Source organism: Podarcis vaucheri (assembly GCF_965113315.1).
Source record: "Podarcis vaucheri genome assembly, chromosome: 12".
Classification (NCBI taxonomy): Eukaryota; Metazoa; Chordata; class Lepidosauria; order Squamata; family Lacertidae; genus Podarcis; species Podarcis vaucheri.
In genome coordinates, this window is record NC_138750.1 from 39,482,242 (window position 1) to 39,605,552 (window position 123,311).

The 123,311-nt window shown below is 44.4% G+C and overlaps 2 protein-coding genes and 2 long non-coding RNA genes across 6 annotated transcripts; 2 read left to right on the plus strand and 2 right to left on the minus strand.

Moving 5' to 3' along the window:
- The first annotated feature begins 26,236 nt into the window (after positions 1-26,236).
- Positions 26,237-38,528, plus strand: LOC309515416. The gene is made up of 3 exons (XR_014212471.1): positions 26,237-26,331; positions 27,993-28,148; positions 38,452-38,528. It is a non-coding gene; the product is annotated as an uncharacterized lncRNA (long non-coding RNA).
- Positions 38,529-60,861: 22,333 nt separating this feature from the next.
- Positions 60,862-97,579, plus strand: PTER (phosphotriesterase related). 3 transcript variants are annotated; one of them, XM_082193230.1, is made up of 6 exons: positions 60,862-60,991; positions 84,755-84,804; positions 86,498-86,946; positions 87,508-87,773; positions 92,976-93,116; positions 97,174-97,579. In XM_082193230.1, exons 3-6 carry the CDS (start codon positions 86,515-86,517, stop codon positions 97,382-97,384), a joined length of 1,050 nt encoding a protein of 349 aa, XP_082049356.1. In that variant the 5' UTR covers positions 60,862-60,991; positions 84,755-84,804; positions 86,498-86,514; the 3' UTR covers positions 97,385-97,579. The 3 variants fall into 3 exon arrangements, with proteins under 3 accessions (XP_082049356.1, XP_082049354.1, XP_082049355.1); XM_082193228.1 differs by lacking the exon at positions 84,755-84,804 and having other exon boundaries at positions 60,867-60,991; XM_082193229.1 differs by lacking the exon at positions 84,755-84,804 and having other exon boundaries at positions 60,878-60,995.
- A 3,629-nt stretch (positions 97,580-101,208) lies between these two features.
- C1QL3 (complement C1q like 3) lies at positions 101,209-111,651 on the minus strand. Its single transcript, XM_082193240.1, has 2 exons — positions 110,619-111,651; positions 101,209-103,187 (listed from the first exon to the last, which is right to left on the minus strand). The coding sequence occupies exons 1-2, from the start codon at positions 111,204-111,206 to the stop codon at positions 103,008-103,010; spliced, it is 768 nt and encodes a 255-aa protein (XP_082049366.1). The 5' UTR covers positions 111,207-111,651; the 3' UTR covers positions 101,209-103,007.
- Positions 111,652-111,660: 9 nt separating this feature from the next.
- Positions 111,661-119,538, minus strand: LOC309515445. Its single transcript, XR_014212477.1, has 2 exons — positions 119,302-119,538; positions 111,661-113,754 (listed from the first exon to the last, which is right to left on the minus strand). It is a non-coding gene; the product is annotated as an uncharacterized lncRNA (long non-coding RNA).
- Positions 119,539-123,311: the final 3,773 nt, after the last annotated feature.

Here is a 123,311-nt window from a genome sequence, read left to right on the forward strand (position 1 = left end):
ATAGATGGCATACCCTCCAACATTTCTCTAATGAAAAAAGGGACATCGTAAGGATAAGTGGGACTTTCTGGGATCAAATCAGAAACAGGGACGGCTTCTCCAAATCAGGGACATCCCTGGAAAATAGGGGCACTTGGAGAGTCTGAGATGGACACATTATGTTTTGCCTGCAATGTTAACAATTCGTTATTAAAAATTGACCCAGAGGATGCTGCAGAGCAACCAGGAACTGGCAATTGGGAAACTGTGTTGTAATGGACCAAACATGGTAAAGAAGGTTTTTAATTTACCATCATGCCCTGTGACATTTTAGAACAATATATCCAATATCATTCTAATAATGTTTAAAAGGTGTTAAAGTGTGTATTGGGGTGTGAGGAATTCAAATCTGCTATTATTGTTGTGACTGGACAGCATTTAGCTTGTTACGTCCATGTTTAATGAAGAAGCACATAACCCGCTTTTGGAAAACTAAAGATTTTTGATTTTACCTTCTGAAAATGTCAGGTAATGCTAAATAATAGCAATAATAATAATATAACTGCAAGTACTCGACAGTCATTTTTAATGATTTCTGTGCAATTTTGCACACATTTTACTTGCAAAGCAAAATTAAATTATATTAATTTAACCAAATCATATTTTGAATTCCCAAGTCATGTTACAACTTTTTAGCACCCCTCATTTTTGCAGTTTGAAAGCTGAAAAATTCAACATACTCTACTGCTGAAGTAAGAAGATGGGATACACACATACCTTAGTCCACGATGGCAAAGCAGAGCAAGATTAAAACTCGGGGGTAGGGTGGAAATGTTGCGAAAATTAAATATCCACCCCATAATCTGACACAGTTCTCTTGTTTCTTTAATACGTTGAAATAAACAGTTTGCTCCAAAATCAAATATGTTTCCTTGGGGTCTTGTTAAATAGCTGAATGTAAATTGCAATTGGAACTGACTATTAAAGATCTTGGTGGAGTAGGTTAAACATCTGCTCAATTTATTACAATTTTATTTGTACTTTAGCTGTAACTGGTGCAATTAAGCCAATCAGAGCAAGCGAATCAAATCTAATTTGCTCTCTAATGGAGTAAAAAGGAATGAATAAACACAGTTCTACTAGATCCAAATGATTAAATATGTCTCTGAGGGTCTTCCCTCCTCCCTTCATCTCAGTCTACAAAAAATAGGGCGCTCGTGCTATAATTAACCACTTAGGAGTGAGGCAAACTAGTCTGAACAGAGATTCATTTTTCATAGGTTTTCACAAGGAAGCTAAGCATAGTGCTGGGGGTTTAATGAATTGGGTTCTTGTCGGAAAACAGATAAGTTTACACTTCTTGTAAAATCATTTGCTTGCTATCCAAATTTGTTATGCGACTGGTAAGAAAATGAGGACTGTGTTAATATAGGTTGCATTTTTTAAAAAGGGGAATTGTGATGATTTTGGGGTGTTTTTCCCCCATAACCAGACAATGAAATAACTGGCAACACAATCCTAGGTCCCTCTGCTGAGTTCAGTGGGGAGAACATAGTGGACACACATAGGGCAGCGCTGTAAATCTGGTTCTTTTATAACCACTTCTTTTAGACTATGAATTGGGAACCTGGGGTCTTCCAGATGTTGGAGTACAGCTCACAAAATCCCTGCTGGCTAGAGCTAATGTGAGAGAGAGTCCGAAAACCATCTGGAAGGTACCAGGGCTGCCAACCCTATTTAAGACCGCCACATGGTAAACGGAAATGAGAAACAAACTTGGAATGGTAAAGGAACTGAGTTGTAATTCCTCATTCATTACATTTTGCTCTGAGAAAGCGCTTCGCTATTTCTCTCTACTTTCCCACACCCCTGTAAGAAAAATAAAATCTGACATTGCGTAAGTGCGTGTATTAGTTTGGCTCTCAGGGAGAAGTCTAGGCTCAACCTTTCTCTCAGAGATGATCGCTATGTGCGGAAATTATTTTTTATATGGTTGTTGTATGTTCAAGTTATTCATTTCTTCATTTAAATGGTTTGCATTCCCCCGACAGCTGGCTCAGCCATTCGGTAGAGTGGGGCAGCTGCCTCAGGTAGCTGATTTAGGGGGTCCTGAAAGGACAGAAAGCTAATAGCTATTTAATTTAATTGGGGCGAGGGAGGTATGGCGGTGGGGGCAGATGTTATAGGCTCGTACCCCTTCCAATCTGCGCCTCATCCCGAGGGACGAGGGTAGGGTGAGCAAGGATTACTCACCTCCTTCACTGGTGTTGTGCAATGCCAGGTCTATAGGCAACAAAACCGCCACCCTGCGAGATTTCTTTACCTCACAGGGGGTCGACCTGGCTTGTGTGACGGAGACCTGGGTGTGCGAAGGGGCAACAGTTACCTTATGAGAGATGGCGCCCCGGGTTTCTCCGTCCTCCACCAGTCGCGGACTGTGGGCCGGGGGGAGGGGTGGCATTATTAATCCGGGAAGATTGTCCTTTCAGGGCTCTACCATCGTCATCAATCCCCGGCATTGAATGTGTTGGCCTAGTGTGGGGCTCCAAGGAGAGCTTGGCTGTCTGGCTGGTGTACCGGCCACCTAGCGCACCAGCAGCCACCCTGTCAGGCCTATTGGAGGCGGTGGCCGGCTGGGCCTTGGAGTTCCCTAACCCTAACTCTGGACCTGGTGTCTTCCATGGCGACACTAGGGCTATCCCAGTTTGTTTCGGGCCCCACACATCAAGCAGGCCACACACTGGATTTGATCTTTGGTGTAGGTATAGATGTGATCATGTCTCCTTCGATGAAGGTGCCATGGTCTGATCACTATGCTCTGAAAGCCAGGACTGACTTTCCACCCCCACCCTGCTTAGGTGGTGAGCCGATTTGGGCTCGCCAGCAGAGGCTAATGGACCCTCATAGATTCCGCCAAGCCTTGCGGGACCTTGCTCCTCCTGGTGACTCATTGACTGAGCTTGTTGAGGGCTGGAATATCCAGCTCCTGGCAGCCATCGATGAGATCGCACCTAAGCGCCCTCTGCGACCCCACAGAAACCAGGCTCCCTGGTTTACCGAGGAGCTCCAGAAAATGAAGCGGGACCTCAGACGGCTAGAGCGAGTATGGCGGGGTGCCCATGATGGAGCCTCAAGAACATCTTATAGGGCTTTTATGAAAACCTATGAGATGGCAGTGAAGGCTGCTAAGAAGTCTTACTTCTCAGCCTCCATTGCATCCGCTAGCTCTCGCCCGGCGCAATTATTTAGTATAATCAGGTCTTTAACGTCCCTTGAGGGACAGCCAAATTTAAATAACAATTTGACACACAGCTGTGAGGTATTTGCGAGCTTTTTTGCGGAGAAGGTCTTGTTGCTCCGCCATGACCTCCCTGCCAATTTGGATACAATAAAGGAACTGGAGGCCCCTCGACTGTCCTCGGGTCCAGTATTGGACCACTTTGACCGGATATCCCCAGCCAATGTGGACAGACTCCTCCGAGCTGGAAAGCCCACCACCTGTCCTCTCGACCCGTGCCCGTCTTGGCTGATTAGAGCGTGTCCAGACGAGGTGCAGGCCCTCCTGGGGGATATCATCAATTTGTCCCTTGGCACGGGGACATTCCCAGGGGAACTGAAGGAGGCAGTGGTGCGCCCGCTCTTAAAGAAAACATCATTAGATCCTTTAGATCTATCCAATTACCGCCCGGTTTCAAATCTTCCGTTCCTGGGTAAGGTGATTGAGAGAGTGGTTGCTGAACAGCTTGGTGGGTTTCTGGATGAAACATCGGCTCTGGGTCCATTACAGTCCGGCTTCCGCGCTGGTCATGGGACCAAGACGGCTCTGGTTGCCCTAACAGATGATCTTCGTAGACAGCTGGATCGAAGCAGGTCGGGGCTGCTGATTCTTCTAGATCTGTCAGCAGCTTTCGACATGGTCGATCATGAACTCCTGGACCACCGCCTTGCCAACGTGGGGATCCAGGGCACAGTCCTTCACTGGCTGCGCTCGTTTCTCTCTGGTAGGGGACAGAGGGTGGCGCTTGGGGGGAATTGTCATCGTGCCACTCCTTGGTGTGTGGAGTACCTCAGGGTGTGATACTCTCCCCAATGCTTTTCAACATCTTTATGCGTCCCCTCGCCCAGCTTGTCCGGAGTTTTGGGCTGGGTTGCCATCAGTATGCCGATGACACCCAACTCTATCTGTTGATGGATGGGCATCCTGACTCGGCCCCAGACACACTGACCAGATGTTTGGAAGCTGTGGCTGGATGGTTACGTGGGAGCCGGTTGAAGCTAAATCCTTCGAAGAGAGGGGTCCTGTGGCTGGGACGGGACGATATGGGATTGGGGGGGCAACTCCCATCTCTTGCGGGGGTGCAATTAGTGCCAGTACCGTCCGTTAAGAGTTTGGGTGTAATCTTTGACACCTCCCTTTCCATGGAGGCGGAGATTGCAGCTATAACAAAGGCGGCATTTTTCCATCTCCGCCAAGCTAAGCAGTTGGCTCCTTACCTCTCTCGCCCTGACCTAGCCACTGTGATCCACGCGACGGTCACCTCCAGACTGGATTATTGTAACTCGCTCTATGTAGGGCTTCCCTTGTGACTGACCCAGAAACTCCAGCGGGTGCAGAATGCTGCAGCGAGACTCCTTACGGGGTCTTCGCTGCGAGATCACATTCACCCGGTGCTATACCAGCTGCACTGGCTCCCGGTGGAGTACAGGATCAGGTTTAAGGTGCTGGTTTTAACCTTTAAAGCCCTATACGGCCTAGGACCCTCGTACCTACGGGACCGCCTCTCCTGCTATGCCCCACAGAGAAACTTATGGTCTTCAAATAAAAACATCTTGAAGGTCCCAGGCCACAGAGAAGTTAGGCTGGCCTCAACTAGAGCCAGGGCTTTTTCGGCTGTGGCTCCGATCTAGTGGAACACTCTGTCACAAGAGACTAGGGCCCTGTGGGACTTGACATCTTTCCGCAGGGCCTGCAAGACAGAGCTGTTCCACCAGGCCTTTGGCCAGGGCACAGCCTGACTCCCTCGGTAGTCTTCGCAGAGCTCTGGCCCAATGGTTGGCAGTGGCTTGATTTGAATTAATTTTATAATGAATGATTTTAGAGTGTTGTTTGTGCTGTACTTTTGTACTGTTTTATTGTTGTTAGCTGCCCTGAGCCCGGCTTCGGCTGGGGAGGGCGGGATATAAATAAAATTATTTATTATTGTTGTTGTTGTAATGTTTACTTCTAAGGAGAGGTGAGTCTGGAATTTTCTGACTCAGGTACCAATATTACTTTGCCAGCCTTGGATACAACACTCTTTGATCTAGAGAAAGAGGCATTATCTGCTGCTGTGCATCTGGCATGGATCTTGGCATGGGCAAAAATGTCAATTTCAATTTCTCATTTTTCCAATACAGTCATATCTTGGTTTTCAAACGCCTTGCAACTTGAACGTTTTGGCTCCCGGATGCCACAAACCTGAAAGTGAGTGTTCCAGTTTGCAAATGATCTTTGGAACTGAACGTCCAACGTGACTTCCGCAGCTTCCGATTGGCTGCAGGAGCTTCCTGACTGTATAAAGTTTGGTTCTCCAGTCTCACATCAGTTTGTGTGTGTGTGTGTGTGTGTGTGCACGCGCTTTAAATTCTTATGAAAATTTACCAGCATTTTAGTGCAAATTTCTGCAAATATGCACATTTTTGTAGGCAATTTATTTTTGCTAACATATGCATTGATATATGCACACTTTACCATAGTATCTGACCTTTTTTTTTAACACATAACTTGATTGGAGGATTGTATTGCAAAACTGGGAGAATTTTGAATTTGAAGGGTGGGTGTGTTTCAGAAACTGGGAAGTAGGCAAGCCTGCTTTTAAATGAGAACTGAATCCCATTTCTCCATCATCTCTACTGGGACCTGACCTGATAGGATCCTGATGGGATCTCATCTTCAAAACCACTATTTTCATTCCACCCAGAGCTGGCTCAACCATTAGGTGGCTCAACCACTATTTATTAATTTTTTAAAAAGCAGCGATATACCTGAAAGTCTTTTGAAACTATGAATGTGCTAAGAGGCACTTAAACAACTGAATTCCCACAGATGGCTAAAAGTCAGTAACTTCCAGGAAAGCAGACACACATCCCCTGCCCCATAGAAGTGGTAAAGGTAAAGGGACCCCTGACCATTAGGTCCAGTCGTGACCGACTCTGGGGTTGCGGCGCTCTTTACACTTTATTGGCCAAGGGAGCCAGCGTACAGCTTCCGGGTCATGTGGCCAATATGACTAAGCCACTTCTGGCAAACCAGAGCAGCACACGGAAATGCCGTTTACCTTCCTGCCAAAGCAGTACCTATTTATCTACTGGCACTTTGACGTGCTTTTGAACTGCTAGGTGGGCAGGAGCAGGGACCGAGCAACGGGAGCTCACCCCGTCGTGGGGATTCGAACTGCCGACCTTCTGATCGGCAAGTCCTAGGCTCTGTAGGTTAACCCACAGTGCCACCCACGTCCCACCTAAGTGGTACAGCCCCACAAAAGGGCAACCACTTGATCGTGTTGCTTGTGTGAACTTGCTTCAATAGATTTTAAACCTATGTGTAGTATGTAAAATGCAGGGTGATTCTGTGTCTCTTGAAAGCCACATGCTCATAAATGTGAATTTAGAGTGCCATATGAATTCTCTTTCCTCGTTAGCTTAATTATTCGTCGTGACTTCAAACTAGTTTGCAACTTTGAAAAATAAACATCTCGGCTTTACCTTGGCAAGTTGTCCAAGTATATTGCTCAACTCCCCACTCTAGATTAAAAAGGTGAAGAAAAACTGTAGGCAAAAATGCTGAAGTTAAATTTCTGCTCAGGTCCTGAAGGGTAGAGTATATGCCTACAGATTTCGTTTTCTTCAACATGATTCAGCCTCTAACAAATGCTTCAGCTTTGCATTGACATTTATCATTTAGTTGCAGTGCCACAATCTATAACCCCTTTGGAGCTACTCTTCACAGCCTTCTTAAGAAAATATTTCCTGGAAGCCAAGAGGGAACTGACACTCTTTTTTGTTAAGATGAAAACCAGGTCGCAAAAGGAAGTAAGGAAGAGATCAGAGCCAGTATCAAACCACTGCTCTTTAAGAATTAGGATACTGGAAGAGGCAATACGTACTCGTATGAAGATGATTTTAAATAAGAACCAAACAGCAAGGTGTATATTCTCACTATATCAAGGAAACAGGTTGTGCGTTTGGTCACAGGCTGCAGGGTGTTTATCCCATAATGAAATTGGGTTTTGGTTTGCTTTGAAGGCAACAAGCAGGAAGGCGGGGCTTATCTCTTTACCTCCCATTGTGGTTGGAATGGAAGTGAACCCTGCCTAGGAAGCTGAAGACTTCCCCCCTCAGATTCCTAGCACTGTGGGTGGGTGTCTAATCGCCACTCCATTCTAAGGGTGTGTGTGTGTGTGTGTGTGCGCGCGCGCGCGTGCGTGCGTGCGTGCGTAGAGATAAATCTGTCCTTCCCATGAACTGCTTTCACAGTGAGAATTGGCCTATAATGAAATAATAATAAAAAGTTTAAAATAACTTTTGCTTAAAAAACAACAACCCAGAAGCTTTCTTATTAGGAATTACAGGTTTTGTTGTTTAGTCGTGTCCGACTCTTCGTGACCCCATGGACCAGAGAACGCCAGGCACTTCTGTCTTCCACTGTCTCCCGCAGTTTGGTCAGACTCATGTTTGTAGCTTCTAGAACACTGTCCAACCATCTCAACCTCTGTCGTCCCCTTCTCCTTGTGCCCTCCATCTTTCCCAACATCAGGGTCTTTTCCAGGGAGTCTTCTCTTCTCATGAGGTGGCCAAAGTATTGGAGCCTCAGCTTCACGATCTGTCCTTCCAGTGAGCGCTCAGGGCTAATTTCCTTAAGAATGGATGCGTTTGATCTTCTTGCAGTCCATGGGACTCTCAAGAGTCTCCTCCAGCACCATAATTCAAAAGCATCAATTTTTCGCCGATCAGCCTTCTTTATGGTCCAGCTCTCACTTCCATACATCACTACTGGGAAAACCATGGCTTTAACTATATGGACCTTTGTTGGCAAGGTGATGTCTCTGCTTTTTAAGATGCTGTCTAGGTTTGCCATCGCCTTTCTCCCAAGGAGCAGGCGTCTTTTAATTTCGTGACTGCTGACACCATCTGCAGTGATCATGGAGTAAAATCCCTCACTACCTCCATTTCTTCCCCTTCTATTTGCCAGGAGGTGATGGGCCCAGTGGCCATGATCTTCATTTTTTTGATCTTGAGCTTCAGACCATATTTTGCGCTCTCCTCTTTCAGCCTCATTAAAAGGTTCTTTAATTCCTCCTCACTTTCTGCCATCAAGGTTGTGTCATCTGCATATCTGAGGTTGTTGATATTTCTTCCGGCAATCTTAATTCCGGTTTGGGATTCATCCAGCCCAGCCTTTCACATGATGAATTCTGCATATAAGTTAAATAAGCAGGGAGACAATATACAGCCTTGTAGTACTCCTTTCCCAATTTTGAACCAATCAGTTGTTCCATATCCAGTTCTAACTGTAGCTTCTTGTCCCACATAGAGATTTCTCAGGAGACAGATGAGGTGATCAGGCACTCCCATTTCTTTAAGAACTTGCCATAGTTTGCTGTGGTCGACACAGTCAAAGCCTTTTGCATAGTCAATGAAGCAAAAGTAGATGTCTTTCTGGAACTCTCTAGCTTTCTCCATAATCCAGCGCATGTTTGCAATTTGGTCTCTGGTTCCTCTGCCTCTTCTAAATCCAGCTTGCACTTCTGGGAGTTCTCAGTCCACATACTGCTTAAGCCTGCCTTGTAGCATTTTAAGCATAACCTTGCTAGTGTGTGAAATGAGTGCAATTGTGTGGTAGTTGGAGCATTCTTTGGCACTGCCCTTCGTTGGGATTGGGATGTAGACTGATCTTCTCCAATCCTCTGGCCACTGCTGAGTTTTCCAAACTTGCTGGCATATTGAGTGTAGTACCTTAACAGCATCATCTTTTAAAATTTTAAGTAGTTCAGCTGGAATACCATCACTTCCACTGGCCTTGTTATTTGCAGTGCTTTCTAAGGCCCATTTGACTTCACTCTCCAGGATGTCTGGCTCAAGGTCAGCAACCACACTACCTGGCGTGTACGAGCCATCCATATCTTTCTGGTATAATTCCTCTGTGTATTCTTGCCACCTCTTCTTTATGTCTTCTGCTTCTGTTAGGTCCTTACCACTTTTGTCCTTTATTATGGTAATCTTTGTACGAAATGTCCCTTTCATATCTCCAATTTTCTTGAACAGATCTCTGGTTCTTCCCATTCTGTTGTTTTCCTCTATTTCTTTGCATTGCTCGTTTAAGAAGGCCTTTTTGTCTCTCCTTGCTATTTTTTGGAAATCTGCATTCAATTTCCTGTATCTTTCACTATCTCCCTCGCATTTTGCTTGCCTTCTCTCCTCCGCTATTTGTAAGGCCTCGTTGGACAGCCACTTTGCTTTCTTGCATTTCCTTTTAACTGGGATGGTTTTCGTTGCTGCCTCCTGTATAATGTTGCAAGCCTCCATCCATAGTTCTTCAGGCACTCTGTCCACCAAATCTAAATCCTTAAACCTGTTCCTCACTTCCACTAAGGGATTTGACTTAGATTGTATCTTACCGGCCCAGTGGTTTTTCCTACTTTCTTCAGTTTAAGCTTGAATTTTGCTATCAGAAGCTGATGATTTGAGCCACAGTCCGCTCCAGGTCTTGTTTTGGCTGACTGTATAGAGCTTCTCCATCTTTGGCTGCAGATAATATAATCAATCTGATTTCGATGCTGCCCATCTGGTAATGTCCATGTGTAGAGTCATCTCTTGTGTTGTTGGAAAAGAGTGTTTGTGATGACCAACTTGTTCTCTTGGCAGAACTCTATTAGCCTTTGCCCTGCTTTGTTTTGAACTCCGAGGCCAAACTTGCCAGTTGTTCCTTTTATCTCTTGACTCCCTATTTTAGCATTCCAATCCCCTATAATGAGAAGAACATCCTTCTTTGGTGTCAATTCTATAAGGTGTTGTAAGTCTTCATAGAATTGGTCAATTTCAGTTTCTTCAGCACCAGTGGTTGGTGCATAAACTTGGATTACTGTGATGTTAAAAGGTCTGCCTTGGATTCGTATCGAGATCATTCTATCATTTTTGAGATTGCATCCCAATACAGCTTTTGCCACTCTTTTGTTGACTATGAGGGCCACTCCATTTCTTTTACGGGATTCTTGCCCACAGTAGTAGATATGATGGTCATCCAAACTGAATTCGCCCATTCCCATCCATTTTAGTTCACTGATGCCCAGGATGTCAATATTTATTCTTACCATCTCATTTTTGACCACATCCAACTTACCAAGGTTCATGGTTCTTACATTCCAGGTTCCTATGCAATATTTTTCTTTACAGCATTGGACTTTCCTTTCACTTCCAGGCATATCCGCAACTGAGCGTCCTTTCGGCTTTGGCCCAGCCGCTTCATCAGCTCTGAATCCACTTGTACTTGTCCTCTGCTCTTCCTCAGTAGCATGTTGGACGCCTTCCGACCTGAGGGGCTCATCTTCCAGCATCATAACTTTTATATGCCTTTTGTCTTTGTCCATGGAAGTTTCTTGGCAGGGATACTGGAGTGGCTTGCCGGTTCCTGCTCCAGGTGGATCACGTTTGGTCAAAACTCTCCACTATGACCTGTCCATCTTGGGTGGCCCTGCACGGCATAGCTCATAGCTTCTCCGAGTTATTCAAGCCCCTTCGCCACGGCAAGGCAGTGATCCATGAAGGGGGAATTACAGGTACTGACATCCCAAAGGAACAGAAAAGACTTTTTTATGTATGGAACAACAGCCGCAGGGATGTTACTAGCCCAGAGATGGAAAGAAGACGAGGTCCCTACTGGAGTGGAATGGCAAACCAAGCTGATGGACTAGGCCGAAATGGCAAAACTGACTGGAAAACTCAGAAAGCAAAAGGACAAATACTTTATAAAAGAATGGGAAATATTTACAAGTTATTTAAGAGACCACTGTAAGCAGATGGAAAAATTGGCAGGATTTTAATTTTGCTTGTAGTGTAATAATTACCATGGATATAATAGTTAGAATTTGAAAGAATGTGCAGTTTTAAATGTTTAATATGGGACCCCATGGAGGGGGTGGGGGGAGGTCCTGAGATTCGGAGTAATCTCTGTTTATGGATATATATTTGGTGCTTTTTTTACATATAACTTTGTATTTGTAAAATCAAATAAAAATGATTTTTTAAAAAAAAAGAGAGAGAGAGAGAGAGAATTGGCCTTCCTCACTCCTGTAAATAGTTAAGAAAAAGCAAGGTACATACCTGCACACTTCTAATTTGGCTCTCGTGTCCGATTTCGCCCTCGCACGCTGCTCTTTTCTGCAACCTGAAGGCAAACAGTGCATAATTCTGTTTGTGGGAAGGTTATACAGTTTTGAAAGGCAGTTTTAAGTGTGTCAGGGTATTGGAAAATTCATGCTGGATCAGTTCATCAAGTCCAGCATCCTCTTACAACACTGAGCAGCCAGACACTTGTGTGATGGTGCTTAATACCCTGTGTCAGCTGTGTTGTTAAATCACATGGAAGTATTGATCACAGTGCTATCAAGCTCAACATGCATGCATGTGAAAAGCTGGCTAAAATGTTCAACACACTCATATTTTATTGCAAAAGGAAAATTTTAAAAAATGAGGAGATTGGTTGAAGGGAATAGTCAGGTGGCTCCGATCTTTTCTGGGTGTCTTGCAGCTGTTTAAAAATTATGTTAAGAGATGCTCAGTGAGAACGTATACTAAAGAATAGCAAAGCTGGGAAGTGGGGCACACACTCATAGATGCAATTGAATGCCAACATGGTTAAAGAGCAGAGTCAATAAAGCTACAGAAGGCAAGAAGGGTTCTTTTTATAAAAGTAAAAGTCTTGCCCAAATGAGGAAAATAAAAAGAGTTTGGAGTTTGGATTTGATATTCCACTTTATCACTCCCCTTCAGGAGTCTCAAAGCGGCTAACAATCTCCTTTCCCTTCCTCCCCCACAGCAAACACACTGTGAGGTGAGTGGGGCTGAGAGACTTCACAGAAGTGTGACTGGCCCAAGGTCACCCAGCAGCTGCATGTGGAGGAGCAGGGAAGCGAACCCAGTTCACCAGATTACAAGTCCACTGCTCTTAACCACTACACCACACTGGCTCTCAAAAAAAAAAAAAAAAAAGGGAACATGAACTTCAGGAAAACAAATGAAAGTTGATAGAAAGGCAAGAGAGAGCGAATAAGAAAAAGAATGGAGAATGTACTGTAAGCATTAAAGCAGACAATAATTAAAATACATCTGAAAAATGAAACCAAATCAGACAAGGCAGTGTTGTGACCATTAGATGACAAGAGTGTGAAGGGATTGCTGAAAGAGGATAGGGAGACAGCAGAAAAGCTGAATCAATTATTTGGATTTGTCTTCACTGTGGAAGAGGTTGAATAAGATATTCACACCACTTATTTTCTGGGAGGGTGTCTGAAGAACTGTCATCTGCCTATCCACTGTTGGAAACAGGGTCCTGCCCTAAACGAACCTCTGGCTCGATCCAGGATAGCTTATCTTATGTTCGAGGTTTCTGTGACTGAACACTGTGACTGAACACTATCACCTAAGTGGCGGTTTTTTAAATGTTACAGCATGGGCAAATTTGTGCTCCATATGGCTTATGTAAAAGAGATGTTCTGCTTTTAGTAACACATTGTTTATTTCATTTGCTCAGCACCCACTGCTACGTGCTCCTTAAAACAATCTGTTGCATTTCACGACTAGGGTTCACTGATGAAGCTCTGTACATTTATGCTTCTTAAAAATATATATTTTAAAAGGAAAAAAACAACCCAAAGCAACAACAACAATGAAACAAGCTGCAAAACCTGCCATCAGCTTCAACATATTTTTACCTTGGGTTAGTAACACCCTACGCTGTTTTTCATTTTTGTGTGTTACTCTCTCCTTCTACCATTCAAAACGTCATGGTTCCCTCTGAATGAATGAACAGCCTGGCTTGCTGAGCAGACTCTCAACTCTCTTTTCTAGCTTTACCTGTAAAGTTGCAAATAATTAATGCTGTATTCATTTCAATGAGATTTCGGTATACAGTAATTTGCTTTTCTTTGGGTCTAGGCCAACATCTGCAAAAAATGGGATTGTATGGACTGGGAGTTGCATCTTGACCAGGTTTTGGATAGTTGTGGCTGCCCATCCTCTCATTGAATCTTCAGCATTTGTAGATGTTCCTCAATGTCACTTTGTTCAACACTCCCTCTGCGTATTCTGAAAAAATATACATTAGCCGATCAAGCATACGATCAAAGGCAATGGGAAGTACGTTTCTGAGCACAATTCAAAGTGTTGGTGCTGACCTTTAAAGCCCTAAATGGCCTCGGTCCTGTATACCTGAAAGAGCGTCTCCACCCCCATCATTCAGCGCAGACACAGACCAAGCACTGAGGGCCTTCTGGCAGTTCCCTCATTGCGAGAAGTGAGGTTACAGGGAACCAGGCAGAGGGCCTTCTCAGTAGTGGTGCCTGCCCTGTGGAACGCCCTCCCTTCAGATGTGAAGGAAATAAGCAGCTATCTTCTTTTTAAAAGACATCTGAAGGCAGCCCTGTTTAGGGAAGTTTTTAATATTTAATGCTGTATTGTTTTTAACATTCGATTGGAAGCCACCCATAGTGGCTAGGAAAACTCAGCCAGATGGGCGGGGTATAAATAATAAATTATTATAAGTGTCAACACAGGAAGGTCTGCAAAACTTTCCTTCATTTTAGTTGGAGAACCATTTATGCTGACCAGTCGACGAGCAAAGCCACTCCCCTCTCTCTTCTAATGGAAGACTATAAGGACGTTCCTCCTGCCTTGCTAGGAACAGTCATTCTGTCACTCAGAACATTTGGAGCGCCAAGTGATGGATTTGTCTCTTCTTCGCAAGGCAGTTGATTCACTTGGGAGTCTTTAGTGATGGATTGGCTTTTTCCAGGGCAGCAGCTGCTCCAGAGATACTGTACAAATTAGGAACAATCTCTGCTCCATCTTAAAACGTGTGGGTTGGGAGGTCTGGTGGCCAGAAGCAGTTCAAAGGGGACGGCGTCTGCAGCATGGTCACAAACAGACCAGGTCAGCATTTCAAATGAGAATTTGAAGGGTGGTTGTGTTTCAGAAAGTGTGAAGTAGGCAAGCTTCTCCAAATCCAAAATCCAGAGAGCAGAATGGCAGAGCAAAAGCTATAAAGCCCCCAGAGAAAAGTAGTTGTAGGTAAGGTCAGGATAGCTTGGAGTTGCATTAAAATAAATGTCACATAATGAGTACTGAAAAAAATTTGTCTGGAAGATGCAGGGTCATGGTTTTCTTTTTCTCAAATAATTCTAAGGTTTCATTTAGGACAGTGTCTCTCAGAGTGCCAGGGGAGGGAGGAGGTTTAGGGAGCTGTTGGAAGGCAGGGACATTCATCCTCCACAACTGCCTCATAGGAACAAGACCTACTGAAAGGAGTTGCTGGGCTCATTAGGCCTGGCTCCCCTGAGCAGGCCCTGTTTCTTTTAATAAAGAGTTAACTTTACTTACTCCATGTGATTTATGGCTAACTGGATCCCTGACAGATTGTGAAGACCGAAGGTCCCCACCCTCCCACAGCTGCCTAAATCTCGTCCTCCCTTAGGTCCTTCCCAAGCAATCTGAGGCTCTGCTGACTTGCCTGTCTCTGCTCCTCCTTCTTCATACCTCTTCTGGTCCTTGGAGACCTGGGGGGAGGGGAGCTTGTCACAGAAGGAGGACAAGACACCTTGGCTTCTTCACCAGCCTGACTCATCTCTGCCTCTTGGCCTCTCTTTTCTCCTGCTTCAGCTTCTGATCCTGGACTTCTTTCTGCCAGAGACTCTTCCCACTCACTAATGCCTGTTACCTCTCCAGCTTCCGACATCTCCTTCTCTCGGGCTTCTCCCTCTGCCCACTCATTATCATCGCACCACCGATCCCCGGGCTCTCAGCCTTCTTCCCTTGGGGGGTTCCCCCCGCTGGAGCATCCCCCCACCCCTCTGTGTCCAGCCAGCCCGCTGACAGCTTCTGGGGTTCTGGACACTCCCTGTGGCCCTCTCAGCCTCTCTGTCTGTCCCGCAGAGCTCCCCCAAACCCAACTCTTTTCCTAGATTGCACACACCCAACTCTAGAATCACCACTCTTCCCCTGTTTCCCTCCAGCAATTGTTATTCAGAGGAATGCTGCCTCTAATAATTGAGGAGGTAATATATAGCCACTATGAGTTGTAGCTATTGATAGCCTTATCCTCATGAATTTCTCTCTCTTCCCCCCAAACACACACACCACCTGCCCTATGGAGAGGCAAGTCCCTCTCTCCACCATGCCCAGTAAGTTGGTTCTCCATTTATCGTTTATTTTATTCTTCGTTCAGGTCCTAAGCCACCCTCCATCCAACCAGGATCCCAGGGCAGTTTACAACATACTAATTAAAAGCACCACCACTAAAATGCTTTGAACAAGAGGAAGCAATAAAATGCCAACCTGAATTTACAAAATCAATACGCAAGTATAAATACAGCAGCAGTTAATAAATGAACTAGGACCTTGAGCAATCAATTTCCTCCGAACGCCTCAGGTTGTTGTTGTTTTGCATTACATCGGAAGCTCTTTAATGTAGGCTCCATCTGCATTTCCAGAGGAAGGAGTTCCACTGGTGGAATTACCACCACAGGGAAGGTCCTATGCTCGCCTGCCCCCCTGCATAATGAGCTAGACTTACTGGTGGATCAGCGAGAAGAACACCCCCCCCCCCGTCCATCTCAAAGATCCAATTCACTGGGCAACAATTTTTTACTTTTTGAATGTTGTCTAGATTTCTACAGCTGATTTAGGGTATTTTTGCACTGCTGAATCAGGAAATGGCATCCGTTTCTCTCCATCAGGTCAGGTTTTTGTGCTATGTTGATTTGAAAAAAATCAGATCTTGTGACAAAATCGATTACATTTTTGTGGCATTATCAACTGAATTTTGTCAACACATATCATCCTAAATATGTTTTTAAGAGAGAAAAAAATGTTTTCCAACAACATATATTGATTACCTGATAGAAACATCGATTACTGTAAACTGAATGGTGGGCATTGATAAAGGTAAGTACATGTAAATTGCATGTTGCTTCACCATTTTTCAAACTTCAGGGCTTGAACTTCCATTTCCTGGAACTCCTGGAAAGCTCAGCGGCAGGGAGGTCTCTCTTCAGAGTCCAACAGTAGTCAGCCATCATGACTGCGTCCCAGCGACCCTGATACCTGGTCTCCATCTCTTTCATGTCCTGATGGAATATCTCCCCCTGCTTGTCAATCATTGAACCCAGGTTCTCAGGAAACCGGTCCATATGTGAAAATAGGTAGTGCATCTTGACGCTCATGTTGCAGCCCAGGTTTCTGAAAGCAGTCAGCATGTTGTTGACAAGTTCTGCGTAGTTTCTGGCCTTATTGTTGCCAAGAAAGTTCTTCACTACCAGAACAAATGCCTTCCACGCTTCCAGTTCCACTTCGTTCATTGAGTTTCTGAACTCTGGATCTCTGATGAGCTGACGGATCTGAGGACCGTCAAAGATGCCAGCTTTCAACTTCTCCATGGTCTATCCTGGAAAAGCCTGGCACAAGTAAGTGAAGCAGTCACCATCCTTGTCCAGAGCCTTGGTGAACTGCTTGATTAAGCCGAGCTTGATGTGCAGCGGTGGGAAGAGTATTCTGTCTCTGTCCACCAGAGGGTCGTTGATGATGTTCCTTTTTCTGCAAGGCACCAATTCCTCCAGCACAGGCCAGTCCTTCTTCATGTAATGCTGAGCACCAATTTATGGAAGATTTTGAGGTTTTATGACTTCAAACTGATCCCTTTTCGACATAATCACCCAAAACTATCGGACCTGAATACTTCTTGTCATTAAAATAATCATTTCCAATCAAAACAATTATTCGACATGGCATCTTACCCCCACCAACTTCTTCTAAAATGCTCCACACAAGCGTACATGTGAACAAAAACATAAAAAAATGTGGCCATAGTTCAAAAACTTGACCTGATTGAGCAAAACCAATGTGATTTTTGGATTCAGCGCATCAGATTCATCCTAAATCAGCTGAAAAAATGCAGACAACAGATTTGTTGTTGACCAGTGTTATGTTATTCAAGCTGTGTAGTACACACAGCAATACTTTAAACTGGTTTTGATTCTTACCTGTGATGTGTTCTTTACTTACAGATATGAATTCTTTCCCCCTGTTTTATTATCATCTGCCACACTATATCCCTGTACCAGGGACGCGGGTGGCACTGTGGTCTAAACCAGTTCTAAAGCACGCCAGTGCAAATAGATAAATAGGTACTGCGGTGGTGGGAAGGTAAATGTCAGGGAACGTGCTGAGGAGGGCTGCACTGAGGAGGAATGGTGGGAGCCTCCCCCTCCCCCTGCTCCTGCTCCAGATCCTGAATCTTCCCAGGAGCAGGAGGACAGTATAGATTTAGAACAGTGGTTTGCAGAGGGGCATAGTTCAGAAGGCAGAAGCTGGGAAATCCCAGATAGGGAACAGCTAGAAGAAGAAACACTGAGAGAGAGAGAGAGAGAGAGAGGGTTAACAGATTCACAGCATTGACCCCCCCCCTTCTCCAAAGTCACGGAGAGCTCAGAAAGTGCCAGAACAGAAAGCACAGAGAGTATAAAATCAGATTACAAGAGGCAGGAGTGATGTAGATTAATAGAGACCAAAAGGGGTGGACTCCTTAATTGGGAGCACCACCATTCTATGAGATGTGTTCTTTGTTCTCTCGCTGTGATTATTAAAGTTTCTAACTGGTAAGAAGACTCCTTTTCCTTTGTTCTGCTTATCTACTGCCATGGGATGGGATGGGGTGGGGTGGAGGAAGTTGATTCCCTGAAACCTGACAGTAAATGCCATTTCCATGTGCTCTGGTTCCCATCACGGTGTTCCATTGCACCAGAAGCGGTTTAGTCATGCTGGCCACATGACCCAGAAAAGCTGTCTGCGGACAAATGCTGGCTCCCTTGGCCTGAAAGCGACCATGAGAGCCGCAACCCCAGAGTTGAGCGGCCCCTTTCACATCAGATTCCTGCATTGAGGGAGCTGGACAAGATGACCAGCTCTACAATTCTATGATTCTATGAACTGCTGTGTCGAATGTGCTGGAAGAGCATTCGAGACACCACAACTCACCAGAGCAGATGTCCATAGATGTTGGACCACTCACAACGGGTAAAACCAGCATTCTAAGTCTCATTTTCAAATACCAGCTATACTGGCACAATTCATTTTACATGTCTAATCCTCATGAAACGTTGGTGGATTTGATGAAATGAAACCCAAAGGTGGTTCAACAAAGGGATCCTTTGAACCATTAGATCTGCGGTACTTTTGCTTTTTTAAAAAAACTGAAATTGACATGACTCACCCTGTGCCAGTTTAAAAAAAGTCGAATCCACTCCATTAGTTCTTCCATGCTCTGGAGATGGCAGCATGACTTTCGCTAATATTTAATAGTTTTTTGTTTATGCTCTTTCATCAAAGAGCTACCAAGTAACCATTGACAACCAGGGTTTCATACATCCTGTCATGCTTGAATGTGTAGGCTCAGGAAGAGAGATTGTCCGGGCAGGAATATCTCTAGCTTGTCTAATTAATTCATTGGTATGAATAGCAAATTGCTTCCTGCTTTCCAAACCCGTGGACAGTGTAACCAAGATTTAAAGGAGGTAAGTTCTGTGTGTGAAAGGGACGCGGGTGGCGCTGTGGGTTAAACCACAGAGCCTAGGGCTTGCCAATCAGAAGGTCGGCGGTACAAATCCCCACAATGGGGTGAGCTCCTGTTGCTCAGTCCCTGCTCCTGCCAACCTAGCAGTTCGAAAGCACGTCAAAGTGCAAGTAGATAAATAGGTACTGCTCCGGCGGGAAGGTAAACGCCGTTTCCGTGTGCTGCTCTGATTCGCCAGAAGCGGCTTAGTCATGCTGGCCACATGACCCAGAAGCTGTATGCTGGCTCCCTCGGCCAATAAAGCGAGATGAGCACTGCAACCCCAGAGTCGGCCACGACTGGACCTAATGGTCAGGGATCCCTTTACCTTTACTTTAAGTTCTGTGTGTGGATATAAGAAGTGGCAATTATTATTTACAGCAGGAATGGGGAACCTGCCGCCCCCCCCCCCGACATTGTTCAACTTCAACTCCCATCAACCCTGACCAGCACTGTCAATGGTCAGGATAGAAGAGATTTGTAGTCCAAGAACATATAAAGCACCAAGATTGTCATGCTCCCAACTATTTTTTAGCCCAAAGCAGGGGCTTGCTTTTTTCTATACTGCACAGATATATATTGGAAGTCACTGTTTGTGAGCTAAGATCACCAAAACCAGACAAACAGAATGATACAGGGATAAAAAAGGTAAAGGACCCCTGGACGGTTAAGTCCAGTCAAAGGTGAGTATAGGGTTGCAGCGCTCATCTTGCTTTTCAGGCTAAGGGTGGCCAAGGGAGTCGGCGTTTGTCCACAGACAGCTTTCCGGGTCATGTGGCCAGCATGACTAAACTGCTTCTGGTGCAATGGAACACCATGATGGAAGCCAGAGCGTATGGAAACACCATTTACATTCCTGCCACAGCCGTACCTATTTATCTACTTGCACTGGTGTGCTTTCAAACTGCTAGGTTGGCAGGAGCTGGGACAGAGCAATGGGAGTTCATCCCGTCACAGGGATTCGAACTGCCAAGCTTACGATTGGCAAGCCAAAGAGGCTCTCTAGGTAGGGCTTGGAGAGACTCCTGCCTGAGGCCCTGGAGAGCTGCTGCCAGTCCATGTAGGCAATATTGAGCAAGATGGATACTCCATGGATGGATACTGTGTTCTTAATTCCCTGCTCAAGGGTCATGGCAGAAGGAACAGCATTGGCAGAGTATATCCTTTACATGAACTAAGTCCAATCACCCATCTCTCAATGACACAGTCCTAGGGAAACCTTCTGCAAAAGTTGCCCGGGAGCCATTACTGATCAGAACAGATTCTCTGAGTTGAGTGAACCAATGGTCTGGCTCCATATAAAGCAGCTTCCCATATTATGCCATTCCTTATAAAATAATCATCTCTGAAAGTGGCATTGCTTTGAGTGTTAAAAGGCTCTCTGAAGAATTAGTTTGAACAGCTGTGTGAGGCGCATGGATCCAAAATGTTCCCGGAGGGTAAACTAGTGACTCTTTCTCAAATGCCAAAAAGTAGCAAACAACACCCTTTACAGAGCTGGGGTGGCTGATCATCTGGCTATCCCAGCTGTGAAGCTGCTGTTTTGATTTTCTTTTTGTATAAAAAAAAAGAGAGAGAGAGAGAGAGAGAGAGAGAGAGAGAGAGAGAGAGATGTTTAATAGGAAACATTTTCTTATTGAAGATGCAGCCAAATGAATGGCAGCTAGAAATTTCTCGTGCAGATGTTAAAAGTAGCAGTGAGAAATTCATAGAATTTTGGCCGCGATTCTGAAATCACTCCTTTTAATTAACTTCAGAGAGTAGCAGCGGAACAGATGAAAAGGAAGGAAGGGAATTATTGCAGCTCTCGGTGCTTTCCTTTTTTAAGTGTAATCTCTTTATTACAGCTCTAATTGCTTGGATAAAATGTTGAAAATCAAGAGAACGATGAGCCCTATGTTTCAGTTTCCTGTTGCAATGCAACGCTGTACAAAAATGGGGGTGGGTGGATACTCACTGGATTAAGTCTATTTGTACCTATGAAATGCCAAGACAGCATGGAACCGCAGAAGTTAAGTCAGTTGGTAGAGCATGAGAGTCTTAATTTCAGAGTTGCAAGTTTGAGCCCCATGTTGGACAACAGAGCCCTGCATTGCAGGGCATTGGACTAGATGACTCTCAGTGTCCCTTCCAACTGTACATTTCTATGATTCTATGAGTGTGCTTGTTGTACTTCAGAATTGGAGAGACTGGGGCCCAGGGACAACTTCAGCATGCTGTAATTACTTGGGGCTTCAGATTATGTTAGGGGAACCATTTTCTGCTTCCAGTTTCCATCTATGTGTGAATGTTGTTTGTTTACAAAAAAATAAAAATAAACTTCAGTTCAAAATACTGGTGCCATTTTGACTTTTCTCTTAAAAAAAAAAAAGCACTTCTGGAGCATCCCAAATGATCACCCTCTAGACCAGGGTTTCTCAATCTGTGGGTCCCGAGATGTTGTTGGACTACAACTCCCATCATTCCTAGCCAGCATGACCAGTGGTCCAACAACATCTGGGGACCCACAGGTTGAGAACCGCTTCTCTAGACTATGCTTTTTCTTGGACTATGCAGCTGCCCATGATCATCAAAGCCAAATCTTTGATGAGATTTGAGTAAATGTAGGAAAGTAGATCATTCACTCTAGTTTTTATGCCTTTCTTCTCTGTGGTTTAGCCAGACCAAAAGTCGCAGAGTCGACTAGACTAACAGCGTAAGGCAAATTTATGTGAGGAGGCATTTTGAGGGCATTTTGGTCTTTCAACCTTCCTTCCAAAATCTTCACAAGATGGTTCAGAAAGAGAAATCACCCTGAGTCTCCTTTCCCTGATAGCTTGTCTCAAACTCTCCCATGATAGCCCACTTTAAAGAACTCATCCCCATGCTCCAGACCTGATTGAAATCTGATCTGGAATAATGTTTACTGTGAAAAGAGTCACTTGCGCAAACTTGCCTAGGATGGTCCACTGCTTCATTTGCAGCTGCAGAGCAGGAATCAAATAGCATGATGCAGTGTCATGCAAATGAGAAACAAGTCATTAGTTACTTGAAAGTATCTTGCTTTGGAGATTATAATGAATGCTCACAGTTATAATTGGCACATTGATGGTGGCTAGCACCATTTCTGTTGTTGTCTCTGATAATAGGATTCTTCATGAAAAAGCCACTGTTGCAGTATTTTGTACGACAGACATTTATGTACATAATGTTAGCGTGCCCTTGGAAGCATTGTAGACTTCTGACCCCAGAAGGTTATTTCCAACTAATTCTCCAGGTATTACTAGCCTTGGATGCAACTGTTGGAGATGGGAAACATAAATGCCTAGGCTAGGGTGATAAACTAGAAACTAAATACACTGCAAGGGAAAGAGCACGTTTTCAACAAGCATCAACCTATCAATGTGTAACATGCTTAGTACATTTCATTTCATAGGCAAAGCCTTTTCTTGTCAATCATAGAATCCACATCCTTCCAATGTCACATCTGATCCTTTTTCTAATGACCAGGAGGCGGAGTGCTGTGTATTTAATTAATGAACCAGCATATAAAATTGTCCATCGGTCTAAGTAAAGTGTAGGTGGGTTCCCACGAGGCAAGACACAGTGATAAAAGCAAGAACCTTTATTGAATGAACAGAACTGGGCAACAAGGGCAAAGCAACTGCTTATATACATTTCTGAAGGCCTGGGCCACTCCCACTCCCAACATGATTGGCTGTCTAAACTTCCAAGCTGCGAATCATAACTCAGAGTTTAAGGGCCAATGGCAGAGGCCCAAATCCCGAAATGTTCTGTGACTGGATATGATGTATCGAATCAGAACACAGGGGCTCATAATCCTTAGTCCAGACTCAAGCTCAGGCAAACACTGACCACTGAATACATAACACTAAGCCAGGACAACCCAACTTTTCACACCTAGTGGGCCACAAGAGTACTTTGACACGGGACTCTTGGGCCTCATTCTGCTTTATCACGTGAGGCCCAAAATTTGTCACACACACACACACCTGGGAAAGCACCAACCAGGCTTTGGGAAGGAGGCAGAAGGACTCCAGGACTGTGTCAGAGCCCTCGTGCCTCCTCCCAAAGCCTGGTTAGTGCTCTCCCAGGTGTGTGTGTGTTATTTGGCTTTGGGAAGGTGCGGGGCATCAAATGTTGCTGAGGGCCACCAAAAAAGGCGTTGACACAGGCCATGCACAGAAACGAAAGCGGAGTGAAATTATTTAGCACATATTTATACAGGTGACTCAACAGCCTGCTGTTTCCTCCCCACTTCCCATTTTTCTGGCACTTACAAAACTCTGCGTAGTTGTTAGAAAAAGCCAGTTCTGTGGGTTTCAATCCACCCCCTAAGTTCAACATTTGTGTTGGGTAAAGAGGCCTAGAAATTAGGAACCCACCCAGCAAAAATGCTCAGCTGTCCCCACAGCTCATGCAACAGGAAGCCAATTTTCTCATCACTGTAAACAAACAGACCAGCTCAGAGTTTTTCAGCTGTTTTAATGCCATGTCCCCCGACCACCACAGGATATATTTCTAAAATTTGAAAGTGCTTTTCTCTTCATGGAATAGTCCGCTTGTTTTCATTTTATTATTTTCTTCCATCTTACTGTGCTTTTTATTTCTCTCTGTGTGTCTCTCTTTATCTCACACACACAACACTCCAGCAACAGGATTTGAAGTCAGAGATGTACCAAATATTATTTTTTTTTCTTACCAGAGACAATGTTCACCAACTATTACATGGGAAAGGCTGAGATTACCTTGTAAGAGACAACACACAAAACTCAGCAGCATGCAGAGAACTTCACAAAGCATACATTCATTATGGACACCGCTTAGAGAGTTTAGTGATTATGTGGTCTAGAAATATTTCTAAAAAGAAACAAAATACCAGAGCCTTGTCGTTGCCTGCCCCCTAACTCTAAAATCCATGCAGACACTAATGATTGTGAGACTTCCTTCCAACTGAACACATATGGGATTGTACTGACAGGCAAAGAATGCAAGCTATAATAGGCTGTAATCTTAAGGGTGTGTATGTGTAAAACACAAGGTTGTTTCCAGTGCTGCTTTTCTAGAAAAAGAGGTGCTGGAACTCACCATGAGCTCCTCCCTTGTTCTCTTCTAATGTCAATGGCACCCACCTGAGACATGTCAGCAGGGCCGTCTTTACCCGGGGGTGCAAGGGGTGTGGGGCACCAGGGCGCCAAATTCTGGGGGGCGCGTGCCGCTGAAGCTGCCTACGCTCTTAACTATCTACCTGTTATGAAATAATAAATAATTCTGATCAAGCTGACATCCAAAGCTGGCTGCTGGTGCTACTTCCACCCTGGCCCCTTTCTCCTCCCCGGAGTCCCGCCTTGCATGGAGAGGTGTTGCTCTCGCCCACCATCGGTGCAGCTGCTGCGTCCCTCTTCTTCTTCTCCTTCCTCCTCCTGGGGAGCTTTTAAAAGCGCTTACTGTATACGTGAAGCCGCGCTCCTTTGCAAAAAGCAAACACACACCTCTCGTGTGTACATACTTAAGCATGTAAGAGGCTTGTTTATAATTATATTTGGGGAATGATTTGTTTTCTTGTGTAGCTGCATTTTTTCAACTTTCTGGATGTCCCATGATCATATCATGTAGTTATGTTCTGTGTTATAAATCAAGCACTGCTAGGAGTTGTTTGTTTTCATTTTCCAAAGCGTTTTTTATCAATAATAATAATAATAATATAAAAATTGGTATGGCACAAGCAAATTGTTATTCTGAAAGAGTGGCCCAGAAAAGGAAGTTGGAGAGCCACTGTCTTCTACAGCATCAGGGAGAGAGAGAGACTGGATCTCCCTCTCTTATGTCACAGCTCTATCTGTGGCACTGGAGGTACAGATCTGATCTGATCTGATCCAATCTCCATGCCCCCCAGGATACATTTGTGGAAGGCTACTTGTCTATGCTTCTAATTGGTTTTGGAAATGAATATTCTCCAGTCCGTCTCTTTTTTATTAATATTTAAAAAGAAAACCTTCCAGCTTCAGAGCAGCAGTCTCTTTTTTCCTGATATGATGCAGTGCTAGAGATGGTACAAATGCTTGCAGAGCCAGAGAGAACTGTTAAAAAATGTCTGTGATTCATGCGCATGGAACGCTCGCCACATGAAGCACATCTATATCCCACTGCCAAATGTATTAGGAGCGTTGGGGAAGGGGTGGGGGAATCAATTAATGGTTTGTGATTAAATGCGGAACAAAGGATCACATTTTTTGTAATTAACACAAAGTAATATTAACATTAATAATGTCTGCAGGCGTTTGAACCTCCGTTGTCACCCACTCAGTTTGGAACCATTTCATCCATGGGAAGAAAAAAAAACTTGTGCCATTTGAGTTAACAATCTCTTCCCATATTCCCACGGCAGGCTTAACTTTCAATTTGTCATCCGGTAACATTCGCAGATCATCTGTTTGTCAATCCTTTAATTTTTCTCTCCAAAGTAAGAAAATGTAGTGCTTCTGGAATAGCTCAGAGTCAAGCTGCACACGTTGTGTAGCAACCGATGGTGGAGTGAGGTGGAAAAATCCTGCACCCTATCACTTCACACTACAAGGCTGGAGCATATTTTCAAGTGACTCACCTGCACCCTTCATGTAGCAACCTAGCTCATTGGGCAGAGGGATGCATTTAATTCCCACCCCCCATCTCTCCAGCGAGCTACTTAGCTGCACAAAGGGAGCTTCTCACATGGGGGAGCATTTATATTGGGGTGACTTCTTACCTGAGTCAGAATTGGTATGATCCAGATTTCTATCACTTTTTTCTACTACCTCGTTCAGTATAACGGGGGTGGGGATATTTTTTCACCCCAGAGACCGCACTGTCTCACAGGCAGCCATCTGAGGACCACATGCCAGTAGTTTGGTCAGAGGTTAAAGGGGGGTAAAACAACAGGTGTGTGGCTCTGACCTCTCTGCAGTAGACTATGATTCCACCAGGAACACCGTATGGGAAGGATGCTCTGACCCATCAACCCCCATCTGGGCAACCAAACAAACTCACCCTCCAGGTCCCCTTTAATGAGGTACCCATTTCTTGTAGTGGAGAAGGGCAGACCCTAAGACCCCTCCCCCTCCCCTTTTGCCAAGGCTAATGATCCAGCGCAATGCCTTATCTGCCAATAAAGTTGTGATAATTGCTATGAGACAGGCTCCCTTACATTTGGACAGCGCCGCATGGCAATGGGGAATCCAGCTCTGACTAAGCTGGCTGGCTCCGGCATGGCTATTTTCTTATATATGGATAATAGGTGAATCTGAGTGAAGACTCTGGGTTCCAGGTCTGGCGATGTGGCTACACCCCCTTGGCTGCCTGTGATTGGCCAATTCAAATGAGCAGACTCCCAGCATCCTACATGGCTGTGGGAGGAGCCATTGACGCCCTCCAACAGTTGTGCAGGGCAGGACAATGGTCCGCGGCCTCAGCTGAAGTCACGCCAGGCTGCAAATTGCCGCTTCTGGACTTCAGGTGCTGTAAGCGGCCATTTTCAATAAAAATTAGCAGGAGTCATATCTGAATGAATGGTTCTGAGGGGAAAGATTGCAGAGATATTCACTCAGTTTTTATGCCTCTAACAGAATTAGTAACTCTTGCCATACAAAACTTTTCTGAGCGTGGGAGAGTGTGAATCTTTCCAGCTCTTAGAAATGAATGTTTTTGGCACAGATCACTATAATGAAATCTTCCGAAAAATTCAACTTCCCACAGCTTATGACTGAACTCAGGTCTCATTTTCATAGAATATACAGGCAAACGTAACAGAGGGGAATCTGTCCATGTGAAAATTCCACACATATACTGGACACAAATGGTAGCCCTTTTTTAAAAACAACAACACCCACACCCACAAAATAGAATAAGATTCCCAAACAATAAATGGACCTCAAAATGTATTTGCTTTTTTTTTTAATGACCAATGAGATTAAGGGCCATCCTGTACATTCAGATATATCTGTGGCCAGCACAGTGCAAAAATAATAACATTAAATTAAAATCCTAATCAGTGAAAGATCTCAAATAATGGCTTGCAACCTGCGCTGTAATTAGGCTACAAGCAGAGCATTCTTGCAAATAGTAATATAGTACATACTATAGTACATACTAAAACTGAATGGCTCTAGAATGTTAATTGTGCTCTCTCCTATGTTACAAAGAAAGAGCTAATGTCAGGGATCTGAAACAAATAGTACTTAACCTTCTGAGCCCCAGATGAAAAGGGAGATGGATGTTTGCTTTTGATTGTCCTGGTCTTTTCATGAGCTGAATCAATAAGTACCCCTTTATAGCTTTGAGTCATGATTCTAATTAGTCAGCCTCTTGGGCCCAGTTTACAGAGTAAAATCTAAGTCCAACGTGCGTTTGGAAATTTCAACAAGTAATCTGAACCCATGCCAGCTCAATAAAATAATTAAAATGCCATCAGCCTGTTAACATGCTTTCCACTCTTCCAAAACACACACACACGCGCGCGCACACACACACACACACACACACACACACATCTACACAAACATATATATATATATACTCTCAAATGTCAAACTGCACTTGAAATTATGAGGGGGGAAATGTATTTTGAAGTTCTTCTGGCTGAGAGAAATTGTCAGATTTGAAATACAGATGGAGACATGGAAAGGCTTGTGAACAGTTCTGCAGACATGAGATTGTTATTCTTCTGGAGTCACAATGTCACAAACCTACCTCTAAGGCAGAGATGAGGAACCTGTGGCCTTGGCAGATGCTGACGGACTCCAACTCCCATCAGCGCCAGTCAGTGAGACCAGTGGGCGGGAACAATGGGAGCTGAAGTTCAAAAACATCAGGAGGGCTGCAGGCTCCCCAACTCTTATCGTGGCCCTGCCAGCTGCGGCTGGTGGGGATCATAATTCAAAATGAATGGTGATCACCAGATTGGCAAAGGTTGCTCTGTGTATCCCAGGACAGTGGAGCAGGGGTGGCTGAACTATCATTTGCAGAGTCAGGCATTTCAGTCTAGGACAACTGAAGGAACAGACAGTCACTGGAGCAAAACAGCCCCTTTAGAGGGGAGATGAGGAAGGGCCACTAAACCCATATGTGCATATGTTCAATCAAAAATAAAATAAATACAAGAGAGTTCAATTTTTTATTCCAGTTTTCACCGTTGGCTTCCAAAGGTTCATTTTGCCTCAGGATAAGGGAAAAGAAGCAGTCTGATGAGCCTTCGTGATCCAGCCCCACAACGGCCCCCGCAGAGGCTTCTGAGGGACCATCTTTCCCTCAGAGGAGGGAAGAAGAAAGAAATAACCTGGTGAGTTGGTGCCATCCAGCTCTCAGGGGTGTTTTTTCTCTCCTCCAAGGGCCACCAGAGAACCATCTTGCTATGAGGGGAACAAACAAAAGAGCGAGCAAATCAACTACCACAGACTGTTAAATCCTTAATACAGGTACCTTTGGCAATTAGGAATGATTCCCCTTCAAAATGAGATTCATCCCCCCCACACACCATGTAAACATATACATAAAATATCAGCAACCTTTCCTAGCCCCTTTCCAGAGTTCTCAAAGAGGTGCATCATTTTATGTTGGCCAGAACTGCAGTTTGGCCATTGCTGTATCAATCAATATATGCAGATAAATATGAGTGACCCACTTTGATGTACTAGCAGCTAAACTTAAGAAAAGATTTTGTGGACAATTGTGTAGTTTGTGCAGGGGGTGGGAAGATATTTGGAATATCCAGGTCATTTCCACCCTCCTCCCCTCCTTCTACACCACCATCTTCCTCTGATACCAAGCTGCTATTATTGTGGTTTTATGTGCTTATCCATTTATCTCTCAGATTGTGAAGGCATAGCACTTTATTGTAATATAAAATGCCTAACAATACAGAATCTTTAAACAGACCATCTATCTGTACTGAGAGAGACAAGAATAGTCTGCCTGCGGATTTTACTCAAATGCAAAATTTGCACAAACCTGGAATAAGAATTATAGTCCCTATAAAATCTTGTCATTCAGCTCTATAAAGTCTTGATTAGAATAGACTTAAGCCCAGGCATAACCTGGGCACACAAATGCACAGATTATTTGGTCTAAAAAGTGTGACCATGCTCAAATTTTAAATTGTGCATTGTGTGCACAAGATACCCTGTGGCACCTGTCTATAGGACTGCAGCTGGAAATGCATCTCAAAGGGGTCACATATTCAGGTCCTTATTAGGCGGGGGGAGGAGTAGCATCCCTGCTGCTATGCAGGGACTCTGTGTGCATTTTTGTCCCATGAACCCTGACCCCCTTCTCAGATAACCACCTGAGAAACCACAGCAAACTTCTGTTCAGTGTTGCACCAGCACATCACACAAACACTTCAAGAGTTCAAGGTCAATAGCGACTGCTGTCCTACTACAAGCTTTTCAATCTTCCGCTTGGGAATTCACCTATTAAGCTTCCCTAGCCCATAAATTGTCCTTGTTGTTAGGATGCCAGACAAGCACCCAGGAGTCAACCTGCAACGAGGGCAATCCAAATTGCAAACCTGGGGGGGGTGGAAATTAAGCAAAAGGAGGCTCTTGATGCTATAATTCTGCATCATGCCCCCACCCCCCACCCTGAAACCCTGATTGGATCTGGAGAAGCTTCGGTGCTTGGTGTTTTGAAATAATTATAGAGACCTGGTGTGTAAATGTCAAAATGAATGAAATTTAGCAGAAAATGTAGGAGAAATGGCCAGATCTCCCTATTAGCCCTTGCTGTACATCTCACAAGACAGCTGATTCCCAGCTCCGTATGGGTTCCAGCATCCAGTGATTTATTGGGTAATTCAGCATTTGCCAGTATGTCTTGTGCTAATTAAATGCATCGCACTCCATTCAGAAATGTCACAATTGATTTGTCTTCTGCAAGCACTGACTTTATTTCAATCTTCTAAAAAAGATTTTATGAGCCCCAGATAACTTATCCTGGCACATTCATCTCCCCGGGGCAGCTTCTGTGTGTGAGGCCAGGATGAGACAAAACCAAACAGCCAATGCAGACGTCTTTTGGACAGCTTGTTTATCCGTTAGATGTTGCACACCCAGGCCGATATATACCATATATGCATTGCAACTTTTTAATGTATTTATAAATATATAATAACCCTTAAAAACTGTCAAACAGGACAGAAGCTAACGCACGCTATCAACGGATTTTATTGGCTGGCGGAGTTGGCAAACAGGGCAGCTTGCAATCTGTACAAAATGTGTTTTATTTATTAACTGTGTTAGGATTTAATCTGGCTGTTAATTAAACAATACAAATTCCGACGCTGGCAGAAATCCACTGGGAAGCTTCCCATTCCAAGACCCGTTGCAAGAACATTGTTTGACCTGTGCAAGAACATTGTTTGAAGAACCATCTGTGCTAATACGAATCTGTCCATGACTTAAGATTGCCATCAGAGGACTGGCTTGTTGGTGTCCCTTTAAGATTCTGATTCTGTCAGGCTATTGGCAGGAGAGCAGGAGGAGGGATGGCCCTGAGACTGCAGAGCTTCTCTATTTGCTGGACTGAGCTCTATCAAGCTCCTCCCTCAACTTCTATCATTAGCCACTCTCTCAGGCCAGTAGTGGTTGGTGGAGCAGGGCAGATGGGGCAGCGATGATCATCTGCCTTCTGAGCATCAATCTACGTCTGGTTCTTGAAGGGTGGGGAGAAGTAGGGAGTCAGGGATGGTGCTGGCGTGGCCGGAGAGTCAGATTAGCTCTGCTGCTGCCCTTGCACTGCGCTTCCTGTCCCTCTCAGGAACTGGGACTCATGCTCAGTGTTTGGAAGTCAGGTGAGCAACACTGCCCTGTCTGCAGCACCCCATCGACTGCTACTGCATCAGGTTACTGGAGAGGGAAAGCGGTGGGATTTCAGGGCATCTCCATCAAATCAAATCCATCGCCATCTGCTCTGCTAAAAGACGAGGAGCTTTTGGCTCCACCTCTTGCTGAAATCTTTCCATTTCAGCTGCCGATTGCCAAGATATAATGTCTGAATGTGCTTCCCCCCTCCCCCCTCCCAATTCCTTTTCCTTTTATGTCATTGCTTCATTGTAAGCCTAAGGACAGGGACTCCCATATCATTGGCATTTATAACCACTCTGGGAGCTTTCCTTTTTTTTTTACGGAAGGGTGGGACAAAATGTTTTTAATGAATGCCTTTATAAGATCAGTAAGATTGGCAGGCTCTGAGGACGGGGCCTTCTCAGTAATAGGTCCTAACTTACAGAATTCTCTCTCAAGGGATGTGAGGTTGGTTCCCTCTTTTGCAATATTTCAACAGGCTTTTGAAACCTACCCATTTCACATGGTTTTTAATTGATGTGTGATTGGGATAGGCCCAGAAAAGTGGATTTTAAAAAAAGGAAATAAAAAGAAATAAAGAACTCCCTTGAGTGTTATGCAGCTCCCATTCACTTCAATTGAGTTTGCACAGGGGCTTCTGCTCCATAAGAATGGCAAATCTCAAAATCCAATGGCCAAGCACATTCAGCATCTTGTTTGTTCTATTTGTTAGTGAAATAGCCCGTAGGTTCAGAAACAGGGTGTCATTTTAGATTTTAAGGTAGAGGGAGACACCACAAGACATCATTCAAGGTTGCATTGCAACTCTCCCCCAGAAATAATTTTTAAAATCCCCAAATCCCAAATTTTAAGACCATTTGTTGTGGCTATTTTTTATGGCATAACTACAGCAACATTGGGTTGGATTCAGAGTAGTAGTTTCACTTAGTTCCCAGTCAAATCAATGGGTGTTAAGCTAGTCATGGTTACTTTTTCAATGGGACCTAAGTGCAATTAATTATTATGGATCCAGTCCATTTCGACACAGGACAAACAATCACACACACACACACACACACACACACACACACACACAGTGCTCTTTAATAAACTAGAATAAAAGAAACGCTGCAGGATTTGTCTTTGCTTACCTGGTAGAGAAGACAAGGCCCATGCAATTGCTTATAAGAAAGGTCACTTGGGGTCAAAATGCACATGGCAATGGAGATTTGTGATCAGATCTCACAACATCTTTTACTTAACTGAGTTCAGTGGAGCTTGTCATCTTGTCATCATGGGGCCTGAGGGGGCTCGAGCCCCCTCAAAAAAATTTTTGGGGGGGCTCAGCCCCCCCAATAATCTCGGGCGCCCTTCCAGCAGAGCGCCGCCGCCGTCCCCCGCCTCCTCCCCACCTGCTCCCTCGCCAGCCAGCCAGCCAGCCGCGCGCCCTAGTCGGAGAGCCCCGGCCGTCCCCCGCGAGATTAGGGAATCCCCGGGGGCGGGGGCTCCTGCCTCGCTGCTTCGCAGCACCACCGCCACTCCCAAGGTACTGCCGGGGGGAATTTCCTTCCTCCTGGCGGTTTCAGCGGTTTAGGGCCGGAGCGGAGGGGGCTCGCCCTCTCTTCTCCGGCTAGCCCCACGTTTCCCGCATATCAGCTGTTCCGGAGCTGATTAATAGGCGCAGCACGCTCTCCCCTATTCGCTCACGAGGGGCGGCGCCACTTTATTTGCATATTCATGAGCTTATTTGCATATTCATGAGCTTATTTACATTTCACGAGCTTTCCCGGGGCCCCCCAATATTCTTTATAAGTCCGCGTCCCTGAGTATACTCCTAAATTGCTGAGACTGCTCTCTCTGTCCCTACTCCCAATGGATGGGGTAGTGAATATGAGTATGAGATGGTGGTAATATGGGCATCTTAAACTTATGCACATGGAAAAGGATCTCTGGATTGCAGGTGTAGATTCATACTGAAGATTCAAAATTTGGTGTGGATGAGATATACAATCATGCTTTCTAAAAAATTTGTGGCATGGAAATGACAATCGAAGCATGCTTGTTTGATCCATGGGAAATTTCAATTTTTCTTTGGTCTCTGATGGTGAAAATAATTGTGTCCCCATTGGGTAGCATGCTCCATAACATTCCATAGAAAGACCATGAAGTCGCTGTATGTTTCATCAAGCAGAATGTGCTATTCAGGCATTGCGTTGCAGTGAGGGTATATACATTTGCAGCAAAGCTCATGGTCAGTTCTGAAGCAGAGGCTGGTTTACTGTTAAATGTTGCTTTTAGCATGGTTTAGCTTATGCAAAAGACATGTAAGGTCACTGGCAGTGACAGAGGACAAGGCGAGTGGTTCAGCAGGAATAAAGCCTGCAGGTTGTTTTCAGTCCACACAACAACAACAAATCCTGCTCTTGCAAACTGGACTGGTAGAATTCCACTGGTGAGGGTATTGGGAGAGAGAACCAAGTTTGTCTTTAATAGCAGCCTTAGGGAACAAAAGCAATATTTGTATAATTCATTTAGGCTTGAGAGATCTCCTGTTTTTTTACTGAAAACCCTGAGTTCCACCATCCTGAGCTACGTGCAAAAGACATACACTTAAGACCCTTTTAGATGCTACAGTTGGTAGCCCATGGAGGGGGAATGGGGACAAGAGCACTGGTTCCATTTAAACCACCCTCCAACTTGTGGAAGGCTGAATCATCTGAAATGAGCAGGGACTTCTGTATGTGTGCATTCTTATTCTCTCTTGTATAATGGACTCACCGATGATGAGATGAGCAAAGGAGAGGTTCAGTGGTACCTTGGACAGCGATCCTCTAGACAGCCCTGTGCAGAGCTCAGACTGGATCCACCAAAGGAGTGGTGCTCATACGATGTCTCGGCAGCAGCCAGCCTCAGAATGAGCCTTAAATAGAAGCTGCAGCGCTACCTCGTTTGCCCTTGCCTTCATTGAGAAGAACCTCTTCATCTAAAGGGCCTACTTGAGCAATTGTTGACTCTAATGGACCAGAGCAGACTGTGATTCCATTAACATTTCTGGAGTCCTTTGAGTCAGAGGAGGGTAACATAATGTCCTTGGGCTGGACCCTCCTCTTACACAAGTGGTTATGGTTCATTATGTACTTCCGGGGCTGGCTCCAAGAGTAATTCTCTCTCCCACTCCAAATCCCCAGCTTCGTCCTCTGAAGAGGAGACAGATTCAGTGTGATCAGTTTCCACTGATGCATTTCCTCTCTGTTTTTGTTGTTTTGCAGATCTGTAACTAAGCCTCCTAGAAGGTGCCTATCATTTTGAAGGCTCTGAAGCACCAGAGTTGTGTCACTGCATTTCCCCTTTACACTCTTGTTCACTTCCCCTGACTGGCATACCTAAAATTTTGCAGTACAGAAGTCAGAGAAGGAGGTGGGCTATAAGCTGGAGGAACCACCTGAAGTTTCACCTTGTTCCTCAGGGCATAAAATACTGTAGAATATGAGACACTTAATCTCAGGGTTGTGGGTTCCAACCTCATATTGGGCAAAAGATTCTTGCATTGCATTGGACTAGATCAAAGTTGGGTCTCCAACTGTTTTGGGGCTGCAACTCCCATCATCCCTAGGTAGTAGGATCAGTGGTCAGAGATGATGACCTAGATGACCCTTGTGGACCCTTCCAACCCTACGATTCTATGATTTTGCCTGTAGGTACATTTTCTGGGTGAAGACCTGCTATTCTTTTATTCAACTGGTTAGCATAGCATAAATGCAGAATAAATACTCTTAGCCAATTACTTGCTTTTCTAAAGTTCTGGAGCTTTTCCTACCAGCTGTCATTTTGAGTAAGCCTGTGCTGGGCAGGAAAAAGGAGGTGGCACTTATAAGCTTCAAGCCTATTGCCTTTGATAAAGGCCACGAAATCTATGGAACTATAGAAGTTCAAACAGATAAGCCTTCGTGTGCGCCAGATTCCCCTTAAAGCACGAGGAATATTAATAGCAATAGCCTCTTGCCTATGCATGAAGCTGCTAGCAAGGATCTCATTAAAGAAGCAGCTCACGTGACTACTTTGGTTGTTCCAACATTGTCCTCCAGATACGGCACCAATTTTATTCTTGCCAGGGAACTGTTGCCTTTAACTGCTTCATGACAGAAGCAGAAAATCAAGAGGAAGAGCTTTGCTGTTGCTGTGTCACAATGATACTGAGGTTATGTGCCAAAATCTGTCCTCCAATTTCTTCCCCTGTGAAGATTTTGATAGGTGTGGAGTTTTGAACTTACCTAACATCAAAAGGCGGCTAAGGCTGGTGGGTGGGTGGGATTTTTTTTACAAGAAACATCTTCATTATTTTGCAGCCCACACTGCCTGATCTAGATTTGATTGTTAGGGCAAATGGGCAGAGCAACTCAAAATCATGAGTGGCCACTGCAATCTTTTAAGAGGCTTCTTGTGTTTTATTCTCGAATATATCTTTTTTATAACACTGCACCACTTTATTTTGTAAGCCACCTAGGCACAAGTTGCATAAGGCAATGGACAAGTAGAAGTAATAAGGAAGAATACTGAAATGCCACCACCCTTAATCTGCCTCTCTCGTAATACAGCCTGGTCTCATCCAAAGAATGAGGCTGAATGCTTGGAGATTCAGGAAGGAGAAATGGACGTACTTCACACCACACACAGTTAAAACTATGGAATTCATAATCAGAGTATAAAGGGGAGGCCACCAACTTGGATGGCTTTAAATGGGGATTAGACCAATGAATGGAGAATAAAGCTATCAGTGGCTTCTAGCTGTGCTGGCTGTTTATTACCTCCAATATTGGAGGCAACATGTCTTTGTATTTCAGCTTCTGGGAAGCACAGACAGTAGAGTGCTGTTATCACACTCCTGTCCTGCTTGTGGGTTTCCTGAAGCATCTTGTTGACCACTGTGCAAAACAGGACACTGGGCTGAGTAGGCCTCTTCTTGTGTTCTCTGTGTCCAATGGGGAGGAATGGATCAACATGAGAAGGAAATGTGAACCAGGAAGTCCTCCTCCCCATGGCATAGCCTGGTACAACCTGGGAGGCCACACACCTGCTCTTACAAGGAGAAATTGAATTGGGAGCTCCCAAGATAGTGTACTGAATAAATCCGCTTTTATTGTGTCAAAAACAGAGACCCATGTAGCTCAGTACTGTCTACACTGATCATCAGAGGATCTTTGGGGCTTTAGACAGGGAACTCACTGGAGATGCTGGAGAGTGAACATATCTCTGAGCTATGGGCCTCTCCTGCCCTCTTACCACCAAATATTCATGGGTAAATTCATTGTGTAGAGGTATCAAGTCCTGTCGCTGGTATCTGTTCCTATGAAATGATGCTTCTTGCCACGAGAGAGGTTTGGGTTCTCCCCTCATTGTCAGCACTTGCCTGGCAGAAGTAGGAATGAGAATTAACCCCTCCAGCCTGCCCAGCTGGGGGGAAAGAGTCAGAATTCCTTGGCAGGCAAGCCACTTGTTTTCCCCCTGTTTCTCTTGCAGGGAGTGCTGTGGCAAACAGGATGAACGAAAAATGTTGTGGGAGGTTACTCAGAAATCCCCACCCACCCACCAATTTCAACAGGAAATGCAGAGGCGTGGATCAGAATATGGAGAAAGAGGAAGAATGAGCTAACAGGCCACATGCACTGAGAAGGGGGGGGAAGGTCTGGAGCCGAGAAGGAGAAACACACACACATCTGAACGAAAGAAAAAGGGAATATAAATGAAAAATATCTGGTGTAAAATTCAGTAAGGCTGAGATCTAATCACACTTTTCCTGTACTATGGAATGTAGATTCCATAGTACAGTGGGACTTACTTATGAGTTGCACAGAGGTTGCATTTAATGGCTGCAGCCCTAAACATACTTACTAGGGAGTAAGCTTTGTTGAACTCAGTGAAACATCGTTCTCAATAAACATGCAGTGGACTGCACTGTGCCAAGCCTAAGGCTGGAATTCTGCATACAGTTATGCATCTGAATAAACAGGAAGCAGGATCTGAGTCCAATGACATAGTCCAGTCAAGCAAAATCACATGAGGGTGCAAAGCAGTAAGGAGTGTGGGCTGGGGAGGGTGTTTGGCCAGATAGAGAGGTTTGGATTTAGCATTCGGCCCCTGGGGTTGAGGTTTCCCATGTAAAATGTGCCCTGGGTACCTCAGCTGTTGAGGGAAGTCAGGGGAGAGTTGAGGGGAGTTTGGGGCAGGAGCTGAATTTGGCAGCTGTGATGGTGCAGAGCTGGGAAATCTGTGGCGGACTTCAGCAAAGGCCTGTGAGGACTGTCCACCTGCACTTCAAGAAATTGTGCCCGGCCTGACAGAAGCGAGCAGCAGTAAATCACATTGAACAATTTGGCGTTAACTCTTTATTAGCAAAAACAGTGTCTGTACAGGAATATCATGCCGAATGAGTATACCAGTTCATGTCTGACAGGTCTTGCTCCCATGAAGCAGTTGTTGACACTGAAGATCCCCGCCTCCCCACAGCTGCCTAGGTCCAAGTAATCTGAGATTGTACCTGCTTGAAGGCACTTCTCCTCTGCCCTCTTCATGCCTCTCCTGGTTCTGGGAGACAAGTGAGGAGGGGAGCTCATCGCAGCAGGAGGCAGAGACACCCGTAACTCTTCACCAACCAGACCCCTTCTCTTCCTCTTGTCCTCCCTCCTCTCTAGCTTCAGTGTCTGTCCCTGATTCTGGACTGCTGTCTGCCACAGACTCCTCCCTGCTCACTAAGCCCTGTTACATCTTCAGCTTCTGACACCTCCTCCCAGTCTTCTTCTCCCCCAGACCACTCATCACTGTCCCACCACCAATCCCTGGGCTCTGAGCCTTCTTCACTTGGTAGTTCCCCAGTTGGTGCCTTCCACCATTCTTGTGTGTCCAATCAGTCCGTCACACAACCCTACCATTGGACAGAGTGAGGCAACCATCTGAGGTGGTGGGTGCTTGGCGTTGAGGATCAACAGCAAGGTGTCGGAGGACAGAGCAGTGTATGCCATGTGGGCCACAACATGCCCTAACTTTCCTTATCCTTGTCCTACTTTTGCCCTGCACTACACTGGCTCATTTGATGAGATGGGAGATGAAGGATTATAGTTGTAAACACAGGGAAGAAAAGTTAGAGCAAAATGTGCATTCACCACTAGGAATACTCACTGATTTTGTTTGGTCTGCAATCCACACTTCCACTCATCCCGCTGCTTTCCTCCAGGAACACCACTGAATCAGAACAAACATCAATCAGGCTTTCTATGGATTTTCGTTTGTTCCGATTCAGCAGTAAAGAGCAAGTTTTCCTGGAGCAAACGATAAACCCTGCACCTAGGAAGCACAGGACAAGTGGAAGTGTGGATGAGCCCTTAGTAAACCAACCTAATTCACGTTTTAATATAAAGATGGGAATGCACCTGTCCTTTGCTTTTCATATTTCTCTGCCTTTTGCAGTGCAATTCCCACCTTTATTTGTCATATAAATGTGTAGGGTAAAATGCCCCACAATATGTGTATTTTAATGAAAAGGCATGTGTATTCTAAATGTTGACACAGATTTATTTCATGTCAGAATGGTAAAATTCCACGTAAAAGCATTTGGAAAGCAGCGATGGAGGCCATATATAACTTTTGTTAAAATATATTTTGATAGAAGGATGCATAACAGTAAGGCACTGCAATAACAGCAATTCATGATGTTCCCCTTTTAAAATTAGGTATTTATTAACAGAGAAACCTACCAGGAGGATGCCAGTAAGATTTCCCAATGTGTCATGCTATTATGCCTTTCTGTAGTAGGATCCAGTTATGATGGAATGTGAATTGTGTTATCTAAACTGGGGGAGAACGTAGCAGAATGAGGAGGAAACAGGCCGATCTGTGTATCTCCCCCCACTGTACACTTTGGAAACCCTTCAAATGTGGTATTTCCAGGATGAAAAGCCCTGTATGTTAAAACATACCAGCAGTTGGAAACAGTCCACATCTTTGCTTGCTGAGCCTTCTTTCCTTACCTCTCCCAGCCCAAACTTACTCTCAGCAGTGATTGCCCAGCATGCAGAAGACATTTGCATGCAGTCGAGGGAGGGAGGGAGGGGGAGAGACAGAGAGAGAGAAAGCAATTGAGGTGGGGTAGGGAATTGTCTCCGAAGACAATCAAGAGAGAAAAATCATTTCTTCATTCTCATTGAAAGTCTACCCCCTCAGTAAGGTCAGGCGATGACTGATAGACCTGTATGACAGTCAGGACACGGGCTAGCAGTCAGATTGCCTCTCCTGGGAAGTTCACACAATCAGTCCTGCGTCCTTTACACAGCCCTAATGAGCTTAGCATGAAACTCGCTGAACCCAAGCATGCAGCAGTTTCACAATTAGGAGCTGGAAATGTCGAAGTCTCATACATATTGTCACACTTTAATTTTCAGAATTTGGAGCATCGCCTTCATTCTCATTTTTGGCTGCCCAAGGACTCCTTTCTTTTAGGCTGGGGGGGTGGGTAGGGGGGGGAGAAGATGATTAACTGACAGGCAACATGTCAAAAAAGGCCCCTAATCATGATTAATTAATTTGGTGTTGCATAATTTCTTAAACACACGATGCATTAATTTAGCCTAATTATGGATCTAACGCAAAAGTCCCCAGATGGCAGCTATAATTGAGCATTAATTAATTTGCTTGCTATACTTGCGGTTCACAAAATCTCGCAGAAAAGAAGTGCTGTGGTGAAACTTGAAAACACCCACCAAAACACCCTCTCTGTCAACGACAACAAAAGCCACAATTAAAAAAAGGAGAAACAGAAAGAACGGAAAGCCTTCTTGCAATAAACGTTGGGATTATCCACTCTTGTCTCATAAAGGTAAAACAATTTAAAAACACACCCACAACTCTAAATGGAAGCATTGCTATAACTCTGAAGTGGCCATCTTCCTTTAGCTGGCAGAGTTCTGGGAATATATATATATATATATATATATATATATATATATATATATATGCTTTCGTAGATTTCGTAGGAAATATATATATTTCCTATTTATAATAAAAAACATTCAAGTAGAACATAGAATTTACAAATCTCCTTAGGGCTCCCTCCAGATGACCTTTCTATTGCACATTCACAATGAATTGCGCTCATGATGCTGTTGGAGCAGTCACACACAATCTCATTTTCATTACCATTTGTGCCTGCAAAAGTTTTGGGGCGGACGCACTGCTTCATTGCCAGTCAGTGCATATCCTGCCACAACTGAATGAAATCCCATTAATTTTTATGCCACAACTGTTCTGGTTTGTGTTTGTTCCGCTTTTGTTGCGCTTTAGCTCCTACATACAGCAATAATGTGGTAGTATTGGGGGAAGCACTGCAGAACAGAATAAACCCACTTTTGGTGAGTGTTTTTTTTTTAAAAAAAACCATGCTGCAGAAAAATACCTGCAATAAAACACCAGTCTAGAGGGACTGAGTCAGACTGTTGGTCCATCTAACTCAATACTGTCTACAAGGATTAGCAGAGGACAGTGATCTCACCCGCCTTATCAGAAGAGGCTGGGGATTGGTGGGCCCAGAGGTAAAGGTGGGTGGAACAACAGATCTGACTCATAGCTTCATATAGTAATCTACATCCCAGTAAAAGGGACGCGGGTGGCACTGTGGGTTAAACCACAGAGCCTAGGACTTGCTGATCAGAAGGTCAGAAGGTCAGCGGTTCAAATCCCTGCAATGGGGTGAGCTCCCATTGCTCGGTCCCTGCTCCTCCCAACCTAGCAGTTTGAAAGCATGTCAAAGTGCAAGTAGATAAATAGGTACCGCTCCGGCGGGAAGTAAACGGTGTTTCCGTGCGCTGCTCTGGTTCACCAGAAGCAGCTTAGTCATGTTGGCCACATGACCCGGGAGCTGTATGCCGGCTCCCTTGGCCAATAAAGCGAGATGAGCGCCACAACCCCAGAGTCGGCCATAACTGGACCTAATGGTCAGGGGTCCCTTTACCTTTACCTTTACCTTTACCTTTACCTAATGGTCAGGGGTCCCTTTACCTTTACCCTTTACCTTTACCTTTACCTTTACCAGTCTACACACATGTCTCTTCCTCCAGCCAAGCAAGAGGCATGAGCCTAGTTCAAGGATACATCCCAGCCAGGCAGAAGCATTCAAGGAGGGCATACAGCTGGGCAGGTAAAGGGTGGGGTCTGGGGGAAGGTTAGTGTGGTTTGGGAGACAGCCTGGCCTAGGGCAGTGGTCTTCAACTGGCCCAAACTCACCTCTGACTCCCATTCTGCAGCATGGGACCCACTTTTTATTTTTTATTCATATTCAATAGTGAAAATAATGCATGTTATTTAATCCTAAAATGGCAATTCACAGAGCAAAATACCGAGGGTCACCTCAGGATTACTACTAATTGAAAACTAGTCCTGCAATGTGGCAGGTTAAAAACATGTGGTGGCTAGAAATAACTATTTTATAGGGGGGGAAATGGGTCATGTCTTTTTCCTGTCACATTGCAGTACTTGTGGGATTTGACAAAATGAACATCTCACCAGAGGAATGTGCCCTAGTCCACACACACACTTGTAGTGCTCCTTTGGTCAACCTAAGCTGGAATCCAAGATGGTTGCAACACCTTTGCTGCAACCCGCCTGGCTTGACCTGATGAGAGTCTTGAGGGCCAGAGACAGACAGACAGACAGACAGACAGACAGACAGTGCTGTAGGGGTGTATTTGTCCCCTGGGCCTCGGTTCCCCACTCCTGATTTGGGCCAAGAATGTCATATTCATGATCCAGTTCAAATTAGGGAAGTGGGGAAGGATACTATTCTATCCCATGTGGAAGCTCACGTGCAGGAGCTTCTTCGACAACAAAAGGGGGCCATGATGTAGCAAATCAGCCTCCAAAATGATTCATTTAATTGCCCTCTCACTAGTCACTTGCACGGGTAGGAGCAAAGGCCCCAGATCAGTCAGCCATCGCAATGATTCATGTGGAGAGATGGCCATTTGTGTGTGCAAGTGACAGTGGAAACGAGCACAACAAATGGCACACGTTGAGTGACATTTCATTGAGCAGCAGGGCTCGCTGCTGGGAAACAAAGAGAAGAGAAAGGAGAGCTTATGCTACTCAAATGAAAGGCGGGCCCCTGCTGGTTTAGCCCAAAGAAGGGTGTCAAAGGCAAACAGTCAGGCATTTGCTCATCTCTCAGGTATCTCTCTCAGTCAGCCCTGGAGCGTGTAGTATCAAGGCCCAGTGCATCAGCAGGCTCCCAAGCTGTTGCTCAAGTGTATTTGCAGACATGGAGGGTGATGCAATTACACCGGTGCATCTGTGCTGTGCATTTATTTAGTTAGTTAGATAATAACTTTTATCCCACTCTTCAACACTCCCCCTCCCCAAAAGGCTCCCAGAATGGCATTGCAGATCAGTAAAAACAAGACAGTTAAATGGATGAACATGTGATTGATATGAAAGCGCTACCTGTGGCCTTTGATCTGGAGTGGCTCATTCACATAAGGACACCGTCGCTTTGATACCACAGTCATTAACAAATGAGCATGCCTGTGTGAATCAGTGCTCAGCACAAGCCTATCCTGAGTCATCGAAAGCTCAAAAAGAAATATTGCCAAACTGGAAAAAGTGCAGGAAAGGTTAACCAAATTATCAACCCCTATGTTTGAGACTGTATAAAATCATGTGTGGCTTGGGGAGAGACATTGCCCTCTTTACAATAGTAGAACTCAAGGTCATCCCACAAAGTTGAATGATGGGCGATTCAGGACAGACACAAAGAAAGCACATCTTCACATAGCACCTGTTTTAAAATACTGTACCAGATTTGCAGGCAAGGGATGTTGTGATGGGCAGTGATGATGCTCGGTCCTTTCTCAGAACCCAGGTGAGGTGAGGCAGGGAAATGGAGACAGGCAGCCCTCTGGCTACTGTTGATGGGAGCTGAGCTAGGCTACCATTTAAAAGCTGCACTTATGCACTGACACCACTAAAACACACTGGGCCCAGGGCCTGGCAGTGGAATTGTGAGTGCGTGTGAGGCTGGGTCAGACTGGTGAGGGGCCCTTTGAGCCCTGGGGCCTCAGCCAGGGCCCAAACCTGCCAGCTGCTGCGTTGATGAGAATAAAATGCTGAGCTTTGCATTAAGCCCTACAGGCTTCATATGGGATACTGTTGTCAAACCACAAGAGATGTAAAGGTAAAGGTAAAGGTACCCCTGCCCGAACGGGCCAGTCTTGACAGACTCTGGGGTTTGTGCGCCCATCTCACATCTATTGGCCGGGGGCCAGCGCTGTCCGCAGACACTTCCGGGTCACGTGGCCAGCGTGACAACGCTGCTCTGGCGAGCCAGAGCCGCACACGGAACGCCGTTTACCTTCCCGCTGGTAAGCGGTACCTATTTATCTACTTGCCCCCGGGGGTGCTTTCGAACTGCTAGGTGGGCAGGCGCTGGGACCGAGCAGCGGGAGCGCACCCCGCCGCGGGGATTCGAACCGCCGACCTTTCGATCGGCAAGCCCTAGGCGCTGAGGCTTTAGCCCACAGCGCCACCCGCGTCCCTTAAGAGATGTAAAAGAACATGCCAAATCTTAAATAAAAGAAGCACAGTGAATTTCTTTCTTTCTTTCTTTCTTTCTTTCTTTCTTTCTTTCTTTCTTTCTTTCTTTCTTTCTTGCCATTCATTCCTCTAATTCCCAAGGAGAAAGTGTTGCGAAATAATGTACCCTGAAGCCCACTTAGTGGACAGCCTCTAATTTGAGCCACTTCAGGGCTCCATTAGGTGGGCGTCCATTAGGAGGACTAACAAACCTTGCATCCCCTTGCCCTTTTGGCTGGCGTTATTTCATTATGGCAAACCAATCAAGCGGCTGTTTCCATCCTGAAAGATTAGCATCACTTTGCTTACATCCATCAGGCGTAAGCAGGTGATTCTGCAGCAAGTGACTTAATTATGTAATGGTTTCACCTGTCTATCTGTTCGGCCGCCTGCTTCTGGCATCTTCAGCTGGGGAGATGCTTCTATGCTCCGCATCTGAACTCTTAACACTATCAACCCTATGGAAGAAGCACAGGAGGCTAAATAATTTATATTGAGCCAAACGACTCAGACATATGACAACTTTAGCATGGCTTGGGCTGTGTACACACTATACCTTTAAAGGTAAAAAGGTAAAAGCACATTTGATACACGTTTTCCCCCCTTGATGAATTCTGGGCACTGTACTTGGTTAAGTTGGTTGCAAAGAATTATAAATCTGTGAGGTGAAACAGAGTCCAGAATCCACAATTTCTAGGCTAGCAGTTTGCCTCTGTTATAGATCCATACACGATGCTTTCACAGGGTCCTGAAATACTCATCTGTGGGGAACTGTGGGAAGATTAATGTTGTGTGATCACAGCGCTTACCACCACAGAAGGTGGCTGAGGGGCTGCCTCTGAAAGTTCAGTATTGCTGCCACATATGCTCACATTTAACCAGATACTTAGCTACTTGCTTGATACAAATGCCTTGAAAGTTACTGTGTGCCCTTGCTTGAATGTATGCATCACTTTTCAGAAAATGAATTGCTGAAAAGGCAGAGAGGGAGTGGGGAGGAACTGTGCTCATTCAGCTGACTGATATAATTTGTACGAAACTATATAAAAACAGAGCCTGTCTTGTCTACTGGGGACGAGACTGCTGAAATGTATCTGTTAAAAATTCATGTCTACTCATGTCAGGATTCCTCTCAAGAAAGGAAAGTTAATAATAAGGAATGAACAAAAAGCACAGGCTTGTGTTGCAGTGTCATAGTAACAAACCTTTGAGCAATGCCTGTATCTCTGAAGGTTGTGCGGAATGTAAATAAATACACAAAGCTTATTTCCCTCTTGTGCAGGCACGGTGGAAACCTTCCTATTAAATGGTACCCGGTTGGTTTGAACAGTTTGTTTTCTAAGGAGGAAGGTTCACCCTTCTGTCCAAGCCTCTCATTCAGTACTACCGAGAATCAAATTATCTAGCAAGATCAACATATCAAAGACAGATTGCATGTTCAGACATGGAGATTATTGTATTAGTTTTCCTGGTTATAAAGGTAGCACTACTGTCCCGGTGCTTTAATGTTCCTTTCACACTGTGTTACCTGTTGCGTTGTGGGACTCTGTTATTGTTGTTGTTTTGGTCAATATACTGCAGCCGCACTAAATTTAATTCATACCAGTGGGCATGGTGTGACACAACAGCAAATATCATTGGTCATCTTCACCCCCTTTAGGTGCATGCATTCTCCTGTTCCTCCACTGCATGGATAGCTCAGTTTGTTAGAACATGGTGCTGATAACGCCAAGGTTGCAGGTTCAATTCCCGTATGGGACAGCTGCATATTCTTGCATTGTAAGGGATTCAACCAGATGATCCTCAGCGTCCCAACTCTATGATTCTATGATGATTCACCCATAAAAATGGCCAGGAAAAACTCTAGAATACCACTCAAATGTCATCATATGGCATGATCCATGAAAACCTTGGGGAAATTATAGTACAAAACTCCCACAAAACACTAGGTTAACAGGCTTGCATTTTTCTTTTCTTTTCGGGACATGATTACCATGGATATGGGCACTAAGCTTCTACTAGATTCCACTCGATTTCCACAAGCGGCTTTTACATTGGGTGAAATATAATATAAAACACAGAAATTATCTGGTAAGGTGCAGTCTGAATGAAGCCAAAAGCCCCCCATGTATGTGGTGATATTATTATTATTATTATTATTATTATTATTATTATTATTATTATTTAATTCCCTTTGCTAGGAATTAAAGCTTTGCAGCATCACATCAGGGATGCGTTGTACCCTGATAGATATAGGTATGCTCTAAGTCAGTGTTTCTCAACCTTGGGTCCCCAGATGTTGTTGGACTACAACTCCCATCATCCCTGCACTCTGGCCTTACTAGCTAGGGATGATGGGAGTTGTAGGCCAAAAACATCTGGGGACCCAAGCTTGAGAAAGGCTGCTCTAAGTATTCTTATGATCTTTTCTACTTATAATCCTCCTAGGCGGCTATTGTCTATCCACTTTGGAGCAAGCGCCATTGGAAACAAATACATTTGGAACTGAGCAGCAAGAATGTGATGAAGTAAGACTTGTGTCCTGCCCCTCCCAAGAGCTGCAAAGGGTTTCCTAACAACTCTCAGCACCCTTAAGAAACTACAGTTCCCAGAATTGGGGGAAGCTGTTAAAGTGCTATAAGAGAGCCAGTGTGGTGTAGTGGTTAAGAGCAGTGGACTCGTAATCTGGTGAACTGGGTTCAATTCCCTGCTCCGCCACATGCAGCTGCTGGGTGACCTTGGGCCAGTCACACTTCTCTGAAGTCTCTCAGCCCCACTCACCTCACAGAGTGTTTGTTGTGGGGGAGGAAGGGAAAGGAGAATGTTAGCCGCTTTGAAACTCCCTAGGGTAGTGATAAAGCGGGATATCAAATCCAAACTACTACTACTACTACTACTACTACTCTTCTTCTTCTTCTTCTTCTTCTTCTTCTTCTTCTTCTTCTTCTTCTTCTTCTTCTTCTTCTTCTTCTTCTATAAATGGTATAAATGGTATGGTGTGGCAGTGGCCCCTGTGATCCTTGCCAAGTATTATTGGGTATAAACTCATGTGAGGTGGGGGGCAACACAACTGTATATCTTCAAGATTGACCCAAGGCATTCTGGGTAGAGCTGCCATTACTTGCCTGCACACATTCTCCTTGCACTACTGACCTCATGTCTCTGAGGTACATATGTTACCATATATATACGCATCGTTAGATTGATACTAGTTTTCTGATCCTGAGAACGTTTGTCTTCTGGTCCCAGCCTTTCAGCAAGAGCCATTCAAGGAAAGCATCATCTGTCTCCAGCACGACCCATAAATCCAACTGTAAACATTAGAGCTGCCTTTTCCGTTCCTGGCCTTTTGACACACCCAACTTCCGAAATCTGTTCAGTATTCATTCGATACCTTTTCCCCAAAGGCACAGCCATCGTCTTCAAGCAAAGTTGCCATCCGAAATCCTTTTCGGAAATCAAATATAGATGGTGACATTTAACTTAAGCAATTAATCATTATTAATTGGTTTGGTATTCACAGGAACAATAATAATTAGCTCATCTGAATGTAAGGCATCCCTTCACTGAAGATAGGACAGACTTGATGATGAAGCAAGTTGAACCTGCTAGATCAAGAACTACATTTGCATTGGGTTTTGTTTTTTTTAAGTCATGGCCAACTCCATGTTCAAGCTGAAATGAAATTCAAATATAAAAAATTTAAATCGAAGAGTTCCAATTTTGAAAAATACATTTTAGAATTTTGTCATGTTATTTGGGCAAAAACAGCTATTTCTTGTTTGGTTTTAAATCCATTTAAATATGACACATTATGAATACAGACAATGTTTAATTCTATTTAGTATCTGCTACAGTTTGTGGACCTTCGTGGCTCAGCTTAAGTGAATAACCCACTTTAACCAGAAATCCTATTTTTGTGTGGTTCTGCCCCTATTGCTTGCCATAGTGAGCACAGGGTTGTAGCCACCAAAGTCCTACTCATGCAGTGGCGTAGCGTGGGGGGTGCAGGGGGGCCCGGCCGCCCCGGGCGCAACATCTGGGGGGGCGCTCGCACTCGCAGTTCTCTGCCCCTACCTGGCTCACTCACTCTCTCTCACTGCAGTGCTGGCTGTACGAATCCGATCCGAGCCACCAGGTCGCCGCCCACTGTGGAGGGGGAGTGCCAGGCGTGCGGTGCGGGTTAGGGGGCGCAAATCCACGGGTTAGGGGGCGCAAATTACTTGCCTTGCCCCGGGTGCTGACAACCCACGCTACGCCACTGTACTCATGGTAGACCAATTGAAATTAATGGGCGTAAACGCTGTCATGACCATTAATTTCAATGGGTCTAAGCTGAGTAGTGTCAATATTAGCTACAACCCATAAGGAGAAACAACTTTTAGCACTGCTTTATTCTCTAATCTCTCCTACATATGCTTTGCCCCTTGAAGTGATGATGCCAATGACAAAAAACAGAGCATTATTATTACAGTATTATTATTATTATTATTATTATTATTATTATTATTATTACTATTACTATTTAAAAAGGTAAAGGTAAAGGTACCCCTGCCTGTACGGGCCAGTCCGGAGTCACTTCCGGGTCATGTGGCCAGCATGACGAAGCTGCTCTGGCAAGCCAGCACCAGCACAGCACACGGAAATGCCGTTTACCTTCCCAGTATAAAGCGGTACCTATTTATCTACTTGCACTTTTTAAGGGTGCTTTCCAACTGCTAGGTGGGCAGGAGCTGGGACCGAATGACGGGAACTCACCCCGCCGTGGGGATTCGAACCACCAACCATGCGATCGGCAAGCCCTAGGCACTGAGGTTTTAGCCACAGCGCCATCCACGTCCCGCATTATTATATATTATTATATATTATATATTATTATATTTATTATTTATACCCCACCCATCTGGCTGGGTGGCTTCCAACACACATAAAAACACAATAACATCAAACATTTAAAACTTCCCAATACATGGCTGTCATGTTATAGTTATGTTGTAGAGTTATTTATCTTCTTGACATCTGATGGGAGGGTGTTCCACAGGGAGCAATACGCAGTAGATCCGCTGAAATCCATGCAGTTTGTCATGACTAATTTAAGACCATTGAAGCCAATGATTACTTTGAGCGTGACTAGGTAATAACCTGGGAAGATGATGTTAATCACTAATAGTAGTAGTGCAAGATGTTGCTTGCGTGTTGTCAGGCGTTTTCTTGTTCAGGGTTCCAGTCAGCTGTGCCCTCTGCCATGTTACCATAAGTTATAAGGGCCGAAAACATGCTCTCTACTCCCCCTGTGTTCCCACTCCATATTCTGTTTTTCCTTTCCAATTCACATTCAACCACCTGTGGCAACTGGGCATGGCCAGTCTTCCTTAGGCTCTCATCGGGGGGTTTGCTCTCTCAAACACACATGATACGTGAGAATCAGGCCATTGGCTTGCCTAGTCCAGCATAGTGTTCTCAAAGTGGCCACCCAGAGGCCTTTTAATAGCCTGCAAAGAGGACCTGAGTGCAAGAGCACTCGCTCATGCTGCAGTTTCCTGCAAGCTGGTATTCAGAAGCATGCTGCCTCCAACAGAGACATCACGGTTAGCAGCCACCTCTTCTTTGTCTGTAGTGTTTCTTTCCGTTCCAGTCCTGTTGGTTTGCCAACTGAGTTAACTGTTTGGCAGTGACTATGATGAATTTATTGGGGGGGGGGGTGTCAATAAAAAGTTGCAAGGTTGCCCGTTGGATACCTTTCCTGCACCAATTCCCCTCCTCCTCCCCCGCCACCACCCATGCTGTTTCTTGTTTCTTCCCTCCCTGTTCCCAGTTATACATAAATCAGAATAGAGAGATATGGGGATCTTCTTTTGAGCCCATGGAGATGAACAGCTGCAAATAAGACACACAGATAAGAGAAACCCCCAGTAAGAAGGGAGAATAAAAACTGGGAGGGAGAAGATATGGGAAATATTGGTTTTTGAAATATAAACACATATTATTCGGGGGAGAAAAGTATAACTGGTTTTCTTCCTTTTACCGTAATTCTTAGACTCCTGTGTTGGTTCATTCCCATGAATTTGAATTAGGCATTTACCTTTTGCAGCACATTTTATTCCTTCTGGACTTCTGGGTTGCGATCATAACCTAATGAAACTCGGGTAACAAATACTAATGAACTATGAGTTAAAAGCGAATGTTTTCTGGGAGATAATAAAGCTATTTGGGGTATCAATTTATATTCCCATTTCTGATTTATTTATAAGTAAGAGTGGAAATGCTTCTACTTCACCTGGCCTGTGGGGGAAAAAATCTCTGATTTTGTACTGCATATCTAGTCACAGCTCAGACAGAGAGTTTGGGGTGATGATACTGTGCAAATGCATTTTCTCTGTCATATTTCAAAGCATAGGTTTGCAAACACTCCCTTTCCAGTCTGGGAAGTTTAAATTGAAATAGCCTTCAGCTGCCCTCACCTGGGATAAAAATAGTTCTCTCTTTCACACACACACACACAGAGAGAGAGAGAGAGAGAGAGAAAGAGAGAGAGAGAGAGAGAGAGAGAGAGAGAGAGAGAGAGAGATTGTGAGCAGGTTTTTTAAAAATCCAGGCATCCAGTTGACAAAATGGTCCTGGTTGCCAAAGAGGTCATAAAGCATATTACTTCTCCTCCCGTATGAGCTGCTGTATGTGGGAGCTGGCCACTTCTTCATCTTACACCTTGCTGCTTAGGGAGAGAGGAGAGAGTGACAAATCAGAAACCCCAGCAAGGACAGACACTCTCCCACTGTTGTTCATGCAACTTAGCATGTGCAAGGAACATGGGGGAAGCTATGCATGTCAGTAGCGATGTATGGAAGTGAGAGCTGGACCATAAAGAAGGCTGATTGCTGAAGAATTGATGCTTTTGAATTATGGTGCTGGAGGAGACTCTTGAGAGTCCCATGGACTGCAAGAAGATCAAACGTATCCATTCTGAAGGAAATCAGCCCTGAGTGCTCACTGGAAGGACAGATCCTGAAGCTGAGGCTCCAATACTTTGGCCACTTCATGAGAAGAGAAGACTCCCTGGAAAAGACCCTGATGTTGGGAAAGATGGAGGGCACAAGGAGAAGGGGACGACAGAGGACGAGATGGTTGGACAATGTTCTCGAAGCTACCAGCATGAGTTTGACCAAACTGCGGGAGGCAGTGGAAGACAGGAGTGTCTGGCGTGCTCTGGTTCATGGTGTCACAAAGAGTCGGACACGACTAAACAACAACAATGCATGTCAGAACTGAGCCCAATTGGATCCACCCTGTCTAGGGATAGGAAAATATGTAAATTTTGCTTTCTCTCTAGCTCTCATTTATTCCAATCCTAAATTCAGTCCTATACATTTTCACATCAGTTTGTGAAGGAAAACATCATCAAAATACATCAAGACTTTACTGTGAATTTCTCATTGTGCACACAGTTTTCTATGCAATTTTGCCTCATATACACATTTTGGCAAATTTATGTACGTTATTTTCACTAATACGTGAATATATGCACACATTCCACTAGTATATGCCCTTTTGTACACATTATTTGACTGGATAATTGCGTTCAAAATTTGGAGAACTGCAAATTTCAAAGAATGGCTGTTTATACACACACACACACACACACACACACACACAAAATATTGTTTGGAAAGTGCAAATTAGGAAGGGTTGCCTTTAAATATAAACTGAATTGAATTGCTTGCCCCACGTCCCTAACTATGTGTTTTCAATAGAGGTTGTAAAAAGGACTCTGTAAATACAAACTATATAGGCTTTGTATGTGGAGTCTAGAACCTCGTAAAAAACAAAATCCCTAAATGTGCAGGCAAGCCTAATGTCACAGAGCTGTACTTCAACAGAGTCTGTTGTCAAGCTCTTTTGAACATATGTAAGTTGGGGGCAAGGCCAATCCTGTAGCATGAACAGCTGTTGGTGCTATCAGGTCTCTGCTATTTCCTCTTTCCAATCTAGCTCCTGGAAACTCTATCTGGTTCCTAATTTCTAAACAAATAATCAGACCATTGATACATTTATTCAGGTCCAAAATAAATTACCCATGTCATTTTGCTATTTTGAAAACACAGTTGGAATTCCACAACCAGCACCCAAGAGCAGAAGAATCTCATGTGATTTTGTAACAAGCAGAAACAGCTTCAAGAACATCCTAGCAACATTGTAAAATGTACTGCTAGGGAAATAATAAAAGTCTAAATTTAACCTTAAAAAAGGACATTCAAAGCCTTTAAAAATTGATTATGGAGTGACACTGAAAAATGATTCCAAGCTTGCAACTCGGGGGGGGGGGGGAGGAAGTGAAGAAATTTAGAACTGGAATATTAGAGGACAAAAAGAGGGGAAGGAAGATTAGGCTGCAACCACGCCTACTCAAGATGCAGAAGCCCCATTGAATTCAATGGGGCTTACTCTAGTTTAAGCGGGGTTGGGATTGCTATGCAGCTCTTTTTCCTGAAATATTTTTTCCTTGTTTGTTCTCCCTATTCTTTGAGAATGCCAGTGAGTATATGGATACAGGTCATTTGAGCTATATATTGTACTTGGGTTATCAGAAACCCTTTCATAATGGAGGAGATAGCTTTAATAATGAATGCACCAGCAACTGATTTAAAGGAGGAGAGTTGCTAGGAAGAAAAAGCGCACAATTCAGTGGTAACTTTACTTCTCCCTCTGTGTTCTTGTGCACCTCCCATTCCTTAATATGGCCCAGTTGACTGTACTTGGATTTGTAGTAGTCAATAAATGTGATATGCAGCAAAATGGACAGAAAACAATGCAAACAGTACAATAAAACACTGTCAGTTCTGTGCATTATGTGCAATTCTGATCAGTGCTTTAAAAGTTTTTTAAACAAAGCAAGGCCCATGCTGATGAAATGCATACTGACCAGCACAGGCCAGCATACACAACGATCAAATGAAATGCTTTCATAAAGTAAATGTAAAAGACTGGGACATTTCCTCTTAAAATGGCATTCTTGGATGGGATTAGGATAGATCTAGAGATAACAGTATTGAGTCCCATAAATTTATAAGCATAACAACAACAACAACAACAACAACAACAACAACAACAATTTATTATTTCTACCCTGCTCATATGACTGGGTTTCCCCAGCCACTCTGGGCGGCTTCCAACAAAAGATTAAAAATACATTAAAACATCAGTCATTAAAAATTTCTGTAAACAGGGCTGTTTTCAGATGTCTTCTAAATGTAATATAGTTGCTTATTTCTTTGACATCTGGTGGGAGGGCGTTCCACAGGGCAGGCGCCACTGGTTCCCTGTAACTTCGCTTCTCACAGTGAGGGAAGCGCCAGAAGGCCCTCTGTGCTGGACCTCAGCGGGGAAAGAGGAAAGAATGTTAGTGTTTGCTTGGCACAATGATCTAATGTGGATGCCATTGCAATTAAGGTTTTTGTGTGGCATACACTACCAACATCCACAACCATTGCTTGGCAACTCACACACAATGTTTCTGTGGAATACTGATGGGTCCCAAATTAATCATTTGTAGATAGTAATCAATCCTATCTTCAAAGACAAGAGCTAGGGGAGATCTGCTGGCAATACTGGATCTAGGGGCAGAGGAAGGGGGTGCGGTGGATGCAGGTTGCCCCAGGTGTCACCACTGGGGGGGGTGACAAAATGCCAGGCGGCACTCACAGTAGGGCCTGCAGTGTGCCAGAGCCACACGTCTCTCCTGGGAGATACGCTGTGGCTTAGGCTGTCTCCTGGGAGATACACAGTGGCTTAGCCATGTGCAGGCTCCACTCTGCCCAAATGGTCCGCCTACTGCCTCCCCCCTCAGCTGTAGGGCAGCTGAGTGGGAGGAGGCAGGTAGACTCCGGAGGCCCTGCAGTGTGCCCTGCTCCTCTGGGTGGCTCGCCCCGCCCCTATGGGCAGCTCGCCCTCCCCTGGGTGCACCTTCCCAGGCACATGAGCAGCTTCTTCCGCTGCTGGCTGGTTCTTCAGAAACCAGCAATAATTTTTTGTATGTGAAGAGGAAACAAGCTACTTGGAGGCGACCCATGTAAATTCAGAGAGTCTTTGGGAGGCTGGATGCGTAACATAAGCAAAGGTCCAACCTATATACACATTGTAACATTCCTCCTTGCATACCTTTTGGAATGTGGACCAAAAACAAATCGCTTTTTTCCTGCAATACCTAGGATGCTCCGCCAAAGAAGTTTGCAACGGTTGGTTGTGGCTTGGGAAACTTATGGCCCTTCAGATATTGTTGGACTCCCATCAGTCCCTGCCACCATGATCAATGATTGTGGGTGATGGGAGTTGTAGTCCAACAATATTTGGTGGTCCACCGATTAGTCGTCCTGGTTTAAATGACTGATCTGACATTGTAGAAGAGGTCATAAAAATGTTACAATATTATGTGATATTAATTAAAAGACTAACATTATTGGGGATTTTTTTAAAAAAAGAATACAAGTAGGTGAATTTGAAGAAGACAGGTCCTTCAGTAGTCAATGACCTAATAAGTAGCTTGTAGTCAAATTGTCACAGCATTTCCATTTGCCGAAAGAGAGGATGGAACACCTGGCGATGCTATTATTGCACTATGGAGGTTCGTACATTTCTTCTGAAGCATCCATTACTGGCCATTATTGGATATATAAGACTGGGCTAGGTGGGTCTTTGATGTGACACACTATGGCAGTTCATTTGTTCACATCACTGTTACGTGCAATTGCTGCAGTAAAGTGCTAAACACTGACCTGCCACTGGTCATACTGTAGCTGCTCTCTAGATAAATAGAGTTAAGTCTCTAGGGCTGTTAATCTGACACTTTTCATGAAAACTAAATTCGCACCATAAAGAAGCAAAAAGGGAAAATGCACAGCCTGGTTTAATAAAATGATGTTGAGTTGTACAGACCTGTAATAAACCAATAAAACTGGGGAAGTGGCTCTATTTTCAGAGCCGTTGAAAAGATGTTTTTGGAGCAGCGCACTAAACAAAACTAATTTATTCTGGTAGTGTTTCCAGATGGACGAAGGCATTCTGAAAGGAACCCCATTTAAATTTAGTGGTAAGCTTACAGAGGCTTTGTATAATTGGAAAACAATGGTAGTGGCATGGCTTTTGCAAAGAACGACACTGGTAAAGAAATATATATATATATATATATATATATATATATATATATATATAGCGCCGGTATCAAAATAAAGTTCTTGTTTTTCCTCTTTCTCTATGCAATAATTGCATTTTTGTATCATTTACATCCCTAATAAGACACTACAATCACTATTACATGCGGGTTTCTCTTGCTAGATCAGTAAAATTAGAAGAGACAGGCACCACTTTAAGGCACTTGGGACAATTTACTTTGACATAATAGGGCTTTTCTGGGGGACTAAGGAGAGAAGTAGAAGTCTTACAATGCATTCCCATTTTAGTATGGTTAGATGGACCTGCTGCTTTTCATATTACTGATTACAGAGGGTTTTTTAACTTGCTATAAACAGATTGCCACATTATCCTGGTTCTTGTTTTATCCTCCAAATTGTTCTCTTCCCTCTGTTATTTACCCAAGGTCATACATTTAAAGCACATGGCTTCCCCCCAAAGAGTCCTGGAATCTGTAGTTTGTCAACAGTGCTCGGAATTTTACCTCTGCGAGGGTTTCAACTACAGTTCCCAGAATTCTTCGAAGGGAGCAACAGCTGTTAAAATGTGGCATGGATGTGCTATAAATGTATGGTGTGGGTGTGACCAAAGTATAACCCAGTTCATTACAAGGTTCCTCCTATATCTGTTGTGAATTCTGCCTTTCAAGAGCTGATATACACCTTTGGCGCCTGCATTTATTCATAGGGATCATAGTGTGTTATACTCACTGATTAATAGTGAAACATTGTAAATGGGCATACTATCACCGAGCCGTGATTTTGTCTCGCTGGAGTAGTTCAAAAGCAGCTGCCAGATGGAACATAATATTACATACCGCTGCAATATACAGAATGTCTAGGTTTGGACATCATATGTGATTTAAATCATCAGAGGCACAATCTAGAAGCGTTTCCTGTTGTGCTACCATCCCCGTTCCCACTCATCTTTCCCGTGTCAGCATACACAACCAAGCTCTGGGATACAAACATATCCGAAACTCTATTAAGGCAGACTATGTGCCCATATGGCCCAGTCTGGCCATACTGATGTCACACCCATGCCAGACCATAGCTGTCAACCGTCCCTTATTTGGCGGGAAAGTCCCTTATCCCAGCGCCATGTCCCGCGGCTGTCCCTTATTGATGATGTCCCTTAAATTTCCTGGGTTTCAAAGGAAGCAGCTCCTCTCCTTCCCTCCCTGCCGGCCAGGGAGGAGGGAGGCTCCAACTGTGTTGCTTGGCTGCGTTGCTCATCCAATAAGGAGTCTAAGTATGACTGGGGGGGTGGAGCTTGCATGCTTTGTGCCGATCAAATCGGCCGCATTGCCTGGCCCCTTTGCCCGGTTGCTGCACTATGGGAACCACCGCTTGAGGCTTCGTTTGGCTGCTGGTTGACTAAAATCCCTTATTTTGGCTGTTGATCCCTTATTTTCGAGGCTGCTGGTCCCTTATTTTCAAATCTGTAAGTTGGTGGCTATGTGCCAGACATTTATTGCATTTCAACTATCATGGTTTCCCACCTGCAAACAATCCTGGGAACTGTAGTTTGTTAAGGGTGCTGAGAGTTGTTTCGGTAGCCCCCCCCCCAGAAAAGGTCATTTATGTATGCAACAACTGTGGCCCATGTTTTTGTTAGCCCCCAAATGGAAAACAAGCGAGGTCCCAGCCAAAGAAGATCGGCAGACTTAACGTATAGAATAAGAGAACAAGAAGAACAAATGTTTAAAGAAGATTGGAAAACATTGATTGAATATATGGAAAATAATTGTGTACAGCTGAAAACACCGGCAGCATTAACAGTGTAAATAAGCTCTGATGGATGCAATACAGTAATGGAAAATGGATTGTTATAGTTTTTGTGAAATATGAAGGGATATAAGATATGTAAAATGAACCATGGAAAGAGAAGAAGGGAAGTCACTGATACTTTAAGTATGTAAAATGTTTGTTTGAAATGTAAAACAGAAAATTTAATAAAAGTTAGAGAGAGAGAGAGAGAGAGAGAGAGAGAGAGAGAGAGAGAGAGAGAGTTGTTTTGGTACCCTACACAGAGCTCCAACTCCAAGGGAGAAACATGACTGTTAAGGTGTTTTAAATGTATTGTGTGGGTGTGACTACCAAAATCAGTATGTGACCACCAGAGGATGTACGCTTCTGAATACCAGCTGCTGGAAACCACAGGGTGGGAGTGTGCTGTTGAGCTCAGGTCCTACTTTGGGGCCTGTCGTGATACCTGGCTGGCCACTAGGAAAACAGGATGCTGGACTATAGATGGGCCACTGACATTGTCCTGTTCCAGCAGGGTCTTATGTTATTATGGCCGCCTTTCTGATTGCCTGTACCTGGCTCACTCCTTAGTGCCTCCTAACAGCTATAAAATGAGTCTTAAAGCAACAGCACTGGATGGGGTTGGTTTTTTTCATCGTCTGATAACTACCTTTCATAGTACATTACGCACAAACTTTGTTCCAAATGGTTAGCTCTGGGTCCTTGGGGCTATCTGCGTACTTCTCTATTCTTCTCTATGTTGCCAGCTTCCTTGTGCAGACCTAACCACCTTCTTTGTAACTCAAGTTCGCCTGACTGAGCTAATCTAAACATAAGAGCAGCAAGGTGCAGATTTCATCCTTAAAATGTAATAGATTTTATTTATCCAAGATCAACAAATAGCATCACAATGCAAAGTCTAAATTTCTTTGTTGCCCAGGGGAGCCCAAGAGGCAATAAATCAAAGCAACACAGCAGCCAAATGGGTGATTGTTTTCAATTAAAAGAAAATAGACCTTGCCTTTCCTTGTCAGGATACACACTTAAGAACATACTAAATAATCAAGCTAGAACGTCTGCTCTCAGGAACAGTTGTTTGGTTTTAATGGAAAACCCTTGATGAATAAAAAAGTAGAAGGATGAAGCTTCCTACACATAGCAACTTCTGGTTCTGTTCTGAAATTTATTAGCACTAAAGGTGACAGTGTCAACAATTCTGAGTTTACAATATGCATTACCAAAATGGAAGGCACATAATGCTGCTTAATCCTAGGCAAGTTTACTCAGAAGTAAGGCACAATTATTAAACTGGCTTTCTTTTTTCTTTAATAAAAATGACTTTTTAAAAAAGAGTAGAAGTCAATTAATTCAAGAGGACTTACTCGCAAGTAAATGTGCATGGAACTACAACCTATAAACACATGAGAGAAGCAAATAAATGAAAAATAATGCCCCCCTATTCTGCAGATGCTCTTGAGGGCCTTGCCAATTTTGGGGGTAGTTTTTCAATATAAATTTTGCCCAAGATGACTATTTTAATTTTCTTTGGATAAGCTTCATGTAAATATTGGAGGGAAAGTATTAAAATCCCACCTCCATTTCTGTGATACTCATTTGGTTTCATGAGCTGCCAGAGTACAATAATATCTACTAGCAACAATAAAGTCCTTTATATTATATTTAAGCAAATGTTTAATGGTTGGGAATAATATGGGCTGTTTAAGTGATGTGATTTTTAAAATAATTTAAACTATATTCAATATACACAGAGGCAAGCAGCATTAGATCCCTTTGTAGCACAAGTCCAGGAGTTCCTTATATCTATGCTGCCTCAAGCATATGTGATATTAAGCACATGATAAACAGCAGCCAAGAGGGTCTGGATCAGGGGTCAGCAACCTTTTTCAGCAGGGGGGCGGTCCACTGTCCCTCAGACCTTGTGGGGGGCCAGACTATATTTTTTTTGAGGGGGGGAATGAACGAATTCCTATGCCCCACAAATAACCCAGAGATGCACTTTAAATAAAAGGACACATTCTACTCATGTAAAAACACACTGAATCCCGGCCCATCTGTGGCCGGACTGAGAAGGCAATTGGGCCGGATCCAGCTCTGGGCCTTAGGTTGCCTACCCCTGGTCTGGATCAAGACCACAATATGCAAGGAAGAGGGTTTGATTACTTCTTCCTGCACCATTGTCGCAGCAGCAGCAGCAACAACAACAACAACAACAACAAACAAACCCCTTTCTTCCAAACTGCTATATTCTCCCCAGGAAAGAAGCTTCTGTTGTTGTAAATTATACACCTACAGGCAGGAAAACATTTGCTACATTTTCTCAATAGGTGATCAAATATAGGCAACCAATGCTGAGTATTCATTTACCACAGTGTTCACATAACCATTTGACAAGCTGGTTGTCTGCGTTGTTCAGCCAAGTAGGGAGCAGTATTTTCCTTTTTTAAACAATCCCATCGCTTCTCTTGATTTCTTACTAGGTGCAAAAGTGTAATAAGAGATTCCTCATGGTTGGATAATACTTTTCCTATTTGACCATGTAAACTGGTAGCATTTCCACTAGGCAATGAGCATTTCTTTAATATAGTCATGGGCACCCTAGAATTCTTCCTTGAAAGTCATCGCTGACCTACATTATCCACACAGAATTGTTTCATCAGAATAATTCGTCCAGGCAATATGAGTAGATACCGATGGGGCTTCTCTGTTGATCTTATTAATAACTCTCCTTGATTGGGTTGCTTTTGTTTGAGGGCATGCCACTTTATTATTATTATTAATTGAATTTATATACTACTTTATACCCACAGGTTTCAGGGTAGTTCACGGAATAAAATCAAAATAGAAAACCACAAAATAAACAATCAAAATAAAAACAACAACAACCCAATAACCACCCCCTACTAGAAATAGAAATATAGCTAATGAACTTCAGCCTGAAAGTGAAGGCTCAAAGTTCTACTCCTCTCTCCCCACCGCAGCTCTTCCCATCTTGCTCCTCCCCACCCCCTGCAACCTTGCTGTGCTAATGAAGTATTAACAGGCTTGTCTCTCTGGATCAAGTCAGATAAGGACAAAGTATGATATTATAAAAGGCCTCACACGAGTACCCTGTCACAGTTAAAATTCAATTTAGTACAGTATAGTCTTAGGACACCAGCTTGAGAAATTTCAGTTTCAACTGATCTAAATCATTTCAGATCCATCTGTCCGCCTTCTGACAACACATTATGTTAACATACATGCTGTGAAAGTACCTGCAATAGCTTCATATGCTTAATTTATGTTCCACACATGCCATGCAACTGCATCTTGAGCACATTGCAGGTTTTGGCCATGCAACCTCACCAAACTGGATTAAGGTGAACATGATGCCACAGGAAATGTTCTTTATGTGAAGTGTGAAACCATTTTTATCATGGCTGTTTTCTAAATCTTTCGGTTTTCCTTTGCTTTGCTTCTAGATGCACAATGCACTTAAAGCTCTAAAACTGTTGTTGGTGTTTGGTTATATAAAATGCCACTGAGTTTACAAGGCACTGATTAACGTAGCACTTATTGTTTTGTTCTCATTAAAGATTGCCTTTTGCCCTGACAGTGTGCAGATCAGGCTACCTGTTAAGATGGCATACCTAAGGATTATGGGTGTAGGCAGGATTTTTGATAGGGGGTGCAACCTTTTGTTAGGGGGGGCAGCACCTCATATTTGTATTGTATTTATTATGTGGGGGGCAGCTTCCCTCCTGCCCCCCCCCCCAGCTATGCCCATGCCTAGGATGCTCTCTTCTGCAGAATGTCATGTTCAGTTGTGCATATGAGCCCCACGTTGTACATATCCGGATTCCAAGCTAATTGGCAGCAATAATGTGGGGGGCTTCAACGGGAGGGGAGAATTGTGCCAAATGGGCTTGGATCCTGTCATGTACTGAGTTGAATAGGATCCAAAATGCAGCAGTCTGATTGGACCTAGAACAATAGCATCCAAAATGCAGCAGTATGATTGGTGCGCAGGAGCCACCCAATCCAACTCCAGGTGGAAGTGGATCCACAACCTGATTGGCCTACAGGATAATCCCGGAATTCGCCAATCACGTGCAGCCCATTGTGCAAATAATGTATATAAAGAAGATATTTTGGGGGAACTTCCATTCCTCCTCACCACTATGAGCTGAATAAAGAGCATGAAATCCACTCTCGACTCCGAGTATATTTCAGACCCTAAAACAGGTTAACAAGCAGCTTCGATTCGAATTGGGGAAAAGAACAAGCCGGCTGCCTTTTGCGCCGGTGCCGTGTCCACAGCCTAATTCCTTGCTGACCGTCACAGCACCTGCCGCATATGGCGAGAGGGAAACGAGTGTGGCTTCCTTCATGTTCACATGGTGAGAAGGTGCACGGAGCTCTCCCCCTGCTGCGGACTCCCTCAGTAAACGTGCATAAGACCGGGTGTTTTGCAAGGCAACCAAGCCCCTTTCCTGCGGGTTTAACCGGGGTTTCCCTGAGGCCGCCTTGGTGTTCCCCTTCCTACGGGCGCGCCGCTTTCTGAGAGGTGTCCTGAGGCGAGCAGAAGGGAACTCGAGCTTTAGGCGGGAACCGCCTCCCTGGGCAGGCTCCGGCCTGGGGCCTCAGCGGCCGCCCTGGTTGGCCCGGGAGAAGGGCGGAGTTCAGGAGGCGGAGAGGCGAGGCGAGGCGAGCAGGGCCCTCTTGCTCCGGAGTGAAGTCCACTTCCTTGCGGGGAGGGGAGCTGCGAGGGCGACGGCAGCAGCAGCAGAGAGTGACCTGGGACGGTGGGTGAGCCTGGGGAAAAAGGAGTGAAGAATAAGTTTCTTTTAGGGGCCTTGCGAGACCCACCCGCGCTAGCAAGGCGGGAAGTTTAGGGCGCCGCTTTTGTCAGTCTCGCCTGCTTTGTTTGGTAGGGACTCGGCTCTCTCCCCGCCCAGGGTTTCATAAAAGGGCGCGAAACCCGGCGGAAGGGTCCCCGGCCCCGCTGCTCGATTCTCTTTGCATGCAACTAGTCCCCTCGGATATATTTGCGGGGTTGAGGCCTTTCATTGCCACTAGCTTAGTGGCGGTGAGCGCAGGGATCTCTTCGTGGCTTTCCTCATCGCGGTGGACTTTGGGTCGTACTTTCCCCCTCCTTTTTAAAACCTAATCTGGAATTGCAGACCCTAGTTCTGTAATCAGTCACCAGTGAGATTCTTGTTAGTTTGTTGTGAACCTGCAGTCGTCATAAACTGCTGTTAAGAGCTGTTCGACAGTGGGATTTGCTGCCAAGGAGTGTGGTGGAGTCTCCTTCTTTGGAGGTCTTTAAGCAGAGGCTTGAAAACCATATGTCAGGAGTGCTCTGATGGTGTTTCCTGCTTGGCAGGGGGTTGGACTCGATGGCCCTTGTGGTCTCTTCCAACTCTATGATTCTATATTGTAATAATCTGGATTACTGTATCAAAGTGCTTTGTGTATGTTCCTCAAAAGCAATAATTAGAATTTATGCTGTAACCCACGGTAACAGGATTCGTGTGTGTGTGTGTGTGTGTGTGTGTGTGTGTGTAAAAGTGTAAACTTTTATCATTTTACTAGTCCTGCCCCCCCCCAAAGTAATTAAAGCATGCAACTGATGAGAATGTAGTGATCGAAATGTGGGTGATTATAAGTGATTATTTGCCAAGTGGTCCCTGCTCCTGCCAACCTAGCAGTTCGAAAGCACGTCAAAGTGCAAGTAGATAAATAGGTACCACTCCGGTGGGAAGGTAAACGGCGTTTCCGTGCGCTGCTCTGGTTCACCAGAAGCGGCTTAGTCATGCTGGCCACATGACTCGTAAGCTGTACACCGGCTCCCTCGGCCAATAAAGCGAGATGAGTGCCGCAACCCCAGAGTCGGCCACGACTGGACCTAATGGTCAGGGGCCCCTTTACCTTTACCTAATTCACAGTGGAGTAAGAAAGTAAGTAGTATTGTCGTGCCCAAGTGGTGGAGGCAGACCCAGCTCCAGGTTTTTGTCCCTACCTACTTATTTCTACTGTCCTTTCCTTTCTCCTGTCGCCGGAAAACCCCCCCCCCAACTCACTGACACGTGTTACACAAGCACCACACTCACACACGCACGCAACTCCCCTCCCCGACCCTGGGTATGTCTCTTCTAGAGGGCCATCCCCTAAAGCCTTCCGTAAATAAGGAAGCGCTGGCTTGACAGCTTCCCACCATAGCGCTCCACATAGCCCTATTTTTATTACGAGTAGACCGGCCGACCGAGTTCTGCTGTCAATCGGCGGCCGCCTCAGCCAATCAGTGTTACCGAACAGCGCCCCTTGCGGCGGCCACGCAGGTACTGCAGGCTACTGCCGCTCTCTTCCCTACCTTTGACAGCTCTTGATACAAAGTTTCCGGGTTCAATTGACCGTGACTGATTTAATCAAAATGTAGCAAGCCACTTCCTGGAGGCGAAAGTGCTTTGAACTTCAAGGGCAATATTCTTTACAAATCCACTAAAAATCAACCGTACTTCGGATTTTCACCGGACCACTTTTATTCTGCTACATACTACAAGGACTATCAAAGGGGGGTGGCCTGATATCAAGCGGCCATAATCCCTTCACCGAGCGGTCACGTACTCTGTGTTCTTTCCTAGTGTACGTGACAACCTTGATAGCCATCGGTGATGGGCTCAGACAGAAGGTCATCAGGGACATAATGAACTGCATATCATAGTGTATTCCGCGCGGACTCTTACAAAGGACTGTGACCAGATTCCCCTCAGGGGGCAGGAAACTTCGCCCTTTTCCCTTTGTTCTTGGATATGACTCATGTAGGGAGGGGGAAGGAGGCTCCGGCCAGGTGTCAGGACACTCGAGTTACCTGTGCAGCTCCTCCCCAACCCCTCCTATTTTTAATATAATCATGATGTAAATATGATGTAATTCTGAGGGCGTAGCTAAGGGGATTAGCAACTAATAAAAGTTAGGGTCTCCCTTTGTTCGGGGCTTCCATCTTGCTTCACATCGTGGGCGGTGGGAGTCCTGTCGCGACAGTCTTTCTTGAATAAAGACCGAGCCTACTGGCTGCTGTTTTGCTCTGACTTGCTCTGGTCGGTGTCTTCATTTGTCCAAGAGGACCCTTGATTTTCCGTTAACAGTTGGCGACCGCGACTCAGGGACACTTGGTTCTCCTGTAAAGGTGAGAGGGGAGATAGAGGGGATCGGGCGCCACCGGCCACTTTAGCCCGGGGATCCTTTTCTTCCTCTCCCTGCCTCCTCTTTGCGGGCGGTAATCAACCGTCACCAGAAGCCCAACCAGAGAGAGCAAAGGCGAGGTAAAGCCGGCTAAGGAAAGATCCCGGGATCTGCGAGGGACATCAACGGACGTGAGTATGGTTCTGAAGAAAGTACATTGGGAGGAGGGTGGAAAGTAACGTCTCCACAACAGCCAAATCTTTCTCCTTTATTTCCAACGTTGCATCTGCAAATCTTGAACCTCCTTTCCCTTTTTCTCCCCGTTTTCCCTTTCGGAAGTATGGCCAGGAAAACGTGGTACTTATTGTTTCTCTGACGTCCTTTTTCGGAGTCGGCCAAAGGCGTCCTTTACAAATCTCTCCCTCTCCTTTTCTCCCCCGTTTTCCCTTTCGGAAGTGTGGCCAGGGAAGCGCGGTGCCTGTTATTTCTCTGACACCCCTTTCGGAGTCGTCCAGAGGTGTCCTTACAAATCTCTCCCCACCTTATCTGCCTGTGCAAATGAAGCCGCCCCTCCTGCCCGGCGACCTTTGTTAGGGATGACCCGGGTACGTGAGAACGCAAGGTCATTTGCTTCCTTTCAAACCTTTGTTTTTCTCGGAACCCGATCTGGCACTGCACTGCGCAGGCGTCCAGTAGGGAAGCCGAATTTAGTTTAAAGGCTAGGCAGGGGGCTGTTGTGGAGGATAGAGGGGAGGTTCACAACTGGGGCCCCACACTAGGATTAGCATTGAAGCAGTACTGTGGTTTAGGTTTCCGGGCAGAGACCCGTGGTTTAGGTTTCCGGGCAGAGACCCGTGGTTTAGGTTTCCGGGCAGAGACCCGTGGTTTAGGTTTCCGGGCAGAGACCCGTGGTTTAGGTTTCCGGGCAGAGACCCGTGGTTTAGGTTTCCGGGCAGAGACCCGTGGTTTAGGTTTCCGGGCAGAGACCCGTGGTTTAGGTTTCCGGGCAGAGACCCGTGGTTTAGGTTTCCGGGCAGAGACCCGTGGTTTAGGTTTCCGGGCAGAGACCCGTGGTTTAGGTTTCCGGGCAGAGACCCGTGGTTTAGGTTTCCGGGCAGCGACCCGTGGTTTAAATTTCCGTTCAGGCTCGAGGTTTTAATCAAATAGTTCGTGGTTCAGAAATAAGTAGATATTCCACTAAGATAAGGACATTCCAAAATACTGAAAGGATCTCTTTCTACCCCTTTCTACCCAAACCCTCTTCCCTCTTCCCTTGTGTGTGTACGTCCATCCCTTTCTGCCTTTAGCGTTCTTCGCTAGCGAAACAACAACCTGATAGAGAAGAGAGAATGGGAGCCCAAGCTTCCAAACACTCAGACTGGACTCCTCCCGGCGACAAGGCTTCCGCGGAGCCTTTCCGCCACAGGGAGGACTCTGATACCCCTCTTCAATTCGTCCTCTTAAACTGGAAGGAACTGAAAGGGAGAAAGGGGCTCTCAAAGTCCAAGCTGAGGGACCTTTGTAACATCTCGTGGGTTGCCTTTACCCACCACCTAGAGCCAGCTTCTAGATGGCCATGCCACGGCTCTTTCAATCTTCAAAAAATGCAAGCACTTAAAACTTACCTGGCTGACGAGAGGCCCCGACAACTGTACTACCTAAACGCCTTTGCCGAAGCCCGCGAATTATTTCAACGGCAGCAAGCCCAAATTGTCCGCCAAATGGCTGTTTTAAAAACAAATGGACCCCCCCCATACGATGAGATTAGAGCTCAGGAGGAACAATTGGATCGAACCCTCGTCCCCTTCTACTACCCTGAACCCGAAGCACCCCGACAGCCAGGGCCCGGTGCAGGAGGCAGGACAGGAGCCGGAGGGGGAGGCACAGCAAACCCACCAGGCGCAGGACCAAGGGGGGACACAGCAAACCCACCAGGCGCAGGACCAAGGGAGAATGTAACGAACCCACCAGCCACAGCCACTGCCCCTCCCCCAAGCACACCTAACACACTGCCGTCCGATCCTTCCTCAAGCGCATCGAACTCGGCAGAGAACCAGGCAGACGTGGACCTTGGGCCTTTGCTCAGTGGGCAGCTCCTAACTGAAGGAAGAGAGGGACCTGTTTCCAGTAGAACCAGAAACAGGGACAATCTGCTAAACGGAGAAATAGAAGGTGCCTTTCCACTACGTGCATTACCTATACCTCCCGTCAGGGCAGGAGACCCTCCCCGTATGGTTTTTACCCACCAGCCCTTCCTTACCTCTGACCTAATGAACTGGTCCGATAAGATGCCCTCTCTACGAGACGACCCAGACAAATGCCACCGCCAAGTGGCTACCATCTTCTCCACCCACAACCCCACATGGGCGGATGTGCACATGTTGTTGGGAGCCCTCTTTAATGAGGCAGAGAAGAGGGAGATCTTAGCAAAGGCGGGAGAAGCCCTCAACCGGGAAGGATACCAGCCAAACTGTCCCGCCTCAATGACCCCACTGACCACTCAGACGTTACTTAACGACCCTGACTGGAACTATAACACTACCGATGGCCAATGGGGTCTAAAAATTTTCAAGAAGGCCATCCTAGATGGTATTAAAGCTGCAGGACAGCGAACTGTAAACTGGACCAAAGTCCAAGCGGTCCTTCAGGGACCTGACGAACATCCCTCTGACTACTATTCACGGCTAGTCTCCGCTATTAAGACCTGGGGTGGAATAGACCCGGAGAGCCCACAGCACGAAGTGATAGTCAAAGGTTTTTTCAAAGATCAAGCCACCGCCGACATCCGAAAGGCACTAAATTCACATCTCGGATACGATGGTAAAACCGTAAACGAAATTCTTTCCATCGCAAAGTCCATTTTTAACTCGAGGGATGAGAGGAAGAAGAAAGACCAGAAACCAGACACTCCCCGAGTATTAGCTTATGCGGCCGCCGTTCCCACCTTGAAAGAAAAATTTAAATCAGGCGTACCGGAATTACAGGACGAACGCGTCTGTTTCCACTGCGAGGAAGTTGGACACATAAAAAGATACTGTCCCCTTCTGACCAAGAGGTCTGAATATAAAAATACTAAACCATACAGGCCAGAATACAAAGAAGGTGCATATCCTAGGAGTAGGGAACCTATCTCTTCCTACGATGCGAACCGACCCCCAACCCAAATGCAACCCCGTGCGGTACCTCCGCAACCGCGGCCCCGAAACCTACCCTACGGCGCCACCAACCCCTTTAGCCAAGGGAACCATCCTACAAACCCAACCCACGAAATGGTGATGGAAGAATATCAAGAACATTGACAATTAAAAGCAGATCCCGCCTCTTTCTCATTTCTCTGCCCAGTTTTGCAATTATCCTCAACAGACCCCATATGCACTATGCAAATCGATGGACAGTCCTATGACTGTCTCTTGGACACTGGGGCCACTTACTCCACCCTCACAAACAGCCATTTAACCCCAGGAGAGGAAACCAAAACCGTAATGGGGCTCGATGGGATCCCCCGAAATTGCCCTTTATCCAAACCTGCAAAGGTCTCCGTCGGACCGTTATCAGTTAAACATACTTTCCTATTGACCTCCAGCCCGGTCAACCTTCTCGGTAGGGATCTGCTATGTAAACTAAATGCTACTATTCAATGCGGCCAGGAAGGAATTTACTTACATATGCCAAATGATTCCATATTCAACTTCCAAGGAGTCCTGCAAGAAGCTAACAACACACCCATTGATCTTCCTCCTGAACTTCTGAATAGTGTCCCTTCTTGGCTATGGGGAACTGAATCGACCTCCGTTGGACTTCTAAAGTCTGCAACCCCAGTAAAAGTAAACTATAGGAAAGACCTGCCCTTTCCCTGTACTAAACAATATCCCCTACCTCCCGAAGCAATCGACGGTCTCACTCCGATGATCGATGAATTTCTAAAAATGGGAGTTCTAGTTCCCTGTGCCTCACCATGTAATACCCCCCTACTTCCAGTCAAGAAGCCGAATACCAATCCCATAAAATGGCGCTTGGTGCAAGACCTTCGATTGATTAATTCCTTCGTTATTCCCAGGCACGCCGTGGTGGCGAACCCACACCACCTTTTAAGCACCATCCCGGAGGGAACTGTAGTTTATTCCGTAATAGACCTGTGCTCCGCTTTCTTCAGTATCCCCGTGGATCCAGAAAGTCAGTTTCTCTTCGCTTTTACCTGGCAAACAGGCCAATTAACGTGGACCCGGTTACCCCAAGGATATGTAGAGTCCCCAGCGATTTTCTCCTCCATATTACACCAAGATCTCCTTGATGTGAACCTTCCGGGTGGCTCCGCCATCAGACTTTACGTAGATGATATCTTACTCTGCGGGCGAGATTTGGAATCCTGTAAATCAGATACTATAACTCTCCTGACAATATTAGCACATAAAGGTCACAAAGTATCCCCGAAGAAGATACAATACTGCCAAAAGGAGGTAAAATATCTTGGTCACATCCTCGGACAAGGTACCCGTGCCCTCACCACCGATAGGATCGAGGCCATAACAAGATTGCCCCTTCCAAAAACCAAGAGACAACTCAGGGGTTTCATTGGAATGAGTGGATTTTGCCGAGCATGGATCCCCCGTTATGGCGAGTTCACTCGGCCCCTCACTGCAATGACGCATGATAGCGCCCCAGATCAATTGCAATGGACTGCAGAGGCACTCGAAGCCTTTGAATGCATCAAACGGGAATTAAGGTCTTCGCCCGCTCTTGGACTCCCAGACTATAGGCTGCCCTTCTCTTTATTTGTCCACGAAAATAAAGGGGTAGCCTCAGGCGTCCTTACACAACCTTTTCAAGGAAAGAATAGACCCGTGGCGTACTACAGCCTTCAACTAGACACCACCATCATGGGGACTGTTGGATGCCTTAGAGCAGTAGCAGCTGCAGCACTCCTCCTAGAAAAGGCTCAAGAAACTGTACTTGGACATGAGTTAACCTTAAACGTCCCCCACGCTGTCGCTACCCTTCTCAGCTTGCAAGGGTGCCAACGCTTCACGATACAAAGACTCAACAAATACGAAGCCATCCTCCTCAGTCCGTCTAATGTTACCATAAAGAGGGTGAATTCCTTAAATCCCGCAACCCTCCTTCCCCTCCCTGATGACGGCACCCCACACCATGACTGTAGCCAAGTAGTACGACATGCAGAGAAACCACGAGAAGACCTCGACTATGTCCCTTTAGATAACCCCCACTTAGTACTGTACACGGACGGAAGTTCAAAAATAGTAGGAGGAGAGCGAAAGAGCGGATATGCAGTTGTTAGTGACAAAGATATCTTGGAAGCGCGTCCTGTTCACGCCAAGTATAGTGCACAAGCAGCCGAACTCATCGCTTTGATTCGAGCATGCGAGTTAGCGGCAGGAAAAAGAGTCACAATCTACACAGACTCCAAATACTGCTTCGGTTTAGTTCATGCCACGGGACAAATCTGGCTGCAGAGAGGCTTTCTAACTGCTGCGGGCACTAAGATCGCCCATGCACCCCTAGTACAGCGCCTAATGGACTCCATACACCTCCCTGAGGAAATAGCGGTAGTCCACTGTAAAGCTCACACCAAGGGGAAAGACCCAATATCCACAGGGAACCGATGCGCAGATCGCATGGCACAGGAAGCAGCCCTCCAACCACTGTCTTCAGATAATGAATTCCAGGGGCCCCAAGTTCCATCTGACGTAGATTTTGACCTGATGTATAAAACCGCCACCCCCGAAGAAAGGAAAGGGTGGGAAGAGCACGGAGCCGTCCTTGAGAATGGCATCTGGTACCTTCCCGACAAGAGACTTATAATGCCCAGATTATGGGTGCCCAAACACGTAAGAATTTTGCACCGGTGCACCCACTGGGGAAGGGACAAGCTTATAGACTCAGTACAGCGCTGCTGGTATGCCCCTGGACTAGCCCTTGCCGCGAAGACGGCAGTTAAGAACTGTCACACTTGTCAAACATTTAATCCCAAGCATACTGCCAGAAGCCCACCCGGGGCCAGACCATGGGCTTTTGTACCTTTTGAAAGTCTTCAAGTGGATTTCATAGACTTGCCCCCCTGTCAAGGTTACAAGTATGCCCTTGTCATCATTGATCAATTGACCGGATGGGTAGAATGCCTCCCAGCTCGCCGAGCAAATGCCCAAACAGTTGCAAAGACTCTATTGCACGAAATAATACCACGCTTCGGGGTACCGAGACATATAGACAGCGACAGGGGCTCCCACTTCACCTCAGAGATAGTTCAGCAAGTCGCCAAAGCCCTAGGGATCAAATGGAAGCTGCACACCCCATACCACCCCCCATCCTCAGGCCAGGTTGAAAGAATGAATCAACAGCTGAAGTCACAACTAGGGAAGCTCTGTAAAGACACCGGAATCAAGTGGATTAACGCTCTCCCCTTAGTTCTACATAATCTCAGGGCTTGTCCCCGGGGAAACTTAAACCTATCCCCCTATGAAATACTCTTTGGTAGACCCTCCCCGGTATATAATACCCAATTTCCAACTTCCGAATTAGAGGTAGGCGAATCAGAATTGACACAATATGTGATACACCTACAGAGGCAACTCATTCATCTCCACAGATATGCTGCCTCAAGCCAAAACATCCCTCTAGATGAAAACATTCACTCGTACCAACCAGGGGACTGGATATTAGCAAAAACTTATCACAAGGTACCCCTGCAGCCCACCTGGGAGGGCCCCTACCAAGTACTTTTAACCACTCCAACTTCTGTTAAGGTAGCGGAAAAGACTGCCTGGTTGCATCATACCCGCTGCAAGCCGGCTTTACCACCCGAACCCACACCAGACGAGTCACCCTACCACGTCCCACGCCAACCAGCAGACGACGACAGCTACGACGACCAGAAACAACAGACCGGACTAGATCGGGGCACGAATCGAGCCCAACAGACCGGACCAGATCGGGGCACGAATCGAGCCCAACAGACCGGACCAGATCGGGGCACGAATCGAGCCCAACAGACCGGACCAGATCGGGGCACGAATCGGGCCCAACAGACCGGACCGGACTCACCTCACACGTCAACGCTTTGGTCCTCCGAACTCATCACTGCAACAACTCCAAAAGGTCAACCCCCCATCCGTCTGAAACTCCGGAAAGCAACACCATCTCATCGCTCCCCATCTGACAGCTCCGCAGTTTGACAGCTTCACACCATCTCATCGCTCCCCATTTGACAGCTCTGCGGTTTGACAGCTCCACACCATCTCATCGCTCCCCATTTGACAGTTCTGCAGTTTGACAGCTTCACACCATCTCATCGCTCCCCATTTGACAGCTCTGCAGTTTGACAGCTCCACACCATCTCATCGCTCCCCATTTGACAGCTCTGCAGTTTGACAGCTCCACACCATCTCATCGCTCCCCATTTGACAGCTCTGCAGTTTGACAGCTCCACACCATCTCATCGCTCCCCATCTGACAGCTCTGCAGTTTGACAGCTCTACAGTTTGACAGCTCCACACCATCTCATCGCTCCCCATCTGACAGCTCTGCAGTTTGACAGCTCCACACCATCTCATCGCTCCCCATCTGACAGCTCTGCAGTTTGACAGCTCCACACCATCTCATCGCTCCCCATTTGACAGCTCTGCAGTTTGACAGCTTCACACCACCTCATCACTCCCCATTGAACGATGGCCACCGCCGTACCGACCCTGCTCCTCCTTCAACTCACCGCCGTATTTTCCCAGAACGCTACGATCACACATTCCTATTGCCCTGGATTACAAACTGAATACAAACACCTAGACTATGGGATTGTCGACATGGTGAAACAAGGAACATTAGACCGCCTTGGAGATTTTGAATTCTGCCTGCCAGAGACCCGCGTGCTCCTTCGACACTCCATCTCGCCTATCCTCGCCACACACCAAACCTGGGAACTTTTTGTTCGCTCACCATCTTTCACACCTCTAGGGAAACTCGTCCTCACCAGAGACGGCCCCTGGAACCGTGCTCATTGCCTCAATGGCTCTTACGTGCTTTTTTCTGACGGTACACCTCAACAAGCACTGAACTGGACTGTCCTCGACAACGGTGGCGGAGAGTCAGTTTATACTGACCAGAACCACCCCACGGATCGGTTGATCCACGGATTTTACTGCCAAAGGGTAGATACCACCCCCCGCCAAACCATTTTACAAGGCATCTGCCTCCGAAGGTACTGCTGCGTCTGGGATATTGGATTAGCCTCCGATTGGGACGGCAAGGCATACCTAGAAGGATGGCATTATTCCGTACCTCCAACAACAAAATGGGACACCACCGGCCCCCAGAGATGTGGAGGCCTTGCCACAAACTTAACCTACCTGTTGCGCCAAGACCCCCTTCATCCGGCGGGCACTGCACCTAGACAAAGGGGGGAACTGTCAACGTCCCAAGACCCCAACAACAACTACCTCTTGTCCACCTGGCATTCCAACACCTATGTAAAACTGATCTCCCAAATTGCAAAACGAACAACCACCAACGAATGCTGGATCTGCGCCAACGCTCCTTCACACCTCCACAGTGGCATACCATTCCTTGGAGTGCCCCTCACTTTAGAGCAACACCTTTCCGCTGATGTACGGTCCTGGAACCTGACCGCTGTGAACTTAACCCACCAGTACATCTACCTGACCGGACCCACAACAGGCGACCTCTGCCGGAAATTCAGTGGCAACGACAAAGTTATCGGCGAGAGCACCTGTAAGTACACCCTTGATATTACCTTAAGCGGCAGGATTACCCTATGGCACCAAGGCAAACCCTCCACCCACCCTACCCTATTGTCCGCATGGAAACGTGTGATGAACTTGCCTGACCCCTGGGACCCTTCCCCGATTTCCCAGTGTTTCTTCCGCACCTTCCATACTGGGCGCATAGACTCGTGCCTGCAGGGGCTGTTCTGGGTTTGCGGCCACCGCGGCTATACATGGGCCAGCCCCCACTCCCGTGGCACCTGTTACCTTGGACTAATTTTACCTGGGGTCCGCGTTACCCAAGAACTCCCCCCCGGAAAGAGGCGCAACAAGAGAGCGAAAAGTTTGGCAGAACTCTCCGATGTTGCAGCCAACGGGGAAACCTACGGCCGGGCCCTCTTTCCCGCATATGGGGCCGGCTCCAACCACGTCGATATCCTCAAACTGACCGACATACTGCTAAACTTTATGGAAGAATCCAACGCAGCTACCCAATCCATCTTAACTGAATTAACGGAGGTCAGGCAGAATTCGATCCAGAACCGCCTTGCTTTGGACTACGTACTCGCCTCAACTGGAGGGGTTTGTGCCCTCATAGGAACCGAATGCTGCACGCACGTCACTGACCAGACCTTGAACATCACAGGACACCTTAATAACATCTACAAACTGACCGATAAACTTAGGGATATCCAACATGAAGGTCTGTCGGACACTCAATTCTGGAACTGGCTGCCTGGATCGACTTGGATAAAACAACTTCTGGGGAACGGCCTCTTAATATTGATCACTGTTGCCATCTGCGTTGTTTTCTTCTGCTGCATGATCCACTGTTTCCCGATGTGCTGTCAAACCTGCGGCTCTTGTCTCCCTATCCTACGTCCGCGATCGACCGCCATCTACCGACCACCGACATCAGAAATCCAGTCAACCCCCATCGAGATGGGACCCTTGCACCACCTCCGGACCCTGGACTCTAGGTATGACATGTCAAGCCTCTATTGATTATGCGGAGAAAAGGATTGCGCGGTTTCCCTACCTTCGCAATCTTATCTCCGAAGGGGGGAACTGTCGCCGGAAAACCCCCCCCCCAACTCACTGACACGTGTTACACAAGCACCACACTCACACACGCACGCAACTCCCCTCCCCGACCCTGGGTATGTCTCTTCTAGAGGGCCATCCCCTAAAGCCTTCCGTAAATAAGGAAGCGCTGGCTTGACAGCTTCCCACCATAGCGCTCCACATAGCCCTATTTTTATTACGAGTAGACCGGCCGACCGAGTTCTGCTGTCAATCGGCGGCCGCCTCAGCCAATCAGTGTTACCGAACAGCGCCCCTTGCGGCGGCCACGCAGGTACTGCAGGCTACTGCCGCTCTCTTCCCTACCTTTGACAGCTCTTGATACAAAGTTTCCGGGTTCAATTGACCGTGACTGATTTAATCAAAATGTAGCAAGCCACTTCCTGGAGGCGAAAGTGCTTTGAACTTCAAGGGCAATATTCTTTACAAATCCACTAAAAATCAACCGTACTTCGGATTTTCACCGGACCACTTTTATTCTACTACATACTACAAGGACTATCAAAGGGGGGTGGCCTGATATCAAGCGGCCATAATCCCTTCACCGAGCGGTCACGTACTCTGTGTTCTTTCCTAGTGTACGTGACAACCTTGATAGCCATCGGTGATGGGCTCAGACAGAAGGTCATCAGGGACATAATGAACTGCATATCATAGTGTATTCCGCGCGGACTCTTACAAAGGACTGTGACCAGATTCCCCTCAGGGGGCAGGAAACTTCGCCCTTTTCCCTTTGTTCTTGGATATGACTCATGTAGGGAGGGGGAAGGAGGCTCCGGCCAGGTGTCAGGACACTCGAGTTACCTGTGCAGCTCCTCCCCAACCCCTCCTATTTTTAATATAATCATGATGTAAATATGATGTAATTCTGAGGGCGTAGCTAAGGGGATTAGCAACTAATAAAAGTTAGGGTCTCCCTTTGTTCGGGGCTTCCATCTTGCTTCACATCGTGGGCGGTGGGAGTCCTGTCGCGACAGTCTTTCTTGAATAAAGACCGAGCCTACTGGCTGCTGTTTTGCTCTGACTTGCTCTGGTCGGTGTCTTCATTTGTCCAAGAGGACCCTTGATTTTCCGTTAACACTCCCTATGGCTGTCCTCGTTCTTTCTTCAAGGACCATCTTGCTTGCTTTCTCTTGCATGCCGCCCACTCGTGTGGTTCTCTTCCTCCACCTTTCACTCAGTCCTTTTATGCTCGTCTGCCTCAGCTATTCCCCCCAGTTGTGTTGCCTGCCAGCAGCATTTGGAAGCCACTGGGGCTGCTGCAGCCACCCCACTTTCTTGCCAGCTGAGGCTCCTGGGTTCCCTGCCAGGGCAGATCTGCTGCTTCACAGCCCCTGCAGGTGATGTCGGGAACCAGTGCTGAGACCCACAGCAGCCTTTCATTGTCCCCATTATTTGTTCAGGCTTTGGGATTGTCCAGAGCAGCAGACTATTTACTGGACATGATGAGTTAGGGTAATGCTTGCAGTTGAACATAGCTGGGATTTGACAAACTAGCTGTCACTGGCTATAGCCCCATGGTTTGCCTGGAATAGATGACTGCCTTTCTGTCCTGGAAAGCGATGACGTTGGTAGGATAGGCAGGGTTTTCGCAGAATACAAGATCTGGTAGCTGAATTATGGACACACTCTGAGTCACATGAAGATGAATGGTAGTGTAATGAACAAAGCTGCTTGCTATTATTAATGATTTTGTAAGTACTCGTATGTCAACAACAGGTTTTGCGTCAGGACCAAATGCTTCTGTTCTAGCTAGCACTTCTTCAGTTTCAGCCACCATGAGAGTCGGAGGTGCAGATAAATGGAAAAGCTACAACCTTGACTCCTTGATTGAATGCTGCCCTTGTGGATAACATTGGAAAACAGGTGCCCTGGCTAGACTAGATATCTACCATTGTCATCTTTTTGTATATAGATAACGTGGCCCATAAAATCGATATCCTATGACATAAGATTAAGAGCTGTTCTGATGTCATGCTGTCTTTCCTGGGAGTGCTTTGGGAAGAATTTCTCTTAGAATAATGTTATGGAAAGCATTATGTTGGAACTGGAAAACCAGTATTATCACCATCATTTTAATGTTTCCCATGAGTATTCCATGCAAGTTATTCTAAAAATGTTTGTCTGTAAAGGCCCTGAGACCTCCAGAATTTGAGGGAAGTTTGAACCAGTTGATTGCTGTGCCTGTTGTCTAGAATAGGAGGGAAGCAACAATGAGAGCTGAAGGACAGAAGCAAAACATATTGGGTTTGTTGGACAGTCTGTAATTAAAATATACTGTGCACAAATGTGTGCCTGAAGAAAATTAATAATAATAATGCTAAAGTGTTTAATGTTGTCATAGATCCTAAAACTAATGCTGAAGGGCCTCTTAGCAATATCTGCTGACCCCAGCCAGTAAGTTGGCAGGGTGGTGGTATGCAGCCCAACAGGAGCTGGCCCTGATGTCGTCTGTGCCTCCCTCCCTCCCTCCCTCTCTTCCTCCTCACAGTGCAGGACAGATGGTGTCTTTGCAAAATTGATTCCATGCTCTCACCTGATTCTCAGCCTGAGGAGCAATAACAGAGGTGGCTGTGGAAGGTGCAGTGAGCAGAACGATTCTTGTCACTCCTCAGAGAAGGAAGGGAGAGATGTGGTTGTGGCAAGGGACTCCCATCAGAGGGGGACAGAGGCAACAGTGTTTGGAGGAATGTTTCATTGTTTCAGTTGTCTCTACACGAATGCACAGAGAATGGGAAGCAAGCAAGAAGAACTTGCATTCCTGAAACCTGGTGGGATGATAGTCATCAATGGGATGTAGAAACGGAGAGGTACAACGTGTTCCAAAGGAACAGATCAAACAGGAACAGGCAGTTCCTTTTCTTTCACCTTGATTCTCCCTACAGCTTTTGTGATCCTTTTCGATTTTCTGCCCTAAGCTGTTGTCTGATCACTGCTTTCAAGAGATTAAGTCTGCAATCCTCAACAAGCCCCACTGAACACAGTGTGGGACTTACTTCTGAGTAAACAAACAAGATTGCACTATGTGGCTATGCTTCAGGGATGGTGGAAGCAAAACCTGTGATCTGGACTTTTGTGTTTTCCTGTCAAGTGGTGTTGTATTAAACAGGCTATATAAATGTCAATTGTTATTATTAATCTCTTTCCTACATTAGAAGATTTAATGGACATACTGTTTTCCGTAGTGACACCATTGTCACAATCACTTCTGCTGTTTTAATTAGAGGTGGCAACAGTGGCAGTCAGATGTTTAATTACATTTTGTAAAGGTGACTAGAATTAACTCATAAAATTAGCGGCTAATGCAGTGCACACAAAGTTGACCGCTTCTGACCATTCTTAGGAAGAAGAAAATAGTGGTCACAAAGTCCATTAGAGAAGAAAAATCCAGGATGAGTGCTGTGCTAGAGAGGAAAATGGAACAAGAAGCCATTTGAAGGAACTGAATCAATTTGTTTCATTATCTGATTCAGTGCAGATCTTTTGGCTGGCTCTTAATTTTTTCAAATGACTCCATGTTTGGAAACCTAACATGCTGTCCCAAACAGTATTGCCTACAGGAATTAAATATTAAACCACAAGCAAATAATTCATTGTTTGTTCAAATTGTACTATCTCAGTCCGGCTAAGAATTCAGAGAAAAGTTTCTAACTTAGGAGGAAATAAATTTGTGCCATCTTGATTTCTATAGCCAAATATATTTTCACTCTGAGTGTTACCATTTCTTTGCTACTTCTGGTTCATTTGGTTGTTAAATGGATGCAGTCCTGCTAAAGAGAACCTTCAAGTACTCTGGCTAAACCAGATCTGGGACTCATTGTCTCTCTTCCCAGTCAAAAGGAACTCTGCAGTGTTTGAGAGAGTGAAATGTTTCAGTTTATGACAAAGCGTGAAATGTGATATATCTCTTCGCAGCTGGTGTCCTTTCTGCCATTCCACTGCAATCCTACAAAAACTTGGGAGGATTGTAGGATTGAGTTCCCTTGAACTCAGTGGGACTTACATTTGAGTATATATGTTTAGCCTACTTTCTGCTGAATATTACTCCAGAATTGCACAGCTTGTGACTTAAATCAAGCCAAATATAATCTAACAAATAGGATGCAGAAGAAGGAATTTCAGTTGTAGCTTAGTCTATCTGCTGAAAATACCCTCTTGTCTACAACTATTAGAGTTGCAGGAGTCCTGTCTTTGGTATCTGGACATCCTACCAATATCCCCCTTGTTTTTGCAGTCCCAGCAAAAAAAGGGAGTTATTTAATTTACTATAAGGGAGATGAGAACATAGGAAGCTGCATATAATGAGGAAGACCGATTTTCCAACTAGCTCAATGCCGTTAACTCTGATTTCCAATGGCTCTCTGGGTTTTCAGATCGGAATCTTTCCCAACCCTACCTGGAGATGCAAGAAACTGAACCTGGCACTTTCTGCAGGTTCTGTACCATTCGGTTTCAGCCTTTCCTCTGCTTAGAACGACTTTGGATTTAGGGAAACTCTCTGATAAGGTTATGTCCCTGTGGCTCAGAATAAATAGAAACAGCAAGCCATGTTGTTGTTTTGCAACCTTTATAGTTGTTGTTGTTTTGCAACCTTTATAGAAATCTCTGGAAAGAATTGCTTGATCCAGTAATCATTTTGTATCCTAGAAGGATATGTGTACTTTATGTTTTCCCCAACCTTTCTTTCTGATACAAATAAGTTTATTACAGAAGCTGTAGCAAAATTCCTCTTGAGAGCAAGAAAGATGCAAGCTATATCTGCATCCAAATAAATGTAACAACTTCGTCTTACCCATCAATAGTTTTTTTGATCCTGTATCTCATTTGTGCATGTTAACAGTTGCAGAAGTTTTATTTGGAGGTCTGTTGGCTGGTTGAATAAATGTGTTGACAGGTTGACTTTACCCCATTTCGGGGGCTCCATTTGGGTTTGTTTAATGTGATGAGCATCTTGCTCATTCACATGCCACTCAAAAGTTCCTACTTTACCCCCTTCCCTTCTCCTGGCTGTGCTGTGGCAGGAGCAACAAACCACAAACTTTGACTTGTTGATGTCATCCAATTGCAGCTTGTGGTTTGTTTGGTGGGGGAGCCTGGGTTTGGGCATCATGACAAGGCTTGTAGTTTGGTCATGGTGCGGTTCTGGCAGGAGTAAGAAGCAGGGAGTTCTGAGAAGGCCTGCAAATTTGGATTGGCTTTAAGGAGAGACAGAGAGAAACTAGAACTATGGGAGTACAGGCAGCCCCCTACTTATGCGGAGGTTACTTTCTGAACCTCCGTGAGCATAAGTGAAATCACGTAAAGTAGAGAGCACCCCACTTTAATAGGGATGGTGTGCAGGGAGAAGAGAGAGAGAAACTCACTTGCTGCCGGGGCTGCTGTCTGGAAGTTGCTCAGGGCCACTGCTCAGCCTGTCCCAAGTCTTCCCTTGCTCAGGCCACTGCCTGGCATGCCTTCCCTCACTGCAGAGCAGCCCAGTATGCCTTCCCTTGCTCACTTCCAAGCAGCAGCCCCAAGTGAAATAACACCTGTCTATCTGTCTAATGATGACCTGCTTAAACATGGTTGCACACAAGTGGAATGTGTATAAGTGCGGGGGTGCTGCTGCTGAAAAACATAGTGGCATTAAGTAAGGAGCTCTAATTGACAGCACCATCCTATATATGCCTGCACAGAAGAAAATCTCACTGAATTCAGTGGGGCTTACTCCCAGGCAAGTAGCTATAGGGTTGCAGTCCTAATCTTACAAGGGACACAGTTTCTGTCCCCCACCCTCGCCCCCTACCTGAGCAAGTTGGCCTTTAAAAAAAAGGATATTTTGGGTTTTATTAAAACAGGTTTCTGGATGAATACTTACCTCTTCTATTGCATGCTTGCTTTCTTTTTTTAAAAAAAATGGTGTGGGTGTGTAGACTTAAGCAATACTTCCTCTATCCCTTACATTGTTTTAAAAAGATTTTATTTGACAGTGAATGTCCCACATCCCCTCAGCAGTGGGGAGCATGTGTTGTGTTGGCTTGCCTCTAAAACAGCAAATAGTCTTACTTATTGGGGGGGGGGGAACAGGGGACGTATTATCCTTCAGCAACACTCTCCCACCATTAGGATGAAACCATAATCATGCAATTGCTCCAGAATTTTGCTAGTGGGGTTGTATTTCTGCTAGTTAAGCTGCTGCCCATGGTACTTTTAAAAAATATAATGTCTCCATGAGCTCGCAGGTCCTTGTTTTGTTTGAACTTAAAGTATTTTAAAATTAAGCAATTTTAAAATTAAGCAATTTCTCGCAATATGACTTTCCCATTCCACAGTTTGCAATTCACTACTTTTCACACCTTTCCTAACATACTGATATGTACAGTAAAGTTCCACTGTGAAATTTCTTCGAGTCATTTCAGTTTTTTGCAGGTCTTATTAAATGTCAGTGACAGAGCGTCATGCCTGCCATTAAAGTATTTACTGCTGTCTCTAAGAAATAACAGTTCTAAACCAAGATACAATACTTTGCATAGACATGCTTTTTGCACGACTATGTAAATAACTCTGTGAAAGTACCGGGGGTGGTGGTGGGGCGGGATTGAGGACAACTCATCTTTCCAAAAGAGCAAGCTGCAATTATCTCTCCACCCCATAGAAGGCAACAAATAGCTACTGGGACATGCCTGTACTGAGCATTTTGGGTCATAGCAATCTGGATTTAGCATTGTTGTTCTGCATCGCATTTACAATAAAATGCATTTTTAATATGCCACTATAGAGAGCCTGGACTAACAGCATTAAAATGCGCTTGCCAAGCTGAAATGACTGCAGAGACTGTGTGTGCGATTATTATAGTACAGCAATAAGAGATTACTATAGGAAATTAACCTAGGGAATGTACTCCTTACAAAAGTATTATAATGACTCGGTGCTGATATTCACACTACTCCACTGGCACAAACCTTATTTGGTAGAGAGATGTTTGCGCTGCTATAATAATTTGAGGAACCATTCTAATCTCATTGGAAATTAATACCCCTGTTTGAAAATAAAAAGTACTGTCACCTAATTGTTTTGCCTGTGGGCATGGTTCTGGATTATATTTATAATTGATAAACTATGGTGACTGATCAATTGTTTGTGGTGTGCTTTCAGGTTGATTCTGTCTGTGGGGTTTTCTAGATCAGAGTGTTAACTTGCCAAATTAGTCTTGTCGGATGAATCTAGCAAAGAATACCAGCTTCTCTTCTTCCTTTGCTGCTAACTATGTAGGGCCTACATATTTAGAGCAGCTTCGTGGGAATAGAAAGGAATATAGCTTCAATTTCAAAATCTTTTAGTAGCCTCCTATGTGGCGGCTGGAACATAAGAAAATGTGATCTGCAAAGAACTATCTAGCCAGAAGAGAAGTGTTAGAAACTGAGATATAGAAGCAAATGGCTCCTTAAAACAAGGTTGCAGTTTCCAAAACAGAATATGCAATTGTCATTTTGAGGCAAGACTTTTATTTTTCAAATGATGGACAGGCTGTGGTTGATTATCAGTTAAACGTCTGGCTAGTTCAGATGACAACCTTGAGCTAAGTTAAGAAGTTTGAGAACTGAAAGAAGAAAGGTTGCTTTATCCAGGGACTGTCCACATATATATTAGCCTATTCCAACCTCCTTTTCTTAATGGTGACACGAATATTCTTCACAACCATGAGCGGGGCAGTGGAGTGGGGTAAGCGAATACAAGCTACAACCATTCACTGTTATGTTGTTCACTGCTCCTGCTGAGACTGAACAGAGAAAGCATTTTGGTTCCTGAAATCCTTTCTGATTGTGCAGATAAAATATAGCTGATAGAAATCTACGGGTTGTGGCGTTAGTGTGAGAAAACAGTCAAGATCCAGTGTTCCCCAGGCATGAACCTCCAGGTGGTGGTGATGTCAGGTGCCATCTTGGCGCCTAGGCATCTTCACGTGGTTGCAAATGGCTGATAGCCAGGTGCAAAATGTGCCTGACGTCCGGCTAATTTCAAACACTGTAGAAGAGTGGTCTGCAGTGCAATCGAGTTTAAAAAAACACTGGAATAGACTGATCTATGACAGGTTGGTCAGAACAAATGGATCATTCTTTGGGGGCAGTAGTTTGGATTATATGTCCTTTTGTTCCCTTCCAAATCTATGCTTCTACATTTTTCTCCAGTAACGTACACAATCAAGCTTTGTGCCAAGAAGAAGTTGGATGTGCTTGCATCAGTATTCTTAAGTTACCTTACATGCAATTTCTCATGTTCAAGTATGACTCTCTTGACGAAAAAGGAACGTGAGTATTGGCTTAGGGTCAGGTTTTTTTGATCCCTTATCTGCTGTGTACGTGTTTAATTATAGGAAAAATCCATAGGAAGCTCAATGGAATTTTGGGTCAAGTCAGAACTACAGAATGTAGGGGTGTGTGTGGAGGTTTCACACTTGGGCTGATTCATATGTTATGTTCAGCTACTGATATTTGCATTTGAAAGTATGTGCAAGTAAACAACCCACAAAGATGGTGCAACATATGAGAAACGGTGCATATGTAATGATGCAAACTTGACTTCTGAAGCAGGATGAGATCCAGTGGCAGAAATCAGTGCTCAAGGCAAATTGCAGAAGTTCTTGCACATGAGTTAAGCTGTTTACTCAAGACATACAAGCGCCCACCAGTTGCTAGAAGTACTGTGAATCTCCCAAACCGAAATAGTGGGGCAGCTGTTGACTTCATTGTTACAGAAAACTAGATGAAAAACACACACACCTTGGTGGTTAAAATGTTTTTGTGCTGTGTAGTTTTATCAGAGATGAAAAGGAGCCATGCAGAATAAGTTATGTTGAGCTCAGCATATTGTTTAAATCTAATTAACTCCCCAGTTTGTTTAAAAATGAGAACATCTCTTTTAAGTGATGAAAGCCAGTTGTGTTATGCAATCACATTAACCTTTCTTTCCTTCTTTGCCTTGACTGTAAGCATGGGTAGGATCACTGAATTTTCACCAGAACTACAGCCTGCTCTAACAGAATGTTAGCTCCCATCAAAAGTAGTCAATTAATAGCCAGGGCAGACAGCTCAAATTTAATCAGAATGTACAGGAGATGTATTTTGCTTTTAATGCTTTGCACTAGAGAAATCCCCTTGGAAATCTTGTTGATTGTAAGCAGTGTTTGTGACCTAACTTCTGTCTGCTCCTGGACCCAGGAATCTGCGCTAGCAAAGCAATATTTCTTCACCTTCAATAAACAAATCAGTACTTTGACCCACATATTGCAAGGGAGACAGAAGCTTAAATCCCTTGAGAAAGGGTTGAAGGAGTGTGCATGTTTAGCAACAGAAGGGCTGATTAATAGTAGCCATCTTCAAATATTTGTTTCTGTTGCTCCAGAGGATAGGGCCTAAACGAGTGTGTTCAAATTACAAGAAAGGAAATTTCCACCAGGCATTAGGAAGAACTTTCAGGTGGTGTTCGCTGTTCAGCAATGAACAGATTGCCTCTGAAGAAGGTGATAGACTCTGTTAGACATTTTAAAGCAGAGGTTGGAAGGCTACCCATATTAGGAATGGTGTAGCAACAGATTCCCTTCCTTGGCAGTGATTTGGACTAGAGCACCTTTTGAGACGGGACACGGGTGGCGCTGTGGGTTAAACCACAGAGCCTAGGGCTTGCTGATCAGAAGGTCGGCAGTTTGAATCCCCGTTGCCCAGTCTTTGCTCCTGCCAACCTAGTAGTTCAAAAGCACGTCAGAGTGCAAGTAGATAAATAGGTACTGCTCCAGCAGGAAGGTAAACTGCGTTTCTGTGCGCTGCTCTGGTTCGCCAGAAGTGGCTTAGTCATGCTGGCCACATGAGCGAGATGAGTGCCGCAACCCCAGAGTCGGCCACGACTGGACCTAATGGTCAGGTGTCCCTTTACCTTTTGAGAGCCCTTCCAATTAAGACTCCAATCCCTTTTTCATTCTATCCTCCAGTGATATTTTCCTTTAGAAGAGGACAGGCACATCTGCCCTTTCATTCCCAAGAAAAGCATTTCCCCCCCGACATAGATAAGCCATGCAGTACTGTATGATTCTATGCAAGAGATAAATGCAGTGGCAAATCAGCAGGTGTTCTTTGTGCATGAGGTGAGGTTTCGCAGAAAACAGCTGAACCATTCACTGCCTGCTGGGTGACATGGACTCCGTTTGCTTATTTGCTGGTGCTTTATATTTATAGTGGTACACTGTGGGTAGGTCATCCTATGGCGCCATGGAAGGGTGCCAATTTGATGCTTTGCTTCTCCGCAGCCCTAAAAATGGGCCTGCTGGAGAAACGAGCCTCTTGGGCTCTTTGCCCTCTTGACTCCAGCTTATCTGTTGCATTCTCAGAGGGAAGGGGAACCACAGACTATCTGCTTGGAGGGCTTTTTACCAGTAACAAACCAATGTTTATGGTATTATGCGCTAAAAGGCAGACAGGAAAGGCTTCTGTTTAATCAATAATGTATGCTCCAGTTAGTCTTATCCTCTGGACATCATTAAACATGTATTTTGTTTCATAACTGATGATTTTGGCTGACTGGAGTTTATAACTAGATATCCTCAAGCCTTTGCATCTACCATCAGGCAGATCTGAATTGAGCTAGGCAGTCAGCTATGTTTAGTGTTAATGTGGAAAGTAAACTTAAAAATAAGTGAGAGTTGGGAGTTAATTATAAATAGTAGAAGTGGAGGGTATGCAAGAGCAGACCTCATGCCTCTTAACACAGTCAGACAGCAGCAGCAAGGTTTGATGTTTAAATGTTGTAGCCCACTGTGGAGGAGCTTTACTAGTAAGCTTAGAAACTTTGTGTATTAAAAATCAAATTAAACCACACTACATTTTGTTTAAATGGTAAGGAAATGTACGTTCAAGGTATACTTAATAATGTTAATTGGCAATGGAGCAGTATCACTTAATAAATGCGCTCCATTAAACAGATCCACCATAATGTCTCACCAGCTTGGAAAGATTTCCTTGGCATACAGCACTGATTCTTAGGCTTGCAGTCCGACTCTGATTACAGTGGTACCCCAGGTTACATATGCTTCAGGTTACAGACTCCGCTAACCCAGAAATAGTGCTTCAGGTTAAGAACTTTGCTTCAGGATGAGAACAGAAATCGTGCTCCGGCGGCACAGCAGCAGTGGGAAGCTCCATTAGCTAAAGTGGTGCTTCAGGTTAAGAACAGTTTCAGGTTAAGTACGGGCCTCTGGAACGAATTAAATACTTAACCTGAGGTACCACTGTATTTAGGAATAAGTTGCATGGCACTTGGTGGGACCTACTTACAATTAAACATGTGGGATCAGGCTCTTAGTGATAAATGATATTTGGGAGACAAAGTGAAAGAACCAGGCAATTACCAACTTTTTTTGGCTTATGGCTGAGAAAGCCAATGACATTAACAGTTGATAGGGAGTACTGAATGAACGGACGTTGCTGTTTATTTAATTATTTAAGCCCTTGACTTTTTAGAACTCTGGAATAAATTGCAATAATGTTTTCCTTTAAATCCATTATTAATTCTGTGATATGTTTCATTTCTAATGAAAAGAAGATCCACCTTTGGTGCTAAGGAAGCCTTGATACGCATCTGTCAGAAAGGTTTGTGCAAGTTCAACAAATCTGCATACAGACATTTGTTTTGTATAATTTATGGTGCTTCCATGATACGCACTAGTATCCATAACTCAGTTGTGTCCTAAAAGCAACAGCATCTGTCTTGGAAAAGTCTGCTGCCTTGAAGCCTCTCTGTAAGTTCATACTCTCCTTAATTATTCCTATCTATTTTTTTTTTCCTGAGTTGCACAGATTTTCTTTCTCATCCTTGATGACAGCTTGCCTAACACAATGGCATATTGATGTATTTCCCCCCTTTCACTTAGAAATGCAAGGTCTCTAATGCTCTGGCATCCTTTTCTGTATTCCCAATCTCTTTTCTTGCGGTTGCATTCCCACTTGGGTAGTCCTGCTGTTGCAAGGCCAACTACTTAGGCTTTACTGAATCTTTAAGGACTTGTGGTTCACTTGATTGTACAATAGCAGTTCAGTGTGAGCCTCCCATAGGGCTTTGAATCGAAGCAAGAAAAATGTAACTAAAATTCTGGAGAAAAGCCAGTATTTCATCCTCGCGATTTCTAAACACCCCCCCTCCCGGTCAGCACTATACACTGGTTGTTTTCATGCTCTAGCAAGAGCGAAGATGTTAAGATTGCTTCGTATTTTTCTCCTCTCCCTTGTACCACAGAAACAGCCAGCAAGTACTTTCAGTATCAGGACAGAGGTATAGGCAATAATTTAAAAGGAATTCGCCTTACCTAGATTCACTTATTTTATCAGCAATTCTCTGTACCGATGTCTTACTTGTGCTTCACTATCCCCAAAGTACCCCAAAGCCTGACAAACTATTCTGAAACTGTGTTTGGGACTATAAAGCTACAGACTTGGAGGTGGGTAGGGAGGGGAAGTCCATATATACAGACTTAGTAATGTTTGAACTGACTGCAAAACAAAAAGGCTCGTCATCCAGTTTTGGTGACAAGTCCTCACAAAAAGCCTTGAGTTTTGCTTTGACTCATCAGTGTGCATTAGTTTGTACACTGATAAAAAGATTTGGCCAGCATTATAACTACATTACATAGATTGGATGACTCTTTAAAGAATGTTTAGTAAGTATCTTCAGATGGAAGGACAAGCTATGCCAGCCAATCTTGAGTTTCTTCTAAAGTATCCTTGTTCATTTTGTGTAGCCTGCTCTCTCTCTTTTTAAAGGATTTCTTTTATTGAAAGATTTTCATAGACATTCATACAACATCTCTGTTCTCAGTTCATAGAGTCCTTTCTATAGGTCAGTTACATTTGGTGTGAGACACTGCTGTCATAGACATCAAAAATGGCAAACCCATACCAACACCAGAAATATAAGACAAATTAGGGGACACCCAAATACCTTGGCTGACCCATCACCAACAGCGCACCTTCTTAATAACCCAACAGTAAAAACAGCAGCAACTACTAGGCCTCTGACCACCTTTGAAAAACTTCTCCTGACATCAGAGGGACACAGCAAGGGGATGGTATCCACAATATACAAAATATTCCTCCAAGGCCTTACAAAATCCCTCACCACAATCAAAGATTACGAAATAAACCCTACCCAATGGTCTAAACTGTGGTCTAAACCACCCTTCTCAGCCAAAAGAAGGGAACTCACATCGAAACTAGTTTAGTCTGCTCTTTGATGCATGGAGCAAAATTGGTGTAAGGGTCTTTAACATCTTTCTATATATTTTCCTAGAATACGCCTTTTTAAAGATGCCTTCGCTGAAGGGTAAAGTCCAGACTGTTTTGGGCCTTGTTGAGCCTAGCCAGCTTGGCTACACGATGACCCACGAGCACTTGACAATGGATTACACTTGCTGCTACTACCCACCTCCTTCAGGCCAAGAAGCACTCTCTGAAACATCCATTGAGATGAAGAACTTGTTTTGGCTGAAACAGAATCCCTACAGCCACAAAGAGAACCTCCTCCTGCATCAAGAAACAAGTGCTGTGAAGGAAGAACTGCTGCAGTTCAAAGCTGCAGGTGGTGGGACCATAGTGGAAAATACAACCACAGGGATAAGGAGAAACATGAAGACCCTAAAGCAGCTTGCGAAAGAAACTGGGGTCCATATTATTGCTGGTGCTGGCTTTTATGTTGGTGCCACTCATTCTCCTGAAACACGAGCGATGTCTGTGGAGCAGGTGGGTCTGAAAACGTGCTGAAAGTTGGGCGCTCTTATTGGCAACCTCTGAATACCTCAAGATATGTTGTTTGCCTTTAACATAATTAAAATAGGAAGCCTTGAAATTGGGAATTAGGGGTGTGTGTGTGTGTGTGTGTGTGTGTGTGTGCATAATATACTGGGTTGGATACAGAGGAATTCACCTCTATGGTAGAAGAGCTTTTCTTGACAAGGCAAGATCCTTCCATGAGAAAATGAACTGAAAACCAGTGGGTTTGCTGCTGTTATCACAGTGCATCCTGCAATCTCATGCACAGTATCTTAGGATGCATGTGTGAGCTAAGTTTCTGTTGCCCACACCCTTTGGTGATGGTTTGCCATTTTTCAATGCCATCCTTGGCGAGGTGTGTCTATTGACTTTCAGGAGAAATATAAAAACATTCCCGCTCACTCAGGCATTTGAAGGCCGAAAGATACTGACCATGGCAACCTTGAAATTAGGAACGACATTGTTTTACTTAAGTTTTGATACTATGCAGCACAGAGAGTTTTAACTTAAAAGAATGTTTATTTTCTACAGCTGACAGAGGTTATAGTTAATGAAATTCTCAATGGAGCTGATGGAACTGACATAAAGTGTGGGGTCATAGGAGAAGTTGGCTGCTCGTGGCCTCTGACAGAAAGTGAAAACAAAGTACTACAAGCAACGGCACATGCTCAGTCACAGCTTGGCTGCCCTGTCATCATCCACCCTGGCAGGAATAGTGATTCACCTTTCCAGATCATTCGAATTTTGCAGGAAGCTGGAGCTGATACCTCAAAAACCGTCATGTCTCACATGGACAGGTAAATGGGCCACTCTGGTGTTGGATTGTTTGTAAATATTTCTGCTTCTAGACCAGGGGTTGTCAACCTGGTTCCTACTGCCCACTAGTGGGCGTTTCAGGATTCTAGGTGGGCGGTAGGGGGTTCTATGACACAAGCTGAATCCTCTTTCCATCGAGCACTGGTGGGTGATAAGGAAATTTTACCATCAAGAAAGATGCATTCGTGGGCGGTGGGTATAAAAAGGTTGACTGCCCCTGTTCTGGACAGTGGAACTTTTAAGAAACCCACAGCAGGTTGAACCTAATCAGATTTTATCAGTGTTCTGATACTTCATTACAGCAAGCATTGTAACAGTTCCAGCATTTGCAGTACTCAAAATATGGCAATTGCAGGGAATACTTTAATGCAGATACATACCATACTGCCAGACTGAAACTCTGGTGAAGTTGGTGACAATCGTCAAAGTGGCATGTATGTGCAAAACTGCTTAGACCTGCTGACATCTAAAAATCTTTAATTCCAAAATGCCGGCAGTCTAAATGGTTTGTAGATCTCAGTGCTCATTAGAATAAGAGTGTCTGTTCATGTTGGGGAGTCGCTCCTTGAGCACCTAAATAAATCATCACATTTTCAAAGTCTGCCCTGCGTTTATCAAGACCCATTTATGTCAGAGAAACGTTCAGCGCCATAACTAAGATATTGTGCTGAGATACAACACTTATAACAGTGTTTGAACTACAGTGGTACCTCGGGTTAAGTACTTAATTCGTTCCAGAGGTCCGTTCTTAACCTGAAACTGTTCTTAACCTGAAGCACCACTTTAGCTAATGGGGCCTCCTGCTGCTGCCATGCCGCTGGAGCACTACTTCTGTTCTCATCCTGAAGCAAAGTTCTTAACCCAAGGTACTATTTCTGGGTTAGCGGTGTCTGTAACCTGAAGCATATGTAACCTGAAGCGTATGTAACCCAAGGTACCACTGTATATGAAGTTGCACAACCCCCTTCAAAACTTATTAGAACATCAGTGTCATATCACTGTCACTTCTCCAACTTCATTGGGTAATCCCTGTCTGGCTCTTAAACCTCTTTAGTTGCTGCTGCCCCCCCCCCCAGCTTTGCACACTCCCAACACTTACTGCTAACTCCTCACATTCACAGGCGTACATTCAGTGACGCTCCTCCCTTTGGACTCCTGTGTTGTCCTTTCTCTCTTTAGTGCAAATAGAGGTTCTTCAAATGGGGTATTCTGCTAAGTTTTTATCAGAACAGACCTGTTTATTTAATGGTACTAACTTAATGTCCATGAATATAACCGTAGTTTTAGGTAAATGCCACCTATCGTTTGAAATGGTTGCATTTTGTCAGCTAGATCGTATAAAGTGGTACACCAAGACCCTCTGCAGTTTTCAGATAGTCCGCAAATAGAAGCTTGAGAACTGCGGGTATGGGCGGTGCTGAGCTTTTCGCACCAAAGGTTTGAATCTGTGTAAGATGAGCTTCCCGTGTTCCTAACTGGTAGCAGGTTCAACCTGCTGCATAAAGGCCATCTGCCTTCCCCTCCAGTACGTGGCAACACTTGGCATGGACACATTGGAGAACTATGTATCTGCAGATCAGATAGCTTTAAATAGCCTGGCTCTCTTCCCTGAGTTATCTGTTGCAGGATAAGAATGGATATTCCGCTTTCTCCAGACTATGTTGCAAAAACAACAACCCCAAACCGCAACAATTCTACACATCCTTAAATAGCTACATCACATCGCTTGAATCCTCTCCTGCTACAACTGCAAGATGTTACTGCTACCTCTGTAAACAAAAGTCACAGAACGTCCATGGAGAGCAAAGTAGTGGATGCTTCACGCCTTCAGTTAAAAAAACATGATCTGTGCTGCTAAGCCACATTTATATGACCTTGTGTGGTTGATGATTAGTTGGCAGATGACCATGTATTGATTAGCATTGCTGAAGGCTGGAAGCTATTTGTAGTCATATGAATTATCATTGAATTGTTGTGAGTGCTCTATAGCACACTATGTAAAATGATTTTCCCTGATCATACATGTATAATTTAAATGTGCTTTACATGAAACACAATGTATGTTACTACCTACATTTCCACTCATGCTTAGGCATTTGTGAGAAAATGGAAGCCTAAATGATTTTTTTTAAAAAAATAAAACACAAACTCTCTTCCAGATTGCAACTACTTTCTTGTCTGATTGCCTAGAATTAATTCTTGATTGCTTCAGGTAACCATGTCAGTTGCTATTGACAGGCTTAATTTAAATAAATCCCCAACTCTTTTAATATATATTCACACCTATACCTAGAAAAGCATATTCCTATGAACGTGATTTTAAAATTATAATAATACAAAATATTGCCACGGTACTACAGCGTATAAGTACATTTACATAGCAATTTTGGCTTCTAGTGTTGAGCTGTAAATGAAAGCCATACTACTTGCACACTACTTTGAAAGTCCATTGGATAAGAATCTCTGGTCCTATGTAAACTGTGATTATTATTATTTTCAAACAAGATTTTTATTATTAATTACAGTTGGCAATAATGAGTGTCCTGCTGGTGCCAGTTGTGTTTGAACAAGAGCTTTCTCTCACTCGTTCCATCTGTTCTTTCTACTTAATCCTGCTGTTAAGTCACAATATTGAATTTGTGACATCAGTCATTTCCATAGCGACAGACTATGATGCAACCGAATTAAATGTTAATGGCTTTGTGGCATTAAGCAGAAGGAGCACCAAGATAATGTAGGTGAGAATGATTCTTTTGAGTTTCACCCATACAGTATTTTTGGGTAGTCAGGCAAGAGAAGGAGAAAGGGTAGAAGAATGCAAATACGTAGTTTGACAACACCCCACATCCAACACTTCACGGAGGGCAAAGGGCAAACCCTCCTTGTTTCCGCTCTGTCTGTTGCCAACATTTATGCCAAATGTACGCAGTAAGTTATTGGCAATATATATACAGTGGTACCTTGGATTACATACGCTTCAGGTTACATACGCTTCAGGTTACAGACTCCGCTAACGCAGAAATAGTACCTCGGGTTAAGAACTTTGCTTCAGGATGAGAACAGAAATCGTGGTTTGGCGGTGCAGCGGCAGCAGGAGGCCCCATTAGCTAAAGTGGTGCTTCAGGTTAAAAAAAGTTTCAGGTTAAGAACAGACCTCCGGAACGAATTAAGTACTTAACCCGAGGTACCACTCTGTGTGTGTGTGTGTGTGTGTGTGTGTACGTACTTCTTGACATCACCTCAAGGTTTCATTAACCAGAAGGACAGGAAACAAAATATAACTACCATATGTTAGAAATGTACCCCCCATTTTTCAAAGGGGGTTTCCTTAGGTGGAGAAACCTCCTTCTGACTTCTTGGTGTAGATGTATCAGAAGAATTTAAAGATAAATTTCAGACAGGGAAACTGAAGGAAAATGCAAATGAGGCAATATCTGTCCTCGGTGATCTGCGGTAGTCCACCTTTATTAATTGGTGGACAACTTTGTTCACAAATAATTAAAGAAAAGCATGAGTTGAAATACATAATTATTTATTAAACATGTTTAAATATAAAATATTAATTGTATGGCTTTTCCCCAATGAAATATAAATAGCTTTGTTTCTAGGTTTGTTAGGAGGTATCTGCTTATTTTATGGAGATATGGATTGCTTTTATCACCTTAGGCTAAAATAAGCACAACTGGAAACCTGGGATATGCATATGTTCTTTTTAACAAGCTTTCTGAATCTGGACTATTGCTAGCAATTCAGGCTATGTGAAACTTCACTTGCCCACAAACCTTTAGAAATGCCACCACTTTTTTTTTTTTAATGTCTTGAAGAAGACCAATCTAGTCTCTGGAATTAGGTCTGGAATATCTTTAAAATTTATTAGCAACTTCCTCCCCAAGGTTGCCCAGGAATTCTAAGGGGGAGGGGAGAATCAGTGCAGTTTTGGAAGATTCAGTCCTCCTTCTTGATTCAAAATGGCATCCAGCTGGATTCAAATATTGACTAAAATCTGCTCCTTGATCATGCAAAATTTGGGTTTGATGTTTTAAGAGCTGTCCAAATGCACAGTGAAAAAACAACTTTACACAATATATATAGTAGAGGATTTGGGGTGTGTTCTTATTCCTGAACAAAAAACCATTAAAGGCGGTTATAGGTTGCTATTTTTAACCTAGAAATATTGTGTGGCATTCAGCTAAGTTTTACTCAGAGCAGACACACTGTGATTGCATAAGAAGAGATTGCTGGATCAGGCCGGTGGCCCATTTAGTCCACTATCCTGTTCTGACAGTGGCCAACAAAATTAATGGACCTAACGTAGTCCTGTAGATTAATTTTAGCTTAGTTGAATACTACTGATAGACTCTGCTTCTTGTTTGAGAGACTGTACATTTTGTCTCTCTCCATTTTTGTTTTTAAACATATTGACATAGAATTCCACAACAAAGTCTATCCCCTCCAATAGTTCACAAAATGGAAAGATAAAATGTAATTTAATACAGTCCACTGTTTTGATAGTTATAAGGATAAATGTTTTCAAATTTCAAGGCTTGGTGACAAATTAAACAAGGTTGTAATTCTACCTGAGACCTATGGGTTATGTATATGAATCCTTAAAAAAAAGTTTTATCAGCAAAATGTTATGGTGGTGACGAGACTGGAAATACTCTGAACCAACATAAAATAGGAATATGGGGAGAAAGTTCAAGAAATTAATTTTATTTTAAGAAGTGTTTACAGTTTCTTTGCTAATTGACTTTACACCATAAATGTTGCTGAAGAGTAAAAAATAAGTAAGAAATCAAACTATGATGACTAGCTAGTCTGTTGAAACCTGTATGTGTCAAAAAAAAAATATTTGTAAGAATATCTGGGGTCAGAAACTCTGCAGTTATGTAATGTAGGCTGCAATTCTATTTACCTGGGACTTACATCAGAGCAGACATACAGGGTGAGTCCTTTAAAAGAGGCCCAGTGGATATAGAGTACACATGTTCAACGGAGCCTCTTTTAAAAGACTCACCCTGTGTATGCTGGATTGTGCTGTGAAGCTGACTTCTAATGAATGAATCTGTTATGAATGAATATTTGCTGTGTTTGAAGGCTATTGTCAAATGAGGTTAAATGATTCAAATCAGCTATGAGAGAGAATTGCATTGAGTTTATAGTGTATACTGTGATTTGTACAGGACTATATTTGACGAGAAGAAACTGTTGGAGTTTGCTGAGCTTGGATGCTACTTAGAGTATGACCTCTTTGGAACAGAATTCATTTTGTACCAAATGAATCCTGATATTGATATGCCAAGTGACAATGAAAGAATTTTAAGGTATGTATTGCAATGTACAGACATGGAAACTTCTGCTGGAGATAGCAATGTTGTTAGTGTCCAGGTTTTGAAAGTACCACAAACGGAACCTGTGTGTAAGTTGCACTAGCAGGCATTTCAATGTGCCTGCCTTCCATGTATAGCTATTCTGTTTAGTTTAACGTCTTAAATCACAAAGGTCCAGGGCAGACATAATACACAGTCGCTAAGCATGGTTAAGAAATAAGAAGTGGAGAGCCCGTCCTCATTCCTTTTGCATTAAAATTTATCCTTCTCTTTCCCTGAGATCTTTCACCATAGACCAAACCAGGTGTTACAGCAGCACAATATTTATGTTCTGTAATTTCAATATCCTGTAGCAGTGATAGAGCCATTTAAATATTCACCCAGTGCTTTTCCAGCTGCATTGGCTCCCTGTGGAGTACAGGGTCAGATTTAAGGTGCTGCTTTTGACCTTTAAAGCCCTTCACGGCCTAGGACCCTCATACCTATGGGACCGCCTCTCCCGGTATGCCCCACAGAGGACCTTAAGGTCCATATATAGCAACACCCTAGAGGTCCCGGGCCCTAAGGAAGTTAGATTAGCCTCAACCAGAGCCAGGGCCTTCTCAACACTGGCTCCGGCCTGGTGGAATGCTCTGTCTCTTGAGAACAGGGCCCTGCAGGATCTGATCTCTTTCCACAGGGCCTGTAAGACAGAGTTGTTCCACCTGGCCATTGGCTTAGAATCAGTTTGATTCCCTCCCCCTCTTTCTTTTTCCTTTCTCCTCCTATGAAGAGATTGCACCCTAATGTTTTAGTGTTGTATTTTAATCTTTTAAATTGTATTTTAATCTTGTTTTTATTAATGGTTGTTAGCCGCCCTGAGTCCAGTCTTGGCTGGGGAGGGCGGGGTATAAATAAAAAAAAATATTTATTATTAAAGCACAGCTGTGGCATAAAGGGGGAATTCAAACTTCTGAGACCAGAAGTCCAGCCCCAACAGGAGACAATATATGGGGAGAAAGCATCTATAGGGGAAGGGTTCATCCAGAAGATATACCCTGTTTGATAAGAAATTGGCACAACCAGCATTGTAACAGTGGTTGTGACTCTCTTAAGCTTCCATTTTGACTTCATGGTTAAGGGTTAACGGCAGGCATAGGCAAACTTGGCCCTCCAGATGTTTTGGGACTACAACTCCCATCATTCCTGACCACTGGTCCTGTTAGCTAGGGATGATGGGAGTTGTAGTCCCAAAACATCTGGAGGGCCGAGTTTGCCTATGCCTGGTTAACGCTAATCAAGATCTTCCTTAACTATAGTTAGCAAATCAGCTTCAAAACTTGCTTATGAGTGAGCTTTAATCATGGTTAAGGTGACCACAGTCACAATCCTGAGTCCTGCTTAAGGCTGTACATGGAAGTGCAGGCAAAATGAGTGCAGAAGCAGAGGGAATGTGCAGTCCTGCAGCCGCCTCCTGATCTGCTAACCAGGGTTAGAAAACGGGATTCGTACATCTGCAGTAGACCTTCTTAATGTAGGAAGTCTGTTCCCCTTCCCCTCTGCTTACCTATTAATACTAAATTCACAACGTTACAAAAAGCAAAGCGAATCAAGATGAGACAAGAACAAACGTTTCCACAGAAGTTTCAACACAAAAGAAATACTGACACTCTGGCTGTTGACACATATTACTTACTATTTGGTTGTCAATACAAACCAGCTTCTTCTTTTTAGCTCTTATGTGTATGGGGACGCTGCTAAAAAAGCATGATTGCGCATCACAGAATAATAACACATTGCTTAAAATCCTGCCGCTCTCATTAGAAAATAAGTTAAGCTAGGTAAAACTGAACTTTGTTTCAGCTACTCCGTCAACCTGCCCTACACCGAGTTAAATTAACATACTGTTAAGTTGCTCCTAAAACCTCTGCTTCTTGACTAATCTGGAGCCAATTTTGTGATGAGTGAAAGCGCTCCTTGGACAGATACGACTGGAAGTTATGCAGGTAGAAAGGCTATTATTATCAGTAATGCTTTTGCTATTGATTGTGGCAACAGTTCACAATACACCTCACCATGACAATTCCCTCATAATTCCTTCCCGAAACTGGCATTGAACAAAAGTAGCAGTAGGTTTTTATAGGGAGACAAGATTGCCTTTCACCCAGAACGATTTGCGCATTTATGCTAGAGATGCCATTAAACTTCTTTTTGTGCATTCAGTTTATTGTTGGTGAGCATGCTAGGAAAACTGGCAGGCTACTATTAATTCATAGTCAGCTCATGTTTGACTTGTATTCATCATAGTCATACAAATCAAGCTGACCTCTGTGTCTGGTTGTATAAACACGGGAGAGGGAAAGGTATTTTTCAGACTTCACTCATGTTCAGTTCCACTAACGCTGAATAAAAGATTTGTAAATATCCAGATTTGCATGTGCATCTTTAAATATGTCCCTTGAGACAGCATAGGATTGTATAGAGATTTTTTTTGGGGGGGGGAGTGTCTTACGATAACTTCTCAACATTTTATTATTGGAAATTATTACTGAAATATTCAAAAGTATAGTTATGTTATGGTGAGTTTGGAGAGCAATTATGTGGAAAGAAAGTTGTTTTCTTTTAAAATCATTGCTGGCTTGCTTATTTATTAATCTGTCAATTCAAGGATGTTTGAGGTGGGTGAAGCGATTATGCTCTCGTAATACTGCATTCATAATAATATATTGCTGCTTATTAGCTCAGATGTGGCTACAGCAATCATGTAAAGCTCAGCCTCACTGATAATAGCAACATAGGCAACTCTTAATGCTTGTGATCAGATAATCTCGATTCATTCCACTATGATTACAGTGTTCATAATAACGAATAACTGAGCATCCCCAAACCACCCATGTCCAACTATAGAATTCTGCTCTCTGGACTGTGCTGACCCATCAGTATTTCTGAATTACACCTGTTTTGCTAGTAGAACATTCAAAGCACGGTGCTAATAAGAGATCCAGCTCTGTCATCTCATACACAGGATTTCAGGAAGCAAACTTTCTCATGTGAATAAGCCCTTGGCTGACTAGGTCTTGTTGCTTCATCACACCTGTATTTGGTCATAGGTTTATGTAGTCAGATCTAAGAGAGAATACTCTTGGATGCCTATTCTTTATATATTTCATGCATTGAGAGTGTGCAGAATTCTGTTTGCTGGTATCTTGTGCATGGAATCGCCAAACCTCAGCCTTCATTCACAGGCATTGTAGGATTTCCGGGAGGTGGGTGGTGGCTGTCTGTGTTGCATTGCATTTCATCTTCAGTTTTCCTAGCTGTTAGACAACTTCCCTCCCCATTCAGCTGCCAGCCCTCAAATGCATACTTCTCCTTTTGTCTAGATGTTTCCCAGCCAAACTGATTTTTCACTTCCCTCACAGAAGCTGCATTATTTGAAAGCATTCTATAACGTGGATAAATATTCCATTATGTCACAACAACTCTGCCAATAGCTGGTGCCTAGGCAGGCAATTACCAAAGTGTTGGGCGAGTATCATTTTCAGCCAATTTATAGGCATAGCAGCTGTGTTTGCATATCATGCTAAACTATAGTTTAGCACAACTAGCAGGGACAAGCCACAGCAAGCCTTTGGATTGTGCAGTCTCCCTGTTCCTCCTCCCATGGAACCAGGACAAGGAGTTCAGAAGCTACTGCTTCCACTTTTGATTTTCTACAGCTTGCCGTGTCATCTGCCATGTCCCTTGGACCCCAGACCTGTAGCCCATCTTAAACTGTGGTAAGTTTCAGACAAGCCACTTTCAGTAATGTTGGGCTGAAGACTACTTATTTGAAACTGATCACAGTTGTTGGTCCAAATGATATGACAAACAGCAGATAAGCAAAAACAGAACCAAACTTCCTCCTCAGGAAGGAGGGAAATGTTAGTTTATTACATTTCTTTTAAAACACACAAGAATAGGTCATTTAATTTAAAATAGTGTGAGTCTGCACCTGATAATTATTTCTGCATTACTATCAGATTAATATGAACTATACATTGACAGATGTGTATTGTCTGTATTTCTGCAGGGTTCGGATGTTGATTGATGAAGGCTACGAAGACAGAGTTTTGCTTGCTCATGACGTGCACACAAAAAATAGGTTGAAGAAATATGGGGGTCATGGATATTCTCACATACTTGAAAACATAGTACCAAAAATGTTAATCAGAGGCATATCGCAAGAAAAGATTGATAAGCTATTGGTAGGAAATCCCAGGCGATGGCTGACTTTCGAATAGGGAGTTCTAAGTATTGCTGTGGCTTGATTTGCTTCTGTGAAACTGGAAATTTGAAACCTAAATTCTTTGAAGAAAACTAAAGTCCTACAAATCTGGCATCTTAAGAGTAGGATAAGCCATAGTGTGCCTACTGTTTGTGTCCAGGTCCCTTCAGATACAGGGAGTGGGGGCAGTTACACAGCTTCGCTAAAGGGCAATTTTGGCAAGTATGGTAGAATTGTATAACTGTTCCACATACTATTTCTAAAATCACCATAAAACTGCTTAAAGCTGCTGGGATGCCTTCATGCAGTGCTTTTAGCGGATACTCGCAACAGCCTTGAGAACAGCATCATGCTGTGCAAGGGCCTAGACTGATGGAGTAATTATGATGGCTTCTGCGGACTCATTCCGGAGTTGGGCCCAAGCACCATTGCTGGAACATTTATGCATAATCCTAGCTGGGATCATGCAAACCCCAGCTGCATGCCTAAGGCACATCTGCACAGGCACAGGAAATTCCTCTTTTTTATTTTCAACTTCACTCTGATGTGTCAGGTGACACTTGAAAATAGGAGTGGGGAACCTGTTACCCTCCAGATGCTGGACTGCAATGCCCATCATTCCTGACCACTGGCCAGATGCTAACTGGGATTGCTGGGAGTGGAGTCCTAATAATATAAGGACTGGGTGCAAGTTCCCCATCTGTTCCCCATCCCTGTTTCAGTGTCATTGATCTGCAGGAGACCTGCTATTAGAGAAGGGAGGAACCATGAGTAAAAGCAGAAATACAATAATACTTTTGCCAGCTTTCCATGAAACATACATCAAAGTCAGCTGCCCAGTATATTTGTATTCCTGATATTTATGGTCAAAACACTTTAACCCCTGTGCCTCCTTTGACCTTTTAATATTTTGTGTGAATGCTACTTTGAATTGAAATTTAAAAATAAAGCAAAGCAATATGACTGGGGCTCTAAGAAAATATAGAGGTTGCATTTTTAAAAAACGTGGGTCTTTTGAAGATGATGTAATGGCTGTATTACTTTAGGAATTTTCTATGCATATGTATTCAGACATTCAGGATTTACTCCCAGGTAAAGCACTTGTGGTTTCAGGATTTCCACTTAAAAGCACAATCTTTATCCATTTAGTTTAATGGAGCATACTCCCAAGTAGGTGTGCCTAGGGTTATTTTTGGCTGAAATTACCTCCCTCCAAAATGATTTTTTTCCTAATACTGATGCTCCTATTAAGTATCCATATGCTCTTTATTTAATGATTAGTTTTTACAAAATAATGTTCAAAATTTAAAAATGTTCACAATATATAATTACATATTGAGAATATCTTTAAATAGCATTTTAAGGGCTGGATTGCAAAACCATATCAGGGTGAATAAAAGCATTTAAAAGCCTCCAATACACACTAGCCTCAATTGAATGCACTTCAATCTCATTGAAAATCAGCAGCCACAGGCACACAGAATGAGGTGTCCTTGCTTTGATTTCAACAGGTTTAAATGTGCTCATCTCTGCATCAGCTATTGGTCCATGGACTCAGGTGATCCAAACTTTTGTTTTTCTTCTAACCCCTCCCCCCCAACATTTATGATGTATTTTATAAACAAAGCGGTTGAGCAAGATTCCACTTTTAGAAATGCTTGTGTCACAAATTATTGTGGAGACAATGCCCAAAATCAAAATATGTAATAACAATAACGAACTAATGTAACAAAGCTTATAATTTACAAATCAGTTTGTCAAGATATGATTTAAAAGAGAAGTTTGCCTTTTATTGTTTCTGTGGTTCTAACCAAAGAAAAATGCTGATTTTGCTAAAGAAAGTGTTATATCTGTTTAAAATGACAGCCTGGTGATCTAACGTCATTTATTATATTTCCAAGCGTGCACAGCACTTGATATCCTGTGGCAATAAATTGCTTGTATTATTTCATATTGGCTGTGCATGTCTAGTTATAGGCCACATTTGAGTGAACTGCATAGAAAAAGGGATTGCACATGTGTAGTGGAAACATTATTCTGCATTTCCAAAAAAAGCAGCACTCTCTACTGCATCCAGAGTTGCAATGGAAGCTTCTCTCCAGGGGGTGGGGGTGGGGAATAGCCCCTCTGCATAGGTGAATCTGCTCCTTCATGACTTTTGTCTTGCTTGAAACACGCTATTTGACAATGGGGAAAATCTCCAATGCTTTGCGGTCAACTGATGTATACCAAGTGTACTCTCCATCAAATCAATTGTGAAATCAGTAGATGGAAGTCAGATGTATTTTTCATCAAAGCAGAAACACTCAGTTCATATATGCTTACATTAAAATGAAATAAAAAATTACTGCATCAACTCACAAACAATCATTAGGATAATTTAATCAGAATCGGTTAATCTAGTGAAAAGTACTCTTATTTTGAGAGAAGAATATGTGCTGTTGGATACATATTTTGCTATATATAAATAGCATGGTGGAGCATCATGAATCTGAATGCCTTCCAAAGAGGGAGAAGAGAATGGAATAATGACATAATTCCAAAGTTCCTTTTGGAGAATAGATCTACCTTTTTAATATCTGATTTACAAACATTTAAAAAATAAGACTGCATTATGAAATAAGGGAATGATATTTTGGAAACTTGAACATACTTTCAAATGGAAGTTGAGCTTTCATGGTTTCTGTTAATGGCTTGTGCTGTTATTTCTCTTTAGAAGCAAAATATTAAAATAAGTTCATTTACGCAAGCTCCATATTTGCAACGTGTTGATCCTAAAACCATTATACCCAGAGTTAACTGCAACTGGGTTTGGGTGGAAATTACTTTCATGTAAATGCATTTAGGACTGAATACAACAAGCAATTAGGAAAGCATTTCAAAGGTGGACTTGAACAGTCCAATTTAGAGTTCCCCCTATAATTTCTGCTTTCAATTGTTTAGTGGGGTTTTTTTTAAAAAAAACCTGTCAGATGCATTAATTGTGTCAAATGGTTTTTCATGGAAGTGCAACTGAAAAGTCTCTTGAACCTCTTGACATAACAAAAATAGGTTTAAAGTAAACAATGGTTTTTTTGTTTCACATTTGAGAACATCTCCTTTTGCATAATTTATTACTTTTTAATAATATACATATATTAAACAATCTGCAATCTGGCACTCTGAAGGCCTGTGTATTGGACTAATGGTAAGACGTAGCCCATCCTTTTAGTTTGGCACTCTTACAGTGCAATCCTGCATGTCTACTCAGAAGCAAGTCCCATGCAGTAGTATCTTGGGTAGGTGGGCATAAGGGTTGCATCTTAATATATCCCCATTACTCCCTTTGTAATCATTACAGTGATGCTTTGTCATAAAATCTTAAAACATTTATGTCAAATGAAATAGAAACTAGACGTTTTCATCCAATATTGTTTGTTTCTTGAACACACATTTCAGTTGGACTTTAAATAATCCATTTAGAACAGCTGTCTTAAAATTGTCTATATACTAACAGGTGCAGGAGAGAGCAAGTGTCACTGGTAAAATGGGTGTAATGAGTTGAATTGGCTCCTTTACTACATGTGTTTAGGAAGGCAAATCAGTTTAATCAGGCTGCTGTTTTTTATGTTTTATATTTTATAGTGATTTACCGCACGTCATTGATCTTCTTGGGGGGGAAAGTGATATATAAATAATGATAAATACTGTTGCTTTAACACTAGCGGACCAGCACTTAGCTATGGGTTCTGTTGGTGGCTTTTGCCATACCATATACTCCACCTTCTAATTCCATAGCTATTAATTTATAGGCTTGTTACAGAAATAAGATGATTGAAAGGCATTCTGCCCATGAACACCACCATCCTAAATGTAATTGATGGTCTATCAAACTGTAGGTCTTTTCTGATGCTGCAGTGGTACAGTTTATTTGCATAAACCATCCTAAGCACATGCTGGGACAGCTTGCTCTACAACTAGGGTGTAAAAATGGTTTACTCATCTGATAAATAGCCAGGCACCAACAATCATCTCTCTCACATTCTAACATGATGAAAGCTGCAATCCCATGCATGCATACTTGAGCTTACTTCTGAGATGACTTGCATAGAAGATTATGCTCAAGGCCCCCTTTCCATATATGCACACATACACACGTACCTGCACAAAATGTTTAACTTTATGTGTGCAAATATACCAAACCCTACAGACAGGACTGCATTGGATCATTGGCAGTGTGACTGGCACCCTGCTGCCTGTTTGAGAAGCTATATAAACAGTTGTACCTGTTTGTATTTACCTTACATGCTGCGTGTGTTAGCACCATAAAGGAGACACTCCCATCCAGCAGTAGCTAAGTGTGGATGGAGCCCAAGAAAGTAAGCACAAGGTGAAAATTATGTAGGTAGGATCAGGCTCAAGCGTCATGAAGTTCTGAAGAGCAAAGCAAATGGGCTGCATTTGGCAACATGTTGGGATAAAACTTGCTCCCCCAGGATCAAGTATCCACTTTTACAGTTTTTCCTTAGAGGCCAATGGTTATTCGTGCCTGTGAAAAAAATGTTGCACCTGGAGACACTGCTGATAGGGGGCATATGACACTGGAAATAGGGTATGGTCTCCCCAAAAAGAGGATCCACATGGTGGGAAAAAGTCTTTATAACACTTGACTAGGTTTTTAAAGCAAAGGTAAAGCACCAGATCATATACCTAATGGAAACTGCAATATATTGTCTTGACAGAACTGGACTCTTCTATGGTTTTCTCTCTTTTGCACATTGATTCAGAGCACTGCAAGTGCTTCCATGTGCCTGTGGCCCCTTTGCTTGTGCAGAGACTGCCCATTCACTTCAGTGGAGGCAGCAGAATTATTTGCATAAAGGAGTTTATACACAGATTTGCTCCCTCTCTTGAGATGAATGGGTCAACCCTTTGGGTGATGCAACTCCTTCTGCATATGCTGGAGCTACAAAATGTGTGTAAGAAATCAACGGACTGGAGCAACAGAGAAAAATGGAAAATGAGACACAACTGTGCTACAATCATTTTCAACCCCTGACTTGCACCTATATACAGTTAAATTAGAGCTAAGGCTTGAAGCAGGTTAATTTTCTATTTCTAGGTAGTTAAGGGCATATAAGGACAAGGCAAATGATTCCTTCGGAGGGAATAAGCAAAAATTCAATTACATCTTCTTTTTATTGTAAAATCATTCCTCACCACATACTATGAGTTGGATCCACACGCATCATAGTTAGCAGGTAAGTCACAAGTACCAAAGCTGATGGATGGATAGAAGCAGCAAGATCATAGCACACCAAAAGTATCATATATGCCGAAGAAATAATTCAGTGCTTTAAAGATTTTTTTCCCCTCTATAAAAGTTGTGATCTATATAGGACTTCATTCACATGGACACTAACAACAAGGAGTATTTTGCTTTGGCGATAGTGGATCACACATCTGTTTAACTTGCTTTATATTTTTTTAAAAACACACTCTCTGGGTTGTACAGATGTGAGTCAGGTAGCATTTTGCCCCACGTTAATGAGGTGTCCCTCGGCCAGTATCCTCTGGGGTTCTTGATTCGTCGATTTTGTGTTTTTTTGCCACGTGAATCCATCACTTAGAAGAATGTGATTTTGTGTTTCACTTAATTATCAGTCAGCATAAATTATAAATCCAGAAAATGTGCTGTATTTGTTGTTGTTTCCTCCATGTGCTTTCCCTCCATCTAATTTTATGTATACTTCATCTCCTGGCTCCAAATGTAGAACGACGCTGTTACTGGCATAGTCGTAGTTTTGGTCTGCATCCTGAGCAATTGCACTAGCCCGCACCTAAATAAAACAAAACACAATGAGAATATGTGGTTTGCAATTATAATACTTGTCAGCTCTGTGGAACGGAAGTGCACAGGTAGCTTGCTCCAATGCTCTTCTTGGTAGAAAAAGGTTTTGCCTTTACCACTGTGGCTACTGACATATCAGAGACTAGCAGAAGAGTCGGCCATAGCAAATTATTTTAACTTACGCCACCCAACATCAGCTTGTTTAACTGAATAATACATGACTACCGTCCATCAACATACGGCTGTAACCTTTCACAAAATCACTTCTAATAACTAGAAACACTATTTTATGTATTTGTTTGCCATATGCATAGCCAGGGCCGGATTTAGGTTTGATGAGGCCCTAAGCTGCTGAAGGTAATGGGGCCCTTTATATGTCCAGGTGTCCTTTGTCAACAACAAATTGTCACTGTTTTTTGTGTTGAATATATGCTGTATGGTAATTTATGGACCTAATAGGTATCTAAAGCCACTGGGACATAACAAAAGGCTAGCAGGCAGGGCCCATTATTTCCATCATAGGAGCCTACACAACACAAAACACTGTTGCTGTATGTAGGTTTTATTTTATTTGCTTTTTTATCTTATATTTTGGAAATGTACATCCAGTTTTTTTCTTTACATTTTTTTGGGGGGCCCCAAGAGAGTGGGGCCCTAAGCTATAGCTTGTTTAGTTTATACGTAAATCCAACACTGTGCATAGCCCATGCTCTTGGGAGCTCAGCGTAGTGTAGGTGAGGATTATTCTTCTCACGTGAGGATGAGAAACAGACAGGCCAAGGTCAACCCAAGAATTGTAATACTGAGTTCAGAACCAGTACAACACTAGTCACTTTACCAGATCAGTGTCCTAGACTTAAGCCAAAATATACAGAATTGTGAAACAAGCAGCGATAGTTCAGTTAGAGCATGGTGGTGCTGAGTTCCGTGAGCCTGGTGTTTTGCCGGTGTGCTTTGCACCTTATTTTCCTTGAACTGTGCCTCCCACTATGCATGACAAATTGCTTCTGACACGAAGGGGGATTTTTCAAAGCAGCTTGTGAACATATGAAATGAAAAAGGAATAAGCTAGCATTCCACTGGGCCAGCACAAGCCCACCTAATGAGCCTAAGCAGAGGGAGGGGGTTGGGGGAGGCAGGAGAAGCCAGCCACAGTCTCGATCTCATATCACATTCAACAGGTATGCATCCATCTAACATTGCACTTGACTCCTGTTGGCTTGGCTCGTGATCAGAATCAGGCTCATTGTAGGAAAAAGGATATGAGATTATCATAGAGATGTCAAGAGGGGTAAGTATATAATAAAACCACCCCTTGATGCCTTTGAATCAATGAACTTTACATCATGTTGAAAGCAGAGTTTAAATTGATGTACGAAGAAGATGCAACACAGGGGCAGGAGCAAGCTACAAAATCAACTACCTCCACGTTCACTGAATATATGCAGTTTGAAAGCTATTCAGCAAATTTAACTAATGCAGGGAACATGTACATCACACCAGCTTTTCTGATTTGAGATTATATTTTAAAACCCTGAATTCTTAATTATGCAGTGTCTACAAGCTTAGAGTTGTAAGTGTCTTGGAGTTTTAAAGAATGCCATATTGAATTTTATATAATTAACAAATCTGGCCACAATCCTAAACCCACTGAAGTAGAACTGCACATAGACCAGTTTAACAGAATCGTTTCAGTAGGAAAATATTTAACTATTTATTTGTAGGCGATTTATGTTAGTATAACACATCATCTGCCTTGTTGCCTGTGCTTATTCCACCACAGATACACATGACTGCTGGTGATTTAGTGCTTTTGCAAACCTAAACTAAATAATGCATAACTTGGCATGCAATCTCCTGGATATATTTTTTTAAAAAATCTTTTTGGATTTGAAAAATGTACAATAAGTAAAAAAATAATAAATACACAGATGCCTTTCAAAAGTATAAATGACAGGTTTTCAAATTAAATTTTCATGTGATATGATCCCACATTAATTCAGAAATGTTAACAATGGATAAGACTTTTCACCATGCTAGATCTCATAAGGTATTAGGAAGCTTAGAAATCACAGAAGCAGGAAAAACCTCCTCTTCTGCATCTTATAGCAAGGTTCGGAAAGGCTTAAAAGATTTGTAATTGCTTAACAAATGTTCTAATTTAAGCTGATATACTGTATAATATCCTAGGCAATTCTACTTTGTATTTGTATCTTCAGAAATATGACACATATTGAAGTGATCTGCCTTGGCTACTCATAAAGCAAAAACTATCAAATTGTGTATTTCCTAAGGGTTATCGGGTGCTTGGAAGGAGCAGGTGACTTCAGACCATTAATCCTAGAAATATTCATCCCTAGGAATTACCCTGTTTTGAGATCATTACTGATATTACAAATAGTAAAGAGGAAGAATGGATGATTGCTTTTGTTTGAATTATTATCACAGAGTTTTAAGCTCAACCAATGTCTGCATTTTATTCAATCGGACTGCTTAAATTATCACGCAGATTCCATTCATGCACTATTTAAATGCTGCATGTCGAATTTATGTAGCATTTCATGTTACAGTCTGATGAATCCTCCCCACTCCCCCACAAAAAAGCACGAGGTCTATTTTGCTACTGGCTCTAGCATTAAACGTGCTTCATATATCACTATGAACACTATGTAAAGGCACTGGGCACTCTCCACAGCAATGGACATTGTCTGCACTAAAAGAATTGAAAGATTTATTGATTGAACTCCTAAAAATACTTTGCAGATTGCAGTCATTTTGTGTGCAGCTACAATGCCTTGTGACTTAACCTTGATCCCATACAATGTGTGTGCTACCTTTGCAAGACTCTGCCTCTTTTGTTGTTGTTTGGCAACCAATGTAATTTCTTTTTAAAGCCTATAAGGACAATCTTAGAAAAAACCCTATGTGTATTGCAGTACACGTTAAAGGTGCCTCAAAATTAAAAACAATTAATGTGTGTGTTACATAAGTTTCACAATGGCTCGCCTCACTGAGTTATACAAGTATACAGGGACATTAAAACTGCAAACAAACCAATTATGTTATAGCTTCAGCACTTCTATATTTAAGCTAACTGTTAAGGAAGGCAATGTGTTACATGGGAGTCCTTGAGATATTCAATAAATGTTGCTCTTGAATGATTCCACCCCCGACCCTGCAAGTCATATTCACTCTCAGTACTCATGCTTTCCTACATTACCATGCTGAATCTATTAACACCCTGCTCTCTTTTTGGCCAGTCCCACCAATATTTTGTATTGAAAGCTCTATTGTCCAAGTTCATTAGCTGCCAGCTTCATCAGATCAAACAGTCCCCCAAACTAAAGCTACTCACTAATTTGAAAAAAATGTCTTAAGAATTTCTTATGGCTGAATAAATATAAACTGAGTTCAGAGCTGCATGATCAATATTTGTCTATTCTGTTTGTATAGTGACTAAATTAAGCAATTTATAAATGTCTGGAATTATGTACTTAGTCTATCTTCAGGCTTATTTTAATATTTATGATCATAAAAATATGCCATGCACTCTACTGTGTTCTGTTTTTATTTCTATCATGTGTTAATAATGCTTTTTAATAACCAAAATTAAAAAGTTTTTTTTTCTGAACCAGATGGTTGTACGTGTGAGACATGGCAATTTGCTGTGCTGTATTTAATGTTTAACAATGTGGGCTCATCTCTAAAAGCAATATTTATGGCAGGTGTTTGCTAATTTGATTAATTTCTACTGATGTCCCCATAATTTCATTTTTACAGTGCTTTTGAGAAACCATAAACAAAAGGTTAAGTGGCGTATCAGATTAATATACCAGCCTTTGATGCTTCCATCTGTGATCTGTCGTTTAACACAAAGCTGAAGTGACTGAAAGAGCTCTCATCTGGTTACGGTACACTGGTATTCTCCAGTACCAGTGTTCAGCAATTTCAGCTTCATTATTCCGCCTTTCAGGAAAAAAATCTCTTCAGTCTCAGGCACTTTCTACAAACACGCAGTATCATATTTCAGCTTTTTTGGAACCTTGGTTAGAATACTGTGAAATCATGTTCATTGAGCTACCTACAATTAAGGCTATATAAAGTAATGAATGAAAATAAAAGTGAACCCCTCATAGTCTGGTGACTCGCTGCAAACATGAAAACAATGACCAGCAAGCCCTTTGGGGAGAAACGGTGTAATCTATGTTTACTGGACAGTGTTTAGCACCCTACTGATATAAAATAACTATTTAGAAGTAAATGTAAAATTCATACTTTCTGATAAAGGTTTCAAAGGCTACCTTATTTCTAAACTTACGACTTGTAATATAGTTTGATCAAACTCCTTTTTTGGTTTTCCCTTTTTTAGAATTAAATGTTTATATTTGATTGTGCATACATCTGTAATGTTTATTATACTTTATTTTCACCCATAAACAATCTATTGGACTTCTGCGTCAACAAAGCCCTTCTAGGCTCATGTTCTGACTCATTTTATCTTACCCTGTGCCATTATCAATCTTGCTTACAAAGACAATAATTAATGCAAGTGTGTTTGTGTGTGGTATGTATGTCAGATCTCTGGGGGCCACTTTAAAGCCAAAGGAAGCAGGCAGTTGTGCCACCATTTTGACTACTTAAAATGGATTATATATGCCTTTCACGTTATAGAAATGTGTGATCTTTTAATGTTTGGCCTAGTGAAGCCTTGAAGTGTGGCTGGGAAGGGGTGCCAAAGTTGGAAGCAAAGCAAAGATGATGTTTTAAAAGCTTTCCTCTTCACAGACCTTCCTCTTAACCGAGGTTGGAAAGTTCCTTCCCCTATGCGACCCTGTGCGTGTGGAAGCCACACTGAGCAGCGTGGGACTTGTTGCTGAGTAAATAAAAACATAGTATTGATAGTGTTGTAATGCGGGAGTTATGTTTAGTGCAGTGCCAGCGGCGTCATGAATCTTGAACTTATGCCTGTCATTCTACCATTTACCCTCCTCGTCTCTCCACCTGAAAATGTTGAGTTTGTATATATATAAAAGGGTTTTGGTTTTTAAAAACAAACAAACCCTGACCACTCTCCAGGTTATTATCCCTAAAGCCACGAACCTGGGGCGGAAAGTTCCCATTCCCTTGAGCCCAGTCCCTTCTCAGCCCCGCCATTTTCTTCCTTCCTCGAGGAGGCCTGGGTGGGTCCCCCGAGAGACCCTTTCCAACCTGCTCCGTCGTCGGAGCGGATGGAGAGCCACCCCTGTCTTCTTCCAGTGCTCAGGAGCTTCTCCTCACCCCCGGGAAGCCGCCCCTCCCTCCACAACCCCCACCCTCCCCCCGCCTCCCTCCCTCCGGCGCCACGAGGAAGGCCCGCGCAAAAGGCCCGCGCTTTTCCCTCGCCCTTCGGCAACCCGCGAAAGGAAGGAAGGAAGGGCGGGGGGGGGGGAGAGGGGAAGCGGCATTTCTCGACGGGGCTGCTTTTCATACCAGTTCTTTTTTAAATTTCCATTTAAAGAACACACACAAACGCAAAAGAACTACAAACGCAAAAACTACGCCTGCGCGCCCTTTACTTTCTTTCTCCTCGCTTTTTGCAACCTGGCCAGCAAAATCCCCGAGGGGAGTTGTTCTGCCCTGAATGACTGAGCGCGGCTGGATTCGCGCCGCGTCCACCGGGTCCTTGTCTTGTTGTGGCCTCGCTTATTTGTGATTCCGAGAAGGCTGCTGGGGGGGGGGGCAGAGAGAGAGAGAGAGAGAGGAGGAGCGTTTATTACGAGACCCAATTAAACGAGGCGGGGGGAGGGGGGTCTCTCTCTTGCCTCAGAAACGAGCACCATGGGGGGGGGGAGGGGGCGGCACACGAGCGGGCCGGGTTTCCACTAGACGCCGCCTTCACACCTCGGGAAGGGAGAGGAGGCCGGTGCCCCAGTGGGGACGCGCCCGCCCCCAGATTCCTATTCTCGGATTCTCTCCCCCCCCCCCCACACAGGAAGGTCGGGGCTCCTCTTTCGCATGACTCCGTTTCCCTCTCTCTCAGGACTCCTTTCCCTCTCCCCGGCATGAATTGATTGACCCGGCGCCCGCCCGCCTGCTTTTTGCGACTCACGGTCCACTGAGCCCCACCAATTAGGCACTTTCGCTCTCTGTACTTAATGGGGGGCGGGGCGGAGGGCAATGCGCGCTTTGGCTGCGAAAGGCGGCCAGCCCGCCCTTCTGCACCGGGGGTCCCTCTGCCTCATCCTGCCAACATTTATGCCCCAGAGGCACCAGCGACTGACTGAACCGCCCCTTCCAAGGCGCCCCCTTAGGCTCGGGTGCCAGACTGCAGCTCCCATCACCCCTGGCCATTGGCCCTACCAGCTGAGGCTGATGGGAGTTGGAGTTTCACGTCGATGGGGGTCGCAAGCCCCCCATCCTGGGGTTGCCACCAGCCGCAGCTCTTTCATGGGGACTCGCGCCCGACGTCCCGTGGAGCCTCGGCTGTTTTCCCTCGCGGAGGAGGGGAGAAAGGAAAGGCGTCCACGTGGATTTGTCTTGTGGATGATGGGTACAGGCTCATGGCGCACAGCTTCCTCCCTAATTTAGCCTTTCCTCATAAGAGGAGGGGAAAGCCCTTCCTTGCCATTTATCCAGCCGCAGGGGCTAGGAGAAGGGAGCAGCTCGCGCGACTTCAGTCGCCTCGGGAAGCAGCGACGCTTACTCAGTAGTTTGCACATACGGAGCTGACGGGCTGCCTGGGGTGTAACGGCAGCAGGACGCTGCAGCCGATCCCCGTGGGGGATCCTTTCCATTTCCAGACTTTCCTGCCTCCTGGGAGCCTCCCGCAGCTCCTTCGTCCTCTGAGCGGGCAGGCTGAGCCCCGGGACCTTTTTAACGATCCCGGGGTTGTCTGTCCGTCTCTCACACCCCCTTCCTCACCACGTTCAGGTTCAGCCGTTCAGCACGTGAACAAGGAAGAGTGTCTTAAAGTATATACTGTGTATACGCAGAGTCCCATCTCTTCACCACTCACAGCTCCTAAGCTAGTTTGACAAAAGAGATCACTTAACATTAGGAATTAAGCGCTGGGCACCTCCCCAAATCTCACCATCTCCCCGGCTTTGAGGCTGCCTCTTTTCTACTCACTACCACTTCCAGGCGGCGCTCCTCTGAACTCCTTTGGGTTTGGGGCTGGCAAACTCCCCCCGGCAGAAATTCAACAGGTGCAGCTTTGGCACAAACGCGCTCTTCTCGCCTTTGCCTCACCTGTTGAATTTCCACCTGGCTGGCCAACCAGGAGAGTCGCGCCAAGCAATACCAACGCGGGCAAACAACAACAGATGGCAAGCCTGACCTCTTGGGCCTCGATCCGAGCTGCTGCTGCTGCACCCCTCAAGCGGACCCCCCTCCCCGCGGCCTTCTCCGGTCCCTCCCTCTCTTTCTCCCCGCCAGGCCCCACCTGGTTGTTCTTGCACAGATCGGCCCACATGCTGGTGCCGTCGCCGCCGCGCATGAGCACGTGGTAGGTGAAGAAGTAGATGCCGGGGATGGAGCAGGTGAACTTGCCCGTGGTGGGGTCGTAGTGGTTGCCCAGGTTGGTGACGACGTCGTCGAACTTGAGCACCTCGTAGCCCTCGTGCTGCCGCTTGAGGCCCGCGTAGAAGGCGATCTTGGGCACGGTGCTGTAGGTGGCGGCGCTGATGGCCCCGGCCGCGTTCAGGCCCGGCGCCCCGGGCGGGCCCGGCAGGCCCTGGCGCCCGGGCTCTCCCTTTTCCCCCGGCGGGCCCACGGGCCCCGGCGGGCCGGGCTCCCCCGGCGGCCCTCTGGGCCCGGCCTTGCCCGGCCGGCCGGCCTCCCCCTTGGGGCCCTGGATGAAGGTGGGCAGCGACTGCATGAGGCCTCGGTCCGGGGTGGCGGCCGTGCTGGGCGCCTTGGTGCCGCCATAGGGGTCGCACACCATGCGGCAGGTGCCCAGCATCTCGTAGTGCGCCGACGTGCCCGCCGAGCTGACCAGCACCGGGATGAGGATGACCAGCAGCAGCACCATGACCACCCCCAGCGCTCCGGCCGCGATCAGCCGCCGCCTGCTGCCCACCAGGCGGCTCAGCGCAGGGCGATCCTCTTGCCTGCTTTTGGACAAAATCTTGATGGCGGGACGGGAACCTCCTCGAGCCGAAATCCTCGCGGGGCACCTTCCCCGCGTCCCAGGGGGCTGCTCGCCCTCGTGCTCCTCCTCGCGGCCGGGAGGAGCGCGCCGGAAGGGCTCCTTCGCCCGATCCCCCAGGCCGAGTCCCGAGAGCCTCGCTCCCCGTCGGGGGCACCTGTGGCTGCCGCCGCCGCCGCCGCCGCCGCTGCTCCCCTCGAGAGGAGCCGCGCACACTTTTATGCTGCTGCTGGCGATCGACTTTTTCCCCCCGCCTGTGCCAGCTCGAATCAAGTTCCCTTCTTCTGCTCCTCCCGATCGCCTCTCTCGCTGCCTTCCCGCGGGTTTTTTTTTTCCCCTTCACCTCTCCCCCTCTCCTTTTTCCAACCCCTTCTTTCCGTCACTCATTCATTCTGTCTCTTCAGCAGTCAGCTACACCAGCTCGGCGAGGGGAGCGGGATCGGAGATTCCTGGGGAAATCCTGCTCGCGCCACAGCCGAATGGAGAGAGAGAAAGAGAGAGGGGCGCTCCCCGTCGTCCGCCTTGGCCGCCTTCCTAGCTGAAGCTGCCGGGGTCCGCGAGCCGCTCGGTGCCGCTGCCGGGAGCTGCCCACAGGATCGTCGGAGCGCGCGCAGCCACGACGAGAGGAGGCTGGCAGAGGCGCCGCCGGGGTAATTTATAAGCGCCCGAAAGCGCAGGGGAAAGGGGAGCTGCCTTGGCATCTCATCCCAGCATCTGCTCGGCTCATCCCACTCGCCCAGAGTTTGGCATCTCTCTGACAAGTGTGGGGAAATGTTTTCCTCCCCTCTCTCCCTCCACAACCCCCCTCCCCGTCTTACTTTATTTTATTTTATTTTTTAATTCTCGCTGAGCGGAGAAATTGTGAGCATTTCCCTTGCTGAGCCCTGAGTGATGACAGTTCCCCCACCCCGTTTTCTTTCCCCTTTTTTTTTTGCTGGAGCAGATCAAGGAGGGGGAGAGAGAGAGAGATCTACTTAGCACCTTTTGGATAACCTTCAGATCACTGATCCAGAATGTAAAGGTCACCCACACTTCTTGTTGGATAGTTCCCCCAGCGGTCTCTGTCTGTCATGTGAAATATCACTTTTAATACAAGGGCAGTGTATTACAGTTCACCCAGCAAAAAGCCATTTGGAAACAGCATCCGCTCCAACCACTGCCATGCACTGAGTTGGACATTTTTCCTAGTTTAAATCTGCATCTACCTAAAACACATGGAAGAAATACCCTCTGTCTGTTTCTCAGGAAATTAAATGTGGAACTATGGAAGTATGTAGGATACAAAGGACTTTCCCCTGCTCTTTGGCCAGACACTCCATTATTATTATTATTATTATTATTATTATTATTATTATTAGTCATCTGTTAACAATATTTCCTTAGGCAACACTGTAAATATCTTTATAATAGTGCTCCTTTAAATATATCAGGCTAGGAGACCCTCCAGCAAAGGCAATATACATCAAAGACAAGGAAGAAGTTTCTGTACCAACTCTGAGCACGTTTTCCCAAAGAGAGGTAGTGTTTGCTCAACTGACTTCTCCTTTCTTAAACTGCCTTCCATCCCTTCCTCCCCACTGGAGATGGGGTGAATGTCATTCTCCAGCAAGGTGACTAAGCCACCAGCTTTCCATAATTTGAACTGGTAGTTCTCTGCAACAGATATCAAGCTAGTACCATTTCCCTTCCAAGCACAAGGCAGAACAGGGCTGCCTTAAACAAATAGGCCAAATTGATTCCTAAATCATACTTCTGCATTCAGGAGCAATTGGACGTCAATCAAATGCAGGTGACATTTGCCTGTCAATACAGGGATGATGGCTGAACGAGTGTGACTTATTACGGCGGGGCAAGAATCTGAAATGAGCAAAAGCAGCAAATAAGCAAATAACACCATCCCCGGTGAGTGTTGATCAGAAAGCTGTGATCTTGTCTGGGGCTTGCATGGCACGAATCTCTTCTTTATAATACCGCCCCCCGCCCCCCGTGGACTCCCGTTCTTTTTCTTCTGTTCCGTAACACAATAAGGTCAAAGAAGCAGCCAGTGGGGAAACAAAGATCCATCGATTCTTCCTTTTAAGTAGAAATGTCAGCGGCTCCTTGCACTCTTCCCTAAGAGAATCAAAAAGCAAAGAGTGTGTGGCCACACCATGCCACAGATGGACTAGCCCAGCTCCTTATCTCCACAGCGTGCTGCTGATAAAAGCCTCAGCTTTTGGCATTTGTAAATATTCCCAACGCCGCCCCTTTTTCTGATTTTTGTCAGAGCTCAACCTTTAATAAAGTTGTTATCTCGCAGAGACACAATCCAGTTGCCAGATCCCTTTGCTTCAAGCTCCCAGGCCATCCTGTGAAAGGCTTTCTTCTTCTTCTTTTTAACGGGCGTCTGTCTTGTTTATGCTACATCAGCTTCTCCCCAAAGGAAGGTTTTCTTTGTAAAGAGAGAGAAAGATGGAAAAGTCAGAAGTGCAACCAGTTTTTTTGTATTCCTTGCATCAACATTAAGTTTTCAGAGCATCATATTTAGCTATAAAAAGTATGCACAATCTATCATTAAATATTATTATTGCAGTCATATCCTACCTTTCCTTCAAGGAGCTCAAGGGGGTGGACATGCCCCCCCCCCACTACAGCTTGTCCTCACAACAACCCTGTGTAGGCTGAGAAGTAGTGGCTGAATGGGGATTGCACTAGTCCAGCACTCTGACCACTATGCCACACTGCTACTGACAAAATCATTCCTCATATGTGGATCATTATGTAGCCAAAACATAAGGGGGAAGTGTCAGCAGGCTGAGAGAACCTCCAAGTTGCAGAAGTACCAAAAAAGAAAAGGGGGGGGAGAGAATAGGGAATAAACTCTAATGGGCAAGGTGGGGGGAAACAGCATGTTCAATGATGATTGGATATTTACTGACTTTTAAAGATGAAAAAAATGCAGAAGAGAAAGGCAAATAAGGTGTGGCTTCCTGACTGGTGGGACACTCTGCACTGCAATGTTTTGTTGGATGGCTGGGTACCCCAATTGGGGCCATTCTGAGAAGCAGGAATGATGATTAGAATATAGCTCAGTTGGTAGAGCATGAGACTCGTAGAGTCATGGGTTCAAGCCCCACGTTGGACAAAAGATTCCAGTATTGCAGGGAGTTGAACTAATTCTATGATTCTATTCTATTTGTACAGTGTGATTAGAATATCCACATGCTGGGTGAATCCCAAGGTTTGCAGAAGTAGAAACAATTTTTTTTAAGGGCAGCACCCCCCCCCCAATCAAAATGTGGACTAAGCATGATCAGTATATACCTGAGATGCCGGGGGAGGAGAAAAGGCTAATGATGGGGGAGGGAAATGGAACGGAGTATTCCAGGAAAGGGCGCAGTTGACTAGCTGTAATTTTGAATAGGAGCACTAGTCTGCCCTGAAACTTTTTGTTGCAGATCTCATTTGCCTTTTTTTTTAGTTTTTTAGTTTAGTTTTAGTATTTACGTTGAAATGGGTCCAAATATATGTCCATGTTATTCGTGCCAGGGTCAGGGATGGCTCTACAATTAGACAGAGCCAGGCAGCTGTGCCAGGAAACAGATGTTGTGGAGTCAGGAGCAGCAGTTCCTTGCCAGGAGATAGAGCTGTATGTTCCACAGCAGGAACCCCCAAACTCAGCCCTCCAGATGTTTTGGGACTATAGCTCCCATCATCCCTAGCTAACAGGTCAGGGATGATGGAAATTGTAGTCCCAAAACATCTGGAGGGCCGAGTTTGGGGATGCCTGTTCCACAGGGACTGCCTCAGCTAGCCTGGTGCAGAGGAAGGTGCTGTCCCCCTGCCAGTGCTGAACTAAAATCCAGCAGTCAGCCCAGTTGGTTTTTATTTGTGGGGTGGAGAGAATCTTGTCCACTTCAGGAAACAAAGTATCTTTGGCCATCTCTGCTCAAGGAGCCTGAGAAGCTCAAGGTGCGCATACATGCACACACACACACACACACACTGATCCATTGCACTAATCTAAGTTCAGAGTGCAGCAGCTAAAGGGAAACAAGCCATCCCACTGTGCTACCCTCAAGTTAATCATGTTTTATGTATTTAGTTGAGTAAGACAAATGGAAAATTTCTAGGCTCCAATTCAACATGCTTGTAATGGTGCACGTGAGAACGAATGTGGCCCTCAAGGATAGGGAAATGTTTCTGATACTTCCATTGCTAAGATATACAATGTTAGAGAAGTGTGGTTGCAAGATGAATTGGACTATGCCTGAGCATCTAAGAGCAGCTTTTCTCCTGCAAGTGAGCACAGCCTCTTCCCACTTTCAAGGGGTTTTTGATGGACAGGCAGATATTTCACCATTTCAAATGCTGATTCTGCAGTTCTCAGTCCGTCCTCTCCTCCATGTTTCACACACAATGTCCATGTCTTCACACACACTTCAGATATTATGCTCATTTAAAAAGTGCTGCTCATACCTTTGTGCAACCAAATATTCATTTGGTGCCATGAAAAAAGCAAAATTTATTGTTGAAAGGCTGCAGGAACGGCCTCTAAACCACCAACAGGAAGCAAGTTGACCTGAAGAAACAAGTACTCACCTTTGGAAGATTTAGCATAGAATGCATACTGCACCCTAGGATATAAGTTCGGGTTTACTGGGCTTAATAAAAATGTTTGGGAGCCACTTTTCACAAGATAAACCACTCGGCACATGAAGATGAATCAGTCATGTGCAAAGTTAGTATTCTCCTCTTACTGCAGCTAGTATTCTCTTACTGCTTCATTCAAAACAATAATATCTGAATAGGTGTTGCAAAAAATGGATGCCATCAGAACAACAAACTTGATGTCATTGCTTTGCCATGGAGTATATTTGATGGCTACAGGCATTCATAAAATTGTTCTGCTACAGGTACTAAATACATACCGGTACTTCCATTCTAAATTCAGAGTCCTCTTTGAAGCGCACATGTGGCAAATCTTTGCAACTCCCTCTTGCTTTTTCCTCTGATCTCATCTCTACAGTCACCTTTGATATCCATAATCTTTGATAAAAAGCTTCATTTATTAAGAAGTATTTGACACAGTGGGGGGCGGGTTGCATCCTTTTCAAAGGCCTTTTGCCTTTTTAACTTTGGATATGCTAAAAGAGCTCAGCGTGTGTAACCCAAGTTTCTTTGCAGAGCTTGCTGTAAAATGGTTGGGTGGAAATGATCACAAACCATTGTTTTAGGAATACTTTTGCTCTTATAAATAGCATTGTTTCCCTCCTCTGTCTTCCCCTTCCACTACTGTCCTCTTGACTCCGTTCTCTCTCTCTCTCCACTGCCACGTTGATCTTCCAACCAGTTGTACATATTTACAATTCTAGTCCTTTTTCAGTTTTTTCCCTTTAAAGTTTGCCCTTGTTACAGCTATCACTAAAATAAAAACAATGTATGATCCCTTGTGCTTATCCGACCAGCTCTCTCTTTTTTGGCCAAAGGTTTTTTGTTTGTTTATTTGTTTGTTTTAAGAATACACCTCCAATTTATTCAGAGTGAGGACAGTTTCACATTTGTACTTTTGAGACCCTTGTGTGATTTGTATCCAGTTTTAAATGTTGTTAATATAGAGTAGATAGAGAGGGATTCAAATGTATTTTTAATCTTTTGTTGGAAACCACCCAGAGTGGCTGGGGAAGAAATTATTATTATTATTATTATTATTATTATTATTATTAATCAAACACAATATATATTCTAGCTGATGGGTTGTATTTCTGCAGTCTTCTTCTCATGGTGTTGCCTCCCTCCAGGGGAAAAAAGCCCACTGGACACAACTCAGTGGATTGGATCCAGACTTAGCCATACTTTGAATAGACCCAATGGGGCTTGTGATGTTCCATATTGCATCCACAGGGGGGCGGTGTATAGGGAAGCAACAGACATGCACAATCCTATGCATGATTTTTGAGGTATGGCCCATTGAGCTGAATGGGTCTTATTCCCAGATAAGCGTCCATAGGATTACCACCCATTTAAATGCCACCCATTTTTTTTTTTTAAATTACTAAGCACTAGTACCATAGAAACGTTTATACTTGGGACCTGCACATATTGCTACACACACACACACAAAACTAGGCTTAAGCAGTCAGGAGCGAAAGAGCACATACTTAATGAGCCAAGTTAAGGGAATGGAAAATTATTCTATAAACAAGAGATAAATAACCTAGATAGCCTACAAAGAGATTAGAACAATGTGGGGTACTACAGCATGTTAAGTAACTGCAGAAAGCCTACCCTTTACAGAATCAAAAAATTACAATAATAAATCCAAGATAAATGTGATAATAACAAAGAATAAAAAAATACAGCAAAATAAAAGACGAATAGAGAGCCGACACAAATAATAGGGTGTGCCATAAATTATTTTTTGTTTCATTTGTTTTCATTATTAAAACATTGTTAGTTTCATTATTCATTTGTTTACATTACTTTTGCTTCATCCGGTGGTGGCTAACCCTATTCAGCCTCTGAGGGTCCCATTGAGGGTTGGCCCTGGTCCCAAGGGTCACAGGCCAACCTGCGAGCATCTCACACATCCATATGCACAGCACATTCACACACTCGGCTCGGGAGGACAGGACAGGAGGCTGAACGGTCACACATACACATATGCCACAGACAGACAAGCACTCACTCACCATTTGTGTTCCCTGTGGCAGGACTGGTGTTGCAGGGTCTCCTCATGCCCTACTCTGCCTGGAGGAGCAAAAGCACAGCACCTAAGCTTTCACTTGAATTTGCCTTCATCATTCGTTTTTTCATCATTGCCTGTTTCTTTTGCAAATTTTTGTGCCTTCACCTATGGGAGCTATAGCAGCAGAGCTGCTTTCAGCAGTCAGCACCTGGCGGCTGCCATTTTGTTTTCCTAGAATGCCTTGGCTATTGCATTGTTCTGAGGAGTTCTAGGGTGGTGGTGGTGGTGGGGAAATGGCAGTCACAGTCCCTTCCCTTAGAAAGCCATGGAAGAGGGTGGGGAAATTTTATACCTCCAATGACCACATTCTCTCCTGCGCAAATGTCCAAGGGCACATACCATTGGTGGGCAGATCCAAGGGCAAAATTGGCTGGAGCAATGCATATCAATGTTCTCTTCGTATATCAGTTTTGTTATGATATGGACATCCTCTTCTCTGTACTTCATTAAGGGAAGCAAAAGAGGCCCAGTGAGTGAGAGGTGTTGTTGATGGGAAGGTGTGGCCTGTGGAGAATCCTGAGGACCAGATAGACCCTAGATGCGGCCCCCAGGCCTGAATTTGCCCTGCACTGCCCCAGAAGGGCACAATATCTAGAGCATTCTGGGAAAGTAAAATGGCAACTGCAAAGGGATAGCTGCTGAAATTGACAGCTGTTTCCAAAAAGGAAAAAAGAGAGAAGAAAAAGTCCCCTCCCCAATATACAATATTCTAAACAGGATAATGGAGAAACATGAATTAATACTCATTTGTTACTCATGACATTCATTTTCTGTCAAATCCACACCCATAATACATAAGAAGCACAGCCAGAGAAGCAACAAGAGACTGGGACAATAAAATAGTCAAACAGCTGCAGTCTTCATTATTGTTCTCCCCAACACCCTAAATATGTATATCCCACAGTGCTGTTCTGTTTATAAGTGACCTCTTCTGAAAAACATCACACAGATTAAAAAATATTTTAAATTCCTCTTTCAATTTACTGTAATCAAAAACTGCAGGCGTAATTTTTCAAATTGTTTTTGTTTGTTGTAAAGATAGCTAGATAGATTTTTTTTAAAAAGAAATAACTTTCCCTAACCTCCAAGCCTACATTCAATCATCTTTCTTAGGACTGGGATTGATCTTGCAATGCAGTGATTCTCTGTCTGGATTCTTCACTGTTTGGAGCAACACAATAGGACAGATATGTTCTTTACCTGAGGCCTAAGGATGTTAACCTGACGAATGGGAACATATTGCTTGCTTACCTTTCCTTTTCCTTTCTCCCTTAGGAGGTAAACAGTAAATATTAAGGGGGCTGAAGACAAATGCTTCTTACGAGGTACTGAAATTAAACAGAACCCCTAAAATCTATGAATAAACTGGGGCATAAATCACACGGGCCTTTTATTAAAAGCTATGGCACTTGTTAAAGTGAGTCCTGAGGAGCGGTTGGCCATGAAGTAAGAATGTGGGGGCCTTTGAAATGGAGATTTGGATGTTGGTGCCTTTAAGCAGAGATGATGGGGACTCAGAAGTAGCAGGAGGGACAAGCCCCTCTATTGTGCCATCTGCAGTTCTAGACTCCCATGCTATTGCTCCTCCCTACCTGCAACCTTACACATGAAATATGGTGATCCTTTATATTCATCAGGAATTTGATGGATGTGCAATAAGAATGGATAGCTGGGAGTGGAGAACTCAAAATTAAAATCCTAAGAGTGGTGAATTGCCAGGAGATTTATTGTTATTTCCCCCCTTGTCAGCCTCTCAATATATTATTCTCTTTGTTCCCTGCTTATTAATTCCTGAGTTGCTAATGGTGTAATTTACTTTGCAAATTGCAATCATTTTAATTATTCATTTGTAGGGCTAAAAAAGAGAGGGAGTGTTTCAAGCCAGGGAATCCTCTTTCAAGATACAGAACAGGCCACTAAGCTGCTGAGGATTGGATCCCTATAAGTGCCAAGGGTATTTTGAACTTTTGCAAAGTTCTTCCTGTTAGGTTGTGGGTGAACATATCAGACAACACAGCGATTCTTCAAACATCTCTTGTTTATTCACAGGCCAGAACAGAACTGAACTGAAGGGTTCAGCCAGCCTGCTTATATAGAGCTCCACTACAACGCAACAGTAACCACTTTCTGTAACTATCCAATCACTGAACGTCACTTTCAATCCCTTATTTGCATATGTGGACCTGAGTGAAAACTATCTACAGTATCCCCCTGCTGGCCCAGGGTGAGAACTTCAGTACATAACACTTCCAAAGAACCCTTTTCCTGGACTCGCACTCTTAATGCTAAACATCAGTACTAGTGTAGTTTTCTTTGCTCATGCAGGGGTGATATGCCCATCTTCTCTGGAGAATTTATTCTTGTTCAGCATGCAGGACTGGACTGGGTTAAGGATAGTCTTCCATCACCATCGTTACTGTTGTTGCTGCTTTTCTATAAATGTTTGGATTGGATTTGATACCCCGCCTTTCACTCCCCTTCAGGAGTCTCAAAGCGGCTAACACTCTCCTTTCTCTTCCTCCCCCACAACAAACACTCTGTGAGGTGAGTGGGGCTGAGAGACTTCACAGAAGTGTGACTGGCCCAAGGTCACCCAGCAGCTGCATGTGGAGGAGCGGAGATGCGAACCCGGTTCCTCAGATTAGGAGACTACCGCTCTTAACCACTACACCACACTGACTCCCCATGTGTGTACTGATGTGTGTACTGATGTGTGTACTGATGGAGCCAAAAAAATAAAATAAAAAATTTAACATCAAGAGTGTAAAACACAACAAATCCAGTTACTAACGCTACATTTAAAACTACTAAACAATTAAAACTATAAAATGGCAGCATTAGACTGAAGCAGGCAGAAAAGCAGCAAACCGCTAAATGCAAAAAAACCAAAACATTTTGAATGGATGGGTTTTCAAAAATTGTTCTGGGTGGGTTTGCATTCCTCCTAAGGCAGAAGTAGAAAACTTCCAGCCTGGGGCCTCTTTATCTTCCCAGCAATCTTCCGGGGGAGGCCAGAGGCAAAAGTGGGCGGAGCGATAACTATATACAGTGGTACCTCGGGTTACATACGCTTCAGGTTACAGACTCCATTAACCCTGAAATTGTGCTTCAGGTTAAGAACTTTGCTTCAGGATGAGAACAGAAATCGTGCTCGGGCAGCGTGGCGGCAGCAGCAGGAGGCCCCATTAGCTAAAGTGGTCTTCAGGTTAAGAACAGTTTCAGGTTAAGTACGGACCTCCGGAACGAATTAAGTACTTAACCCGAGGTACCACTGTATTTTGTTTTTGTACAGTGGGCTAGTTCCCCCCCCCACTCAGACACCGCTTTATAGCCTCTATTCAGGAGAACAAGAGGCTTTAGCAGAGTTCAAGGGCAAATTCCAGCCAGGCAAAAAACCCTGAGGATGCCTAGCAAGGCTGGTGAAGGGTTCAGCCTAGAGAAAGAGGGAGGGGGTGCAGCCTGGAGAGAATTCCAAGGGCCAGATAGAGAGGACTGGAGGGCCGCATTTGGGCCTCAGGCCTGAAGTTCCCCACCCCTGCCCTAAAAAATCACTCTGGCCTGTAGCTAAGAGTGGATGCCATGCCAAGACCGACCAGCTCCTGCAGAAGGAAGAAGCCTCCGTCAAAGAAGATAAAGAAGATTGGCAAAATTAACTACTGAACTATGCAGGACAAATTAGCAATTTGAAGCCCAAGAAAGAAAGAGACTTCGAGTTTATTTAAAAAAGGGCAATGTTTAATGCATACTTTTTAAGCTTTGTGTATAGGTTTCTACATTAGTATAACTTTTTAAAGTGACTTGTAATAGGATGAAGAAGGTTTTAAAATTGCATTGTTAAAAATATAAGGCGTTATGGACGTGCTTGAACAAGTCTAAAATTATGAAACCAAGAAGGTGGGTGGAGGGAAGTCAAGCAAAAAGTAATGGTTTAAAAACATGTTTATGATTTTTTTCCTTTTTTCCTTTTGTTTTATTATAAAATCAATAAATTACTTATTTAAAAAACCACTCTGGCAATGCCGGTTGGTCCAGTTTTGTCAGTGGAGGCCAAGTGGCAATTAGCACTTTCCACTGGTAAGGTGTCAAGTGCAACCCATCCATACCCTCCAACATTTCTCCGAAGAAAATAGGGTCACAGTTATCCATATGCAGGTAACGTCCAGATGAGATTACTGGGATGTGCTACATGCAAGGCGTGTGCCTTTAAAGACCAGCTGGAAACACCACTTTAATTCAAAAGTTGCAGTTACTGAGGGTATGTGAATGGCGTAGCCAAAAGTTGATTTCACTAGATTCATTAAGTGCACGAGGTGGTTCCTTTGAACACTCAAGGTCCGTATAGTTAAAGCTATGGTTTTCCCAGTAGTGATGTATGGAAGTGAGAGCTGGACCATAAAGAAGGCTGATTGCCGAAGAATTGATGCTTTTGAATTATGGTGCTGGAGGAGACTCTTGAGAGTCCCATGGACTGCAAGAAGATCAAACCTATCCATTCTGAAGGAAATCAGCCCTGAGTGCTCACTGGAAGGACAGATCGTGAAGCTGAGGCTCCAATACTTTGGCCACTTCATGAGAAGAGAAGACTCCCTGGAAAAGACCCTGATGCTGGGAAAGATGGAGGGCACAAGGAGAAGGGGACGACAGAGGACGAGATGGTTGGACAGTGTTCTTGAAGCTACCAGCATGAGTTTGACCAAACTGCAGGAGGCAGTGGAAGACAGAAGTGCCTGGCATGCTCTGGTCCATGGGGTCACGAAGAGTCGGACACGACTAAACGACTAAACAACAACAATATGCATCGGGCAAGCAATGATCATCCAATAAGTTACAGTCTTAATATTAGTGCATCTTCCATACATTCAGACCCCAGGAACTGAGGGCTGCTACATCAAACAATACACTGTTTTGAATTCATGTCTAATAAAGAGAAAACATATTTTTGTTGCTGCTGTACTAATTTATTTATTAGATTTCTATCCCCATCTTTCTTCCAAGGAGCGCAGGTTGGCTACATGGTTCTCTCCCCTCCTCCTTACAACAAGTCTGCAAGATGGGTGATGAGACTGAGAGATAGTGATGGACCCGAGGGTGCAGGTCATGGCTGGGTGGGGATTTGACCCCCAGTCTCCCAGGCCCCACACTATCTCTTTAACCACTTTGCCAGACTAGCTCCTAATACTTCTTGTAGTAATAGTAGCCGTAGCAATAACAAAACTGCATTAGCTCCCATTGCGCCCAATAGGGAATGCCATTCAGCTACC

Bases quoted from the DNA above. Each gene is read 5' to 3' on its own strand.
- PTER (XM_082193230.1), top strand. From the start codon at position 86,515: ATGCCTTCGCTGAAGGGTAAAGTCCAGACTGTTTTGGGCCTTGTTGAG. The intron at 86,947-87,507 runs GTGGGTCTGAAA...TATTTTCTACAG, and splicing joins GAGCGATGTCTGTGGAGCAG to CTGACAGAGGTTATAGTTAA. The intron at 87,774-92,975 runs GTAAATGGGCCA...TGATTTGTACAG, and splicing joins GTCATGTCTCACATGGACAG to GACTATATTTGACGAGAAGA.
- C1QL3 (XM_082193240.1), bottom strand. From the start codon at position 111,206: ATGGTGCTGCTGCTGGTCATCCTCATCCCGGTGCTGGTCAGCTCGGCG. The intron at 103,188-110,618 runs GTGGGGCCTGGC...TGTTTTATTTAG, and splicing joins ATCTGTGCAAGAACAACCAG to GTGCGGGCTAGTGCAATTGC.